Source organism: Callorhinus ursinus, unplaced genomic scaffold, assembly GCF_003265705.2.
Source record: "Callorhinus ursinus isolate GAN/ISIS: 27379988/994484 unplaced genomic scaffold, GSC_fseal_2.0 scaffold25, whole genome shotgun sequence".
NCBI classification, from domain to species: domain Eukaryota; kingdom Metazoa; phylum Chordata; class Mammalia; order Carnivora; family Otariidae; genus Callorhinus; species Callorhinus ursinus.
The window spans coordinates 41220201-41363871 of NW_027397087.1; the positions used below are offsets into that span (position 1 = coordinate 41220201).

Below are 143671 nucleotides of genomic sequence, written 5' to 3' on the forward strand. Positions count from 1 at the left end.
CAAGAGTTCTGTAACCTACAACAGTAGAAACATTAGATTGGCAGCAGATCTATCCACAGAGACCTGGCAGGCCAGAAAGGACTGACATGATATATTCAGAGCACTAAATGAGAAAAATATGTAGCCAAGAATACTTTATCCAGCTTGGTGGTTATTGAAAATAGAAGGAGAGATAAAAAGCTTCCAGGACAAACAAAAACTAAAAGAATTTGCAAACACCAAACCAGCCTTACAGGAAATATTCAAAGGGGTCCTCTAAGCAAAGAGAGAGCCTTAAAGTAACACAGACCAGAAAGGAACAGAGACAATATATAATAACAGTCACCTTACAGGCAATACAATGGCACTAAGTTTATATCTTTCAATAGTTACCTTGAATGTAAATGGGCTAAATGCCCCAATCAAAAGACACAAGCTATCAGATTGGATTAAAAAACAAGACCCATTGATATGCTGTCTGCAAGAGACACATGTTAGACACAAAGACTCCTCCAGATGGAAAGTTGGAGGGTGGAAAACCATTTACCATGCTAATGGAGATCAAAAGAAAGCTGAGGTGGCAATCCTTATATCAAACAAATTAGATTTTAAACCAAAGACTATAATAAGAGTTGAGGAAGGACACTTAAAGGGTCAATCCAACAAGAAGATCTAACAATTTTAAATATCTATGCCCCTAACATGGGAGCAGCCAATTTTATAAGTCAATTAATAACAAAATCAACAAAACACATCAACAATAATACAATAATAGTAGGGGACTTTAACACCCCCCTCACTGAATTGGACAGATCATCTAAGCAAAAGATCAACAAGGAAATAATGGCTTTAAATGACATACTGGGTCAGATGGACTTCACAGATATACTCAGAACATTCCATCCCAAAGCAACAGAATACACATTCTTCTCTAGTCCCCATGGAACATTCTCCAGAATGGATCACATCCTAGGTCACAAATCAGGTCTCAACGGGTACCAAAAGATTGGGATCATTCCCTGCATATTTTTGGACCACAATACTTTGAAACTAGAACTCAATCACAAGAGGAAAGTTGGAAAGAACCCAAATACATGGAGGCTAAAGAGCATCCTACTAAAGAATGAAGGGGTCAACCAGGAAATTAAAGAAGAATTAAAAAAATTCATGGAAACCAATGAAAATGAAAACACAACTGTTCAAAATCTGAGATATAGCAAAGGCGGTCTCCAGAGGAAAGTATATAGCAATACAAGCCTTTCTCAAGAACCAAGAAATACACAACCTAACCCTACACCTAAAGGAGCTGGAGAAAGAACAGCAAATAAAGCCTAAACCCAGAAGGAGAAGAGAAATCATAAAGATCAGAACAGAAATCAATGAAATAGAAACCCAAAGAACAGTAGAACAGATCAACAAAACTAGGAGCTGGTTCTTTGAAAAAATTAATAATATTGATAAAGCCCTGGCCAGACTTATCAAAAAGAAAAGAGAAGGGACCCAAATAAATAAAATCATGAATGAGAGAGAGAGATCACAACCAACACCAAAGAAATACAAACAATTATAAGAACATATTATGAGCAATTATATGCCAGCAATTTAGACAATCTGGAAGAAATGGATGCATTCCTAGACACATTTAAACTACCAAAACTGAACCAGGAAGAAATAGAAAACCAGAACAGACCCATAACCAGTAAGGAAATTGAAGCAGTAATCAAAACTCTCCCAACAAACAACAGCCCAGGGCCAGGTGGCTTCCCAGGGGAATTCTACCAAACATTTAAAGAATTAATACCTATTCTTCTGAAACTGTTCTAATAAATAGACATGGAAGGAAAACTTCCAAACTCATTTTATGAGGCCAGCATTACCTTGATTCCAAACGAGACAAAGATCCCACCAAAAATGAGAATTACCAATATCCCTGGTGAACATGGATGCAAAAATTCTCACCAAAATACTAGCCAGTAGGAACCAACAGTACATTAAAAGAATTGTTCACCATGACCAAGTGGGATTTATTCCTGGGCTGCAAGGTTGGTTCAACATCTGAAAATCAATCAATGTGGTACAATACATTAATAAAAGGAAGGACAAAAACCATATGATCCTCTCAATAGATGCAGAAAAAGCATTTGACAAAGTACAATATCCTTTCCTGATTAAAACTCTTCACAGTGTTGGGATAGAGGGTACATACCTCAATATCATAAAAGCCATCTATGAAAAACCCACAGCAAATATCATACTCAATGGGGGAAAACTGAGAGCTTTTCCCCTAAGGTCAGGAACGCGGCAGGGATGTCCACTCTCACCACTGCTATTCAACATAGTATTAGAAGTCCCAGCCTCAGCAGTCAGACAACGAAAAGAAATACAAGACATCCGAATCGGCAAAGAAGAAGTCAAACTCTCACTCTTTGCAGATGATATGATACTTTAGATGGAAAACCCAAAAGACTCCACCCCAAAACTGCTAGAACTCATACAGGAATTCAGCAAAGTGGCAGGATATAATATCAATGCATAGAAATCAGTGACATTCCTATACACCAATAACAAGACAGAAAAAAGAGAAATTAAGGAGTCGAACCCATTTACAACTGCACCCAAAACCATAAGATACCTAGGAATAAATTTAACTAAGGAGGCAAAGCATCCGTACTCAGAAAACTATAGAATACTCATAAAAGAAATTGAGGAAGACACAAAGAAATGGAAAAACATTCCATACTCATGGATTGGAAGAACAAACATTGTGAAGATGTCAATGCTACCTAGAGCAATCTACACATTCAATGCAATCCCTATCAAAATGCCATCCACTTTTTTCAAAGAAATGGAACAAATAATCCTAAAATTTGTATGGAACCAGAAAAGACCCCAAATAGACAGAGGGATGTTTGAAAAGAAAAGCAAAGCCGGTGGCATCACAATTCCGGACTCTATTACAAAGTTGTAATCATCAAGACAGTATGGTGCTGACACAAAAACAGACACACAGATCAATGGAACAGAATAGAGAGCCCAGAAATGGACCCTCCACGCTATGGTTAACTAATCTTCGACAAAGCAAGAAAGAATATCCAATGGAAAAAAGACAGTCTCTTCAAAAAATGGTGTTGGGAAAATTGGACAGCCACATGCAGAAGAATGAAACTGGATCATTTCCTTAAACCACATACAAAAATAAACTGAAAACGGATGAAAGACCTAAATGTGAGATAGGAATCCATCAAATCCTAGGGGTGAACACAGGCAGCAACCTCTTCAACCTCAGCCGCAGCAACTTCTCAGAAACATCACCAAAGGCAAGGGAAAGAGGGTAAAAATGAACTATTGGGACTTTATCAAGATAAAAAACCTTTGCTCAGTAAAGGAAACAGTCAACAAAACCAAAGACAACCAACAGAATGGGAGAAGATATTTGCAAATGACATATCAGATAAAGGACTAGTATACAAAATCTATAAAGAACTTACCAAACTCAACACCCAAAGAACAAATAATCCAATTAAGAAATGGGCAGAAGACATGAACAGACATTTCTGCAAAGAAGACATCCAAATGGCGAACGGACACATGAAAAAGTGCTCAATATCACACGGCATCAGGGAAATAGAAATAAAAACCTCAATGAGATACCACCTCATAGCAGTCATAATAGCTAAAATTAACAAGTCAGGAAACGACAGATGTTGGCGAGGATGTGGAGAAAGGGGAACCCTCCTACACTGTTGGTGGGAATGCATGCTGGGACAGCCACTCTGGGAAACAGAATGGAGTTTCCTCAAAAAGTTGAAAATAGAGCTACCCTACCACCCAGCAATTGCACTACCACAAAGATACAAATGTAGTGATCTGAAGGGGCACATGCACCCCAATGTGTATAGCAGCCCTGTCCACAATAGCCAAACTATGGAAAAAGTCTAAATGTCCATCAACAGATGAATGGATAAAGAAGATGTCATATATATATATATATATATATAATGGAATATTATGCAGCCATAATGAATTTAGAAATAAGACAGAGGATCATAGGGGAAGGAAGGGAAAAATGAAACAAGATGAAACCAGAGGGGGAGACAAACCATGAGAGACTCTTAATCTCAGGAACAAACTGAGGATTGCTGGAGTGGACGGGGGTGAGAGGGATGGGGTAGTTGGGTGATGGACATTGGGGAGTGTATGTGCTATGGTGAGTGCTGTATTATGTAAGACTGATGAAACACAGACCTGTACCCCAGAAACAAATAATTCATTACATGTTAATAAAAAAATTAAAAAATAAAACGTTGAACACTACTTCAAAAACCAATGATATGTCGGCTAATTTAACATTAAAAAAAAAACAGTTTGGTAGAATTCACCTGTGAAACTAGGTTTTGATCCCTGTGCTGTTAAGTGTGGTGCCACTGTTGGTTCGTACTTGGGTGGCATCAGTTGTCAGACGATATACCTGGCCTCAGCCTGTCTGCTGGGTGTGTAGTTGCACCAAACTGGATGGCCCTCTCTTTAGGCTGCCCCCCCGAGTGGTGCCCTGTAGTGCAGTGTCCTGTTCCCCAGAACAGGCATTTCAGGGGTGTCTGGTATGTGGGTTGTGTGTCTAACGTGGCTGAACCACATTTGCTTTCAGTCCAGTCAGCTGACTGGGCAGGCATCCCTCCCACAGCAAAATCCAGCAAGCTGCCCCAGCAGGGACCAGTGCCACTCCACAGTGACACCTGCCCTGGAGAAGGAAAGATCATCACAGGTACCAGGTACACTGCAGCCCCAGCAGACAGACTGGGGAGAGGCATCTGGTCTTACCCCAGCCCCACCACAAAAAAAAACCTCTCAGGGGGGGCAGCCTAAAGAGAGGGCCATCCAGTTTGGTGCAACTACACACCCAGCAGACAGGCTGAGGCCAGGTATATCGTCTGACAACTGATGCCACCCAAGTACGAACCAACAGTGGCACCACACTTAACAGCACAGGGATCAAAACCTAGTTTCACAGGTGAATTCTACCAAACTGTTTTTTTTTTAATGTTAAATTAGCCGACATATCATTGGTTTTTGAAGTAGTGTTCAACGTTTTATTTTTTAATTTTTTTATTAACATGTAATGAATTATTTGTTTCTGGGGTACAGGTCTGTGTTTCATCAGTCTTACATAATACAGCACTCACCATAGCACATACACTCCCCAATGTCCATCACCCAACTACCCCATCCCTCTCACCCCCGTCCACTCCAGCAATCCTCAGTTTGTTCCTGAGATTAAGAGTCTCTCATGGTTTGTCTCCCCCTCTGGTTTCATCTTGTTTCATTTTTCCCTTCCTTCCCCTATGATCCTCTGTCTTATTTCTAAATTCCTCATATCAGTGAGATCATATGATACTTGTCTTTCTCTGATTGACTTACTTCACTTAGCGTAATACCCTCTAGTTCCATCCACACCATTGCAAATGGCACAATTTCATTTTTTTTTGTGGTGGGGCTGGGGTAAGACCAGATGCCTCTCCCCAGTCTGTCTGCTGGGGCTGCAGTGTACCTGGTATCTGTGATGATCTTTCCTTCTCCAGGGCAGGTGTCACTGTGGAGTGGCACTGGTCCCTGCTGGGGCAGCTTGCTGGATTTTGCTGTGGGAGGGATGCCTGCCCAGTGGGGTGGGTTGGATGGGGTGGATCTACAGAACATAAGACCAGGGCACATCATGTTATTAAGGTAGGTGGACAGTGTTCTCACTGGTCTCTGCAAGTATCCAGTGATCTAGGCTGAGGTTGGTGGGAAGAAATCCTGCCTCCCAGCTCCTTTTTTCTTGCAGAAGATCTGTGCCCCTCCAGCACATATTCTGAGATTAGTAAATAAATCTTCATGTATACCCCAGGTGCTTTTCTAAGTGCTGCTTCTGTGTTGTATCTTGTTGGGGTTATTTGCTTTGCTGTCTCTTTAAGGGCATGGACTGCTTCTATTGTTCTCAGGCTCTCCCAGAGCTAAACCTGCTGACTTTGAAGTACCTGGATTGCTGATTGTAAAACTTGTGATGTTAAACCCAACTGGTTTTCAAAGCCAAATATTTTGGAGACTCATCTTCCCGGTTCAGGTACCCTGTGCCTGGGTTGCCTGGTGTGGGGCCTGCACCTCTCCCTTCTCCATGTTTGTTGTGTCCCTCCTGTTTGTGGTTGGTCTCACTGGGAGTTTGGTTTCTGGCCATATTTACCCTTTTTAATATGACCTCCTCTCTGTGGTTAACCCTGGAATCTGTTGTGGCAGTCTCTGGGTAGTTTTCCTGGGTTAGGTGCACTGATATGGTGTGTATGGGACAAAGTGAGCTTAAGATCCTCCTGTTCCACCATTTTCCCATAAGTCTCTTTGATCCATTTTCAGTTAAGTTTTTGTATATAGTGTTAGGTAAGCATCTAACTTCTTTCTTTTGCATGTGAATATCCAGTTTTCCCAACACCGTTTGTTGGAAAAACTGTTCTTTTCCCAGTAAATGGTCTTGACACACTCTCTCAAAATCATTTGACCATATATGTGAGTATTTATTTGATTCTTTATTTTATTTCACTGGTCCTTGTGTCTGTCCTTACATCAGTAGCATACTGTTTTGATTACTGTAGCTCTGCAGTTAATTTTGAGATCCGGTAGTGTGAGCCTTCCAACTTAGAATGTTCCAAGTACACTTGAAAAGAATGTGCATTCTGTTGCTTTAGGATGGAATGTTCTGAATATTTCTGTTATATCTATCTGGTCCAGTGTGTCATTCAAAGCTACTCTTTCCTTATTGATTTTCTGTTTGATCTGCCCATTAATGTAACTTGGGTGTTAAAATATTATTATTATTGTACTATTATTGTATTACCATTTATTAGTTCCTCTATGTTTGTTATTAAGTGCTCCAGTGTTGGGTGCATAAATATTTATGATTTTTATATATTCTTCTTGGGCTTTTCCATTTTATGATTATATAGTGTCCTTTTTTTCTCTTGTTACAGTCTTTGTTTTAAAGTCTATTTTGTGTTTTGTATTGCTATCCTGGCTTTCTTTACACATCCGGTTTCATAATAAATACGTCTCTATTGCACAACCTTATTATTTATTTTTGAAAGATTTTATTTATTTATTTGTCAGAGAGAGCAAGAGAAAACGAGATCACAAGCAGGGGAGCGGAAGGCAGAGGGAGAAGCAAACTCCCCGCTGAGCAAAGAGCCTGAAGCCAGACTCAACCCCAGGACCCTGGGATCATGACCTGAGCTCAAGGCAGATGCTTAACTGACTGAGCCACCCAGGTGCCCCATATCCTATCACTTTAAATCTGCATGTGTCTTTCAGTCTGAAATGAGTCTTTGGTAGGCAGCATATAGATGGGACTTGTGTTTTTATCCATTCTGTCACCCTGTGTCTTTTGATTGGAGCATTTAGTCTATTTACATTCAAAATAATTATTGATACTTATGTATTTATTGGCATTTTGTTACTTGATTTATGGTTGTTTTTGTAGATCTTCTCTGTGCCTTTCTTCCCTTGCTCTCTTCTGTCATGATTAGTTGGCTTTCTTTAGTGATACCCTTGGATTCCTTTCTCCTTATTTTTTGCATATCTACTACTCGTTTTTGATTCGTGGATACCATTAGGTTTGTACGTAACATCTTCTGTATATATTAGTTTATATTAAGTTTCTGGTCACTTTAGTTTGAATCCAATCTTTACTCCTCCCTCCACCCCCATATTTTAGGTATATATTGTCATACTTTACATCCTTTTATTTTTACCGATATACTTACTTTTACTCTCCTTGTGTTTCCTACTTTTGATACTCTCACTTACGGTCTTTTCTTTCCACTCAAGGAGTCCTTTTTAACATTTCTTGTAGGTCTGGTTTGGTGCTTATCTTTTCTTTGTCTAGAAAACTCTCTCTCTCCTTCAGTTCTGAATGGTAGGCTGGCTGGATAGAGTATTCTTGGCGGTAGATTTTTTCCTTTCAGCACTTTGAATATGTCATGCCACTCCCTTCTGGCCTGGAATGTTTCTGTGAAAAATCAGCTAACTGTCTATGGGGTTTCCCTTGTATTTAATTGCTTTCTTTTCTCCTCGGTGCTTTTAAAATTCTCTATTATTACTTTTTGCCATCTTAATTATTATGTGTCTTTGTGTGGACCTCCTTGGGTTGAAGCTGTTGATGGGATCTCTGGACCTCCTGGATCTGTATTTGTTTCCTTTCCCAGATTTGGGAAGTTTTCAGTTATTTTTTCAAATAAATTTTCTACTCCTCTCTCATCTCCTTCTGGGATCCCTATAATGCAAATGTGGTGTTACTGAGTATCCTAAGTCTATTCTCACTTTGCATATTTTTTTCCCTCTCACATGCTCAGCTTGATTACTTTCCATTCCTCTGTCCTCCAGGTCTCTGATTCATTTTTCTGCTTCCCATAGCCTATTATTTATTCCATTTAGTATATTTTAATTAGATATTTTTCAAGAGTGTTTGGCCATTTGGGGTCCCTAGACATCCCACTGAATTTTAGGGCATATTTTTCTATTTCTGTAAAACATATTTTTAAGATTTTGAAATGGATTACATTGAATCTGTAGATCACTTTGGGTAGTGTTGATTTCTTTCTTCCAGTCCATGAACATGGAATGGCTTTCCATTTATTGTTGTTACTTTCTTTCTGTGGTATTCTGTAGTTTTCAGTATGTCTTCCTCCTTAATTAACTGCCAAGTATTTTGTTATTTTTAATGCTATTGTAAATGGAATTATCTTAAATTTCTTTGTTCATTGTTAGTGTTTACAAAGGCAACTGATTTTGTGTGTTGGTTTTGTATCCTTAAACTTTGTTGAATTTGATTAATTCTAAGTGTTTTCTGCATATAAGATCATGCACTTTGTGAACAGAGATAATTTCATTCCTTCCTTTCCAAGTTCAAAGTCTTTTTTCACTAGTTCCTCTGCCTAGAAATTCCAATGCCATATTGAATAGTAGTAGCAAAAAGCTGGCATCCTTGAGAAAAACTTTCTTTCAGTCTTTCTCTATTGAGTATGATGTTACCTGTGAGATTTTTATATGTGGGCTTTATTGTGTTTAGGTAGTTTCCTTCTATTCCTAGAGTGTTGAGTGTTTTTATCAAAAAAAGCCTGCCAAATTTTGTTAAATTCTTTTTCTGCGACAGTTGATGTTATCATATGGGTTTTCCTCCCTTCATCCTGTCAATATTATGTATTATATTAATTCATTTTCACTTGTTGAACTATCCTTGAATTGCAGGAATAAATACACTTGTTCAGTTTATAGAACTTTTAATGTGATGTCTCAGTTGCTAATATTGTTTAGGACTTTTGCATCAATATTCTTCAGGGATATTAATGTATAGGGTTTTTCTTTTTCCCTTCTGTTGTAGTCTGGCCTTGGTGTCAGGGTAGTACTCACTTTATAGAATGAGTTAGGAAGTTTCTCTTGAATTTTTTGGAAATGTTTGAGGACTGGTGTTATTTCTTGTTTAAATGGTGGGGTAGAATTCACCAGTGAAGCCATCGGTTGCAGAGTTTTCCTTTGTTGGGAGGTTTTTGATTACTGATTTAATCTCCTAGTTATAGGTCTATGTAGATTTTATTTGTTCAGGATTCAGTCTTGTTAAGGTTTTACATTTCTAGGAATATATCAATTTCATCTAGGGGTACAGCTGCTCATAGTGCTCTAATCCCTCTATTTCTGTAGACTCTTTACTAATACTCCTATGTTTATGTTTTGTGTGTAATATGTTGAATCTCCCCCCCGCCTTGGTCTAGTTAAAAGGTATTTCCACCCTTAAAATCATTTCAAAAAAGTATTTTGCTTATCTCAGCTTTAATCTTGCACTGGCTTTAGGTTTATTCTTTTTCTAGTTACTTTTAGAATATTTATTTTATATAATTCTATTTATATATTAAGGTAGCATTTAGTTATAAATTTCCCTCTTAGCATTGCTTTTGTTGCATCACATAAGTTTTGTTATGTTGCGTTTTGCTTAATATATTTTGAAGGTCTCTTATTAGATGTGTAAAGCTTCATAACTATTTAATTTTGATGTATTTTAAACCTATTAATATGTAATGTCCTTCATTGGTCTCTTGTAACCTTTTTAGATTTAGGGTGTTTTTTGCCTGATAATAGTATGGCCACCACTGCTCCCTTTGGTTACTATTTGCATGGAATAGAATATCTTTATCCATCCTTTGATATTTAACCCATTTATGTCTTTGGATCTGAAGTCAGTCTCTTGTAGACAGCATAAAGTTAGATCATGTTTTTAAATCCATTTCATCAATCTCTGTCTTTTGATTGGAGTTCATTTACATTTAAAGTAATTATTGATGGGGAACTAATGTGATTATGATATTTATGTGTCTTATACATTTTTGGCCTTCATTTTCTATGTGTCTTTTGTGTTTAGTTGAATTTTTTATAGTAAAACATTTTTTCATTTCCTTTTGTGTATATTATATAGCTACTTCTTTGTGGTTACCTTAAGGATTCCACTTAACATCCTAAATTAGTAACACTAATTTGAATTTATGGCAGCTTAACCTCAGTAGTGTATAAAAACTCTGCTCCTATTTTTTTTTTTAAGATTTTATTTATTCATTTGACAGAGAGACACAGCAAGAGAGGGAACACAAACAGGGGGAGTGGGAGAGGGAAAATTAGGCTTCCCATGGAGCAGGGAGCCCAATGCAGGGCTCCATCCGAGACTCTGGGATCATGACTTGAGCTGAAGGCAGATGCTTAACTCACGGAGCCACCCAGGTGCCCCAGCCCCCAAGGTTTCTGATGAGAAATCTGATAACCTTATAGAGGATTCCTTTTCATTCTTGTTTCTTTCAAGGTTCTATCTTTGGCTTTAGACAGATTGATTTTAATGTGTCTTGGTGGGTGTCTTTTGACTTTCCCCTATTTGGAGTTCAATGAGCTTTGACTGTTCAAATCTGCTGTTGAAATTCACCCTCTAGTGAAAGTTTTTATTGTACCTTTCTGCTCCAGAATTTCTTTGGTTCCTTTTATAATTTCTCTTTGTGTTCTCGTTTTAGTCATTTTCGTGATTTCCTTTAGTTCTTTGATAATACTTAAGTGTCTGTTTAGTAAGCTCTAAGTGGTGCTTCCTTGGGGCCAGTTTCTATTCCTCTAAATAGATCTAGTTTCTCTTTTTCTTTGTATGACTTGCAATTTTCTTTTTGAAAATTGGGCATTTCACTATTATAGTATAGTAATTCTGACAGAAATTTCCTTGAATGCCAGTTCTGTCTTTGTAGAGTAGCCGGGTGCTAGAGCATTCTTGCAATGCTTAGCTAGGCTTGCTCTGACCCTAGGGATCAGACTGAGGTGAAAACCAAATGTCTTAGATCTTTCCTGAGCATATGTTTTGCCTGGGTGTGCATATGGCATTCTAAATCTCCTCCTCCCCCCCTTTTATAAAGATTTTATTTATGAGAGAGAGAGGAAGCACAAGCAGGGGGGGAGTGGCAGGCAGAGGGAGAAGCAGGCTCCCCACTGAGCAAGGACCCTGGGATCATGACCTGAGCCGAAGGCAGATGCTTAACTGACTGAGGCACCCAGGTGTCCCTCATCCTTCCCTCTTGCGGAGCTGCTTCTTAATGTTCAGTTTTCAAAAACTCTCACCCCAGCTTCTTCTTTGCTAGGGCTTATGTGACCTATTCTGTCTCCACCCTTAATCTCTCACCCCAGGCATCTGTAGTCACCTTGCAGGTTTTACAAGTAATGCCGCCATTTTTCCTGCCTGAATTCCAAGTTAATAGCAAAACAAAGATGAACACTTTGAGTGAGTCCTTCTGGTATCCTCCAGACAGATGAGGCATACACAGTGATTTGCAAATAAAGTCTACCTCCTCTGGATTGAGGGTAGGAACTGGGAACCAGGCTTCTGCCACTTTTTAATAAGACTGCAAAGGTGAGTAAAACATCTTCAAACATTCATACCATTTTGAAGATGGGTTTTTCTTTAGTGGGCAGTCTTGGTTGCTGTAAACCTTTTACTGTTTTCCAGAGCTGTGACAATGTAGGTTCACATATTTGCTGCTTTTTTGGTTTTGTTGGGGAACAAGAGCTTAAGAGTGTCCAGTCTACCATTTTGCTGGTGTTACTCAGGTCACTGATGTTTCACTCCTGTCTGTAATGCTAGTATCATGAAAAGACCATGAATAGAGTATGTTTTATTTATTTATTTATATTTTTAAAAAGATTTTTATTTATTTATTTGACACAGAGAGACACAGCGAGAGAGGGAACACAAGCAGGGGGAGCGGGAGAGGGAGAAGCAGGTTTCCTGCCGAGGAAGGAGCCCGATGCAGGGCTCGATCCCAGGACCCTGGGATCATGACCTGAGCCGAAGGCAGACACTTAACGACTGAGCCACCTAGGCGCCCCTAGAATATCTTTTAGATACATATATGGTGAATTCTGGTTAATCAGACTTGGAAGTATTTTGTAAATGTTAAGAAAATGGTCTAAAAATTCTCACTCTGATCATTGTTTAAAATTAAATTAAAAGGAATATATTTTCTCCCAATTCCTTATCAATCTTGCCTTTTTTGCTGGTTGTGAGGACAATTTACATAAACTTTCTGAGATGAAAATGCTGCATACCCTTAGTACCAAAACATTAAATGAAGTTTATTGGCTTCTGCTAAGGTTTTCTACTTTATAGCACCATATATTCTTGTACGTGTCTCAGTTGCTCTGTAGGGCAGACATGAAATATATAAAATGAAAATAACATGTTTTGCAAATATTTCACTATTCTCTACATAGGTGCAATATATATATATATTTGTACTTTTCTTTCTTTTTTTGTTATTATGTTCATTTAGGCAACATATAGTACATCGTTTTTGATGTAGTGTTCAGTGATTCATTAGTTTTGTATAACACCCAGTGCTCATCACAACATGTGCCTTCCTTAATAATCATCACCTGGTTACCCCATCCCCCCACCCCCCTCCCTTCTGTAACCCTAATTTTGTTTCCCAGTTTCCAGAGTCTCTTATACTTTGTCTCCCTCTCTGATCTTCCCATTCAGTTTTCCCTCCCTTTCCCTATGGTCCTCTGTGCTGTTATGTTCCACATACAAGTGAAACCATATGATAATTGTCTTTCTCTGCTTGACTTGTTTCACTTAGCATAATACCTTCCAGTTCCATCCATGTTGATGCAAATGGTGGGTATTCATCCTTTCTGATGGCTAATTGTCTATATGACATTGTCTATATGAATCACTTCTTTTTTATCCATTCATCTATTGAAGGACATCCCAGCTCCTTCCACAGTTTGGCTATCATGGGCAAAACTGCTATGAACATTGGGGTGCATGTGCCCTTCTTCCAAGTGTTTGAATTTCTTCCAAATTGTTTCTTGTGATTGAGTTCCAGTTTCAAAGCATTATGGTCTGAGAATATGCAGGGAATAATCTCAATCTTTTGGTATTGGTTGAGACCTGATTTGTTACCCAGTATGTGATCTATTCTGGAGAAAGTTCCATGTGCACTCAAGAAGAAAGTGTTCTGTTGTTTTAGGATGGAATGTTCTGTATATATCTATGAGGCCCATCTGGTCCAGTGTGTCACTGAAAGCGTGTTTCCTTGTTGACCTTCTGCTTAGATGATCTGTCCATTGCTGTGAGTGGAGTGTTGAAGTCTCCTATTAAGGTATTATTATCCATATGTTTATTTTGGTTATTAATTGGTTTATATAATTGGCTGCTCCCATGTTGGGGGCATAGATATTTACAATTGCTAGATCTTGTTGGATAGATCCTTTAAGTATTATATAGTGTCCCTCTACATCTCTTACTACAGTGTTTGGCTTAAAATCTAATTTGTCTGGGGGTGCTGAGTGGCTCAGTCGGTTAAGTGGCTGCCTTCGGCTCAGGTCATGATCCCAGGGTCCTGGAATCGAGCCCTGCATTGGGCTCCCTGCTTGGCAGGAAGCCTGCTTCTCTTTCTCCCACTCCCCCTGCTTGTGTTCCCTCTCTTGCTGTCTCTTTCTGTCAAATAAATAAATAAAATCTTAAAAAAAAATAAAATCTAGTTTGTCTAATATGAGAATTGGTACTCCAGCTTTCTTTTGAGGTCCATTGGTGTGGTAAATGGTTCTCCATTCCCCTCACTTTCAATCTGGAGGAGTCTTTAGGTTCAAAATCAGCCTCTTGTACAAGACAGCATATGGATGGGTCCTGCTTTTTTTATCAAATCTGAAACCCTGTGTCTTTTGATGGGAGTATTCAGCCCATTATATTCAGAGTAACTATTGAAAGATAGGAATTTAGTGCTATTGTATTGTCTGCAAAGTCCCTTTCTGTAGATTTTCTCTTTCATTCTGGTCTATGTGCCTCTTGGGGTCTCTCCTCGCTAACAGAATCCTCAATATATCTTGCAGGGCTGGTTTGGTGGTCACATATTCTTTCAGTTTCTGCCTGTCCTATAACTCTTTATCTCTCTGTCCATTCTGAATGACAACCTTGCTGGATAAAGTATTCTTGGCTGCATATTCTTCTCATTTAGTACCCTAAATGTCTTGCCAGCCCTTTCTAGCCTGCCAGGTTTCTGTGGATAGGTCTGATGTTATTCCATAGTTCCTCCTTCCATATATAAGAAATCTCTTCCCCCTAGCTGTTCTCGGGATAGCTTCTTTGGCTTTGCAAGCTTCACTATTTTATGGCAGGGTGTTGATCTATTTTTATTGATTTTGGGAGGGGTCTTCGTGCCTTTTAGACATGAATGCTAGTTTTCTTCCCCAGATTAGGGAAGTTCTCATCTCTCATTTGCTCAAATATACCTTCTAGTCCTCTCTCCTCTCTTCACCCCCTTGGTGATCCCAAAATTCTGACATTGCAATGTTTCATGGCATCATTAATCTGTCCAAGCCTTTTTTCATGGACTAGCTTCTTATACCTGTTTTCCTCAATTTCCTTCCTATCAGTCTGTCTATGTCACTTATTTTCTCTTCTGCCTCACTTACCCTAGCTATTAGAGCATCCAATTTAGACTGCCTCTCATCTATAGCATTTTTAAGTTTGGACTGATTGATCTCATTTTTGCCCTTAGAAATTCTATATTGTCACTAATGCTTTTTACAAGCCCAGGTGTTGACTTTATGATTGTTAGCCTGAATTCTATCTCTGACATCTTGCTTATATCCATATCCATTAGTTCTGTGGCAGAGGACATTGTGTCTGGTTCGTTTCTTTGTTGAGAGTTCCTCTGTCATTCTGTCGAGGGATGGCTGAGCAAATGAACAGAGTCCAAAATATCAATCATGACCCAAGAAAAGGCACCCTAGAAAAATTCCAAAGTGGTCAGAAGCTACCAGATATGCAAACAAAGCCAAGATGATCCAAAACAGTTAAAAAAAAAAAAAAAGTGGGGGGAACTATAATTTCTCAGGGTAGACAAGGCAGGGTGATCTGCCTGTTCCTGATTGATTTTTGGTCTGTTTTGGAAGACACTATATCCGCAAATTGCAAAGAAACCAGCACTTATATATATATATCAAGATAAAATTGAATAAAGTGCAAAAGGGACTAGTATGGAGCATAAATTTATAAAACAGGACATAAATCTTTAGTTAAAAAGTAACTTAAAGACATAAGTTGGGAAATAATCTATTTGAAACGGGAATAGGGTAAGAAAAAAAAATTTTAGCCTGAAGCATAAATGAGTCATGAGGAAACACTTGGAGCTCAATATATTATTTTCCCCTGGCACTGGAGTTTTACAGTCCTGTGGGAAATACGGTTGTCATTCATCAGTTTTCCCAATTTGTCTTCTGGGGTAGGGGCCTTCTACTCAGCTTCTCAGGCATCTTTGTCTGAGTGGAGTTGCCGCACCCCTTGTTCCAGGGTTGGGCTTATGGTGAGCTGGTTGTCTGTGTGGCTTTTGTTCCTTTCAGCTTTCCACTTCTCTTCAGAGGGTCAGAGCAAATATGGCCGTGCGGGAATCCCTGGCCCAGAGCCACAAGGTCGTGGTTCCTTTTCTTCAATAAACCCTCCAGGTCAAACCATCTCCACTTCTGTGTGTACCAAACTCCACAGCTTTGCCCTATCTGCACCCGCTTGCAACTCTCCTGAGGGAATTCCAGGGACCTGCGAGCGTCTCTGCGTTTTGTGCCTTTCCAGTTCCAAGTGGCCGTGAGCTCATGTGTGCACCCTCTTCTGCAGCTCCCAGGTCGCAGCAGGGTGCCGCTCCAGTGTCTTTCGGGGGCCAACTGCCCTGAGAGCTGTTGTCCTGTTGTGGGCGCAAGCCATTTCCCATCTCCTCTGCAATGTTAAAGAGCCTGCACCTTCTAGTCCTTTTCAGGGTGTGCAAAGAGCGGCACCCCGCTACCAGCCCAGCTCTTGGTTTATGGTGACTGGAGCTGAGTCCCTTCCTGGCTTGCTGACCATAACCAGTCTCCCCGCTCCACTGCTTGGGCACTCCATCAGTTCAGGCTCCCCCATGTTTTGAGCCTCCTGGAATCCTGAGACAATGATCCCCCTAGAATTCTGCTCTACTCATCCCCTGTGCCCTTTTCAGAAAGGGATGTCTCTCACTGGAGATTTCTAAGGGTTCCGATTTTAAGCTCCACTGTTTTATCATTCTCCCTCCATTTATCTCCCGGTATTTCACCCAGAAGATTCAAGGTTCCACACCTCCTGCCTTGCAAAAAGTAGTCATTTTTGTGCTTGAAGAGATCCACATAAATCTCACATCTCAGGTTGAATTCATGTGTTCAGAATGGTTTGGTAGATATCCAGCTAAATTCAAGGGACCAGATGAAACAAGGTCCCCTACTCTGCAGCCATCCTGAGGACCGCCCCCCCCGATCACATAGGACCATTAAAATAACTTTCTGGTGACATATTCTTCACATTATGTAGATATTTTGTTCTCTTAACAAGGATGTTATTACTAATGCTTACTATGTTTTGTTATTTTAGGATTTTCATTAAGCAGCCTCCTACCCAGTTTCTACAAGTGAAAATCAAGTCAGTCATCTAAAAATCTCACAATTTCCAAACAAGAGGATTTAGAGTCTTCTGTTTCCATTAAAACTGAATTTATGGTGGTGATAATCTGGGTTAGATTGTGTGGAAACAAAATGACAGTTTCATTTTTTTCTCAAAAAATTCTGTAGAATGCATAGAAAATTTTTAGATTTGTTAAAGTTTTACATTCTTTGCATGGTCAATGTGTTAAACTTGCAATATAAATTATTGGCAAAGTTTTTGCTATCTGGCCTCTTTTGCAAATTTGAGAAATTGCTGTCTGCTAATCCATTTTTAGGCAAAGTTGAGAAAACTTTTAACTGGTTAAGTGGCCTACTGAATGCCGTTTAGATAGGTCACAGTAGATTATTACATCATTATGTAGTGTCTATTTCTAGGTTTTAATCCCAAGGTCTGCCTTCTCTCCTTTTACTTAGATGGCTTGTGAGGAGTTTAGTTCCACTTGCATAAAGGGAATGGAAATGTAATTTCTTGAAGACTTTTACAGAGCAAATTACAGCAGGATTGTGCTGTGAAAGCATAAAAAGGAAGTATTTTAAATGTCTTGCTTAAATAAACCATCCTGTCTGATCACTTGAGAGAAGGCGGTTCAGTGTATGAAGACACTTTAAGAATATCCTATTTCCTTCTCTTGTGCTCATTTATTTTTTCACATAGGATCTGTTCTCCAGTTTCCTGAGTATATAAAAGTTGCCATTTCTAGGAATTTAGTATGTTTTTAGCTGAAAAAATTATCCTTGAATGCTTGCTTTTGTTTAACACAGGTCTTCAAAATTGTAATTATTTCATCTTAACTTTAAATTCCTGTTCCTTTCTATGGAACATCAAGACTTCTAGAGGCAGGGTAGATGGCTTTGTTTTCATCAATACTAGTTGTTTCTATTGAGTCAGTTTCTCCCCTTTCTATTCTGCACCAAGATCACAACCTTGTAGTCAAATGCATTTACATAACAAGCCCCCAAAGCTCAGATACACAAAGGGACCCTATAATCTCAAATATCGTATTGAAACGATTCTACAGCAGACTCTCCTTTGGGAAGTAGTAAAACAGTTTGTATAAGTATTACTTTGAAAAATAAAATAATCCGTTCAATCATGCTCATTTTGTTCATATTTTTAGTTTTTCAGATCCTTTTTCCTCTAGTATTCAAACAACACTTGTTAATATCAGAGACAAGGAAAATTTACAAAGTATTTTCCTTATGTGCTATGTAGGCATATCAGAGACTTGAATTTTGAGTACTGCGTACCCATTTCATAATGAGTAACCAATGTCAAATAACAGAAAAGTTTAACAACTAAAGGCTAGATATTAATATTCACAGATAAAAAACTCTAAAACTTTTCTTTGGACTTTCTTCAGGAACTAAGATTTAGGATAACCACACAATAAATATGTGGTTTTATTTTTATCATCATATACATATACAGCAAGAGAAAACCTTTTAATGTAAAAACTGAGAAAGTGATTAAAAATAGAAAAGCAGAAAGGTTAATACCTTTGATTTCACTTACCTTGCAGGTTTTCTGCTGTTCTGTTAGAACCACTGACCATTACAAAAGAGCCATACATCAGACATATATCATACTTAGGTAGAATAAGCTAATATAAACATCTATTATAATGAAGAACAGTGGCTGAGACAAGATTGATGTTAATTTCGATCTTGTAAGACAGTACGGAGATAGGCAATCCAAGCCACGTATGGTAGCACTTCAACAAAATTGTACAGCGACCCAGGCCCCTTCTTTCTATGTGATTCTCTTCAGTAATGTTGCCTCTTCTGGAGAGTTCAAGATGTCTCACTAGCAGATCCACTTCCAAGCAACAAGCTCAAGAAAGGGCAAAAAAAGTCACACCCCTCACATTTCACTGGCCACAACAGTCAATGGCAAGGGACACTAGGAAATGGAAGTCTTTGTTACTACAGGCATGTGCCTAGCTGAAAATCAAAGGTTCTATCAATAACTATGTGAAGAAAGGTCACTAGGGAAAATTGGTGTTCTCTGAACATATCTCATGTAGATATTAGCATAGTTAGAAATACAAGCTTAAAAATCATTCTACTGGGAACATGGCAGGATTTACTAGCTGACAACTACTGTTCTGGGTTTTCATTTCTGAAGTATTGATTACTTCCATCATTCAGTCACCAAAAGCAATGACATGCAAAACACTGTCTAAGTTTCCAAGGTTATGTTTTATTGGTATAAAACCAAAATAAGGTGATGTAATGGTCTGGTCTGCCGGTTAGCTATACAGAACTAGGTGAAGAAAAGGATTTTCTCTTACAATTTCTTCATTGAGGGAAAAGGAAAATTATTTTTTCCTTATGAAGTAGTAAAATACCGATTAGTCTTGGCAACTTATTTGACTAAGAAAATTTTGGGTACTAGAACAAAAATAATTTTTATCAAATAAGTAAAAAGTCAGTAATAATTTTGTTATAGCTTCTGAAAAAATTTGCAAAACTGTAAAGCAGAGAAAGATTTCTCAAGCTATCCATGTATTTTTTCCTCCATTAAGGGAGAAAAAAATGTCTTCATGATTTTGCTAAAAGATCTAACAATGCAGAGGTAGTCATGGAATGTCTTAAATCTCCATCCTATTGATAAATCCTTTCAATCTTCCTATGCAGAAGACTATTTATAAAAAGTCACATTACACAGCAGCTACACAACCTGGTACAATACAGCCATAATCAGGGTTGTGCCTCATTATGGAAAAGTTCTCAATTCTGTTTGTGTTTTGTTATATACGAAGTTGTCCTTCATCTAACTTATTAAAAACTACCCCTAATATAATCTTTAGTCAGAGCTACAAAACTGATACATGTAGTTATTATTTTTTTGAAATACACACATCCCAGTTTCCATTTTCTAGGAAAGACAGAGCCCAAAAATTATATATTGTGAAAGCCACTTTACAGGAGGCTTTATTTAGATGACCCAAGATGAATCAGTGCCATTATTGTTGTATAGCTGTGAAACAGATCATCATCCTTTACCTCATTACATTTCTTTAATATAAAGTTCCCAGTGACTATGCGATCGCATCCAATTTCTCCATTTCCAAAGAAGCCAAATAAAGGAACACTAGGAAAAAACTTTCTGAATGCATCAGCTTCAACATTCCCCTTGGCTCTATAATACTGAAAGCCCCTGCCAACACATGCAAACATGAAGCCAATGGTATTCCGTTCTGGAATGTTGGCAGCTTTAAGGCGCTGCATTGCAGCCTCAACGGTCTTCTCGTCATTGACATCTTCGTTGAGTAGCACAGTGGCACTCTGGATTCGGTGTCCACTAAATGACAGTCCAACTACACCAGTGGCATCAATATCCAGAGGGTGTCTGGAATTAAATCAGAATAGTGTGGTGATACATCATAAAACAAAATATAAACTCAAGTGTAGAAGAAAACTCCTGATTCACTGGTTAGGAGCTGCTGCCTTTAAGAGCCTACACCCAGTCTAAAGCTAAGGCTCACCTTTCCAGATAAAAGCAGTGTAATAGGGATTAAAAATTAAACTATGAATACATTTAAAAGAATGCAGGGAAGCAGATCTATGAAGAAGTAAGCAACTATTTTTTGTCACAAATTCGAGGGGCAAATGCACCTCCACAAAGATTTCTGACAACCATCCTGGGTTTTTAGAAAAGATATAAAGTATCCTTAAACCTTTCTCACTTTCTTAAAGGAATCTTAAAAATTTTATTCATACGCAAGGGTGATTATCTGTTAAATAAAGTTTTCTGGTATTATTTACATGTTTGGTATCTTTCTCCCCCTTATCTCGGCTGTCACATTCTAAAAAAGATATATTAGATATTTAATCATGGACGATAATTTTATTAAGAACCTGTTAACTCCAGAAGTTTTAGCTTTAAATGTTGTTTGGTCCATAAAGAAACAAGATTCCATTGCTGTGTCTTATTTATTACTTTCAGCCTAGAATTCAGCTTAACCTAAAGGTAAAAAAATGTTTTGTTTATATTTGCCTGTTTTTCTTAAGGAAATATTTTATCCTTACTGAAGAAAACAAAGTGTCAAAGTTATAAAGCATAATACAGTGAACACCTACAGGAGAAAAACAAATACCTTATTATTTCTATCATGTTTACCAACATGTGAGTTGATGAAATGGGCAAGATTCACTGGGCTAACAAGAAACTTAACTCAAAAAGCTTAAGTGACTAAGATAATAAGGCTAGCTTAGTAGCAAAACCTGTTTCTGAGGAGAATGGACCTTCTGAAGTCCACTGCTCCTTTAACTTTATTACAATTACTCTTTGGCCTACCATTGCAACATGTATTGTCAATTTCTTGCCTCAAAGAATGACTTACCTATCTTTTTTTTTGGCAAGGTGGTATGTGGACACTATTAAAATGGAGCTTTGATTTACTCAATGGCTTCTCTTACCCACTGACACAGTGGGAATTTAATTTAATTTTAATTAAAATTAATGTGTCGTGTCAAGGCTAACAATTCTTGAGGGATATTTCCCACAATAGGTATAAAAAGATGATGTACAGACACCTGATCACACTAACAGGCTTGCATGTCAGACGCTGTATGTCTGGCCTGAGTGCGATTGGCATTTCAAAGGTAAATGAGGTATTAAGTCATCACTGCCGTATTGTATACAATTTAGAGGTAAAAGCAAAGACACAGAAAATCAGGCAAGAGGAGAAATAATCCCCAGGTAATCACTGAGAATTATGTGTATTTATGTCTGAAATCCAATGTCTGATATCCTACTGCTTAGAATTCAGTGCACTTGCTTTCCTCGCTTCTTCCTCACTGGTAGTCCAGGGACCTCGATTTAGCTACAGGTAACCCTTGAACAACATGCGTCAATTACATGTGGATTTTTCTTGGTAAGTACAGTACTGTAAATGTATTTTCCTTATGATTTTCATAATAACATCTTTTCTTAGCTTTCCTTCTTGTAAGAATACATATATGTGTTAATTGTTCATGTTATCAGTATGGCTTCTGGTCAACAGTAGGCTATTAGTAGTTAAGTTGCTGGGGAGTCACAAGTTATACATGGATTTTCAACTGCGCAGGCATTGTTCAAGGGTCATTTGTATTTGCTTTCCATGATCCCTGATCAGCTGAAGCTGATCAATCAGTGGAGACTTCCAGAAGGGAAATTTTAACTGGGATGATTTACACTGCTTTTAAAGACAATGATCTCTAACATCTGTTGCCATTTCACCACTCTAGTATCCAAGCACTAAACACAAATAGAGTGAGAAATGAATACTAGTGTTTGCAGGAAGTATCTGGGGATGAGAGGTTTTCATTTTCCTACTTTTGGATATTCATGTCCGCTTAATTAGCTCAGACTCAAAAAATACTACAAACTCTTTCAAAATGGAAAGGGAGTAATGGCTCCCAAGATAACTGAAGCAAGTATTATTCATCTTCGAAAGCAAAAGCCTTAGTAACAAAATCAAAAAGAAGCTTTCAAAAAGATCTAGTAAACATTTCCCAAAATGTGTGCCAATATACCAACAGGCATGCAAGATGCTCCACAGGTTTGAGAACTGTCATTCCCTCTCTAGAGGATTTCTATAGCACTGGGCATATCAGAGCCTCTAAGAAGTTTTACCATGAAGATTCACTGTTTAAGCATGTGTTTCCTTTAGAAGAGAAAATAGAACTACAGAGAAGTGATCACTGCAGTTGTATAGAGTACAGAGCTGTCAGGGGAGATACCAATAGACAATGTTGAAAACCAATTTTGAGTATGAATCCAATTAAGAGTAAGTTATTAGAAGACAACATAAAGATTCATTTAACTGTAAGCAGAATTATGTGGAGTATTATAAAATGGAATGAACCATTAGCTTAGCAATTCTGTAAATGGGTATTTTAAAAAACCCAAGGTAAGAAAAACCTGACAACATTTCTGGTCATGTATAGGCGAAATCAGAAGCACATGAGACATACTTGTCAGAGGTCAGTGATGCCAGGTTGTCTACCTGGCCTCCAGCCAAGATGACGTTCATATCACTGAAATGGCTGATGACTCGCTGCAGATAATTACTGGCTCCTGCTTTACAGCAATTATAGCCAAATACCAGGACCACACGAAGCTCAGGGTTATCTAAAAGGCCTGCAGAGAAAAGAAGAGCAACAATTAAAGATAGCCTTCAAACAGTTATATCAAATTTTATTACAATTTTATTTTCTATATTTTTGCAAAATGAAATGTTTCTGTTAATGACTTGCACTTCTAGTTATGTGCAGTTTAGTGCTGAAGCTATCCTGTTTCCTTTTTTATTTTTTTTTTTACAAACTTTAACACTGTTCAAAATGTTTGCTGCAATTAATTTTCCTCATTAAAAAAATGAAACGGCTATTTGAAAATAATACAACCCACACAACACAAATTAGGAAGCAGCTATGGGACTGAGCAGCACCCGTGGTGGAGCTTGATGTAATCGCTATATAGGCTACCACCTGGAATGAAAGGGAATGCTGGTTTACACAGAACGGAGTTAGCAGTAGTGATAAAGATCTGGAGAAAACAGAAAAGGTGCCAACCACCTGTAGTGTGTTTAATGGTGGTCCCCCCAAAAATATATCCACATCAATGTGGAACCCATTTGGGAAAAGGGTCTTTGCAGATGTGATTAAAGATCTTGAGATGAGATCATCTGTTATTATCCAGGCAGGTTCCATAAATACTATGATAAATGTCCTTAGAAGAGATATACAAGAGACACAGACATAAGAGGAGGCAATGTGACCACAGAAGCAGAGACTGGAGTGATGCAACCAGAAGGACTATCAATAGTCACCAGAAGGTGGAAGAGATAAAGAAGAGATTCACCCTAGAGCCTCCAGAGGGGGTGCCGCCCTTTCAACACCTTGATTTCAGACTCTCGGACTGTGACAGAATACATTTCTGTTGCTTTAAGTCCCTAAGTTTGTGGTCATTTGTTACAGCAGCCTCAGGAAACTGATACATCATGAAAATACATATAGGCCCAATGCACCTTTTCCAAGAAAGGGGGTGGGAGTGAAGATGGATTTCAAACTCTTTCCAAAGCAAGAAAATGTTCAATTCTGTACCATATGGACAAAAGGAGCTTCCACTAGGGGGCGATATAGCCCAAAAGGAGACCTGCTGTACTCCTGCACTCCCTCACAAACTCCCCAGCTTTCACCTGAGCCTCTGGGCACTTTAAGACTACCAATTTGAAATTTTCTGGCATTATCAAATTCATAATTGGAAAGGAACAGAAAAAAACCCAACACCTAACCCACACTCCTGTTTCCACTGAGTGAGTCACATGACTTCCATCTTGACCTAAGGTGAAGGTCATCAGAAATCAGTCTCATGCAGCACCTGGGTGGCTCAGTCGTTAAGCGTCTGCCTTCGGCTCAGGTTATGATCCCAGGGTCCTAGGATCGAGCCCCACATCGGGCTCCCTGCTCCACGGGAAGCCTGCTTCTCCCTCTCCCACTCCCCCTGCTTGTGTTCCTGCTCTATCTCTCTCTCTCTCCCTAATAAAGAAATAAAATCTTAAAAAAAAAAGAAATCAGGCTTATTAAAGAAACTGAGGTGCGGGGCAGGGGAATGACTAATTACTAACACCAAATAATGGCTTATCAAGGGACACTTCCACTGGTCCACTTTTAATTCTCTACACAATAAATCACTGATCTGGAGAATGAAAAGGATATTTCTATACAAATCCAACACTTTCATGATACCATATACCCTAAACCATTACTAAAAGATCTTTTTTCCCCACAAAGACCAGAGCAGCACATTTGGAGAGAATGTTTTTTCTTTTCTAAAATGAATTTTCAGAGTTGGAAGAGGGCTGTGGGATCAATTGTCTAGTCTTACTTTACAAGTAAGGGCTGCTAATCCCAGAAAAGTGACCAGCCCAGGAGAGTAACATGGTAGGCTCTAGATTAAAACCCATACCTTCTCTCAGAGTTTTAAGTTTCAGAAACCTAAAGCTTCTAAATCTCTACCTTCCCTACTGTTTTCTAAGCTATAGACCCTCTTTTATAACTGTCTACTAAACATTGTCATCTGAGTATTTTAAAGGCACTGCCCTCATTTATTTAAAAAACACACAGCCAGTACTTTCCACATCTTCCTCCAGTGGTATTGCTCTACAACTGAGGGAGGCATGGTGGGCTGGGGACTATTCTGCCACCACTGTGGTCTGGGAGTAAGCCCCCGCCACCCTCTTATGGTCTGAGTTTTCTAGCCCTCTGCTCCCATATCTAAATGAAGTTGACCACAAGGGCAAGAAAGCATGAAAGATCATTGACACTGTCTTCCTGTCACTTAAGAGTTTTTCATGGACTGGGTAGCTTCTAAAAGCAAGTACCATCAGTTAGGTTTTAGCAACATTTTTCTCTGCTTTGCATCTGATCACTGCAGGTGCCTCCCTCAAGATTCTCTATGAAATCTCCATATAATTTAAAAACTTAGTCCTTCGATAGAATCCCAGGAATTCAGCTAGATAGGGATCAAACCATTCTGAACACCTGCAAACTCAACAGGATATTGAAGAAAAGAATAGAAGCAACTCTGAACAGAAAAGTGACCACTTTCTGGAAGGTAGGACGTGCGAAGAAGTGAATCTGAGGCAATATTTGGGAGGATAGACGGTGGGGGAGGGGGCCTCCATCGGCCGCTTCTGGCAAGTGATAGAGCAGCAGAGCACAAAATCAGAACTTTTAGAAGTCGGCTCCGCTGAGGGACGTCGCTCCAGTGGCTAAGTGGGGTGCGGAACCCTCGCAGGACAGTGTGGTCTCAGGACCCTCGGGGTCACAGAAAGACCGGGGGTGCCTGAGTGCGGCAGAGCTCCCAAGTATTGGAGCGGGGAAGCTGGCTGCAGAGACGGAGCCAAGGAGTGGGCTCTCAGCTTGGGGTTGCCATAAACTGTGATCGGTGACAGTCGAGCCACTGCTCCTCCAGCAGGGACCCAACAAGCAGCAGATCCGGGGAGACTCCCCTTCCTCCCCCGGGAGGAGCGGCGCGGGAGCACACCGCAGGGATCTGCTGGGTTTGGAGACTCCACACGGGGTCGGGGGCCAGAGATAGAAACGCTGGGTCACAGGTGGGGTGAGCACGGAGTGTGGCCAGAGACCGGAGAGGAGGGAGTGACTGACTGCTTTTCTCTGGGGGTGCACTGAGGAGCGGAGCCCTGAGTTCTCGGCTCCACCAGGGTGGAGGTAATTTTTTAAATTTTTTTTTTTTTTAAAGAATTTTTCTTCTTTCCTTTTTCAACCAACTTATCAGTTCCTTTTTTAAAATCTTTTTTAATTTTCATTTTTATAGTCATATTCTATCCTTTCATTGTATTTAACCTTATACACACACACATATATAAGCTTTTCGTTCTTTAAAATTTTGGGATGCAGTTTCTTCTAAGAGACCAAAATAGACCCAAAATCTAGTGTATGGCTCTGTTCTATTCACCAGCCTGATCATATTTTTTTTTTCCTCTTTTTTCTTTTCCCCCTGGCTGCGGGTCTCATCTGGATTCTTTAGTGTATATTTCATTTCTCTGGGGTCGTTGTTACCCTTTGAGCATTTTGGTCTCTCGTTCATCTATTCTTCTCTCGACAAAATGACAAGACGGAAAAACTCACTTCAAAAAACAGAACGAGATTCAATACCAACTGCCAGGGACCTAATCAATATGGAAGATGTAGTAATCATTAGTTAAGTAACGAATCATTAGTAAGATGTAGGAACTAGAGTTCAGAATAACAATTACATAGATAGTAGCTGGGCTTGAAAAAAGCATAGACAACACTAGAGAATCCCTTTCTGGAGAAATAAAAGAACTAAAATCTAACCAAGTCAAAATCAAACAGGCTATTAATGAGATGCAATAAAAAACGGAGGCTGTAACTGCCAGGATAAATGAGGCAGAAGAGAGAATTAGATATATAGAAAACCAAATGATGGAGAATCAAGAAGCTCAGAAAAAGAGAGATAAACAACTACTGGATCATGAGGGGAGAATTCAAGAGATAAATGATACCATGAAGCAAAACAGTATTAGAATAATTGGGATCCCAGAAGAAGAGAGAGGGGGGCAGAAGGTATACTGGAGCAAGTTACAGCAGAAAACGTCCCCAAATTGGGGAAGGAAACAGGCATCAAAATCCATGCGGCACAGAGAACCCCCCTCAAAATTAATAAAAATAGGTCAACACCCCGACATCTAATATAAAACTTACAAATCTCAGAGACAAAGAGAAAATCCTGAAAGCAGCTCGGGACAAGGTCTGTAACCTACAATGGTAGAAACATTAGATTGGCAGCGCACCTATCCACAGAGACCTGGCAGGCCAGAAAGGACTGGCATGATATATTCAGGGTACTAAACGAGCAAAATATGCAGCCAAGAATACTTTATCCAGCTAGGCTGTCACTGAAAATAGAAGGAGAGAAAGTGCTTCCAAGACAAACAGAAACTAAAAGATGGATCACCAAACCAGCCCCATAAGAAATACTGAAAGGGGTCCTCTAAGCAAAAGAGAGCCCAAAAGTAACACAGACCAGAAAGGAAGACACAATATACAGTAACAGTCACCTTACAGGCAATACAATGGCACTAAATTCATATCTTTCCATAGTTACCCTGAATGTAAATGGGCTAAATGCCCCAATCAAAAGATACAGGCTATCAGACTGGATAAAAAAGCAAGACCCATTGATATGCTGTCTGCAAGAGACTCATTTTAGACCCAAAGACACACCCAGATTGAAAGTTGGAGGGTGGAAAACCATTTATCATGCTAATGGACATCAAAAGAAAGCTTGGGTGGCAATCCTTGTATCAGACAAATTAGATTTTAAACCAAAGACTGTAATAAGAGATGAGGAAGGACACTGTGTCATACTTAAAGGGTCTATCCAACAAGATCTAGTAATTGCAAATACTTATGTCTTTAACATGGGAGCAGCCAATTATATAAACCAATTAATAACAAAATCAAAGAAACATATTGAAGATCATCGAAGCAAAAGATCAACAAGGAAAGAAGGGCTTTCAATGACACACTGGACCAGATGGACTTCACAGATACATACAGAACATTCCATCCTAAAACAACAGAACACTCATTCTTCTGGAGTGCACATGGAACTTTCTCCAGAATAGATCACATACTGGGTCACAACAGATACCAAAAGATAGAGATTATTCCCTGCGTATTTTCAGAGTACAATGCTTTGAAACTGGAACTCAATCACAAGAGGAAAGTCGGGAAGAACTCAAAATACATGGAGGCTAAAGAGCATCCTACTAAAGAATGAATGGGTCAACCAAGAAATTAAAGAAGAATTAAAAAAATTCATGGAAACAAATGAAAATGAAAACACAACTGTTCAAAATCTTTGGGATGCAGCAAAGGCAGTCCTAGGAGGAAAGTATATAGCAATACAAGCCTTTCTCAGGAAACGAGAAAGGTCTCAAATATACAACCTAACCCTAAAGGAGCTGGAGAAAGAACAGGAAATAAAGCCTAAACCCAGCAGGAGAAGAGAAATAACAAAGATCAGAGCAGAAATCAATGAAATAGAAACCAAAAGAACAGTAGAACAGATCAACGAAACTAGGAGGTGGTTTGTTGAAAGAATTAGTAAGATTGATAAACCCGTGGCCAGCCTTATCAAAAAGAAAAGAGAAAGGACCCAAATAAATAAAATCATGAATGAAAGAGGAGAGATCACAACCAACACCAAAGAATTACAATTATAAGCACATATTATGAGCAACTGTATGCCAGCAAATTAGACAAACTAGAAGAAATGGATGCATTCTTGGACACTTATAAACTACCAAGACTGAACCAGGAAGAAACAGACAATCTGAACAGACCAATAACCACTAAGGAAATTGAAGCAGTAATCAAAACTCTCCCAACAAACAAGAGCCCAGGGCCAGATAGCTTCCCAAGGGAATTGTACCAGTTAAAGAATTAATACCTATTCTTCTGAAACTGTTCCAAAAAACAGAAATGGAAAGAAAGCTTCCAAACTCTTTTTATGAGGCCAGCATTACCTTGATCCCAAAACCAGACAAAGACCCCACCAAAAGGGAGAATTACAGACCAATATCTTGATGATCATGGATGCCAAAATTCTCACCAAAATACTAGCCAATAGGATCCAACAGTACATTAAGAGGATTATTCCACAAGACCAAGTGGGATTTATTCCTGGGCTGCAAGGGTGGTTCAACATCTGCAAATCATCAATGTGATACAATACATTAATAAAAGAACAAGAACCATATGATACTCTCAATAGATCAGAAAATGCATTTGACAAAGTACAGCGTCCTTTCCTGATAAAAACTCTTCACAGTGTAGGGCTAGAGGATACATACCTCAATATCATAAAAGCCATCTATAAAAAACCCACAGCCAATATCATTCTCAATGGGGAAGAACTGAGAGCTTTCCCCCTAAGGTCAGGAACGCGGCAGGGATGTCCACTATCACCACTGCTATTCAACATAGTACTAGAAGTCCTAGCCACAGCAATCAGACAACAAAAAGAAATCAAAGGCATCCAAATCGGCAAAGAAGTCAAACTCTCACTGTTTGCAGATGATATGATACTTTATGTGGAAAACCATAAGAAAAACCAAAGACTCCACCCCAAAACTGCTAGAACTCATACACGAATTCAGTAAAGTAGCAGGATATAAAATCAATGCACAGAAATCAGTGGCATTCCTATACAAAAACAAGACAGAAGAAAGAGAAATTAAGGAGTCGATCCCATTTACAATTGCACCCAAAACCGTAAGTTACCTAGGAATAAATCTAACCAAAGAGGCAAAGAATCTGTACCCAGAAAACTATAAAATACTCATAAAAGAAAATGAGGAAGACACAAAGAAATGGAAAAACGTTCCATGCTCATGGGTTGGAAGAACAAATATTGTGAAGATGTCAATGCTACCGAGAGCAATCTACACATTCTATGCAATCCCCATCAAAATACCATCCACTTTTTTCAAAGAAATGGAACAAATAATCCTACAATTTGTATGGAACCAGAAAAGACCTCGAATAACCAGAGGAATGTTGAAAAAGAAAAGCAAAGTCGGTGGCATCACAATTCCTGACTTCAAGCTGTATTACAAAGCTGTCATCATCAAGACTCCACGGTACTGGCACAAAAACAGACACATCGATCAGTGGAACAGAATTGAGAGCCCAGAAATGGACCCTCAACTCTATGGTCAAGTAATCTTCGACAAAGCAGGAAAGAATGTCCAGTGGAATAAAGACAATCTCTTCAACAAATGGTGTTGGGAAAATTGGACAGCCACATGCAGAAGAATGAAACTGGACCATTTCCTTACATCATACACAAAAGTAGACTCAAAATGGATGAAAGACCTCAAGGTGACACAGGAATCCATCAAAATCCTTGAGGAGAACACAGGCAGCAACCTCTTTGACCTCGGCTGCAGCAACTTCTTCCTAGACACATCTTCAAAGGCAAGGGAAGGAAGGCAAAAATGAACTACTGGGACTTCGGCAAGATAAAAAGCTTTTGCACAAGGAAACAGTCAACAAAACCAAAAGACAACTGACAGAATGGGAGAAGATATTTGCAAATGAATCCTAGCTAACAATACAATGATCAAATCTTACACAGGGTCCCTAAAATGTACAAATGAGTGAAAGATCTTTCCTGATGTCAATGTCTACAAATAAAACTGAAACGTAGAAAACCACTGGGCCCCAAGGGCACTCTTACAGGTTGAGCTTTGCCCAGGAGAATGTCAGAAGGACGTGTTTGTAAAAGAGAAAGAGAATCACAGGTGTGAGGCAGTGTCTGATGTACCTCAAGCATTCTCCAGGGAGGAAAAAAAGCCCTGGCTCTTGAGCTCAAGCTCATCGAGAAGCAATCAGCAGTCCTGAAGCTGCCTTCTCCAGCTCTTCTGTCTTTAAAGGACGTGGGGGACTGGGGGTCAGAGGTTGCCAGGTACTGCTTTCATGCTTAGAGCCACTTTACTGAACAACTCGAAGCCTTTAGGAAAGAACTGCAGACCATCTTAAGGTGGGATTCCTCCCTTCATTACAATATGCTCCACTGGGTAAGGAGTTCAAAGGTGCCCAGGGGGAGACAGAGAAGTGAAGTGGCTGCAGCTGTAGACATTCCATCCTCCCTTCAGCCCAAGCAGCTCTGCTCTGTTTGCTTTATTTTTATGTTGGTACCCCATGTAAGATTTTAGATACAAACTGTTTCAAAGAAAAGTTAGGAAATTGCTCAACAACTTCCTCACTGAGGAGTCTCAATAAAGTCTTCAACAAAAGCACAAGAGAGGACATCATGGTACTGCTAACTAGGATTCAACAGGGAGTTACTCAGAGGGAAGCTATCAGCAGGAGGGAGGAGGGAAGGGCCAAAAGCAAGGAAGATCATGTGTCCTGTTCTGTAGAGCCAGCAGTTCTCACCAAGGAGACACTGGGCCAGGTGTTCACCTCTGGGAAGCCCGTTTGCGCTGGATTGAGGCTGAGGACCCATTCAAGAGCCCCTGAGTTGTCCTGAAATTAACTTTAGCTCATTAGAATACTAAGATCTCCTATGGGCAGAGTTTTCTGCCATTTTCTGAACACAGGATGTATGCACAGCATGCTGACATGCTAGGCATGGGCAACTGAACCAAAATGCCTAAAAATAACAGAATATGTTTAAGTTCCTCAATGTATATCAAGCTCCCCGCCCCCACCCACTAATACTCGGAAAACAATCTTCCTGTACAGACTCCACAGGGAGCCAGTGCTTTGGGAACTACTTTTAACAAATAACAAAAAGTTCCTTGCTGTCAACACTTCTTTGGGTTGTGTTCAACAGAATGCACCCCAACCAGTGAACCTCCTGAGCTCGGCTGCAGTGTTACATCACTCAATCAACCCTGAACAAGCAATACAAACTGAGCTTCCTTCCTCTCCTTTCTCCTCCCGTCACTGAGCTGGTTTCTATTTGTTTCAATTACCATTAATTACCTGGTGATTCCCAAATTTCTATCTTTAGTCCTGACTATTCTCCTGAACTCCAGAACTATACATTCAACTGTCTAATCAGTATCCCCAACTCAAATTCAACATGTCCAATCCAGTCTGTCTCCCTTCCCTCAGGAGACGCTACTGTGCAACTGTGCTGGCCAAAAACCTGGGTGACATGGCGGCCACTTCCCTCACTCTCAAAACCCAACATTTTAATCAGTCACCACATCCTGTTGATTCCACCTCAAAACTCTGTCCTGAATCCATCTATGTCTCTTCACCTCCACCTGCCATCACCTCTTGCCTTAACCACTACAACAGCCTCCTGTTTTTCCTATATCTGCTCTCATATTCCTCCAAATTGATGGCCACACCACAGCCAGAGGGGTATTATAAAAAGACCTATCTGATTCTGTCACTTTTTTGTTTAGAATCCTGGCTTCCCACTGACCTTAAATATGTAAAATCCTTACTATGTTTTATGGGCATGTGGCCCCAGCTTGCCTCTACAGCTTCACCTCACATCACACTCCCCACTTCTCCAGACATACTAGGTTTCACAAATGGGCATGTGAATCCATGGCATTTGAATCCTGAACGTGCATTACCAGGCCCTTTCTATTTCCTGTCCTTGATCTTAGGCGACCTTGCTCTATTTTTGTCAGCAACCTAGAAAGAAGGTAAAGACCACCTATAATATTCCTCCCTACTCCACATCTGAGGGACCCTTCCCCACTCTAGTTCACTTCTTAGGACCCTGTCCAAATGTCACTTTCCCACCACCCCACACTAGACTTTGAGTTCCATGGTTATATGTTTTCTAGCACCTCTGTGCTTCTACTTGGTACACATTTCACATCTGTGGTACCTTATTCAAAATCGGTCTGTTCTGCTAGACTGGCAGCTCCAGAAGGCAGGAACTTAATGTATTTCTAGAGTCCCACACATATAGTGACTGGCATGTGCCATGCATGCAAATAGTTTCTAAATGAACAATGGCTTTTCCTGAAGCTTTGGTGAGGTGTTTCTACCCTTCTCATGAATTAAGTGCTGGCCCATGCATGTATTTTTTTTCATCCCAGAGACTATTTTTTTTTAAAGATTTATTTATTTATTTGAGACAGAGAGAGAACACAAATGGGGGGGAGGGGCAGAGGAAGAGGGAGAAGCAGACTCCCCACTGAGCAGGGAGCCCCACACAGGGTTCAATCTCAGGACCCTGGGATCATGACCTGAGCCGAAGGCAGATGCTTAACCAACTGAGCCACCCAGGCGCCCCCTGCCCGAGACTATTTTTAACAGACCTTAGAACACACAGACCTTAGGACAACCTATGCCTTATTGTAAAAATGTGCCATTTTTGGTAAGTTCAAAAAGAACAAAACAAGCTGTGTGTATGATATTACATATACTATGATGCTGGGTCAGACTATGACATCCCCTATACACAAGGTCTAGAAGAACTAGAATTCTCAATGCAAGGTCCCTCTTTTCAGAGGTACTGCCAATTTCATGGGTTTTTTTAACTGAGCCACTTCATTGCTTACTGTGGGCCTTCACAGATCTTCTAATCACTGTGGCCAAGCACTGTAAGGCAGGGAAAGACAAACTACAGCCCACGCACCAAATCTACCCGCCCCCGCATTTTTGTAAACAACGTTTTACTGGAACCCAACCGTTTGTTTATGTATTGTCTATAGCTGCCTTTGCACTCCAATGGCAGAGCTGAACAGATGCACTGAGACTGTAAGGCTGGCAAAACCTAATTTACTATCTGGCCTTTTACAGAAAAAGTCTGCTGACCCCTGTGGGATACTACCACAAAGAGGGTGCTTTCCGATGTTACAGAACACAAAAGAGTTGTCCCCAATATTTGGTGTAGGAATGCAGGCCAGGACTTTATGGAGAAGGCACATCCCAGCATGGTTGTAGCCTCCAACCACTCACTCACTCCCTGCCCACCTCAGATTCCTCCATCTTCTTGAGCACATAAAAGACAATGATCCAAATTCAGAATACAGGAAATTTGGATGTCCACATATGTGAAGGATAGAGATTATCTGTGAAAGGATGGAGATTATCACCTCAATCTAAGCAAAGCTTCAATTTCAGAATACCATCAACAGGATGAAAATGATGCCTTGGAATAAACCAAAATTGTTGACATCAAACAGTTCTGGAAAGGATACCAATAAGAACACTTCACAGAGCAGAATAAACATGGGCCTGCTTTTCACCTCAGTTTTTGTGATTCCTATGCTTAGCACTATAGAGCAAACAAGGTTTCACAAATCCAGTAGCTATTTTATCATAAAATGGATGGTTTATTTTGCTCAAAATTTTGGCTCTTTCTTGTAAAATGACAAAACTAGGCTTCTAGCTTTAAGCAGTGCTATCATCAGGACCTTCATCACGATTCCCAAGGTGCTGTGGGACAGAGGAGACAGTATGTGCTCAGGAGGTACCATCCTCACTTCTGAACAAAAGAGATAGCACAGAGGAGGTCTGGCAATATGACCTTCAGCAAGAGCACTGAATTAAAGGCCAAACAAGCCTGTGTAATGGAGTCTGATTTTTCCCAATCCTGCTCCTCCTGCCCCAGTGTTCTTGATTTGTTCTCTGTACCATCAGCACCCCACTCAAGTCTTAAGTACAAAACTCAAAGTTATCAGTGAGTCACCCAGTCTCCCTTCTCTTTCATATCTAATCATCTCCTAATTTTCTCTAATCAATTTCCTGCTCTTCATGCTCTGGTATTATTTCTTGCCTAGACCCTTGCAGAGGGCTCCTAACTAGTCTTTCTGCTTGCAGTATCTCCCCATTATGGAGAGTCACATTTGCTACTAGGAGAACATTTCTGGTTAACAGTTGCCATTTATTGACAATACTCCTTAGCCTGGACTCACTGTGCCCCATGCTTTGTTTGTAAAAGTGAAATGTTTACTATTTCCCCTACATGCTCTCATTACCTGGCTCTGTGCCTAGGTTTCTTCTAATCATTTCGCCTATCCTGTTACCACTCTTACCTTTCATGTTTCTCATCCTTCAAAGCCTTAAATGCTACTTGCTCCACGAAGCCTCCTCATTCTCCCTCCCACTGGCAATCCTTACCGCAATCTATCCAGACCTCTCTTATAGAGGCACGCCTCATTTTCTCACTTGGATTATAATTACATATGTATCTGTCATCCCTTTCCTGGAATAGCACTGAGACAGAATCTGCATCCAATTAATTCTTCTAACCCTATGGGACCTTTCAATAAGCTGAATGAAATTAACATATATTTCTATATCATGAACCCAGTGAACATAACCATCCTCTTGTCAGCATCAAACTGTTATCTCTTCTTCCTTGTTCTAAATCTGCTGCTGGAATATTTTCCAAAATCTGTACTAAGCCATCCTGGATACTCTTTGCAGACAGACTGCCAGGCTATATGCAAATGGCTCTCTCAAACCAACAACTCTGACCTCAACTCCCTCTTGAGTTTCAGACCCACAAATTTCTAACCACCAATCTAAGATCTGGTTTGCTGAGCACTGTTAACTCAAGCCAGCCTTCCAAAAAGTCTCATTATAACATGACAAAGTCTCTGGTTTGGCTACACAGTCACATTCGCTCCTAAATTCTTTCTGCCTTTGTAGTTAACATTAGGTCAGTTAAGGCACAATCTGAAGTTTTCCTTAGAGAATGTTTGGCATCCTTGATTTCAGGTCGCTTTATTAATACAGGTAACTCTGGTCTTCTCTTTATGTATCATGTAGTCTAAGAGCCTTTGCTCTCTACTCGTTAGTTTCCTCACCGACAACACCCTGTGACAATTTCTCTACCCGGCAAAGCTGTCATGAGGATTAGAAATAGCATGTAACTCAGGACCCAGCTTACAATGCCTCAGTGTTAATTATCATTGTCACCATCAGCCAAGACATGTGCATGTTCCTCTGGCATGATGCTTCTGAACTGGATGATAAGAATACCCAAGACCTTTGCTGCCCTTTCACTGAATGTCCTTTTCCTGAGCTCCCTCTAGTCTTATTCCTCCACATACCACAAGGTCACACTGCAGATGGAGCACTGTGACCCACTGCAAAGCCTCCCTAAGATAAAGAGGCCAACGTTAGCCTACCATCTACAGAGCAAGGTATTGCTAAGTGCTTTACATTAAGTCATTTCATCTAATCCTTACAACTCTGTAAGTTAGTTATTTCCACTTTATAGATGGGAAACAGAGGCTTAGGAAAGTTAAGAAACTTGTCCTAAACTAGAAAGTTGGAAAGTAGCCGAACTAGGGCAGCTACAAGCCTGCGTTCTTATTAGCTAGAGTATCCTGCCTTACCCGAGACTAGAGGTCGAAACTTCCTGTGCTTTACCTATACCTGTATAAATCAAGTCAATATTTTTTATGCCAACAGATTTTTTTTTAATGAGTTAATGCCAATCAGTTCATTTGTAGAGGTAGATAAAAAGTTCTGCTTGAGTAACTACTTTGTTGCTTACTATATTAAATTAAGATTTCTCATTAGATCCTGGAAATTAAGCCAAAATCCTTCACCTCTTCAAAATCGCCTTTCATGACCTGTCTACTCTGACCAATCTTCCTCTGACATGTCTTAGTAAATCCTTGTCTGACAGACCCTGCTTTAACTTACAGCTTTTCAAAAACATATCAAGTTCACTATACTTATTCCCATCTTTCTCATTAGCTGACACAGAAACAACCTCTAACTTCTAAAAATTTTTTCACAATAAATGCCTTTTATTACTGTAAAAAAAATGCTTTAAAAAACTTTTCAGAAAACAAAAATAAGGCAAATGATTAAATATTCAAAGAGAAAGAAGTGCTTCAAAATTCAGTATTAAATACAAATACATTTATTATCAAGAGTATTTTTGGAAAATTTTTCATCTCTGGTTCTCTCAGGCTTTAACATAAGTAAAATAATTTAAAAATTCTTTTTAAAATAAAAAAGTAAAAAAAAAAATTGCTCAGCCCATCAAAAATAAATAAATAAAAGTAAGCAAATCAATTTTACCAAGCATGTGCTGCAGTTGCCTCTGTTAATCTCTAGTCTGAATTATCCACATCTCTAGTAACCTGTATACTTAATTTAGACTCTGTCAAAGGATAAACAAAATCAATCAACAAATTGGGCAATTAATGGTAAATAACAGTGACTTACCTACTGCGGTGAGTTGATGTCTTTCTAGTGTTAAATTCTTTGGGTCCTTAATAAAATGAAAGGGTTGTATTTTTATTCCTTCAATTTGAGGGAATAATAGAGCAAAACCAGACTCTCCAATTTCTATTTCCTGAGGTCGATTGTTACCTGATCCCATTGGAGTCACTAGGAAAAAAGTGAAACAGTTTCATGAGTAGATTTAATAAAAACTGAAGTTTCATTTGGTAACACTTCATTTGATATGTATCTAGCCCCACCTTAGGTAACTGCAGTTTGCGTAACCAAGATAATCAAGTTAAAAGCTGAGTAAAAGTTTCTCAGCTTTGAAATTTTAGGGGTAGTGTCACGATGTCTGCAATCTACTTTTAAATGGTTCAGAAAGAAATGTTTTTACAAACAGAAAAAAAAACTGTTGCAAAATTTTTTAAAACTGGTGAATCTCGAAAAGGAATATGGATGTTTACTATTCTATCATTCTTCAACTTTGAAGATTTGAAGTTTTTCTACATAGAAGCTGGCGGTAAAAAAATACATCACAGCAATTCTACTTTTAGAAAATTATCCTACAAGCTGAGGGTTGCTGGAGTGGTGGGGGGTGGGAGGGATGGGGTGGCTGGGTGACAGACATTGGGGAAGGTATGTGCTATGGTGAGTGCTGTGAATTGTGCAAGACTGTTGAATCACAGACCTGTAACTCTGAAACATATAATACATTATATGTTAAAAAAAAAAAAGAAGAAGAAGATAGTAGGAAGGGAAAAATAAAGGGGGGGGGAATCAGAGGGGGAGATGAACCATGAGAGACTATGGACCCCGAGAAACAAACTGAGGATTCTAGAGGGGAGGGGGGTGGGGGATGGGTTAGCCGGGTGATGGATATTAAAGAGGGCATATGTTGTAATGAGCGCTGGGTGTTACATGCAAACAATGAATCATGGAACACTACATCAAAAACTAATGATGTAATGTATGGTGATTAATATAACATAATAAAATAAAATCTAAAAAAAATTATCCTAAAAATACTGACAATTGTATGAAGTATGTGTGTGTGTGTGTGTGTGTGTGTGTGTGCACACACAAATATATATGCACAAAGTACTTTTATCACCAAATTAAAAAAAAAGAAATGGACGGGCTGATTCTAAAATATATGTGGAAGTGAAAAGAACCTAGATAGCCAAAACTATTTTTAAAAAGAGCATCGAAACCTACACTAATCAATCTTTAAAAAGAATATCAGGACCTACAGTAATATGGCATTGGCTTAAGGATAAACAAATATACCAATGGAACAGAATTAAATCCAGAAACAGACCTACAAACATGCAATTATTTTTTTATTTTTTTTATTTTTTTTATTGTTATGTTAATCACCATATATTACATCATTAGTTTTTGATGCAGTGTTCCATGATTCATTGTTTGTTCATAACACCCAGTGCACCATGCAAAACGTGCCCTCCTCAATACCCATCACCAGGCTAACCCATCCCCCCACCCCCCAAACATGCAATTATTTTTAACAAAGGTGCCAAGGCGATTAGAGGAAAGAAAAATCTTCAACAAAGAGTGATGAAATAATTGGATAACATACAAAAAAACAAACAAAAAACCTTCAACCTCTACCTTATGCCATACACAATAATTAATTCAAGTTAGGTCACAGAACTAAATATAAGAGCTAAAACCACATAAGAGAGTATCTTTGTGACTTTGAGATAGGCAAAGATTTCTTGGAGAGGACATAAAAAACATTCACCAGAAAAGAAAAAACATAAATAGAATGGATTTCACCAAAATAAAAATTCACTGGTCATCAAAGACACTGTTGAGAGAAAGAAAACGAGCAACAGACTGGGAGAAAATATTTACAACACCTATTGTAAAGGTCTTGAATTAGAATATATAAACAACTTCAACTCAAACATAAAAACAGGTCTTGAATTGTAAAGGTCTTGAATTAGAATATATAAACAACTTCAACTCAAACATAAAAACAATCCAATAAAAAAAAAAATCACTAAAAGACTTGGATACTTCACAAAAAGATATACAAGTAGCCAAAACATCTGAAAAGATACTCAACATAACTACAATCATTGGAGTAATTCAAATTAAAACCACCACAAGAAGCCTCCTCATACCCACTACAATGGTTAAAATGAAAAGACTCATTTGAAGACACTAAGTGTTAGTGAGGATATGTAGCAGTGAGCAACTGAAACCCTCATTCATTGCTGGTGAGTATAAAATGGAACAACTCTGGAAACAGTTTGGCAGTTTCTTATAAAGTTAAACATAAACCAACCCCAAGACCCATCTCTTCCAAGAACAAACCCAGGTCCACAAGAAGACTTACATAAAAATGTTCACAACATGGGGCGCCTGGGTAGCTCAGTCTGTTAAAAACAATCGACTCTTGATTCAGCTCAGGGTCCTGGGATCTAGCCCCGTGGGCTCCCAGCTCAGCGGGGAGTCTGCTTGTCTCTGTCCCTCCCCCTGGCTCATGCTTGCACTCTCTCTCTCTCAAATAAATAAATAAAATCTTAAAAAAAAAAAAGTTCACAACAGCATCATTCATAATAGCCAGGAATGTGAATCAATCCAAAGCTCCATCAAAGAGAGAGTGGAAAAATAGTCTATTTATATAACAGAATAATACCGAATAATTTTTAAACGAATTACTGATACACATGGTAACATAATTTCAAAAATATGTTGTTAAAAATATTTATATGGAGTAAAAACTTAGCCAAGACATAAAAAGAGTATATACTGTATGGTTCCATTTATATGCCACTCAACAACAGGCAAACTAATCTATGGCTGCAGAAATTGGAACTGGGGTTTCCTCTGCAGGCAGAGATCAACAGGAAAAGGACATGAAGGAACTTCCTGAGGTGATGGAAATATTCTCTATCTTGACTGGCGTGTAGGTTACATAAGGGTATACATTTGTCAAAACTCATTAAATTGTACACTTAAGATTGTGCAAGTCGCTGGAAGTAAAGTTCACCTTAAAAGAAAGATAATGATCTCTGCACATATAAGAATGAACAAGTTTTCTCAAACCTTAAGTTTTTTTTTTTTAAAGATTTTATTTATTTATTTGAGAGAGAATGAGAGATAGCACGAGAGGGAAGAGGGTCAGAGGGAGAAGCAGACTCCCTGCTGAGCAGGGAGCCTGATGCGGGACTCGATCCCGGGACTCCAGGATCATGACCTGAGCCGAAGGCAGTCGCTTAACCAACTGAGCCACCCAGGCGCCCAAACCTTAAGTTTTTTGAACTTAAAGAATGAAGATGGGCCAGTAGCCAATGGCTGTTTTAGAAACAATCACTACACTGTGGCCTAAGAAAAAGGAATCCAACCAACCGTCTTGGTGGAAGTTTTGTTGGGACATGTGTGGAACTGGCTCAAAGAGAACACTTAGCTGCAGGGCAACCAAAACCAGTAAGCGTGTCCAAGAAAACCAAGAGGGAATGGGAATGGCACCTACTCCTGACACCAAGATCATAAGGGAACTCGGAACAGACAAAATTAAAATTTCTTCAGAGTAAGGCAAGCACAAAAGGAAGGCTTAAGGTAGACCTCCCATCCTCACAATGGGGTCCTCCCCAAGTCCACCCTCCCTCCCCTGCCTCCAACCCCCAGCTGAAATTTTAGAAAGAAGAAATGTGATTAGGCTTTGAAAAAACCAAAGAGGGTGAGGTGGGGAGGCCTAAGAAAATGATGAAGCTACTATTCTATATAAGCATTTGCTAACAACCAGTAATGGCAGAACCTAGATCACTCATTTAAGGAAAATTCAAAAGTTAAAAGAAAATCATGGTTGCTGTTACCATTTTCTTTTAATCCAATGAGAAATGAAATGTGTAGTGATAGGCAGATGTAATAGTATGGGGTGGGGAGCTGATAATGGGAGAGATGAAACAGTCCCTATCAACCATGTATTTAACTTTATTCATTTGTAAACACTTGAAATCCTGTGTACTTCACCGTATAAGACTTTTAAATTCAGATCAAAAGTCTCTCAGTGAAGATTAAAAATGCCAATTATGGAGTACTACTGAGTGGAACAAAGAAAATCCTAATAGCGAACATTTACTCTGATTCCTGCACATCTCTACTCTGACTACTTTTCAAGTGTTATCTCATTTCATCTTCATAACCTTCCCAAGAGGGATTATCAATCATCTCTATTTCATATATGGAGAAACTAAAGCCCTCTGAAGTTAGGTAACTTGCCCAAAGTCATACAGAGAGATACTAAGTACAGCTGGGATTCTAATACCAGCATCTGAACCCACTGCACCATGACTGCCTCAATAGAGTATCTCTCCCCCATGAACTATAGAAAAGAACCAACAATAATAAAAACCAGTAAAAATCACCAGCAGCAAACTTGGGAAGGAGTTTAATTTCACACTATAAACTTCATTCATTCATTCATTCATTTATTTTTAAGAGAGACAGACAGAGGCAGGCAGAGGGAGAAGCAGGCTCCTTCAAGGAGCCCGATGTGGGACTCGATCCCAGGACCCAGGGATCATGACCTGAGCAGACGCTTAACCGACTGAGCCACCCAGGCGTCCCCACACTATGAACTTCAAACCATGGTCTCCAAGCAGAGAAACAGAAGTTTCCTAAGAAGGTCTACTGTAGCTCCTAATCCCAGCCCTAACTCACCCCTGCCCACCTGGTTGAACTGACTAAAGTGAGAATGCTCACTTAATGCTTTCTAATTTGGAGAGAGGGAGAATGTGAGCTTTCCCCCTCTTATGAATGGCTCCCCTGGAAAGACATGCATCACATTTGGTTTATATAGACAGCCCTGAGACTGGGAATACTAACCACAATAACCTAAAGAACACTAACAGAAGTCAAATATAATACCATGGTAAATACGACTAACTTTATGGCATTTTGGATGGCCAAAAATATAAATGTGCTTTTAAGCTACAAGTAATTCACCAATCTATGGGACCCCACATTAATGCAAGGCAGGAAATCATCAAATTGGTATTTCTCTCACCTACAATTCCTGGGGTCACAATCCCAAGGACCTGGCATTGTTTTGGGAATAGCTTCTCAAGGGCAAAAGCTGCTTCCATAGTAGTTCTTTTCCTTGCTGTAACAATACAGTAGCAAAATTATTACATGTTATTCATTTTAGGTCAAATCTGATTGTATGGGGGGAAAAAAGCAAACACTGAATAAAGTTTAAGTCATTTACACCAGAATGCTTAAGAAAGTCAATGGGGCCCCTGCGTGCCTCAGTCAGTTAACATCTGACTCCTGATATCAGTTTAGGTCTGGATCTCAGGGTTGTGAGTTCAAGCCCCGTGTGGAGCTTACTTAAAAAAAAAAAGGCTTAAAAACTTTGATGAAAACATTTTCCCATTTGGAGCCTGTTTTATATTTTAAATTCTAAATCTGATCCTTAGCATCACCAATTTGCCCTTCTTGCTTGGTTCACATACTGTTTTTGCCCCGATGATGTTAAATTTAGCAGCAGCAGCAAAATTTTAACTTGCTGTTATTATCTCTCTGTTTACCTGATAGTAGAGCATGACTTTTTCATTGCATAAACAACAGTCACCTGGATTCAAATTAGACAGTGATAACCCAGGTCTAGCTCTGGGCCTCAGTGTGCTCAGCTTGGGACACCTGGTCTACTTCTTCTCTTAGCAGAGTCAAAAACAAGGCACAGTATAACTTCAGCATCCCTAAATGGGTCCCCATCACACAATAGAAGGCTTCAATAGCCAAAGAAATGCCTGGTGTATTAAAGTAGTTCAAAATGAGAAAGATATCTTTCTAAAGAATTTGTTTTAACTGTACTACTGCAAGGTTTAGAAATCAATCTTTGAAGCAGAAAGGGCCCCTCAAGTTTCAAAGACAATATATTCATGCATGCTATAATAGGGAGAAGGCCCAGAGCCTCAGAAAGTCAGTAACTCTCAAGACTAGGACAATATTTAACTCCAGAGGAACATAAAAATAAGGAACATAAGGAACAAAAAACCCACAAACCTTTTCTTTTGATATTTACCTCTCTTGTGGCCACGACACTCTTCCAGACTAATGAAAGTTTCAGAGTCAGCCATGTAAAGAACTGTCTGTGGTAAGATGTGAACATTCTGCTAAGAAAAACAAAAACGGAATTAGATCACATGAATCCATGAATGCTCTCATGGTCCCTTAAAGTTCTGCCCTGGTCCAAACTGTTGTCGGCATACCCTCCCTTTAGGTCAATGTTAGCTTTCTGAGTCCAACCACTTCCCATTCATTTTTCACGAATGCTCTTACCTTTTCAGGTCATTCATTTGAGCATCTATTATTTCTTCTTCAAGTCAAACTCATTCCAGCCTGATTCAAGAGGTTCATTTTCATAATTTAAACTCTTAAACAAAAACATTAAATGCCAGCAAAAGGTGCTACTTGCTTTATTTGAATAGGCATCACAATCACAGAAAAACCTCAGCAACAAAGGGAAGGCATACAAACTGTATCACTCCTCTTTTCATTGCCTACCAAATGAAAGAGTCCAGGCCTTCATCTCCACCTTACCAACTAGCTCCCTCCAGGAACCTTTTTGCTTACTTTAATCCAGACACACACGCTGCTGTACAGATTCTCCTACAGCTCTCTTCATTTCGTACTTAAGACTGTTTCCCTCAAGAGACCACTTAAAGTGCCACCTCCCCTCCAAAACCTTTTCTTAGATACCTGCAGTACCCTGGACCTCACATGTGACACACCTTACATACCAGTCATTTGTACTTGTACCTTACCTACACTCATGAGCTGGGCTTATTCAGACTCCTGTTTTCCACTAAATGTCACATTACAGACAAGTGGCAACATGGCTGAATGAAACACAAGGATGAACATATTTTTTTCCTAAGCTGGTTATTTTCAAATATTTTTACTGTCAGAATGGAATGAAGTACTCACATATAACAAAGCCTCAACGGGGTTAAATGGGGAAAAAAAGAGTTAATCCACTGTAATTTGGGGGAATGTCAAGATGTTTCAGAGTAGATTCCATATAGGCAAACTCAAAAAAGATACTGAGACAGAATGATGACCCTGTGGTGACTCCAGCGCTGACAACTTACGGATATAGTTCTCATGGCCCACACAGCATTTCGAAGGTTACCAATTATTTAAAATTCCACAAAATATTTACAGAGAATGTGGACTTCCAGATTCTTTCGAAAAACTAGACATTCTAACACTTCAACTGCATTCCTCTTGATGAGGGTTAAATGCAGGCAAGTACTCCCTGGTATGCCATGGCTTTATTGCTCCCTATGTTACCCTAAACCAACTTAGTTATCTGCCTAACTTTGGAGTCATTTGAGTTTGTGATATCTGGTATAGGGAGTAATGAGATAGAAAGCCTAGTTCTGAGGTTTTATGATTCTCTCTTTCCTAGTACCCAGTGAAAAGCAATTGCTGAGTGTTCCTCCCTAATTCTCATCAGAAGCAGTGACGATGACAGTCCTCAGAAGGAAATGTTGTTTTTTTTTAAAGATTTTATTTGTTTGACAGAGAGAGACATAGCAAGAGAGGGAACACAAGCAGGGTGAGTAGGAGAGGAAGAAACAGGCTTCCCGCAGAGCAGGGAGCCCGATGTGGGGCTCGATCCCAGGACCCTGGGATCATGACCTGAGCCAAAGGCAGATGCCTAACAACTGAGCCACCCAGGCGCCCTAATAGGAAATGTTCTTAAAGCACCATGTGAGACAACTAAAATCTCATTCCATCATTCAAAGAAGTTCCAAATTTCATAAAATTTTTAGTGGACTTTAAAATCTAATAAAAAAGTTTAAACCAACTTTCTTTATAGCTATAATAGTATGTCCACTAGGTAATTTGGCAAACACAAAAAAACCCAGCATGATTTGTACAAGGTTTCCATGTTTTTGTCTAACCACATTAGCGTTTACTAGAATAAATTTCTTTAAGGGCGTTACTATCTGAACTTCAATAATGACACTGATAATAGAAAATAATTTCATTTATTGAAAACATCATTATCCCTGGTACTGCAGGTAATATATTATATGCATTACCTTTCCATGTTTTAAACCTTAGAACAACTATTTAAGGGTATGAGGAAATTCTTATTGTCTTTTCATTTTATGGAGATAGAACCTGAAGCTCAGAGAGATTAGGTAACTTTTTCAGAGACTGGCAGCTAATATGCACCAAAAATGAGTTCCTATCTAAATCTGTGTGGCTATAACAGCCATTATATTGTATAAACTTTTAAAGCTATATAAAAATAATACCAGCCGTGGTAAAAATTTGAAGGAAAAAAAAAACACAGAAAATAATTTAAAACATTAAAAAAAAAAAATCATGCAATTCTACCCTGAAAGGAAACTTTTGCTAACATTTTAGTTTATTTCTTTTCTATTCTTCCTTTTTTGTTTTCAGTAACTCAGATTATACTAAATATAATTTCATAATCTGTCTTCTTCACTTATGACATGAACATTTTTTTCTTGTCACTAATGTATCTTGCAGTTCATCATTAAGTGACTTTATTTCTAAACATTAGGTTATTTTCAATTTCCCTTATAATAAATGATGCTGCAAAGAACATCTTTATGGAAGTCTGTCTGCATTTTGAATTTCTCCAAATGACAACTTCTAGAACTAGACTGGGAAGGAGTTGAGCCACAATGCAAAGAAGAAAGTTTTCCGCAAGCCTGCCTTTGGATACTGGCCACTTTGGGTCTGAGTCCTAGAGCCCAAACAGAGTAAGGAGAAAATCCACATAAGGGAGAAACACAAGATTGGTCAGTTATGGGGCGCCTGGGTGGCTCAGTTGGTTAAGCGACTGCCTTCGGCTCAGGTCATGATCCTGGAGTCCCGGGATCGAGTCCCACATCGGACTCCCTGCTCGGCGGGGAGTCTGCTTCTCCCTCTGACCTTCTTCCCTCTCATGCTCTCTATCTCTCATTCTCTCTCTCTCTCAAATAAATAAATAAAATCTTTAAAAAAAAAAAAAAGATTGGTCAGTTATGGGGCATTTGTCTAATATCTACATATTAAGAATGATGAGAGTCAGGTTCCTCACTATCCAAAAGGTAGGTACAAATATGACCTAAAAGAAAAGAAAACTGGAAAGAATCCTGTGTTGGACTGGAATTGGATATACTTGTGCAAACTCATGACTTTCCATATATACAAAAATATAGTTGTAAAGATGTGTATGTATGGATGTGTATGTGTGTGTGTGTGTGTGTGTGTGTATGCATATGTACACACACACACGAATACACATATATTCCTTGGCTCTGTTCCACTGGGCTCTGGAGCAGCAAACCCTTCAACAGCAATGAGCTGTCCAGATCTTGGCTTTTAAATACCATGAAATACCATTCTCCACTAAAAGGAACCAGAGCTCTTTAAAGAAATGGCTGATTCCAGGATTAAAGCAGACAAAAGATGAGCTTAGAACATCTTGTGCCAGAAAGCAAGGAGGTACTCAAAGGTGATGGACTCATCTCTAAAAGACCCTGGAACCAGCTGAAGGGGATCCTGACTGCCAAACTGGGGACAATTCGGATATCAAAATAAATACTGAGAGATTATATTCCATTGAATAAAATAAGAGACTAAAAGAGTCTGAACAGAAATAAGTGAAAAAAATTGAAACAGGATATTTACATAGTTTCAAAGTATCTCCTCACAAAATACTAATTACAGTGGAAAAGAGTAATTTTACAGGAGTGACATCTGGCACACACCACCTTAATCAAATTATCAAAGGTACTAACACCAGTAATGGGACAGAAATGGAAAGCACATACTACCTGACAGGATGAAACTAGAAGAGCACAGCATCACTTCTGTGATATTCCTGCCAAAAATACATAATCTGAATCTAAGAAACATGTTCTACAAAATAACTGACCCGTAATTTACATACTTTTCAGAGTTGTGAAAGCCAAGCAAAGCTTGAGAAACTGTTCCATGTCAAAAATTAAAGAAATGACAGGGGTGCCTGGGTGGCTCAGTCGGTTAAGCCTTGAACTCTTGATTTCGCCTCAGGTCATGATCTTAGGGTGGTGAGATGGAGCCCAGTGTCCAGCTCTGCACTCAGCACAGAGTCCGCTTGTTCCTCTCCCCTGGCTTGCTCTCTCTCTAATAAATAAATAAAATCTTTAAAAAAAATTTAAAAAATGACCAAAACTAACCTAAGATTCTAATCTGAATTATTTTGTTATGAGGAACATTACTGGGACAACTGGCAACGTCTGAAAGGATTCTGAGGAATGAATGATAGAAACGTATCAATAAGAATTTCCTGACTGATGATTGCATTGTGATGATGTAGAATAGTCTTGTTTGTGTGTAATGAGCACTAAAGTATAAGGAAGCGAAAGAACATCAGATTGATAATTTACTCTCAAAGAGCTCTGTCCCACTGGCAAATGAGATACCACAGCCTCACAGTCACCTGTACTCAAGAAGGCTGCCCCTTTGATTCCACAGTTCAAGTCAGTACCTCCCCAGGTTTTGCCCATCTTTTGAAATTGGGGGACCAGAGATACAATACAAAAGAGTACAGGACCAGCGGCTGAAATATTTGGGCTTAAGTACTGGTTCTTGACTTTTTAATGTGACGCTAAAGAAAAAGAAACCCAGCTGCCTTCCCTGCCGAACAGTGACAACAATATCTGCTTCAAAGGAAGCAAGTAAAGAGGAGGTCCTCCACAACGTTATTATAATAGTAAAAATCTGTATACACAAAATGCGCAACATCTTGAGAACGGTCAAATAAATCATGGCACATCCTTACGTGTGTTTATAAAATCTTTTCGTGTCACGAGAAAATGTTCCATAATTTAGAAAGAATAGGATCACACACAAAATAAACATTAAAGGGGCGCCTGGGTGGCTCAGATGGTTAAGCGTCTGCCTTCGGCTCAGGTCATGATCCCAGGGTCCTGGGATCAAGTCCCGCATCGGGCTCCCTGCTCAGTGGGGAGCCTGCTTCTCTCTCTCTCTCTCTCTCTCTCTCTGTCTCTCATGAATAAATAAATAAAATCTTTAAAAAAAAATAAAAATAAACATTAAAAAGAAGACTGAGTTCGCAAAGGCTGACCCAACAACCCCACAAAGAACTGTGCACGACACGCCTTCTTACTTGCCTCAAGCTCCTCTGCTACCACGCGGACCAGGCAATGCTCCTCCAGGTGGCCAGCATCCGCCAATCCCGCGGAGATCCAAGTCACACTCCGATGCGTCCGCAACACTCGACGAACACACTCCCTCCATAAGCGGCACACGCTGGGGGCGCAAACCACAAAGGGTTGTGAAAGGACGTTCATTTCCCTCTCCAGCAGGAGATTCCTGCGGTATCAAAAGTCCCAGAGCGGGAGGTGTCGGGGCGCAGATTTGGAGGGAGAACCGGAGGGCGGAGAAAACCTTAGGGCGCACCTCGTCCCTCCGGGAAGAGTCCCCGAGACAGGCACAGGGGTACGGTAGGCGTACCTCGAGGATGGGGGCATCACCTCGGGGGAGGAGAAGGGAGCCGGGGGCAGCCGTGGGTCCCGATGGTGTCTGCCCGCCCCGCCAGCCAGGGCAAGCCCGAGGCATGTCCCGAAGTAAGCTTCCCGCCTCCTCTCTCCTCACCCTGCTACCCGCAGCAACGCCTTGGCGGGCAGGAAGGTGAGGACACGCTCCACCACCTCCGCTAGGTTACCCAACACAAAGGTGCTCTGTGGGTCCGCGGAGGAGCCTCGGCGATCACCACCACCATGATCACCACAGCCACCCACCACCTCCATTGCTCACCAACCCGCCGAGCAAGCACTACGGCTACTCGGAAGGCACTGGTGAGGCCGGCACAAGACCTCCCAGCCAGCGCGCACTGAGCAAGCGCGCGCGCGCCACTTCCGGCCGGTTGGGGGCGACTGGGCGGCTGAGACCCACCCACGTGACTCTCCAGGCCCAGCGGTTTCCTGCGTCTGTCTTGCGGAGGGCCGGCTGGCGCTGGGAGAGGTGGGCTTGCGTCCGTTGATCCTTCCGGTAATTTCTAGGCCTCTCTAGGCCTCCTGGGGGGCATAGGTCTTCCTGTGCCTCTCGCTGTACTTGCAGCGCTGTATTCCTTTATGTATGTATGTATGTATGTATGTATGTATGTATGTATGTATGTATTAATTAGACAGAGACACAGCGAGAGAGGGAACACAAGCAGGGGGTGTGGGAGAGGGAGAAGCGGGCCTCCCGCAGAGCAGGGAGCCCGATAGAGGGCCTCGATCCCAGAGTCCTGGGATCATGACGTGAGCCGAAGGCAGATGCCTAACGACTGAGCCATACAGGCGTCCCAGCAGCGCTGTATTCCTTGTCGGTAGAGCTTTCTCCGATTCTTGAATTCTAGGAGGAGACCCAGTAGTATTTGTCCGTCTTTACAGTACAAATGTGTGTTAATAACGTGAGTCTGATTTTTGGAAGAGTTAAAAATAGCTGGCTAAGTGTGTGAGGATGACTACCTATATTCGACACCTAGTGAATGTGGTTAACTCAAGGTAGCCCTCACGCCCTATGTGAAACAACATAAATAGCACCTACAGCTGCTGTGAAAACTTTGCACCAAACTGCACTAGTTCTTCATAGTAGCATCAGATTCACCGGTAATCATGAAGTTTCGGCTTTAAAAATTTTTTTCTAAAGAATTTACTTATTTGAGAGAGCGCGGGCAGGGCACAAGCAGGGGGAGGAGCAGAGGGAGAAGCCGACTCCCCCGCTGAGTAGGCAGCTGCCCTGGACTCCAGCTGGATCCCAGGACCCTGAGATCATGACCAAAACTGAAGGCAGCCACTTAAATGACTGAGCCACCCAGGCGCTCTTGGCTTAGTTTTTTATTGAAGTGTAATTGTTGTATTAGTTTCAGGTTTATGATATGATTCAACAATTCTGTACATTACTGATGGGTCACCAAGATAAGTGTACTCTTTAATCCTCATCACCTATTTCACGTATCCCCTCCCCCACCTCCCCCTGGCAACCACTAGTTCTCTGTATTTGAGCCTTTTTAAAATTTGTTCCTTTTGCTTAAATTCCCACACCAGTAAAATCACATGGTCTTTGTCTTTCACTTAGCATTATGTCCGCTGGGTCCATCCATATTGTTGCAAATGGCAAGATCTTTTTTTCTGGCTGAATAATATTCAGTTGTATATAAATACCACTTCTTTATCCATTCCTCTATCAATGACACTTGGGTTGCTTCCCTATCTTGGCTATTGTGAATAAAGACTGTGGTAAACAGGGGTGCGTAGCTTTTCAAATTAGTGTTTTCATTTTCTTTGTGTAAATACCCAGTAGTGGAATTATTAGATCATATGGCAATTCTATTTTTACTTTTTGAGGCACTTCCAAAGTGTTTTCCACAGTGGTTGCACCAGTTTGCACTCCCATCACCAGAGCACAGTTGTTCCTTTTTCTCTACATCCTCACCAACGCACTTGTCATTTCTTGTGTTTTTATTTAGAGCCATTCTGACAGGAACAAGGTGGTATGTCACTCTAGTTTTACTTTGCATTTCCCTGATGATTAATGATATTAAGCATCTTTTCATGTATCTGTTGGGTTTGGGCACATTCTTGGTCCTTAACTCCAGGCCTACTGAATCCGATTCTGGGGGCAGGGCCCAACAGTCTGAGTTTTAATTTTTCTGTGATTTATGCTTTCCTGTTATTCTGATGCAAGTTCAGGTTGAGAACCACAGATAGAAGGAATGTAAGCACAGCAGACACTGCTGTATCTCTACTTAACATCCATTTCTCCTGCTGCTTCCTTAGTAAGAAAGCCCACATTTGATCCCCATCTCTCTCTTTTTTAGACTTTATTTGACAGAAAGAGAGAACACAAGCAGGGGAAGCAGCAGGCAGAGGGAGAGGTTAAAGCAGGCTCCCTGCTGAGGAAGGAGCCCGATGTGGGGCTCGATCCCAGGATGCTGGGATCGACAACCCCAAAGAGCTTGTTTATGTGGGTTATGTCTATTAATATTTGCCATATTAAAAATTAAAACATTTTAATATTAATTCACATAAAATAGTAAAACCAGATTAACAAAGATTGACAAAATAAAATTTGTGAAAAAATAGCTATGCCCCCCTCATCCAATAGTGAACAGTTGTGGCATCACTTTACATTTTGTAAACTTCTAATTTCTGGCTTAAAAGAAGACAGCTGGATATGCTTCTGAATTCCATCTGTTTTACCATCACATTGTGTGGCCTCTGGAAAAGTCCACTGTACACTTGTAAGAAAATGAGAGTGAAAATGGCAAATGTTTTAGGAAAATAATTTTGACCTTCTAAAAACCTCCTGGAAGGGTCCGAGGGGTCTCCAGAGTTCCCCAAACATACACTGAGAACCGCTGGTCCAAACTAATCATAGATTTCATTCTTTTTATCAGCCATGTAAGGGGTGGACACAAGCCCCAGTTCTAGCCAAGGAAAAGTGAAGAGCAATATGCTTGGGTGGGCAGGGGAGGCTTCTAAAAAACAAGACCATTATCTACCTCTGGACAGAGTAACATGGCTACACATCCAGACATAACATTAAATCCAAAGATGAAGCCAACATGGAAAAATCTCAAAGCAGCATAGCAGAGCCAAGGTGTACCATGCCGGGAGTTTTCAGACTTCAGGACTTCTTGTATGTGAGATAACTTGATAATTGTGTGTAAGGAGGCCATGGGAATACTAAAGAAGGAGCAGACTATTGTAACTGGGGGAACTAGGGACAGCTATGGAGAAAGCAGCACTTGGATTTATATTAAGGAATGAGAGTGGGAGAAGGAAAAGGTTGAGGAAAACCCGAGTATACCAAGTCTGTGCACACCATTTCTGGGTTTTCTAGCTTCCTCTTGTTAAATCAATCTGCCTCAACCCTCTCCTCACCTCATCCCCCCATATATAAATCCTATTTCAAAAAAATTCACTCTTGGCTTCAGGTGTTTGTAAACTCTATTATCTCTTATGAGGGAAAAGTAACAAATTATTTTTTAAATGGTTCTTTATTCATAAACTTGATGCAAGTTTACAAAATTTACTGTACATTGCCAAATAAATCTGCAATGAAAAATAAAACCCCCCCAAAAACAAAGCATGCCAAATGTGCAGCTGTCAATCTGCTAGCCATCAGGATATTAAAGAATTCAATAATGTATTCAAGATTTAGCCTTAGGTTTAAGGAACTTTAATGCTTTAAAGTTTAATGCCTGGTCACTTATTATCTCAGCAACTGGCAATCAGAACTTTATACAAATGTAACCAAGTAAACAAAAATGCCAGAAAATCTTTTTCTACTGTCCTCTTAACCAAAATAGAACAAAAAGAAATTAAACACACACAATAATGCAGAAGTGCCAAGTTCCTCTGATGTGGTTTACAAAGTTAAGAGCAAATGCATAGGAAACACTTTTGAATTTTGTAACTTGTTTGTGCAGAAAATGTGCTTCTGGATTTCATTTTAAAAGTGCTTAATAACTGTAATTTACTTTTTTTTTTAACTGTAATTTACTTTTAAATCAAACTTGGGTAGATAAAAAAAAAACCTATCACCAACCAAACAGGACTGATTCAGGTAAGGCAATAAAATGGAGGTACACTGAATTGAGTCAGGTTTTATAAAAGAATGAACATATGTAGAGTTCCTATTAGTCTTTCAGTGCAAAAGCCATTGTTCAACTATAGCAAAAATTTTAAGAGTCTCCAAATTAGGTATCTTCTTGTACTTCACTGTGCAGCTTTTGCTCACGGATTCGGTCTTTGTGCCAATCACTTTACAAGTTTATTAGTTTAAAAAAAAAAAGTTTATTAGTTTAAAAATGATTGCAACATCCCGTTAATAAAATGGAAACGTAAAATAAAATGATTTAGTATTTTAAATAACTTCAAGCTCTATACTGCAGTTCTTCATATGAAATACTGACCCAACAAGAAGCAGATTCAGCCCAGCAAGACTCTGATGCCCCAGTGGAAATTACTACTTAATTTACACAGCCTTGCTTTGCTTTGCCTAAAAAGTACAATACAACTCAATTAAGAGCATATCTTCGGGAAACAATTCATATCTTCACCTAGCCATAAAAAAGTTTAACAATTTAATGAGTAGGCTTCCTGTCATTATTTTGGCAATATCAAAAAAGGGTTTTAACTTGAAAAAGCTGCTGTGATTTAGAAGACCTTAAATTTTCTAAACCAATATTAAACATCAATTAAACTTTTATTGGCTCTAAATGGAACAGTATATTGCAAGTCTTCATAACACATGAGCTCAATATGGGAAAGTTACCAGAGTCGCAACTTCTGTAACCTGATGCTGACTTGTCTGCTTGACAGATTTTTCAAGAAAGAGATTATGAGTGGCCAGTATGTGTATTTATCACAAAAAATACAGTAAAGGCCCCACTGCTCAGTCCAAGATACGTAAAATGAGCAAAATGAAAAGGCTGTAACTCATACTGGATGTCAATTGACAGATTATCCACTAAAATATCTATTAGCTAACATCTTCGGTACTGATGTTATAGGGGCACTCAAAGCTTGTGTCTGCATGTTGGAAAGATTTTCTTTAAAGCAACATTGGTCCAAACATACGGCAGTCAACATATTTAGCCATCTTCCTTTGGAGGGGTGTACCAGCCTGAAACACAATGGAAAAAAAGTTAAAATACCTTAAGTCAACTAGGAGAAATGGCATTTCACTTAAGGTTAGCTACTTTCTCTACTCATATTTTCTTGTTTAAACCTGTTGTAAAAATTAAACTTACACTTGGGTTGGTAATACAGCATTTTGATATGTGCACAACATAAAGTTATTTTCTATGAATAAACTGCACTTGAGTCTTCAACATAAGATCTCTATACTAATTGAATTTCTAGCTAAAGATGATAGCATGGAACAACAGCCTACAAGCTAGGTTTTACCTTCCATTTCAATTGCATAAAAGTAAACCTCACTGAAAATAACTATCCCCCAAACAAAATGTTGGCATTTTAAAATAAGAAGAACCTGGACTATCAGTAGTATAATGATACCATTTCACCAGTGAGGAAGTCATCTCAGCAAGTGCAGCGACTATGCCTAGGATCAGAGTTAGCAGCAAAAACCAACCTAGAACCCATTTCCTTATTCTGAATCTACTGCTCTTTCTCCAAAGCTAAACTTATACACACCCACACTTTCTAAAATACATTTCCATAAACATTTTCGAATGCTGACTACAATGTTTGCTTCAACAAAAATTAAAAAGAAAAAATGTGATTGTTTCCCAGACAACAAAAATCTAAGCTCTCTATAGAAAGGCTAATGAAACGAAGTACTGCTTAGCATGAAATGGCTATTGGAACAGTATGAATATACCAAGATATATGGAGCATCCACATGGTTATGAAGTAGTATACAGGTACCTGTGGATCTACTAATTTAGTGTGCTGTGAATTATTATTATGAAAACCCAGCCTTGCCCTCAGGTTTTGTCATTTCCTTCTTCAGAGGCTTGAACTGTTTCAAATATTCTTTCAGAAATAGTCACTGAAAAAGTGAGGAGTTTGCTTTGTGATTAAAATAAAAGTGAGTATAAAGCACAAATATTAACTCACGAGCTACTACATTTCTAGTAAAGAACACTTTACTGTAAATAGTCTCCTTAAAGAAAACTACTTCCTATTTATTTACTCTGCCCAAAAAAGCATCAGTTTCACTACCATGGCTATAATGAATATCTTGTTATCAGCACTTAGTTACAAAGTGCCACATGTATTTAATATTTTTTTATTTTATTTATCTGTTTGAGAGAGAGAGAGAATGAGAGAGAAAGCACATGAGATGGGGGGAGGGTCAGAGGGAGAAGCGGACTCCCTGCTGAGCAGGGAGCCCGATGCGGGACTTGATCCAGGGACTCCAGGATCATGACCTGAGCCGAAGGCAGTCGCTTAACCAACTGAGCCACCCAGGCGGCCCATAAAGTGCCACGTGTATATACTATTCTTTTTCCTCACAAGTTTGGCAAGACAGACTCGCCTTTTTAGAGATGAGGAAACAGAGGCTGAGAGGTAATGGGACTTGCTCAGAAACACAGAGCTAGTGAGTAACACAAATGGCACTTGAAAGATCAGTCTTCTAATTCCAAATTCACCTCACTGTTAGAGACAACTGAAACCATGCATTGTGAATACAAGCAAAATTTAAAGTAGAATAAAGTTTATGAAAGATAGTTTAAGTTTTTAAAACTTACAACTCAAATACTCTTAAGTGTATATATACTGAAATTAGAACTATTTTTACTTAGGTAAATGTGTATAACTGTCAAAAAGCATTAAGTAGTCTGAAGATGTTTCAGAAACAGCTGGTTCAGGATCCTGATTACACTTACTCAGTATCAACGAGAACTCCACCTGTACAATGGCCTTTAACTCAGCTCCTATCCTAATACCATACGTTTCAAGTGAGTAAAATGATTCATTCATTAATGTATTAAAAAATCTTGACTCTGACTCAGGTTCTCAGGCCAAGTATTTAGGATACAAAGATTTTTGAATGAAGCACAGTGTGTGCATCCTCAAATTAAAACTTTTTCACTGTGGTAACAGTACTTTTAAAAAATTAAAGCAAAAACAAAAACAGGATAAGTTATCAAAAGTACCTTATATAAAACTTCTATAAATGGTAATAAATACTTATTGAATTAAACGTACCATTTTTCTCATGTATCTGTACAATGGAATTATAGGATTGTTGGGCTCTTGCTAGATTATATTGATTCTGAAAGAGAATTATACATTTTAAATAAAAATTGTAAGTAGATGAAAATCATTACAAATAATTTATGGATGCATCACCACTATGCTTAAAAGAACACAGGAAACTGAATTATATTTCCATTTCAAAAATAATTTTCACTTAAAACCTTCATTTCTCAATTCCATTATTCTCTACCACTTTAAACAAAACCAAAGTTGTACTACAATAAAAATCTATTTAAGCTTCAAAGTTCATTTTTATAAATCCTCTTACTACTGGACAAGTATAAAGCTTTATAGTTCTAGTGCCCCTCTGCAGTGATGAATCTAGGTAAAGAATGCTATTCAGACATGAATGAAACTCAAACTCTCTTTCTCATAACTTCCATTGAAACCCCCCCAAAAAACAAAAACAAAAATCCCCCACAAAACAAAAAAACACCCCACCAAAAAAATGACAAAATATGACCTTTAGATAAGGTAACATTAAGCATATCAATGCCATCTTGAGTTAAAAATCTAAAAAATATCATAAGTGGCACCAAGGCATTACTAAAGGAGTCCTCTTTTGGTAGTGTCTTTAGATCCTCTTTTAAAGGACCAAATTTAGGATTAATTTCGTCTCTATCAGTACAACTGAGCAACATCTTAACCTACAATATATCATGAGTATTCTTCATAGTGGTACACACCCATTATGTCATAGAATTTAATATAAATTCACACAGCACAAGAATTAAAAATGTATAAAACATTCTGAGTGAAAATTCTCCTTCCTACCTGTCCTCCAATCATCCAGTTCCTCCTTTTCCTACTCAAGTTACCTACTATTAGTTTCTTGTATCCTCTTAAGATTATATAAGAAAAGTCATGTATAGCTTATTATTATTAGCCACCATCCCCTGCTTTTCCTCCCAACAAATGGTAGGTAGCATGCTACAGACACTGTTCTACCCCTTTTCTCACTTAATGTATCTTGGACCTTGTTCCCCATCAGTGTGCAAAAAGCTTAATCTTTGTTTTTTTTAAATCATGAAATATTCCATTGCACGGAGAGTCAAATACTTTATTAATCCCCAATTGGTGGACATTTAGGTTGTTTTCAATATTTTGTTGTTACAATTTTAGAGTGAGCAACCCTGCACAAATATTTCCAAAGCACTGGTTAAAAAGTCCTTGAGTGGAACTGCTGGGCCAAAAGACATATATGCCTTTGTAATCTTGAGGTGTTGCTAAGATAGCTCTCTACAAGACTGTATAAATGGGCTTGCCTACCTGCCACGTGGGAGAATGCCTCTACACGGCTTCACAAGAGTGATCTTATAAACCTTTGTTATCTGTGACAATATCAGAGGTGGAAGATGAACATAGTGTGGTTTTGATTTGCATTTCTATTACTGAGTGAGGCTGAGTGTGTCTCCAAATGTTCACAAGCCATTTATTTCTATTTCTGCAAATGGATGTTTTATAACTTTTTCTAGAGTATAGCCTTTTTCAATTTCTTTTTTTTTTTAATTTTTTTTTTTAAAGATTTTATTTATTTATTCATGAGAGACAGAAGAGGAGAGAGAGAGAGAGAAGCAGAGGGAGAAGCAGGCTCCCAAGGAGCAGGGAGCCTGATGCGGGACTCGATCCCAGGACCCTGGGATCATGACCTGAGCCGAAGGCAGACGCTTAACCATCTGAGCCACCCAGGCGCCTGACCTTTTTCAATTTCTAAGAGCTCTTTAAAAATAGTAAAACCCTCCCATAATGCATCTGAAAAACAAACATAAAACATGCCATAGTGTTATCTCCAAGTTAATGAAAAGTAGTGTTTAGTCAGTCTATATGTTCAAAGGACAAAAATACAAGAGAAAGAGATTATGTATGACAAAATACACATACACTGAAACTTGCAAATGATCAAGAAGCAGTCATTTCCTAACCCTACTGCCCACCTATAAGATAAGAGAAAAATAAGAACATTAGCCTTCCCCATTCTCTGTTGTCAACAGCATGATCTTCAATTCTAGTTTAAAGAGAATGTCACTGCAGAGGCTTTCCTGTAACAGGGAGTTAGCCCTTTCCGTTTTCTACTTCCGTGACCTTATTAACCCTTTCCTTCTACTTTCTTTCAGCTTACTTGATTGTCCTTTCTAACACGGAGTTAGAGGCTCTGTTCATTTTTATTCTTTTTTTTTTTAATGGATTTTAAAGCAAGGAGTATTCCCTCTGAGCTCTCATTTAATTTCTAGTATGCAGTGATTTCATTATTGCTGTTCTCTAGCTATTCTGCAGTTTTCATTTCAAAGCCTGGTTAAGGACTGTTTGAGTTTCATAATTCCACAAAAGGAACATTTGTTTTCTGATTTTATTATAGTTTTTAATTTAATTAGGATCAGAGAATGACATCTGTCCTTTTTCTACTTTCAAAATTTGAAGTTTTCTTCATTGACGAGGATTAGTGTCATGAATGTTCCAGACAAAGAGAGAGAGAGATGATGGAGAAAGAGGAGAGAGAAGGAAAGAGGGACAGAAAGAAAATTTTAGTATTGCCATTATGGTTCATTTCTAATTATTTTAAAAATTTCATGATTTTTTTAACCATGATTTAGAAATATGTTTAATTACCAAATTCATGTGGATTTTTATTAATTTTTTCATTACTAACTTCTAACCTTAACTGCATTGTATTCAAATTCTATGGGTTGTTTTTAAATATTAATTTATGATTTTTTCCCCATATTCCATAAATGCTCGGAAAGATGTAGTACCTAACTACTGGGCACAGTATTCTACAATTGTCCATTTGACCAAGCTTAATTTGTTATTCAAATCGTCTACATTTTTCACACATTTAACTTATCATCAACAAGGTACATTAAAATCTCTCATTACGATGGTGACTTGGTCAATTTCTCCCGTGGTTTCACCAGTTTTTAAGTATAGTCAACACGTGATTATTACTATATTAGTTTTACTTATCAGGTTTTTAATCTGTATTTTGATGCTATTTTAATAAGCAAACAATTATCATATCCTCCTGGTTGAGACTTTTATCATTAAGTAGTCACTAATGCTTCCCGCTTGAAAATTCTACTTTGATACTAATATGGCTATATCTTTTTTTTTTTAAGTGTATACTGGCATTATCTTTATCATCCTCTCTCCTTAAAAAAACAAAAAACTTTTCAATCTTTTTTAGCCTCACAGTTTTTTTAAAAAGATTTTATTTATTTGAGAGAGAGAGAAAGCATGTGTGTGTGTGAGAGAGAGAACACAAGCAGGGGGAGGGGGAGAGGGAGAGGCAGGCTCTTCGCTGAGCAGGGAGCCTGATACAGGGCTCGAACCCCAGGACCCTGGGATCATGACCTGAGCTGAGAGCGGACACCCAACCGACTGAGCCGCCCAGGCACCCCTCTAGCCTCACAATGTAAACATACTTCTTAAAAACTGCTAGATTTTGCTTTATTAATTTAATAACTGGTAACTTCAGTCCATTTGTACTTGTGACTTGCCTTTACCACCTTACTTTGTGGTTTCCATTTCTCTTGTTTTTTAAACAATTTTTTTTATCTCCTCCTAGAGTTCCAATAAGACATTTTAGACCTCAATCTGATCACCACCTCTCAACTTCTACCATAAGGTCTACTCCCATGTTCCTTTCTGTGCAACATTCTGATTTACTTCTTCTAGCCCAGCTAGTATCTTTATAATCATCATTCTGAACTCTAGTTCTGATATCTTACTAATGTCTGTATTTGATTAGGTCCCCGGCAGTCATACAGCCTCTTGTTCTTTTTTTTGAGGCGAGTTTTTCTATCTTGTCATTTTGTCCAGAGGAGAATAGAAAAGAGAACAAAATGCTAAAAGGGTAACAACGACCCCAGAAAAATACACACTTCCAGAAAGTGGTCGCTTTTCTGTTCAGAGAGTTGCTGCTATTCTTTTCTTCGATTTCCTGTTGAGTTTGTAGGTGTTCAGAATAGTTTGATACCTATCCAGCTGAATTCCTGGGACCAGACGAAATTTAGGTCTCCTACTCCTCCGCCATCTTGCTCCTCCTCCTGATTTACTTCTTTTAATCAATTAATTCTCCCTTCTGATACCTAACCCATCTATTGTTTCTCATTTCAATTATATTTTTCATTTCTATATATTCTATTTCATTCTTTTTCAGATTTGCCTGATTATTCCTGATGGTCTCATTGCTTAATCAATTTCAGGATTCCTTTTTTCTTTTTCTTTACATTATGTTTTTCAAATAACTATTCATTTTCTCATAACCCTAATATCTGAAGTCTTTATTCTGTGTGCCTGATAATTCCAAAATGTAGTCTTTGGGAATATATATCTCATTTATTGTTTCTGCCAATTCTCATGTATGCTGGCTTACTTGTGTGCTTGTGATCCTTCAGTGAATTCATATTTGCTTGATCTTAACCTTTAAGAATCCTGTAGGTCTAAATCAGAAAAGCTTTCCTCTGAAGAGTATCTGTGTCTGCTTCTGATAAGAACTACTTGAGAGCATTTTAGCCTCCTTGGAGAATCTCAGGATTATGCAAGGTCTTACATTTGGCTTGCCAAACTTGCTCATTTATAAATAAAAGACGTAGTACAGGTAGCACCTCCTCCTCTCCCTGAAAGAAAAAACTAAAAACCAGATCTCTCATCTGAATGGGATCACTCACCAGAGAATTCTGTAGGTAAATAATTGGACAACATAAAAGGATAGGTGCCTTTCCTGACTGCGGAAATAGTTTGGGAGCTGCTCCAAGAGTTGTGTGTTCTAAGATTTCACTATTTACCTCAACTATCATGTACTCCACGTGGTGAATGAACATTTGTAAGGGCACTACCTTGCCTATCCAAACCCCGAATTCTTGCTAAGTCATGATAGCAGAACTCTACTTTAGAAGGTTTTCTCACCACTACAGCCTAGAGATAATGTTATAACCTATAGCCCATTTTAACTGACCAGAAAACCAGCCTGGCCAACATCCTTCTGCCTCATGGCTTCCTCTCAACTCCTGCTGGCTGAGCTTAGGGGAGCAAGCTAATGGCAAGACTGTACAATGACTCTGGCTTGCACAGAGCTGCAGATCCTCAGCAATATCAATTTGACCCTTTCTCCAAATGTCACGTGTACAGAGAGGCAATTTTTTTTGTTTTCCAGGACTTATGTATATCATTTTAGTAATATTTTCAAGAGACAAACTCATTCATTTCTTTTGAACCAATAGCTGATATCTTTAAAAATATTTAAGATATTTTTGAAGTAGTAGTTATATGTCAAAAAGAAGTTCAAAGAGCACAAATGATTCAAAGTCTCCCTCCCATCTCTAACCTGCCCTGTCAATATTTCAATACCCCTTTATCAGAAACAGTTGTTAGTACTTTCTTGAATATCTTTATAGGTGCTTAAAAAAAATCTATATAATAGATCCTTGTCTCTCTCTCTCTCACACACACACACACACGGTAGCATATTTTTAAACACCATTTAGCACGTTATTTGACAGTATTTTTAAAGTTAACATTCAGACTATTTCCTGTAGAGTTTAAAATCCTTTAAGGTAAAATTCCTATTACATCATGTAAAGTTTCCATATTCTTAATATTTGTTAAGAAAAAAAAATTGAAGAGTGAAGTTTTATCATAACAATGCATTCAAAAAATTCACCTAAGACATACTTTAATATGCAAATGTGCTCAGCTGCCTGATTTAACATTCTATATACAATGGTTCTATTATTTACTTGCTAAGAAACCTACAAATCATGGACATGTAAAAGTTGAAAGCAATTCTACTGACATTGAGTAATTCCAAGGGAACTGTGGCACTGAACACAGTATTGATATTACAGAATTTTAAAGCTAGAAGAGACTTAAAATATCCAGACCAATTGTATTTTAGATAGATACAGACACCCAGAACAGGTAACTTTACACAGTGAATTATCAGTAAAATGTTCACTTATTCAAAACAATCATTGTTCTAAGCCTTTTATATTTTCTTTAACAAGAAAAGCATGCTAATTTTTTTTAAAAACATGATGAAATTTAACATCAAGTTCTACATATAAATAAATGCCAGGAAGAAATTTTATTAAAAGACCAGAATTATACCAAATGTCAATAGTATTTCTAGATAGTCAAATTACAGATGACTTCAGTTTTTTGTATTTTTTTCTGTTAGAAACCACACAGTGAGCATAAATTTTATCATTACAAAAAAATAAAATCTGATGTCTTACTACATAATCACTCTACTGACACGTTTAATACACCTAAAATATACACACAGTTAAGAAATGCTAGTTAATGCAGTTAAGCAATTCACTAGACTTTATATAAAAAATGTTCTGTTTCAGTGTAAAGAAATAGCTGTTAAAAGAACTCAAGTAAAACAGTTACTCTACGGTATCCCAAATAAATGATTTTCATAATAGCTTTTCAATTTTTTGCTTCCTCTGTGAGTTAAGATTCTAGTGGACTCATGCTTTAATGTGCAATACAGTTATAAATACACATTTAAATTTCATACTGTTTAGGTAGGCATTTAACACAAAATTCACACAGGCCTTTAGGAACATCCAAATTTTTTAATATGTTAGGTCAAGATAATTTCCATCAACAAATATTTTTGTAAAATATACTAACTTTAGAATATTATCCTTGGTCGATTTAACTGTTTACAGATAACTACAATCAGACACGGAAAGAGGTTTCTGACATCATGAATAAAAAGCAGAACTCCGTGGGTAAGAGCAGAGACTTAATACCAGACTGTCTGGTTCCAGTCCACGTTCTGCCCACTGTCACCTTACACAAGTTATCTAACTTCATCTACAAAATGAGGACAATAAGAATATCTACTCTTAGGTCAGTAAAAGGATTGAAATAGTACCTACAAGTGAAAAGTTTGGATCACAGCCTCGCATATAAATGCTCACTGGGAATTAACTATAATAACATGATCTCAATTTCAGGAAACTTCAAGGTATATATAATTTTTAACTTATTAGTATGTACATACCAGTAGTAGATTTAAGATTATAGACATGCTTACCTATAGGAAGAATAACAAAGACTAAAAGAATAAGAAGAAGCCTCATAAGAGAACAGAAAATACATATTATCATTTATGTGATCTTCTTAATAAAAGTACCTTATTTGCTCCAAACTGCACTCTGGCTTTGCCTTTGACTAACGTGGCATTGATTTGCATGATAACTGATTCTATTGAGTAGGCACTGCTCCAGCCCTAAGGGAAGAAAACACTTCTGTAAAACACAATGGTACTCTTGATTTCCACTTTGGAAAACTTAATAAAATGGCACATAACAGCTTGACAACAGCAAGACAATGTTAAGAAGTCTGTATACAAGAGAAAAAGGTAAAGTTGGACTGCTTCTAAAAATCTTGTAAAGCAAAAAACAAAAAAACCCCTATGTTCTAAGTATCAAACATAAGCAAATTATAACCTTATAGAAACATTGCTCTTAGAACACCTCTCCTTGCATAGATTAAGCATCAAGTACAATGTCATTTTATTGGTTTGCCCTAAGTACCTTTTCATTATAAAAAGCAGGTGCTCTTCAAAACAGTTTTTTTAAGTAGGTGGTATTACATCAGAGCTTTTCCACTCAGAATCTAATTTACATCATCAAAACACTCCACTGAGATTGAAAATATGAGTACTATAAGAAAATAGTAACCTGTTTTGTGAGAAGTTCCATACATAGTGCTCCACCGCCCAACACATACCTTAAAAAGAGAAAAGGAATCCTATTTAATTCTCTAGATCTCAATGTTCCTTCTTAATTTTTAAAGGACCACCACTAAGAAGTTTGCATACAAGTAAAGGTTAGAAGATAACATGCAAAAATGAGAACAGTGGTTAGGGTTCTAGGACTAAAAGGGTAGTTAAAAAATTCTAATGTCATCACCTTACTACAGTCTTAATTTTTTGTTTTAATAATGGTTCTTAGAAACAGAATACTTGAAGACTCTTAAGGATATCAGAAACTAGGACCTTAGCCCTAAATATTCTACAGAATGGGAATGTTATATTCATCTGAAAATTTCTCTGCCATCACAATGGTACCAACTTTACCCTATTTATAATAATGAACAGGACATGGTATTTTATGGTTAAATTGCTTTTATCCATACTTTTGTGAGGATCAAATGGTTATGACCATAAAGCCTCTCTCCGGGACTCCTCAATTTCTCTTTCCAATCCTGAGAACTGTTCTCTGAACCAGACTTTTGGGAATTTCCCAGATCTCTCTTAGGAAATCCTTATTTAGATCAAGATTATTCAACCTTTTAACCCTTTCTCAAACAAAATAATTTCATTTCTCCTTTAATGTTATTTTAAACTTCAAAATATATGAAATATCATGCCTTAAAATAACATCAAGGAGGGGTGCCTGGGTGGCTCAGTCGGTTAAGCGGCTGCCTTCGGCTCAGGTCATGATCCCGGAGTCCCGGGATCGAGTCCCGCATCGGGCTCCCTGCTCAGTGGAAAGCCTGCTTCTCCCTCTCCCTCTGCCTGCCACTCTGCCTGCTTGTGCTCTCTATCTGTCGAATAAATAAATAAAATCTTTAAAAAAAATAACATCAAGGGAATGATAATTATAGAACACAGACTGATAAATCTTGAAAATACATAAGCTAAGACCACAAGTCTGATTAGATCTAAGTGAACACCGAGTCCATTACAAACTTTTTTGTCCTCTGGGGCTTTGCCCGTGCCTTTTCCCTTGCTTGACATTCCTTTGGCTCCCTGCTCTTCCAAATGCCATCTTTTCATCCAATAAAACTTGCCAAGACCATTCTAGCCTGTAGGTTTTGCATTCTGGCTAGCCAAATGCATCCTTGTGTTGACTAAACCAAATCACAGAAAAGTAAGGAATCTAAAAACTTCTACTGTAGACCATTATCATTAGTTATAGTGAAATTATTCAATAATGGAAATTATTCAATAATCGCCCCACATCCTGGAGAATTTAAGTCAGTGTCTCCCACACCGGACTGCACCAAACTCTGGGAACTTCCACAGTTAATGTTTATAGGAGGGAAAGAAAAACACTTCAAAACACTAAATTTGGGTGGAGAATCAGGAAATTTTAAGCTTCTTTGTATATTCTCCTAGGTCTCTAAAACACAAATCTATCTCCAATCATTTGAATCTCCCACTGGACTCAAAGAGATCTTGTATATAGTGATTTTAAATAAGCACTTGCTGATTTAACAGAATTAGAAGATCCATGTTTTCATTTGGATTGTGGTTTCTCCACAAACTGCTCAAACTCTAGTAATCTGTTAATGAGTCAACACTATTCTTGATCCTTATACTTCAGAAATGCTAAATACAGACAGGGGCTCAGGGACTGATCTTAAGAAAAGGAGTTTTGTAGACCAGCCCGAGTTTCCAATTATCTAACTGCCACCTTTCTTTTTAGCACTCCACTCTTCATTCTGGGGGTAGAGAGTCTTTCAGGTGAAGGAGGCAAGTTTTTGTACTCACGGGCCAAAAGAAAGTACATTTCTAAAAGGCCATAACTACACAAATGTTTGTTGGATGTCTAAACAAAAGAAACAGTTCTAGTACCTACATAAAAAGTGAGGTAGGTAAACTTTTCCTTAACACACGCTATTAGCAACATGTACACCCAAAAGGAGTGGTTGATTCTACTTCCACATTGAGTTATATTCATTTTACCAATATATGTTCCAAACCCTTATTGCTCTTTGCCTCCAAACAAATAGTTCCTGCTAAATATTGAGACAATTCAAGGATAGTAAAAAAAAAAAAAAAAAAATCCAAAGATCATTTAAGGATAATATGCCACATACACCGGCATAGTAATATTTTCTTTTTTTTTTAATTATGTTATGTTAATCACCATACATTACATCATTAGTTTTTGATGTAGTGTTCCATGATTCATTGTTTGCGTATAACACCCAGTGCTCCATGCAGAAAGTGCCCTCTTTGATACCCATCACCAGGTTAACCCATTCCCCCACCCTCTCCCCTCTAGAACCCTCAGTTTGTTTCCCAGAGTCCATAGTCTCTCATGGTTCGTCTCCCCCTCTGATTTCCCCTCCTTCATTCTTCCCCTCCTGCTTAAAAAACAAACAAACAAAAACTTCAGTTGTTAGGTACCTGGCTGGCTCAGTTGGTGAAGTGTGTGACTCTTGATCCTGGGGCTATGAGTTTAAGCCCAGTGCTGGGTGTAGAGACTACTTAAAAATAACATCTTTAAGAAAAACAAAACAAAAAACAAAAACCAAAAAAAAAAAAAAACCCAAAAAACCAAAAACACCCAACCAAAGCAAAAAAAATAATAATAAAACTTCAGCTGCCAAAGTTGTATAGCAAAACACTATCCTAAAGCTTAGCCTCTTCAGGCAATTCATAATTTTCGTTATACTAGAAAATCCTGGCAATAATGTTTGCTAGCTAACCTCCCCAACCACAAGCTAGAACGATCACTTAAATTGCACAGATGAGGGGGCAAGAGAAACCATTTATCAGTACTAAAGTGTTTATACAACATGAGTAAGTGATCCCAAAAAAGAGATGGGAAATGTTAAAAGTTTAATATTATAGCCAAATTGTTGACAATAATCACATTAGAAAATAAAAAGGGGGAAAGCTTACATAGGCCACGTAAAACAGTCAAGACCCTCCCTTTCTTGAGGTAAGGAAATAAACTATAGACTGTAAGAACAGAACTTTTAGATAGAAATAAAGAGAAAATGCTGGCACTTAAAACCAGACTATTAAGGACATGTTCCCTTAATACAGACAGAAACAATCCATGGTCATCTAGAAGTAGAAATATTCTCTTCATGGATGAATGGGGCACAAATAATAATTCATATTACATCAACCAATAAAGAAAGCATTTTTAGTTGCCTACAAATAGCCGCTCAAAATGTACTAATGAGCTAAAAAAGAAATAATCTTTATGATTCTCAAGTTACTATACTCTGATCTGGACTAAGCCAGAAAAATAGACAAGTACTGATGGCTCATTAAAATAGCTCATAAAAATACCAAGCCTTGGTGGTGGGTGCCTGGGTGGCTTAGTCAGTTAAGCGTCTGACTTTGGCTCAGGTCATGATCTCAGGGTCCTGGGACTGAGCAGTGAGTCTGCTTGTCCCTCTGCTCCTCCCCGCACTCGTGCACTGGCTCTCTCTCAAATAATTAAATCCAAAAAAATTTATAAAAAAAAAATAAAACAAGACTGGGAATTGCAGATTACCCTAAATTGTCTATATCTTGCTAATTTACTGTAATTCCCTCTCGTTCATTGACTCACAAATATTTACTGCACATATATATACTACACACTGAGCCAGGCAAAGTATACACTGAAGAAAACTGACAGGACCCTGTGCTTCATGATGTTTACCATCTAGTTAAGATTATAGATGTTAAACAAATAATACAAAGTAGGGAAGGGGGACCCAGAGTTCTAGGAGAAGGAATAACCCGGCGGGGGGGGGACCCTTTTTAAAAATGTGGTAGTCAGGAATAGCATCTGTACGAGTAATGCACAAGTTGAGATTTGTTGGAGTTAAAAGTGTGGGTGGGAGTAACCTCCCAGGCAGAGGATTGTCTGTTTAAGAAAGGTTATGAGGAAAAAAAAGAGTTTGCTGGGTACCGGGGGCTAAAAGACATTCAGTGGGGCACCAGCTTTGACAGGAGAAGTGTGGTACAAGAGGATTAGAGAGGAAGCCAAGGGCAAGATCGCAGAGAGCTTGTAGAATATGGTAAGAGCACCAACCTGTAAGAGCAATGAAAAGGCATGGAAGAGTTTAAGCAGGAGAGCAACATAATCAAACACACATTTATAAAAGATCACTTTAAAAGCTTACATGAGGGAAGGAACACAAGCAGGAGTCTGGTCAGAAATCCTCTGAAATGGTCCACGTGAGAACTGATGATAGCCGCAACAGAAATGGAGACAAGTAACTGGATCTGGGAACTCTCTGAGAAGGAGAATTAGAGGACCAGATGTGGGAAAGAAGGTATAAAGGAAAACTCCTATGTTCAATAACTGAGATGGGGAACACCGGGAAAGGAGACTGGAAAGAAGAAGATTTCAAGTTTTCATGCTATAGAGCTGGAGATGCCTACATTCAAGTAGACATGTCAAGAAGGCAGGTAGATACTGGGAGCAGAGAAGACATAAAAACATAAGATACAAAACCTGGGAGTCACTGACCAGAAGATATTTTGAAAGCCATGGGAGCCTTTTCAACAACTACTGCTAGAGTAATTGGACCATTAGGCAAAACTCTCTGACCTAAATCTCATATCTTATACAAAAGGTAACTCAAAATGATTCACAGAATTACCTGTAAAATGTAAAACTACAGAACTTTGAGAGAACACAAAAACAGGAAAAAATCTTCAGGATCTAGGACAAAGCAAAGAGTTCTTAAATTTGACACTAAAAGCATAATCCACAAAAGGAAAAACATCTATAAATTGAACCTCATCAAAGCTAAAAGCTTTCTGCAAGACACAAGATATAAAAAAAAAAAGTTGCGCTTCCATACACTAGTAATGAAATAGCAGAAAAAGAAATTAAGAGAATGATCCCATTTATAACTGCATCAGAAAGAATAAAATAAGGAGGTGAAAGACCTGTACTCTAAAAACTCTAAGACACTGATGAAAGAAATAGAAGGTGACACAAATAAATGGCAAGGTACACTATGCTCATGAATTGGAAGAATATAAATGCCCATATTATCCAAAAACAATCTGTGGATTCAATGCAATCCCCATCAAAATACCAACAGTGTTTTACACAGAACTAGAACAAAAAAATCTTAAGATTTGTATGGAACCACAAAAGACTGAATAGCCAAAGCAATCTTAAGAAAGAACAACAAAGCTGGAGGTATCACAATTCCAGGTTTCAAACTATGCTACAAAGCTATAGTAATGAAAACAGTATGGTACTGGCACAAAAAGAGACACACACTTCAATGGAAGAGAACAGAGAGCCCAGAAATAAACCCACACATACATGATCAATCTATGACAAGACAAGAATACACAATGGGGAAGAAAGACCATTTCTTTTATAAACAGTGTTGGGAAAACTGGATAGCTAGCTATATGCCAAAGAATGAAACTGGACCATTCTCTTACATCATACACAAAAATAAACTCAAAACGGATTAAATACCTAATTGTAAGACCTGAAACCATAAAACTCCTAGAAGAAAACATAGGCAGTAAACTCACATAAATCATCCTTAGCAATATTTTCCTGGATATGCTCCCCAGGCAAAAAAAGCAAAAGCAAAAATAAATAATTGGGGCTACATCAAACTAAAAAGCTTTTGCACAGCAAAGGAAACCATCAGCAAATAAAAAGGCAACCTACTGTATGGGAAAAGATGTTCACAAATGATATATCCAGTAAGGGGTTAATATCCAAAATATATAAAGAACTCATGCAACATCAAAATAACTAATAATCCAATTTAAAAATTGGTGGAGAACCTGAACAGACATTTTTCCAAAGAAGACCTACAGATGGCCAATAGACTGTGAAAAGATGCTCAACACTAATTATCAGGAAAATGCAAATCTAAACCAGTGATATATCTACTCACACTGGTCAGAATGATTAGTATCAAAAAGACAAGAAACAACAAGTGTTGGCCAGGATACAGAGAAAGGGAACCCTCATGCGCTTTTCGTGGGAACGTAAATTGGCATAGCTCCTATGGAAAACAGTATGGAGGTTCCTCAAAAATCTAAAAAGAGAAGTATCATATGATCTAGTAATTCCACTTCTGGGTTTTTACCCAAAGAAAATGAAAATACTAACTTGAAAATCTATGTTTATTGCAGTATGAATTACAATAGCCAAAATGCGGAAACAATCTGAGTGTCTAATGATAGATGAATGGATAAAGAAGTGATGTACATATGTACACACACACACAAACACACACATGCGCAACTAACTGACTATTACTCAACTTTAAAAAGGAATGAGATCCTGCCATTTGTGACAATAAGGATAGACCTGGGGTATTATGCTAAGTGCAATAAGATCAAGAAAGACAAATACCATATGATTTCACTTACATGTGGAATCTGAAAAATAAAACAAATGAACAAAGAGCAAAAAAATACAGACAACAAATTTGTGGTTGCCAGGCCAGGCAGTGGGAGGAAAGAGGCATGGGGAGTATGGGAGAATAGGTGAAGAAGATGCATAGGTACAAACTTCCAGGGACAAACTAAATAAAGTCCAGTGTAGGGAAAATGGTCAATAATACTGTACTAACTTTTATGGTGACAGATGGTAACTAGAGTTACCACAGTATGCATTTTATAATGTTTAAAATTGGCAAATCACTAGGTTGTACACCCAAAACTAAAGATGTTATTTATCAACTATGCTTCAATTTATATAGGTAAACTAAAAACCTTTATGCTACAAAAGATTGTTAGAAGGATAAAATGAAGATACATAGTGGAAGAAATTAAAAACCACATATACAACAAAGGACTACTACGTAGACCATATTAAAAAAAACTTCAAAATTCAACCATAAAAAATAATCCAATTAGAAAATTGGCAAGACATGTATGGATATTTCATGAAAGAGCATATGAAATTCCCAAATAAACACATGAAAAATATTCAAGATTAGGAAATATGCATTAGGGATACACAAATTAAAACAACAATGAGGGGATTCTAAGATGGAGGAGGAGTAGGAGACCTAAATTTCTTCTGGTCCCAGGGAATTTAGATAGATAGCTATCAAACCATTCTGAACACCTACGAACACAACTGGAGAACAAAGAAAAGAATAGCAGCAACTCTATGAACAGAAAAGGTACCACTTTCTGGAAGGTAGGACGTGCAGAGAAGTGAATCCGAGGAGATATTTGGGAAGATAGACGGCAGGGGTAAGGAGCCTCTGTCAGCCGGCTACCTGCAAGTAATACAGCAGCAGAGCACAAAATCGGAACTCTTAAAAGTCTGCTCCGCTGGGGCGACTGGGTGGCTCAGTCGTTAAGCCTCTGCCTTCCACTCAGGTCATGATCCCAGGGTCCTGGGACTGAGCCCCGCATCGGGCTCCCTGCTCAGCAGGAAACCTGCTTCTCCCTCTCCCACTCCCCCTGCTTGTGTTCCCTCTCTCGCTGTGTCTGTCAAACAAATAAATAAAATCTTAAAAAAAAAAAAAAAAGTCTGCAACGCTGAGGGACGTTGCTCCAGTGGCTAAGCGGGGGATGGAACGCTTGCTGGGACAGTGTGGTCTCAGGACCCTCAGGGTCACAGAAAGACCGGGGTGCCTGAGTGCGGCAGAGCTCCCAGGTATCGGAGCGGGGAAGCCAGCTGCAGAGACGGAGCCGAGAGGCGGGCTCTCAGCTCGGGGTTGCCATAAACCATGCGCGGCCCAGTTGGGCCACTCTTCTTCTAGCAGGGACCCAACAAGTGGCAGATCGGGAAGACTCCCCTTCCTCCCCGGGGAGGAGCGGCGCAGGAGCGCACGGCAGGACTCTGCTGGGTTTGGAGACTCCACACGGGGTCATGTGCCAGAGACAGAAACACTTGGTCACAGGCCGGGTGAGCACGGAGTGCGGCCGGAGACCGGGAGACGGGAGTGATTGACTTTTTTTTTTCTGGGGGCTCACTGAGGAGTGGGGCCCCGATTTCTCAGATCCTCCGGGGCAGAGACTGAGAGGCCGCCGTTTTCACTCTCATCCTCCAAAGCTGTATGGAAAGCTTGCAGGGAACAAAAGCTCCCAAGAACAAACCCGAGCAGATTACTTAGCCTGGCCCCCTGGCAAGGGCGGTGCATTTCCTCCTCCAGCAAAGACATTTGAGAACCACCGCAACAGGCCCCTCCGCCAGAAGATCAGCAAGAACAGCCAGCCAAGACCAAGTTTACCGACCAATGAGAACGGCAGAACTCCAGCGCTAGGGGACTATAGCACATAGAATGCATGGTTTTTTCCCCCAGGAGTCTTTAGTCTTTCAACTGTAATTTTTTAAATTTTCTTTCTTTGTTCAAATTTTTCCCTTTTCAAACAACTTATCAGTTCCTTTGTTAAAATCTTTAATTTTCATTTTTATAGTCATATTCTATCCCTTCATTGTATTTAACCATATATAATATATATATATATATGCTTTCCATTCTTTAAAATTTGGGATGCAGTTTCTTCTAACAGACCAAAATAGACCCAAAATCTAGTGTATGGCTCTGTTCTATTCACCAGCCTGATCATGTTCTTTTTTTTCCTCTTTTTTCTTTTCCCCCTGGTTGTGGGTCTCATCTGATTTCTTTAGTGTATATTTCTCTGGGGTCGGCTGTTACCCTTTGAGCATTTTGTTCTCTTGTTCATCTATTCTTATCACGACAAAATGACAAGACGGAAAAACTCACCTCAAAAAACAGAACAAGATCCAATACCGACTGCCAGGGACCTAATCAATATGGACATTAGTAAGATGTAGGAACTCGAGTTCAGAATAACAATTCTAAAGATACTAGCTGGGCTTGAAAAAAAGCATAGAAGACACTAGAGAATCCCTTTCTGGAGAAATAAAAGAACTAAAACCTAAGCAAGTCAAAATCAAAAAAGGCTATTAACGAGATGCAATAAAAAATGGAGGCTCTAAGTGCTAGGATAAATGAGGCAGAACAGAGAATTAGTGATATAGAAAAATGATGGAGAATCAAGAAGTTCAGAAAAAGAAACAACTACTGGATCATGAGGGGAGAATTCAAGAGATAAGTAATACCATGAAGCAAAACAATATTAGAATAATTGGGATCCCAGAAGAAGAAAGAAAGAGGGGCAGAAGGTATATTGGAGCAAATTACAGCAGAGAATGTCCCTAAATTGGGGAAGGAAACAGGCATCAAAATCCATGGGGCACAAAGAACCCACCAAAATCAATAAAAACAGGTCAATACCCAGACATATTATTTTAAAACTTACAAATCTCAGAGACAAAGAGAAAATCCTGAAGGTGGCTCGGGACAAGAGGTCTGTAACCTACAACAGTAGAAACATTAGATTGGCAGCACACCTATCCACAGAGAACTGGCAGGCCAGAAAGGACTGGCATGATATATTCAGGGTACTAAACGAACAAAATATGCAGCCAAGAAAACTTTATCCAGCTAGGTGGTCACTGAAAATAGAATGAGAGATTAAAAGCTTCCAGGACAAACAGAAACTAAAACAACTGATCACCAAACCAGCCCTATAAGAATTACTGAAAGGGGTCCTCTAAGCAAAAAGAGAGCCCAAAAGTAACACAGACCAGAAAGGAACACAGACAATATACAGTAACACTCACCCTACAGGCAATACAATGGCACTAAATTCGTATCTTTCAATAGTTACCCTGAATGTAAATGGGCTAAATGCCCCCAAAAGATACAGTGTATCAGATTGGGGATAAAAAAAAAAAAGACCCATCAATATGCTGTCTGCAAGAGACTCGTTTTAGACCCAAAGACACCTTCAGAGGAGGGTGGAAAACCATTTATCATGCTAATGGACATCAAAAGAAAGCTTGGGTGGCAATCCTTAAATCAGACAGATTAGATTTTAAACCAAAGACTGCAATAAGAAATGAGGAAGGACACTATGTCATACTTAAAGGGCCTATCCAACAAGATCTAACAATTGTAAATATTTATGCCCCTAACATGGGAGCAGCAAATTATATAAGTCAATTAATAACAAAATCAACAAAACACATCAACAATAATACAATAATAGTAAGGGACTTTAACACCCCCCTCACTGAAATGGACAGATCATCTAAGCAAAAGATCAATAAGGAAATAAGGGCTTTGAATGACACACTGGACCAGATGGACTTCACAGATATATTCAGAACAGTCCATCCTAAAGCTACAGAATACACACTCTTCTCTAGTGCAGATGAAACTTTCTCCAGAATGGATCAGATCCTGGGTCACAAATCAGGTCTCAACCGGTACCAAAAGACTGGGATTATTCCCTGCATATTTTCAGATCATAATGCTTTGAAACTGGAACTCAATCACGAGAGGAAAGTTGAGAAGAACTCAAATACATGTAGGCTAAAGAGCATCCTATGGGTCAACCAGGAATTAAAGAATTAAAAAAATTCATGGAAACCAATGAAAATGAAAACACAGCTGTTCAAAATCTTTGGGATACAGCAAAGGCAGTCCTAAGAGGAAAGTATATAGCAATACAAGCCTTTCTCAAGAAACAAGAAAGGTCTCAAATATACAACCTAACCCTATACCTAAAGGAGCTGGAGAAAAAATAGCAAATAAAGCCTAAACCCAGCAGGAGAAGAAAAATAATAAAGATCAGAGCAGAAATCAATGAAATAGAAACCAAAAGAATAGTAGAACAGATCAATGAAACTAGGAGCTGGTTCTTTGAAAGAATTAACAAGATTGATAAACCCCTGGCCAGACTTACCAAAAAGAAAAGAGAAAGGACCCAAATAAATAAAATCATGAATGAAAGAGGAGAGATCACAACCAACACCAAAGAAATACAAACAATTATAAGAACATATTGTGAGCAACTATATGCCAGCAAATAAGATAATCTGGAAGAAATGGATGCATTCCTAGAGATGTATCAACTACCAAAACGGAACCAGGAAGAAATAGAAAACTTGAAAAGATCTATAACCACTAAGGAAATTGAAGCAGTCATCAAAAATCTCCCAACAAAAGCCCAGGGCCAGATGGCTTCCCAGGAGAATTCTACCAAACATTTAAAGAAGAATTAATACCTCTTCTTCTGAAACTGTTCCAAAAAATAGAAATGAAAGGAAAGTTTCCAAACTCATTTTATGAGGTCAGCATTACCTTGATCCCAAAACCAGACAAAGACCCCACCAAAGGGAGAATTACATACCAAAATCCTGTTGATCATGGATGCCAAAATTCTCACCAACATACTAGCCAATATGATCCAACAGTACATTAAGAAGATTATTCCCCACGACCAAGTGGGATTTATTCCTGGGCTGCAAGGGTCGTTCAACATCCGCAAATCAATGTGATACACTACATTAATAAAAGAAAGGACAAGAACCATATGATCCTCTCAATAGATGCAGAAAAAGCATTTGACAAAGTACAGCATCCTTTCTTGATCAAAACTCTTCACAGTGTAGGGACAGAGGGCAGATACCTCAATACTATCAAAGCCACCTATGAAAAACCCACAGCAAATATCATTCCCAATGGGGAAAAACAGAGCTTTTCCCCTAAGGTCAGGAACATGGCAGGGATGTCCACTACCATTGCTGTTCAACACAGGACTAGAAGTTCTAGCCTCCGCAATCAGACAACAAAAAGAAATCAAAGGAATCCAAATCAGCAAAGAAGAAGTCAAATTCTCACTCTTTCCAGATGATATGATATGTTATGCGGAAAACCCAAAAGAGTCCACCCCAAAACTGCTAGAACTCATACAGGAATTCAGTAAAGTGGAAGGATATAAAAATCAATGCCAGAAATCAGTTGCATGTCTATACACCAACAACAAGACAGAAAAAAGAGAAATTAAGGAGTCGATCCCATTTACAACTGCACCCAAAACCATAAGATACCTAGGAATAAATTTAACTAAAAAGACAAAATTCTGTACTCAGAAAACTATAGAACACTCATGAAAGAAACTGAGGATGACACAAAGAAATGGAAAAACGTTCCATGCTCATGGACTGGAAGAACAAATATTGTGAAATGTCTATGCTACCTAGAGCAATCTGCACATTCAATGCAATCCCTTTCAAAATAGCATCAACTTTTTTCACAGAAATGGAACAAATAATCTTAAAATTTGAATGGAACCAGAAAAGACCCCGAATAGACAGAGGAATGTTGAAAAAGAAAAGCAAAGCTGCTGACATCACAATTCTGGACTTCAAGCTCTATTACAAAGCTGTCATCATCAAGATCGTATGGTACTGGCACAAAAACAGACACACAGATCAATGGAACAGAATATAGAGCCCAGAAATGGACCCTCAACTCTATGGTCAACTATTCTTCAACAAAGCAGGAAAGACTATCCAATGGAAAAAAGACAGTCTCTTCAACCAATGGTGTTGGGAAAACTGGACAGCCACATGCAGAAGAATGAAACTGGACCATTGTCTTACACCATACACAAAAATAGACTCAAAATGGATGAAAAACCTAAATGTAAGACAGGAATCCATCAAAATCCTTGAGGAGAACACAGGCAGCATCCTCTTTAACCTCAACCACAGCAACTTCTTCCTAGACACATCTCCAAAGGCAAGGGAAGCAAGGGCAGAAATGAACTATTGGGACTTCATCAAGATAAAAAGCTTTTGCACAGCAAAGGAAACAGTCAACAAAACCAAAAGACAACTGAAAGAATGGGAGAAAATATTTGCAAATGACATTTCAGATAAAGGGCTAGAATCCAAAATCTATAAAGAACTTATCAAACTAAACACCAAGGAACAGATAATCCAATCAAGAAATGGTCAGAAGAGATGAACAGGCATTGCTAAAAGAAGACATCCATATAGCCAACAGACACATGAAAAAGTGCTCAACATCACTCAGCATCAGGGAAATACAAATCAAGACAATGAGATACCACCTCACACCAGTCAGAATAGCCAAAATTAACAAGTCAGGAAACGACAGTTGTTGGCAAGGATGTGGAGAAAGGGGAACCCTCCTACACTATTGGTGGGAATGCAAGCTGGTGCAGCCACTCTGGAAAACAGTATGGAGGTTCCTCAAAAAGTTGAAAATAGAGCTACCCTCCGACCCAGCAACTGCACTACTGGGTATTTACCCCAAAGATACAAATGTAGTAATCTGACGGGGCACATGCACCCTAATGTTTATAGCAACAATGTCCACAATAGCCAAACTATGGAAAGATCCCAGATCCAGATGTCCATCGACAGATGAATGGATGAAGATGTGGTATATATGTATATGTATGTAGATGTAAATATACACACACTGAAATATTATGCAACACATCAAAAAATGAAATCTTGCCCTTTGCAATGACATGGATGGAACTAGAGGGTATTATGCTGAGTGCTAAGTCAATCAGAGAAAAAAAATTATCATATGATCTCAATGATATATGGAATTGAGAAGCAAGGCAGAGAGAGAATCATAGGGGAAGAAAGCAAAAAATGAAACAAGAAGAAACCAGAGCGGGAGACAAACCATAAGAAACTCTTAATCTCGGGAAACAAGCTGAGGATTGCCGGAGGGGAGAGGGTGGGGGGATGGTGGGTGGGTGATGGACATTGGGGAGGTATGTGTTGTGGTGAGTGCTAAGACTGATGAGTCACAGACCTGTACCCCTGAAACAAGTAATACATTATATGTTAATAAAAAGCAAAACTTGATTCTAGATATCCTAATAAAGATATATATATAAAAAAAAAAAACCACAATGAGGTATCACTACCTAGCAGAATCACTAAAGTAAAAACAAGTGGCAAAACCAAATGCTGGATGTGGAGAAACTACACCACTTACACGTTCCTGGTAGGAATATAAAATGGCAAATCCACTATGGAAAAGAGTAACAATTTATTTAAAAATTCAATATGCTATAGTAACTATATCACCCAGCCATTGTACTCCTGGACATCTATCCCAGAGAAAGCAAAACACATTCATGCAGAAATGTGTATACAATCACTCATAGTAGCTTTATTTGCAATAACCAAACACTAGAATCAGGCTACAAGTCCTTCAAGAAGTGGCTGGTTAAACTGTACTAGTCATATACGTCGATGAATCTCCAGGGAATCAGGATGAGTAAAAAATCTAATTCTTAGGAGTTACAATCCCAAAATGTGGGATTCCACTTACGTAACTATGCTTTCTGAAATGACAAAATATTAGAAATGCAGGACAGATTAGTGGTTTCCAGGAGTTAGGGGCATTGGTTGTATAAGAGGGAGATGGGTGTGGCTTGAAAAGACAAGAAGAAGGATTCTTGCCTATTTGGAACTTTAATATCTACACTGTGGTGGTGGATACACAAACCTATACAGGTGATCAAGTTATGCAGAACTTAATACATACATACACACAAATGAGGTATAAGAAAAACTAGGAAAATCTAAGTTCTATGGATTGTATCACACTCTCATTGTGATATTACATATAGTTTTGTGAAACATCACACTGGCAAAGTGTTTAAGGAATCTTTATTATTTCTTACAGCTGTATGTGAACATACAATTTTCTCAAAAATTTCAATAAAAAAAAAAAAAGCCACAGGAATGGAAGCAAAGAGAAAAGGGAAAGGACCCAGTACCAACTCTGAGGAACTCCAACGTGTAGAAGTTAGGTGAACAAGGAGTTGCCAGCTAAAGAGACTGAGAGGCCAGCTGCCAAGAGAAAAATGTTTCGATGTTGCTGAGAAATCAGATAATCAAATACAATAAAGCCTGAAAAGGGACGCCTGGATTTACCAATATGGAAGTTCCTGTTGGCAACAGTGGTTTGGGAGGAATATTAACCACTAATGCCAGACGACAGTGGCTGAAGAGTGAACAGGAAGTGAAGAGTGTGATTATATAAACATTGCCATGGGAGTATAAATGGTGCAGCCACTTTGGCAAAGAGTCAGGGATTTCATTGAAAAGTTTAACAGTTACCAGAGGACCTAGTAACTCCACACGGGTATATATGAAAGAGAAATGAAAATATACATGTAGATAAAAACATGTATGTGAATGTTCATAGCAGCATTATTCATGATAGTCAAAGGCAGAAACAACAAATGTCCATGTGATAAATAAAATGTATAGCCATACAATGGAAATGGAATTAAGTATTAATATATGTTACAATACAGATGAACTTTCAAAACATTTTGCTAAGTGAAAGAAGCCAGCCATAGAAGGCCACATTTTGTATGGTTCCACTTATATGAAATGTGCAAAAACAGGAAAATCTTTAGACAGAAAGGAGATTAGTGGTTGCCAGTGGGGTGGGGAGTTGGAGGGGGAATGAGGAATGATTGCTAATGGGTACAGGGTTTCTTTTGGGGAATGATGAAAATGTTCTGAAATTAGACAACAGTTATACAACTGTGAATATATGAAAAATCCACTGAACTGTATACTTTCAAAGGGTGATTTTTTAGCGTATGTGAACTGTATCGCAATGAAGCTGTTATTTAAAAAGAAAAAGTTGGTTTTGATAAGGAACAGAGGAATAATAGCTAGAAGATGGAGGATATAAATATATGGGACAAAAACTGCTTAATAATCTGATCAGAGTCACTCAGTGCTTAAGCTCTAGCCTGAGTCTGAGATTGCAAAACTCTGTTTTATCAGTCCTAAGAACATTTTTTAGTTTTTCCCAAGTCAGCCAATAAATCCTCCCCATCATTTAACAGTTGACTATGAAGACCAAGTCACTGTGATTCTGCTTCACATTAGTGTTCAACTTCCATTCATCTTTTCATTCCCGCTGTGCCAATTTGGGTTGTCCTCACTTCACTCTAAGACAGGGCCACCAACTCTTTCTTTCTTTCTTTCTTTTTTTTTTAAGATTTATTTATTTGAGAGAGAGAGAGAGAGATAGCCTGTATGCGCAGGGGGAGGGGCACAGGGAGAGGGAGAGGAGAAGCAGACCCTGCACTGAGTACAGACAGAGCCCAATGCAGGGCTTTGATCTTATGACCCTGAGATCATGACCTGAGCTGAATTCAAGAGTGCAATGCTCAACCGAATGAGCCACTGAGGTGCCCCAAGACAGGGCCATCAGCTCTTAACAAGTCTTGCATTCTTCTAGGCTTTGTGAACACAATCTGTCTTCTTACACTATTACCATATTTCTTTCTGAAACATTCTCTTTCCTGTATTTTCCTGTTCCTGAACCAGCTAATGAGAGAGAAATTCAATATCCAAGGGTAACAGTTTGCTTACCAGCAAAAAGAAAATGAAAACAAAAAAACCCTGTCACCATAATAAGATATTTTGTCAGCACAATTTCATAAAATTCTTCTACATGAATTCTACCCACCTTGCGTTGTAGCTCAAACTCATCTGGTATGCTATGAATACATTATGGTCTTTCCTAATATGTGATCATATTTACTTTTCACCTATGTAGATAATTTTCCTTCAACCTCCACCAGGAGGCCAAACTCACTCATACTTCAATGCCCCTTGAGATCCCACCTACTTACCAGTCTTCCCAGATCACTACTACTGGAAGAAACTCCCTTTTCCTTTAACCTCAAAGAACTCAAGTCCACACTTCACATTTGCCAATCAATGAAGTACTTAATACTTTTAATCTCCTTTTATTTTTTTTTAATTAAAAAAATTTTTTTTAACTTTTAATCTCCTTTTAGATTGCTGGGTTTTGGTATAATGGAAAAAAACCCACTTTATTACAAGGTTTATTTGGATAAGTAACAAGCTAACTTATTATTCAAATCATTCATTTGTATAATGGAATACCACCATTGTAGCAAAAAGAAGCAATGAAGAGAAACTATGTAACAGCTTTTTAAACTGAAAATGGCATTATTCAACTTCATCTGTCTCCACAACTAGGTAGTAAACTACTTAAGATCATAAATTCTTAAATTCTTAGGATTTCTCACAACAAAATGTGAAAAATCTATGCTGCTCAAGGTTGGATCAATTTCAAAATGATCTGATAAGAACATTTTTATACATTTATCCTGAACAAAATTTTTCCAGATCTTTTCCTTAATCATTTATAGCCATCCATATTTTTTTATCTAAATGAAACTATATCAACAATAGCAATGATCAAAGTAAGGACTAGTGATATTTATATCTTATTCACCATAATATGGATTACTTCACAAGGCTGAATTAGTCAACTGAGCATTTCATAATTCTCTAATAAGTGTAATTACTCCTAATTTAACGATTTATAGAACATTTCATAACTAACCCAGGTACCAATTCTGATCTTTTCACTCTCCTTTATATGACTTCTAATCACAAAAAGCAATATAAGCTTCAATAAAAACGCATGAACATTTGATTCTACCAAACTGAAACCACCACCTTTAGAAGGAAACAGATGGCCAGGTCCATAGGCCCATGAGATTTTCTGCGATTATTCCAGAGATCAGAGGCTTGTGAGAATCATTCTCGAATCTTAACTTTCTCTAAACCATCAATCACAATTTATATCTGAAAAACATTTTTTTACAGTGAAATGTATACAAATAGGGGACATTAAAAACTCTTACTTATAAATAACATAATGGTTTATAACCAATGGTTCTCAAACGATGGTTCCCAGACAAGCAACAGCAGCTTCACCTGACACCATCTTATAAATGTAGAAATGCAAATTCTCAGCTTTTCCCTACATCCCAGACCTAGTGAATCCCTGGGGTAAAGCTGAGCATTCTAGGCCTCCTAGCACTTAACTAGCCCTCCAAATGATTCTTATGCATACTATCAAAGAAAATAGTTACTTAAACTTACCCTCCTGAGAGAACAGGTAACACCACTCGAACAAACGGAGGATCAAATGGAAAGTTATCCTAAAATGCAAATGGGCAAGTTTAATTATTTTTTTGTTTTTTAAGATTTTATTTGACAGAGAGAGACATACAGAGAGAGGGAACACAAGCAGGGGGAGTGGAAGAGGGAGAAACAGGCCTCCCGTGGAGCAGGGAGCCCGATGCAGGGCTTGATCCCAGGACCCTGGGATCATGACCTGAGCCGAAGGCAGATGCTTAATGACTGAGCCACCCAGGTGCCCCAAGTTTAATTAATTTTAAGAAAATCCTTAATACGGTATTATTTCGAATAAAGAATGTGTGCCTTTATTATCTGGTAATGAGGGTCATAAAAGTAGAAACAGTACCAAAAATAAAATGAAGTAAAAACCACAGCAAAAAAAAAAAAAAAAAAAAGAAGAAGAAGATCACAGCGGCCAAACAGAACAGTGTTTTGGTAAAGTTATGAAAAATATGAAGGGGTTCCACTTTCAATAGAGCTATATAAAGGAACCATTCCAATAATGATAGACTAGGTAACTTAGATCAATCCCCTGGTTGAGAACTAGAAGAGGTGGATAAAATTTAACAATTACCGAGCTAAGATCAGGAAAAAAAGGGAACCCGGGAGAGTGGGGCCTTTCCTCCCTCTGCGCCCCCCCACCCCCACCTCCCACCTTGGGTTTTTTTTCAATTACAGAAGAGGAAGATAAGAGGTCAAGAAGCTCAGCAGAACTCAGACTCACACTCACAGGGCTGGGAAGGTAAAAATTGGAGCTGGGGTCCACCAAGGAGAGGCCTTGACAAGTCTCCCACACTTTAGGTTGGGACCCTGAAGGACAAATGACAAATTGCCCTAACTGACAAGGAATGAAGTCCAGTTTTTTGGGGTTTTGTTTTTTTAAAGATTTTATTTATTTTGACAGAGAGAGAGACAGTGAGAGAGGGAACACAAGCAGGGGGAGTGGGAGAGGGAGAAGCAGGCTTCCCGCTGAGCAGGGAGCCCGATGTGGGGCTCAATCCCAGGACCCTGGGATCATGACCTGAGCCGAAGGCAGATGCTTAACGCCTGAGCCACCCAGGCACCCCGAATGAAGTCCAGTTTTACATCACCTAAATCCCTGATGGATTCAGTGATCCTGGGCTGCTAATGCCCAAGCCAGACAGGGGCAAATGTAAACCCTCTCTGGAGAAGAATAACATCCAAGGCTTCCAAAATTAGCTAATTTTTCATTTATAATGTCTATTACTAAAAACAGTTACACAAGACTTAAACAGGTCCAGGAAATGAGAAGTAAATGACACAAAAACCGGAAGAGATCAAGATTAAATAGAGTTTCCAAACATAGCTTTTAAAATAACCATGCTGAATATGTACAAGAAAAGAAAAGATTGAAAACCCTGGCAAACGACTAAAATTATAAAAATGAATCATACAGAAATTCTGAAACTTAGAAATACAATAACTGAAATCAATAACAGATGAATTTAAACACAAGTAGAGACTTAGTGGAAGAGAAATTCAGTATACAGGAAAACAGGCCAAAAAACACATCCAGAATGAAGCCAAGGGAGAGAAAAAGGTAGAAAAATGCAGAAAACAATAAGACACAGGGGAATGTATTGGAAAGGCTTATCATATGTAGAGTCCTAGAAGGACATGAGAGAACGGGACCGAAGCAATATTTGGAGAGACTGAGAATTTTCCAAAATTGAAAGACTTCACAAGATTTAAGCACTATGAGTATTTCAACAGAAACAATGGAAGCCCCAATGAGGGAATGATAAGTTTTTGAGTTGCTGAAAGGAATTTCTAACCTAAAAATCTATACCCAATACAAATATTTTCCAAAAACTAAATTCACAATAAGGTTATTTTCTTGTCAGGAGACCCAAGCTAAAGGAAATAAAGGATATTCTTCAGGCAGGAGAAACAGGATCCTAGATGGAAATACAGAGAATAAAGACCATGAAAAGAGCAAATATGCAGTTATGAATGAATACTGACTAAATTAAAGAACAATGATGTATAGCTTCTAGGTAAGTACAGAAAATGCATGAAAGCACATATTTCGCAGGGAATCCACGTTCTAAGTCTTTGCATTGATGAGGAAAAGGTAATTTATAAATTAAATTTATGTTAGACTATGACAAGGACATACATTGTAACTGTTAGGAAGTAAAGAAGAGTAAGAGAACACGTAAGTACTAAGCTAAAAGAGGTGAGAAACTGGAGCAATTAAAAAAAAAATCCAAAGAATGAGAAAAAGGAACATGGAATAACAAGGACAAATAAAAGGCACTTAGGAGATGGGAGACTGAAGCCCAAATGTCAATAATATTAAATGCAAGTAAAACTAACTGCTCTAATTAAAAAACAAAGATCGTCAGACTTGATAAAAATATATGAAGAGAAGAGAAAAGAAACCTCAGCTAATTCTCAGGCTACCAAGTACAATTCCTTTTTTCAAATTGTCAGTCCTGGAAACAGATTTTCCCCACACAAGATGCCAACTTAATGACAATTATTATAATCTACTTCCAAATAAATTGTAGATAAAAGGTGAGCTACTTAACAGATATAATGAAGGGCATAGTTGCAAAGCTTAGTAAAGTACTTCACTTAATCTCCTACTCTTTAGATCTTTAAATATGTGATCCCAAATGATAAACCTTTTTTAATTGATTATATGACAGGGAGAATTACCTTCATTTTAAGTAATTCTTCAGAGTAACTCCATATCAAAACCTAGGACTCTATTCCATAAACTGCACCATGGAACTCATAATCAATATTTTACAGAAATAAGAGTTCCTTAAAGGGTTATACTAGGGAGGCCGAGGATGACTGTTAAAATAGATGTTTGAGTTATCTTGGTATACTGACTCAGAAACTGAGAATCTCCAGGTTTATAAGGATATCATGAAGTTTTCAATTCAACATCTTGGCCTCTCAAGATAATTTTAATGATGAAGAACATTCTATTCTTGAAAAACTCATTGAATGGCTCTACATAGTTATCACTTCCTTATACTGAGTTGAAAATCACCTCTTTAAAGTTTGACTTATTAGTTTTAATGTCATGTTTTGTGTTAATCAAAAACAAAAATGAAACCCTCCACATACACAGCCCTTTAAATAGTTGAGAACAAGCTCTCATGAGCCCCTATGTTCTTCTCTCCAAATCTACAATTTAACCAGCTATCTTAGGACATGGAAATCTCTTTCAAATCCTTTCCACTACTTTTCAAATGAATCCAAATTTATCTAAATAAACCCTTGCTAAAGTACTACACCTCAGAATTCAGCTCAGTAATTCAGATACGGCTTGAAAAACTAGACCACCACTTCCTTAAGAGCATAGCATAACATGACTGCCAAGCTGCTGACGAATCTAATAGGTCCCCATTCCCTCCTGCCCCTATCCCCAACCTTGTGTTATATTATATCTCAAGTTCCATTTTATTATTCATGACTTTCACGTTGTCACCATGGACATCTGAGGCCATAAATACTGTTCATGCTCCTTCCCATAAATCATTCTTTCTGAGTCATACCTGCTATCTCCCAATTCTGTAAATCCTGATACTTAATAACTTGGTAGTTCAGTTTGCCAAGGTTACTTAGTTCAGAGCAATCACATTCTTCCCAGCCCTCTTAAGAATTACTCCAGCCCTAGCAACAGCCCTTCTTTTTTGGTATCAGGAGTTATGGTCCAGAAGGACAAATGCAACAGGATTTCAGCCATTTACCTCCCAGATCATCCCCTCCCTGAAGTTCTCCCTAGAGTAGGAAAATACCATGAAAACATTAAGTGCAGCCACAGGTCTTTCAGTTTCCTGGTCAAGATTTCATATTCCCTTAAAAATAACTCTTGAGAAGAAAGTGTGAGGAAAGGGATATACAGGGGGCTTTCAAAGGTCCTGATTAAAAAAAAAAGAAAGACTCTAATTTTTTTTGAGTATAACTGACACAATTTACAACAGTTTCAGGTGTAAGGTTCTATATCTTAAGCTTGGTATTGCAGGGGCATATGATTTAATAAAAATGTTTAGACTGTTCAGGTTAAAACATTCTGTATATTATAAAAAAAAAAAAGCCTACTATCCTGGTTTATTTTTTCAACATATGAATCAGTGAAAATGCAGTCACATTAGCAACTTCAGTAAATATATACCAGACTCACTCTCTAGGAAGACAACACAACTGACAACCACAAAAGTTTCTATAATAACAAAATTGAGGGCAAATACAGACATTTGACATTTGGGTTATCTGAGGAAAGTTCAATCATAAATAAGGATATATCCCCAAACAAAAATATACACACACAAAAGCTAAGTAAAACGCTTTCAGAAAATTATAGTCTTTTTGTGAGTATAAAGTATTCTTTCATGTCTTTGCTTTCTTCCTTCAAACCCCCCCATATCCGTCTACTCTCACCTATTCCTACCACCATCATCCGTCATTACTCCTTGCCCAGATTAAAATCAAAGCCCCCAACTAGTCTCTCAGAAATCTACTCTATCTTATCCAAACCCTATTCTCATACTAAAGACATAATTGTTTAAAAAAAAGATAATAAAAAGCCTAAAAGATCAATCATGCCCCTACCTAAAAACCTCTACTGGCTCTTTACTGTATAAAGGTTAAGATCCCAAACTCTTCATCATGGTCTCTGAAGCAGTATAGCCTTCATCTCAGATTTCTCCCCTAGAAAGACTGCGAACAGGGATTATATTTTAGATGCCTCTATGTCCTCAAGCCTTCCATAGGGGCACCTGGGTGGCTCAGATGGTTAAGCGTCTACCTTTGGCTCAGGTCATGATCCCAGGGTTCTGGGATCGAGCCCCACATCAGGCTCTGGCTCAGCGGGGAGCCTGCTTCTCCCTCTCCCTGCTCATGCTCTCTCTCTCTCTCTCTCTCTATCTGTGCGTCTCAAATGAATAAATAAAAAAACCTTTAAAAAAAAAAAAAAGCCTTCCAGAGTCCCTAATGCACTGAAGTCTACCTAACTGAAATAGAAAAAATATGTCTATCTGTAAGACTATTATTACATAAACATAGCAAAAAGAAGCTCCATATATTTCAAATATAACTCCTTAGAACCACTTCCTAGTTTTTTTGAAACAAAAGATTTAAAAGGACTACATTTATCCATATTCTATATTAAATCATTACATTTTATCTAAATTCCATTGCTATTTTTCAACCTTTACTCTTAACATTAAAAAAACTATTAAATATAACCTATAAATTCAGAAAAGTACATAAAATATAAAGGTACACCATTATCTATTATAAAATATGCATCCATATAACCAGCACCCTGGTCAAGAATCAGACAGAGCCAGCTTCCAAGAAATCCCCAGATGTCCTTTTCACAGCTCACAACTCCCTCCCTCTCACCTAGATGTACTCCCTATCCTCAACTGTATGGTAATCACATCTTTGCTTTCCTTGAAAGTAATTACCCAAGTTTGAATCCATAAATCTGTGTTTCTCAGCCTTTTCATTTTTGCTCCACTAAGAAAGCTTTTTAGAAATATTTTAGAAAAAAATTTTTTTAATCTATCCCCCAAAACAGATATACTTTGTTGTTTATATAATGTGGTCCCTTAACTTAAAGGGTCACAAACCATTATAATATCTAAGATTTTTTTTTTTCACTCTAAGGAATCTTCACCCCACTGGTGAGGATACTGCCTCCAATGAGATGCAGATGCACGCCCTAAACAATGTAATTTAGTTTTACCTATTTTTGAGCTCTATATAAATGAAATTGTACAAAACATGTTTTGGGGTCTGGTTTCTTTTGCTCAACATTGTGTTTAAGATTCACCCACATTTTGCACATTTTTCTTTTTATATGAATAATACAATTCTCCATTCTACTCGAACGGACACTTGGGTTATTTCCTGTTTGGCGTTATTATAAACAACACAGCTCTGAACAGTCTTGTATAGGTCTCCTGGTGTACCTAAGTACTAATTTCCTGTGGGGTATATACTATGAGGAGAATTCTTGAACCACAGGGAATACCTTCTACTTTAACAAGTAATACCAAATTGTTTTCCAAAGCAATTATAAAAGTATACATTCCCATTAGAAGCATATGGAGTCCCCTTAACATTTTCTTACCTTAAAAGAGAAGTTAAGCAAAATATATTCTATGCCTTCTTTTTCTTTTAAGATCTGAAGATCACTGTGCAAAGGACTATCAGGATCAACCCTAAGAATTACAAAACAAAAAACAATTCAAATAAAAACCAAGAGATCTTTTTCTTAGTAACCACAAAAATGAACCAGTTCAAGAGCTAAAGCAGAGCCCCTTGGGTAAGTTTCAAACATAAAACTGCTCTATGGTCCCTGGAAAAATAAATTGCAATAGCCTCGGACTCCTTGGGATTAAATGTCCAAAAAGGTCACAGTATTCTAAATCCATTCCCATAAGGAGATTCAAAGTTAACAGTCATCCTAGGGAAGTCGTATGTATATAAATTTTCTCAAGAAATCAAAAAAAATTAATCTGCCTCTCTAAAATTGTATTACTAGCAAAGGGGTTCAAGGAGAGAAATTTATCACAGACAAGACCAGAAAAAGTGAAATCACTAACAAAATCTGAATCTGTCTACAACTGTTCTACATATTGAGGTCCTACTCAAATTCCTCATTCCAAATATAAACTGGTTATCATGGTCAATCAGGTTATTAAACACACTTTTGTTTCTATACTTCCCAATTATCTCACTAACTCCATGAAACACTTTATCCCACAGCTGGTCCTTCTTTTTCTTCTTCCTCTTTCTGAGTTTACTTATTTAAGCCCAAGAAACAGCTTATTTTAACAACCTGAGAACTATTTCTATAGAAACACAGTCTAAAGTTCTAAGTAAAAACCATAGCATACAAGGTATCAAATTAGGGGGAAAAAATTTCCGTTGTGATAGTCTATCATTACAAAGACTGCGTTAGCATATAAGAGTCACTTACTTCTGCAGTTTAACATGCCAGTCATATAAACTGTCATTTATGAGTTCCACTGAATAAATCCCTGTAAAGATATAAAACACGTAGGTTACTTTTTATTTTTTTAAAGAGAGAGGTGGAGGTAAGGGCAGAGAGAGAGAGAGAGAAAATCCCAAGCTGGGTGTGGAGCCTGATGTGGGACTCTATCCCATGACCCTGAGATCATGACCTGAGCCAAAATCAAGTGTCGGATGTTTAACCAACTGAGCCATCCAGGCGCCTCTAGGTTACTCTTTATTTGATCTTGTAACTACTACTTCAGTGTAAATGAACACACTAAATAACCATCAAAATCTAGAAACTTTGCTATTAAAACATAGAACAACTAAGCTATATTATAAATATTTTGCCACTGGAGCTGAGTAGCTTAGGCTCTTAACAGATAATTAAAGCCATCAATGAGGACGATTCTTCAATGAGTTGAGAAACTGTCTGACTGTGAGTGGGAGGGGAAAAATTATGCAAAATCATATGTACCTTAAGACTCTTCTTTTATGCACATGCAAATATTTCTATAAAAATGGAATCCCTCTACATAGTTGTATAATCTTTCTTCAACTTTCCAGGGCATCTTTCCAATTTAGTATATAAGAAGTCTATTGTCAATCTTTTTAATAACTCTATGGAAATTTATTTTATGGATATACCATAATTTAACCAATTCAACCCTCTGATTTTTAATTTTTTGCTACTACAAATAATGCTATAACAAACAAGTAATTATTTAACATTTAAAAGTAAACCCATATTTAAATATTTAACTGCACTTGATTAAGTTTCTACAGATAAACTTTTAGACTTCTAATAAGAAAAACAGGATGCCAAAACTTCTAATAACTCAGAATTAAATTTGGCTTACCTTGCATTCTAAAGCAGAATTTTTTTTTTGCTTTTTGTTTTTACTAAGTAAGCCCTAATGATTTAGATTTGGTCACTCTGAGAATTACTGAATGGATCACAAACCTACCTTTTCAAACATATTAAAATTTGGCTCTTTCCCTTATTTTAATACAGTTAGAATCTCTGACAACCAAAGGGAATTTTACTTCAATTAGAGAGGTTCCACAATATTTAAGTCTTATTGGGCAAGAAAGAACACTCAAAGTCAAACTATGAAATGAATTAAAAAAACCCACCTATTTTTAAAGTGATACCATAACTATCTATACAATAAAAGTTGATTTTGTTTTCAAAAAAATAAGGAAAAATCATAAAAATCAACTCAGCAACAGTTCTTTGTTCATACAATAACATATGTATCTTATTTACTTTCCAAAGCAGGTATTACTCATACTTTTCCCAGAAACTAAAAATCATATGAGTTAATCCCAGTCAGCAAGAAGACAAAAAAATTATGAGGTATCCATAAAAACAACTTTTAAAAACCCAGAGCAAGTAAACTCATCCTATTTTACCTTCCACATATATTAATAACTTGACTGAATCTGCATTTCACATCCCTAAAGTTAATAACCATTTCTGTTTCTGTCCAGTAATATTATAAGAACTGAAGTTTACTATCTGAAAATTGAAAACAGCATAAGGACAACAGAGTAGAGATCCAGAGGTCCTTACCTGCTTTATAACTCTGTGATCTGTATATGTCCCTGAGCTCTTTCATAAGTCTATCTGAAGCTTGCACAGACCCAGATACTGCACCCTGCAACATAAAAATTGCTGTTTACCAGGATCTATGGAGTCAAATAACTGAAGATTTCAGGTATATAAACCTGAAATGAAAGTTTACAATGAGATTATAAAAACAGATCACAACTCGACATTAAAAAAAAAAAATCAGAAGTTTAATTAAACTGAGGATTATGAAGTTTCAATAGAAATATAAAATGGGGGACAAGTCTGGCTCATTTACTGTTTCTAATCATCTGGAAAAAAAAAAAAAGTCTAACCAACATGTCTAGATTACCACGGTTCCTGCAATAGCCTAGAACTTAGTATAAACCTATTTCAAACTCCAATGATTTTTTTTAAACTGTTAATTTTTTTCTTTAGGATTTTATTTTTTAGAGCATTATTAGGTTCACAGAAAAGTTGAGAGAAAGGTACAGAGATTTCCCATATAACTGCTCCCACAACACAAAGTCTCTCTCATTATCAATATCCCTCACCAGAAGGTACATTTTCTAAACCGATAAACCTACACTGACACATCATTACCAGTGAAATCCATAAACTACCCTAAGGTTCACCTTTGGTGCTGTATAACTAAATGGGTCTGGAAAATGCCTAATGACACATATCCATCATCATAGTATCATACAGAGTATTTTCACTGCCCTAAAAATCCTCTGTGCTCCAAGTATTTATCCCTCCACCCCACCTCTGGCAAGCACTGATCTTTTTGCTGTCTCCTTGGTTTTGACTTTTCCAGAAAGTCATATAGTTGGAAACATACAGTTGTGTAGCTTTTTCACCAGAGTGGCTTCTTTCACTTAGTAATATAGATTTAAGGTTCTTGTGTCTTTTCATGGTTTGATAGCTCACTTCTTCTTTTTTAGCAGGGAATAATATTCCATGTTGTCGGGATATGCCACAGTTTACCTGTTCACCTACTGAAGGGATACCCTGGTTCCTTCCAAGTTTTCACAATTATGAATAAAGTTGCTATAAACATCTGTATGCAGGTGTTTGGACATAAGTCTTCAATTCATTTGGGTACACCAAAGAGTACAACTGATGGAATACGTGGTAAAAATTATGTTCAGTTTTCTAAGAATCTGCCAGACTGTCTTCAAAAGTGGCTGTACCATTTTGCATTCCCATGAGCAAGGAGTGAGAATTTCTATTGCTTCACATCCTCATCAGCATTTGGTGTTGTCAGTGTTCTTGATTTTGGCCATTCTTCAATTTTTTAAAAAAAAATTTTAGCTATTCTTGTAAGTATATAGCATCACCATCAATTTTTGAAAATACTAGATGGCCCTTAACCATTTTACACTATCAACTAAAACAGGAGTTTCATTAGTCAGACTATAAGGAAGAATGTTATACTGAAGGTATACTTTACATATTAAGAAACTGAGAAATAACATGTTCACCTGCATGCAACTAGTTTCAGTTCTTTTCAATGTTGGGATTTCTCTAAAAATGAAAATGCACCAATGTCTTATTCTAAGACTGAATATGAATGCCAACTATTTCTCATAAGACAAAAACATTTAGAATTCCTCAATTAAAAAAAAAACTGATCATGTAAAATTCAAAATGTTAATGGCTGCACTACACTTTGGGGAATGGGTGGCAATCATGTTCACAAAGCTATTACTTCCTAGCTTTGTGACCTTGAGTACATTACTTAACTGGTTTAAATCCTAGTTTCATACCTACAAATAGGAACAATATTTTATAAAGTGGCTATAAAGGTTGAAGGGGAAGGTATGTAAAATTTAAAGTACTTAGCGTCCCTCATGTGAAAACATTCAATAATCTGTATTTGTTTTGAGTATAATAACCAAACAGAAAGGAGTCACAAGAGATAGAAAGTATAGTAATCATTAATTTAAATGCTACAAACTTTTTTTTAAAATAATCAAGATAAGGGCAGAGCTAAATTTCTTTGCTCTCTAAAAAAGATTTGCCAATTAAATTAATACATTTGGACTGAAGGAGAGAGTAATCTATCTGCTTACAACAGCTGGCAGCTCCCTACATAATAATTCATTCCTAGTTTTTGAGAACCTATACCCAAGACAAAGGTCCTCAGATGTCACGAGTTTGATAAAGAGTTCTAATACAAGGTAGGAAATAAGAAGGAAGTGTTGAAACAAAAATGCCCCTACTTTGGGCATTTTATATGCATCATTCTCATTTATCCTTCTCAGAAATCATCCAAAAGGTATATATTATCCATATTTTCGTGTTGAGGAAACTGAAGCCACACAGCTGTGTTTATTACCAGACTCAGCATTCATTTCATGCCCCATGCCACTTCACATAAAAGTGATGTTAAGTCAAAAGAAAAAAATACTTTTGTTTTGGTTAGAGGTGGAAGAGAATTTAAACTGTACTTTGTAGAAGACACTAAATTTAAATATACAGATCTCATAGGAGAAGGATAAACGATATAGTCTGGAAAGGAGGTGTGTATACGGTGAACAGCAGGTTAATTCCAGCACGTAAAAAGCAGATGAGCGTGGTAGAAAGCTACCAACAGATGAGACACTTCAACAACAACAACAACAACAACCCACTAGGGCAACAAATGGCTGAATGCACAACACAGGCAAGGGTGGAGGAGAGCAGCCTAGACTGGTCTCTTAATGACTTGCCCAGTTTTATATTATTACCTATAATTATTCAACCCCAAAAGTCCAGGTTCTAGATATTGGCACAGACTTACATTGAGATGGTCTTGCCTTTGAGTCTTCCTAATTTTCTCTAGTATTGCCAAGTTTTCTTTTTCGATTCCTTCATCCTCTGACTTTTTTCCACTAACAGGCTCTTCTTCCTTCATCTCATAGTGATCCAAGTCTTCTATATCCTACACGAAAAATATTAGCTTATTGAAACTTACGCAAAAGTTAAATTATTCTTGATTCAACAGGGAACAGAGAATGGGGAAGGGAAAAAAGCCTTCACATTCAGTTCAGGTTCCCTCCTTTTAGATCTTACATTTTGTTTAAAAGCTACAAACTGAGTAAAGCATACTAATAGATTTGTAAAGTCATAACTATTACCAAAAAAGTCTCCTATTAAGAGGAACTTTTGAAACAGTTTAGCATTAGGTATAAAGAACCTTATTTATACTTTGTTGCAGTAACTCGACTTCTAGAAATCTATTGTAAGGAACTAATTTAAAATGTGAACACAGACTTGGGGATAAAGATGCCTACTTAACCTTTATAGCCACAAACCCCCTACAAAACTGCATGCGCAAAAATACCAGAGCAGGGGGGTCTTGGGTGGCTCAGTCGGTTAAGATCCGACTCTCAGCTCAGCTCAGGTCATGGAGCCCAGTGGCAGGCTCTCCGCTCAGTGTGGAGTCTGCTTGAGATTCTCTCCCTCTCCCATCTGCCCCTCTCTCCCACTTGCACTTGCACTTGCTCAGGCTCTCTCTGTCTCAGATAAATATTAAAAACAAAACAAAACAAAAACCCAGAGCAGGTAACTCAGTTCCATGGAATATTAGAAGACCATTAAAATGCCAACATAGCATAATTGTTTCTTCTGCATCAATAATGAAACAAAAGTGTGGTGAGGATGGTAACACTGTGAAGTGGACAAAGTTGGCCGCTTTGGGCGCCAGGTTCTGTGCTCAACTGGGTCTCAGCTGTTTCTGGCTGCTGCCTGGAGGTTAGGCAATGCAGCAGCTCCAAACCCAAACCTGAGAACGCACCGGGGGGGGACCCCACCACAACCCTGGGTTGAGCTGTGGGTTGGGTGCCCCTGGGCGACCACAGGGCCTATACTATTTAGAGCTGTGCTGTCCAGCAGGGCAGACCCTTGTTTCTTGCAGCTGTTGAGCACTTGGAATGTGGCTAATCTGAACTCAGATGTGCAGTAAATGTACAGTCCACACCCGATTTGGAAGACTTAGTGAGAAAAAATATGAAGGGCTCATAATTTTGTTTTATATCACATGTTGAAATGACAATAATTTAAATATATTAGGTTAAATAAAATGTATTAAATGGAAAAAATAATGCAATGAAAAACAAAGAATACAAAACTGAATATACAGAATCTCAATCAATTTGAATAGCAGCCCCTGGCTAACATCTTTAAACACTACGTCATTCTCCTTCCTCCTTTTCCATATCATCTACTCCTGTTCAAACAAATCTATGCAGAACTTTTAAAATCCTAAACTTTCTATTATCTTAACTTCTTTTTACTTCAATCATCAAAATCTCTAAAGGAGTAGTTGATAATTACTATCTCCATTTTTTTAAGGAAACTAATTCACTGTGATTTGTAGACCAGCTTAAAAACCACTTCCATCCAGACCCAATGGTCTTTTTCTTTAGACTCTCATCTCAACCCCTATTACATTCCTTTCTTATTCAGACCCTGTCCATGACTCTCATGGAGCTCCCTCCCTTGATTTGTACCTTGCAGCCCCAATGTTCCATCCCACACTTATTTTCTTCAGAAATGTCCTTAGTTTGGATCTCCTCTTCCTCCTCGACCTTCAAACTCAGCCACATTCTTATCCAAAAATCTTCTCCACTTGAGGATTAATGATGAATTCTGTTCTGTGCAGATTATCTTTATAAAACAATATTCTCAGCACACTACTCTCTGCTCAAGGCCTTTTTCTCAACAATCACACCAAATATAAACATATTTGTCTCTAATTCAAGACCTTCATCTGCTTTTCTAGCCAACCTTGCTTTCCATGACTCCAACACATCAATCTCCAATGCACCTAAACACACCATGCCCAAAGCTTGCTCTGTGTCTTTTTTACCATTATTTTAGTTACCTAGATTATATTTTCTCCTATCTTAATCTGACACCTCTTAAATCTAGGATCCTACCTTTCTAGATTTCCCTAAATGTTGCTGTCCCTTCTTTATATTAACTTGCAAAGGAAAAATCTTGGAGGCAAATGGGTGGCTTAGTCAGTTAGGCGTCTGCCTTAGGCTCCAGTCATGATTTCAGGGTCCTGGGATCTAGCCCTGTATCGGGCTCCCTGCTTGGTGGGGAGCCTGTTTCTCCCTCTCCCTGCACCACTTCCCCCCTGCTTGTGGTCTCTCTCATTCTGTAAAATAAATAAATAAAATCTAAAAAAAAAAAAAATTATTTTGTTCCCAGACTCACAAAACAAACCACAACTACTTCTTTAGTTTTAAGGCATTCTAAGAAGTGTATTTAGATTTAAAATTTTGCACATCAAGAAAATAAGGTAATAACCTGAATTAATTCTAAGATCCAAACCAGTAAGGTTTTAAAATCAAGACTGTGGAACTCAAATACCCTTTACATGGTCAATGAAGAGACACAGAATTTAAACACAAAGCTTCAGAGTCTGAAAACCTCTAAAATTGTATCAGTGCCTGGTAACTAAACTGGCCTTAAGGTCAAGGTCTTAGAATCTGCCCTACCAAATTCTTAGATGGTTTTTCAACATGAGATAGCTTCATTACTTCTAGTGAGTAGTCCCTGAAATGTTCTCAAATTCTTTTATTTAAAATCAGAATTTTTGAAACTTAGTAGTTCCTCTTCTTAAAAATAACCAAATACGGGTTAAGTATTGATTACTATTAAATGTAAATATAATTTTAATGCTAAATGTTAAGAGATTTTCTAGGAAATCAAACATTTTGCTCAAAAACATCATTAATTAAAACTAAAGCCAGATTTTAGAAATTATATTCAATTTCAAATGCAATGGGGTTTTCATTATTCCACATTAACACTGGTTTATAAAGGAGATTCAAAAATATTCAAAAATGAAGATACAGTATTTATAAAACATGATTCTTACATAAAATACCTACTTCAGCCATCTCTTCCTCTTCCTCCTCTTCTGAAGTCACTTCTTCTGTGGTCCCATTCTGAAAAACAAAAACAATTTGCTAGGGCTGCACAAAATAAGCACACACTGAGGACATTAGAAGACTTTAGGGACAAACTATCAGTCATCTGTCACTATAGTTCCACTAACAGAATTTATTAAAGTTGAATATTTACTTTTAAATCCAGGTTTGATGTGACAATATTTATCAGCTTTAAAAAATTTTTTTTTGAACAATTCAACTTGATAGATGCCTTGAGAATAAACAATAGCAATTAGTCCAATATAAAGCAAAACTGGAAAAAAATTTAAAATATTCTAATTTAAAATAAGAAAACATTTTATATCTATGGCTATGTATATAAGGTCAATCAATGGCTTCTTTCACTTAAAACAAATATCCCAAACCATAGGTTCCTTAAAATATCTACCTTTTTAACTTTGAAAAGCCTAAATCTTTCCATAAATTCCTTACATTTTAAAAGGTAAAATGTGTCATAAAGGAGTAGATGTTTCACAAAACTACAAAATTGTAAAATGATCACCATTTCACTAAAGACCCATTTTTCTTTTCTACAACATGTCATTTACCACAGAATACTTCTCTACAATTTACCACTCATTCACAAATAAGCTGATGGGGTTTTAGGAAAGGCCTTCATACCTAGTTTTGGCAGAGTTCAAAAAGACAAGTTTTCTGAACCAGAGCAGAGTTCACAACACAATGCATAAAGTTAGTAGGATTTTTTTTTCCTTCTAGAAATACTTGCTATATTTATTCCAACTACAGCTGGTAAGGATCACTTTCTTACATAGGAGGCCTAACTTGATGGCCTCTTAGTATAGGTGTCAGAACCAGAAAGAAAAGACATTTTTAAAAATATAACTCAACACAGCAGCAAAATCTAACTCACTCATCTCTTCCTTGAACTCAGGAGCTGGAAAGTCTGCCTGCTAGTACCTCTCCATTCACAAGCCATAGCCAGAGCACAGGTGTACAAACCAGGCAGAGAAGAGTGACAATTACTGAGGGCATTCACATCAACCACTGACAATGTGATCAATGGTACACCTCATCTATAAATGAGCAGATGACCAAGTATCACCAGACATTTGAAGAAAACTGGCACTCTGGAAAAAAGGCACCTAGTCAAACAAACAGAACAAGTGACCTGAAGCATTATTAATGAATAAAACAAAAAAAATATATAATTGGAATCCTTAGCAGTACTTGAGAAGATATTGTATCCACAAAATATAAAAAAGATAACCATGCAAAGGAAAAGACAGTTCTGGGAAATAAAAAAAGATTTCCTCCTCAAAAAAAAAAAAAAAAAAAAAGATAAAGGAAAAAAACACTTAGTAGAAGGACCAGAGAACACAATGGATTTGAATCAACAAAACATTTATGATTAAGAAGATGACCAAACTGTAACATTCCCTTAGAATGTGGAGAAAAAGGGAGATAGGGGGTGGGGAGAGGAAGGGGTACTGAAATAGAAGAGTTACGGGAAATGGGAGCTAGGAATACCCAGAACTAATATTCATCTGCTATTTACCCATAAGACTGAGGGAAAGAAATAAGAGACAAAGGTTGTCAAGCTAAAGAAAGACTTCAGAATATTAAGTGGCTCTGAATGCCCCAAAGGAATACTGAAGAATAAAACCCTATACTTCACAGTTAAAGAAAAAACCATACCAACTTCCAGAAAGAAAACAAATATATAGGAAAAGAAGAACCAGACATCAGGCTTTTCACCTGTAACAATAAGTACTAGAAGATAAAAGTGTAAAGAACCTAGAAGAGACTCAATTATGAACTTAGAATTCTATGTCTAGTTCCATCGGGACAGGCACCACATCTGTTTCTTTGCTATTGGATCCTCAGCACCTCTACAGAGTACTTTCCACAGAGTCAGATGGATAGGGGTTGAATGAATAATAAAAAAAGACACTGAGTATTCAGGGAATACTCTCCACACATTCCCAGAAATCCTTTCTAAAAATAAAAATAGAGAACGTTAGTGAGGGATCTATTTTAGGAGTAGGAAGCAACCATGGAATATAAGATACAGCAATAAGCAAAGACATAGTAACACCAATGGTTAAGTTTAAGCAATTGTTCATAATTCAGCTGAGAAGTTACAGGCCATATTGTAAATAGTGAAAAACTAAAAATAGCCCAAAGCCCACCTGAGAATGTTAAGAACTTTTTCTAAAGAACTCTTAGGTTTAAGAAGAAATTGCTCCAGTAATCCAACTTCTAAGTATGTGCCCAGAAAAATGCTTACACAGGTATCCCACAAAATATGGACAAGAATAATTATGGTAGCACACTGTTCTTTTTTTTTTTTTTTTTTAATTTTTTGGGAAAGAGAGAATCTTAAGCTGACTCTGCTCTGAGTGCGGAGGCTGACGTGGGGCTCAACCTCACAACCCTGAGAGCACGACCTGAGCCAAAACCAAGAGTCAGACTGCTTAACCAACGGTGCCAAGTAGGCGCCCCACACTGATCCTAACAGCAAACTGCAATCAACTCAAATGGATAAATCTGTAATGGTATGTTCAAAGAATGGAATAAATACAGCAATAAAAAAGAACAGCTACACATATGAATAAATTTAACACACAATGTTAAGCAAAAGACAAAGAACACACATATAGTATGACTCAATATGAAGCTTAAAAAGTTAATACTAAATCATATTGTTCAGAAATGCAGATATATATGATAAAAACTAGGGAAAAGGAAAAGGAAAAGATTAGCATAGAAGGGAATGATCATCTGGAAGGAACGTGCAGAAGGTCTATAGTACTAGCAAGAGTCTGTTTCTTCACCTGGGTCGGGGCTGGGTGGTAGTTCCCAGGTATTTACTGTACCTATTACACTAATGTTTATGTTTTCTATACCTATACAACTTCTTCTGAAATATAATAAAGTAATATGAACAAAAGATGGAATCAAATCACTTAGAAAATAAAAACTATTTAGAAATATACTAAATCTTAAAACCTATGCCACGAAATGAAACAGCACGCAGAAGAAAATGTGTACCTTTACATGTTTGTTAAAGCAATTTAAATCACAGTGGTCCAATAAACTAGAAAGGCAAAAGAAAAAAAAGAGTTAAGACACACACAAAAATGAAAAAGAAAATTAGATTTAAAAAAATAAAAGGACTGATTCTTTCAAAAGACCAATATAATAATACTTGTCAGACAAGCTTCTGACAAGTAATCATGGTAAAGAAAACAACTTTAGAAATGAAAAGAGCTTCATAACCATAGATTCAAAAGTACAGATGAAGTGATTTTAGAATCTAAAATTACTAAAAATGACTTAAAGGAATGGAAAAAATGAAGACTAATATATAGAAAAAGAGAAAAACAGATTAGGCTCAGATGTTTATTTAAACCATGGTTTCTCAACCTTGGAAGTACTGATATTTTGGGCTAGATAATTCTTTGTCATGTAGGACATTTAGTAACATCCCCTCTACCCACAAAACACCCACAGCACTCCCCCCAGCCAGTTGTGACAACCAAAATTATCTCCAGATAGCTCATGGGAGGCAAAATTGGACCCAGCTGAATTTTTATTTAAACTGTCCTAGACTTTAGGGAGGCCTGGGTGGCTCACTCCGTTAAGTGTCTGCCTTCGGCTCAGGTCATGACCACCAGTCCCAGCCACTATCTGAATGTGCAGTGAGGTCAGCAGAAAAAAACTGTCCAGCTAAGCCTAATCAGCCCACACAATTGTGAGAAATAGAATAAATTAAGTTTGGGGTAAGAGGTTAAGCAGCAGTAAATAAAACACAACCAAAAAGTTATGCTGTCCAAATAAAATTTTAAAAAATTGAAGGAAAAACTTTCAGAATTTGAAATTAAAAAAGTGAATATAGAGGTAATATAAAAGATACAAAGACTGAAGCAAAGAGGTCTAAAATCCCATTAGTAGGCATTCTAAAAGTGAACAAATTAAAATGGAAAGGAGGAAGTTATCACAGAAAAAAATACAAGAACACTTACCAAAGGAGAAAGATAAAGGAACCCACATTTGAAAAGACATATCCATACTGAGTGTTCAGCAACAATGAAAAAAACAAAAACAAAAAACCACAACTAAAAATACACCATTGTGACATTTGAGAACACCAAGACAATCTCTTAAAAGTTTCCCAAGTCACGCACAGGTGAGTAAGACTTAGAATGGCATCAGGCTTAAACAACACAATTGGCTAGAAGATAGCAGAACAGTCTTTGAAATTCTGAGGGAAAATTATTTTTAACCCAGAATTATATATTCAACCTAACTATCAACCAAATGCAACAGTAAAATATAATAGCAGTTAACATTTATTGGGCATTTACTATAAACCATGTACTGCTCTAAATTATTTACATATACTAACTCATTTAATCTTCATAGCTCCCCACAAAAATACAGGTACTACTATTTCCCCCATTTTAAAAAGAAGAAATTGATGCAAACAGTGGTTGGGTAATTATCACAAGGTCATACAGCTAATAAGCAGAACCAAAATTCAAACCTACAGTGATCTGGTCATATATTTTTAGATGTTAGAACTCAAAAAATGTACTACTCCTTCATGCTAGAATTTTACTTGAAGATGTACTCAGGCAAAATGAGAAAGGGTAAGCAAGAAAGATGACATGAGATCAGGTAACAAAAGATCCACACTAGCAGAGGAGACAAAAGTTTCAAGATGACAGCTGCACAGCCAGCCCAGAGAACAACCTGCCAAGTCTGGTGCAAAAGAACCAAAGGCTCTAGAAGAGCCAAGAGCTCGCAGAAAAGGGCCAGAGTATCACTTTTTTTTTTTTTTAAGATTTTATTTATTTATTTGACAGCGAGAGTGAGAGAGCACAAGCAGGAAGAGCAGCAGAGGGGGAGAGAGAGAGAGAGAGAGAGAGAGAGAGAGAAGCAGGCTCCCCGCTGAGCAGGGTGCCTGATACTGGGCTCAAGCCCAGGACCCTGGGAGACAGTTAACTGACTGAGACACCCAGGAACCCCAGAATAAACCAAGAATTACTATTATTATAAGGAGGACATTGCAAAACAAAGAGCTCTACAAGAAATAGAAATAGAATACTCTATTTCTATAAATAGAAAACTCTACACTACAAAGTCCTAATGATAAACAGTGATTATTCATATGACTAAATATAATGGTGTTTTAGGAAGGAGAGATGGGTGGGAAGGTAGATGGTGTAAGAACTAAATCCTTATTTATAGTACAAAGTCAGTAAATTATGCCCTAAATAGGTAAATCTGGAAATCTAGAAAAGTTAGAGGTGGTAGTAAACTAGTGGGCACTTCTGCGGCTAGAGGAAGTAACATTTGGGTTAAGCCTTAAGAAGCACAGATAGGCTTAAAAGGAGACAGCATTCCATTTGAAGGTAAATGAATAAGCAAAGGCAAACAACTGAAGGAACAGTTATGGAAATCAGGAATGTTAACAACAAAAAGGTGGTAGTCGGGAGGGAGGCAGTTGTTTCCCTGTCACAGTAAACACCAGCAGCTCCAAAGAGTAAACAGGTTATTTTTAGTATCTAAAATAAAACAAACAATCCAACACCTTCTAAATAAGTTGACTAAGAAGAAAAATCATCCTAGTTTTACTTCTGCTTGAGACAATTTATTTTAGCTCTTGAACACTAGAGAATTTTTACTTTACCTGACCCGTGGGTATTGGTTGATCTAGCATCTCAACATCCAGGTGCTTAGGAAGGTTATATAATCTGCAGAGTTCACATATCAACCACTTCAATTGCTGACGAAGCTACAAAACACATTTCAGTAAATAAGCATTATGTTAAAGAGCCCTTAGAAGACATGAATAATGCTATGACTACTGTAACCAATCCAGTAGGAAATGAAAAAAGTTTGTTACTGCTCAATTACAGCCTACAGATAAAATAACAGTCTCTAAGAAATATTTTTAGGGGCTGCTAGTATAAGAAAGTTACTATGGCTTGAGTACAATTCCTGTAACTAATACCTAGCAAAATGACAACAACAAAAAGGCTGAGGAAGGAGAGCTCCAGATATTGTCGAATTTTCAGTTGCTAAGTCCTTTTCTTAGAAACTTACGACTTCAGACAAGAATACATTTACATTAATGAGGCGACAAAAAAAAAAAAAAACAACAAACCCAGAGGCAGTGTTGTTACACACGGGTTATAAAATTATACATTCCAGTCATATTCATTTAAAAGTAGAGGCAAATGTGGTCTAGTAGACAGACTTGGAATCTAAAGGATCTTGGATACAGCACCTAATTCCCTGAGTTTGAGGTCCCCATCTGTAAAACAAGGAAATTAAAAACTTCTTATACCGGTAAAGATTAAATGAAACCTTCTGTGAAAACACTTGGCACTTAGTAGGTTCTTAAGCATCTGTCAAAAAAAAAAGGGGGGGGGGAAATGCACTAGGAAAACTGCAAGTAGTATCTCATTAAGTTCCCATTTTTACACCCAGATTGTTTTGTAAGCATATTAACTTTAAGCAAAGAAGCAAGGTAAGTTTGTTTATGAACATGTTTTTCATTGTTGAAATAAAAAAAACTGTTTTCAATGTATACGTTTAGGAATTATGGTTTAAGAACAATGTTCAATACTTAGACCTTACCCAGAGCTAAAAAAGTAACTTACTTCACCTGGTCAGGAACAGTTTCCTGGATGTCTGACCAAGAAAAGAGATGAAAAAGCAGGTTTATGAAGGACTAGAAAACAAACAGGATTAGAATGGGTCAACAAAGAAAGAATAAGACTTTCCAAAGTTGCCAAAGGAACAAGCAGAAATTAGGAAAGCTGAGATTAGGATAAAAAAAAACAAGAACAAAAACAAACAAAAACCGTAGAGCTTAAAAGGCACTGTGGATTTACCCCTCCAATAAGCTCTGTTTTGTTTCAAGAACATAATGAAGATGAGAAAGGGTGACCTGGACACAGACCCAGACACTCCAAACCCTTGGCAAAGGAAGAGCTAAGGGAGTGCTGTGGGCGAGGCAGCAATGTGGTAGTAATACCAAGCAACAAGAAAAATAGGGTTGTACATCTTTCAGGAATTTCAACTCCCCCAAAAAATCATTTGAAGGATGGAAGAAACTAAGACGGTGGGAAAAGATTTAAGAAATATTTAGAAGGTAGATGGACAAGTATTAGAAACTTACTAGGTAGTTTGGAGAAGGGAGGTATGAGGAAATACAGGCATAAAAAAGAACTTTTAGTTCCCTGGTTCAGCCATGGGTGACAAGCTTCATTATTTCATCTTGTCCCACTCACAATCACAAAGAGAATTACTAAGGGAAACTCAATGGGGGTGCTGGAGTGCCACAAGGTAGGGAAGTTTAAATTTAGATATAATCATTTTGAACAGCCATGGCACATCCAAGTGAGAGTCCCTGGATCTATGGGATATATAGATAGATAGATGGGTCTGAAACTCAGGAGATAAATTTTAGCTAAAGATAAAGATTTAGAAATCCCTGGAATACAGACCATGATTTAAGTAACAGTAGTAAAAGAGATTTCTCAGAGAAAGCATGGAATAAGAAGAGGCAGACCAAGGAACAAGAGCTCAGGGAAGACCAAGGCAGGGTATTAAGAGATAAAAATAGGAGACAGTAATCTGATGGAAGTTCTCCTAAGATTATCAGTTCCCAGAGGACACGGATGGGACTTTTGTACCCACCACTTATCACAGAGCCTGGCATAGAAGCCAGTCAATTAAAAAAAAATACTTCTCTCTGTTCTACTATTAACAGTTTCCTGTACACACCCAGGAAGAGAAAAGTATGTATAGACCCACACAGATACAGATTTTTTTATTTTTTTACAACACTGTTTGCAAAAGGGGCCAGATTATAAACAATATTCCATGCCTTGCCTTTTCACTTGCATAACTTCGAAAGTTGTATGCATTCCTATGGAAAGACTGGCTGCATTATTTTTAACTACAATATAATACTCTATCATAAAACTATACACAGCAGCTTTTATTTAACCAGCTTTTAATTGGTAGACTTTAATAAATGTTTGTTAAATGAAGGAATGTTTCAACAAAGGAACAATCACCACTAACAAACTGCTGCAGAGAGGTCAATTTTAGGGTTAAAAAAGGATTCCCTGGATTTGGCAAATAAACATAAAAAATTTTAGTGCAACAATGAAGGCAGAATCCAGATTAAAATGAATTAAGTAAAACAAAGGTGAGGAAATACAACTTATTCTGTCAAGAAACTAGGTTATAAAACAACTGGCAGAGACTATAAGAGTAGAAGTTAATTTGGTTTTACGTAAATATATTAATTTTTTTAAAAATGACCCAATTTTATGTCCTATGTCATTTCATTTTGTGAGCATTTTTTGATGAAAAATTTTAGACACTGAAAAATAACCCAATCATTTCTACTATTACAAAACTTATTTACATCTTTTCAGAGTTAACCTCCTAAAAGGAGTAAGAGAGCTATCTTTCCCTGTCCTGTCACTCCGCTGCTGGAAATATGAACTTGTATCTGTCTAGCTTTTTATTTTTACCTCTAACCTTCATGGCTCTCCAGACCAGCCTCTACTCTTAAAATACTCCTCAAACTAATTTCTTCTGCTGTTAATTTTAAGAATAGATGTGTTTAAACCACCTGTAACTTATTTTAACAAAAATCTGAGATAAGAGCTCAGGGAAGACCAAGGCAGGTGGTCTTCCCTAAATGGTCAGTTCTCCCAATGATATTTATAGAATAATCCACCTTTTCCTTATTGAGTATTTTAACGTATTCTGAATTTTCAATTGCATGAGTGTTTTTAAACTTCTGTTGTCTTTATATGTCCAGTCCAGTGCTAGTACATAATATTTTTATTTAATACTAATTGGACAAGTCTCTCCTCATTAGTTTTTTCAACTATTTTTTTATTATTTACTCTTTAAAACCAACTTTAGAGTCCCAAAATAAGACTGTTGGGATTAATTGCATTCAATTTATAAATTAACGTGAAACTATGGAGGTAACAGACATATTTATAATATGGAGTGTGCCCATCTAGGAAGATAGCAGTCAAGTGTTTCATTCCATGTTAATTTTAAAAAAAGGATATAAAACTATATAGAATATGACCTCAACTATTTAAACATATTTATTAGAGTCCATGTATTTTACTAGCAAGGGAAAAATACGGATAGAAAATAGCTACCATGTCAACAGTGGTTATATCAGGCAGAAATCTTATTTCCCTTTATTTTACTAAGTGCTCTCACAATAGTCGCTTAGTTTTATAATCAAAGAAAACTGATTTTTAAATTTTTTTTGTAAAACGGAAAGTTACATTTCTTCATATATTAAAAAAAAGCAAAAAACAAAAAATGCATTTTCTTTGTATACCTATGACTATTACTGCAGTTACAGACTTCTCAGAGAGAAAGCAATTCCCTAACACTAGCACTGATGTCATTCTAGCATTATTTCCCCTCACATCCACCTCAGTCTTTTTTTCTTTTTCTATCTTCCACCTTGGCTAGTGTTCCCTACCAAAAATGTCTGGTTGGTTTAATATCAGAATTCACTGAAAAGAGACCACCTAACTCCTCATCTAAATTAAGTTTAACCTATGGGGAATAAAAAAGATATCTAGTACAGAATTTGAAGGCCAAAAAACAGACAAAAAAAACTGGTCTTTAGCTCCTTTAAGATTATCAAATAATCATTAATCAGGCTTTTCTATACCATATTACCTCTTAACACTTAAGTTCTACATATAACATTCTTTAGGGGGGAAAAATAGTAGGTTGGCTTATTTTCTCACCGAATTGTTGCTCTTAGTATCTTCTAGACGTTCCAGCACTGATGTCAGATTTGGGTCATCAGAGTCCACAAACCATATCGGTGAAGAAGATGGGTAAGATTCCTGTAACAGACACCTATGTCAAACACATCTGGAAATGCAGGTTAACTATACCACCAAATGCCAAGATGACAAGTAAAATATATCAGGGTGAAGAAAAACAACACATTAAAATCTATGCATGGAGAAAAGTTTCTTTTTGTGGATTTTTTCAAAACAGTTTGATGGTGTAATCTTGCCTGCTCCATGTTACATAATTTAAACATTTAAAAATCAAGCAAAAAAAGTAGTTTACCCAGTAGGTAGTAGCATTTAAAACAGAAAAGAAATACTGCAAAAGTTAGGTTTTATCACAAGCTGAAAAAAAACTGGTACTCAGGTAACCAGGAAAGATGGGCTTCCTTCCTTTACAAAGAAAGGTCAATCATGGCCTGGATTCTCCAGCTTTAACATTTTTTAAAGGCTTTAAAATCTGGAATCAAATAAATCCCTCAAAAGGAAAAAAAAAAAAAGCAGCCACCTCCCAATCCTGAAGTATAATTTATAAATTTAAACCATACTACTTTTGCTTTTTAATATAATAAAGCTACATTTCTAAACTTTATCTAGATGAGATCTAACTCAATTTTTAAAGGTAAAGCAAAGGAGTATAATCCAGGCACATATTTTTAAATCCTTATAAATGCTAAAATGATTTTTAAAAATCTTCTTACTCCCTATACTCCCTGTTCTCTAAGTAATTACAGAAGTTACTTTGAGATATTTCTCCATTAGAAAATTGGCCCTAAAAGGAAAAAAAAAAAAATCAAACCTATTTAATTTTGCCTTTTTCCTAATAATTTCCAACCCTTCTCAGATTGTAGGGAGGGATGTAGTTTCTAAAGGAATAGATTCCTTAAATGAGTTTAAGATTATTCCTTAAATATCTCTGGTGTTAGAAGTCAGAACAAACAGCAATATAGCGACCATATGGTACATACAGCTTTCACTTGCCATAGAAGCTGGGCTTTTGAGACAGGCATCCTCCTTGTACAGCCACTGTGTGCTACAGCTCAGAGGTCAATGATGTTCTTGAACGCTGTAGTGGGCAACCTCTAAAATGGTCCCAATAATCCTAACCTGGTATTCATACCCTTAATTCCCTTCCCTAGACTCACTTCTAGCAAACAATACAGTAAATAATGTGATATCACCTCTAGGATTAGGTTACAAAAAGATGAAAATTTCTGTGTTGCTCACCCTTCTCCTGCTCTTTCATTTACCCCCCTTCCCCCCGCAATGAAGCCATCTCCTTATGGAGAAGCCCACAGCCACATGGCAAGAGACTGAGCGAGGCCTCTGACCAACTGCTGCCCTCAGACCTGAGGCCTGTAAGGAGATTAATTCTACCAAAATTACATGAATGAGTTTGGAGGAGAGTCTCTCCCAGTCTCACTCTGAGATGACTGCAGCACTAGCCAACACCTTTACTGCCTTATGAGAGACCCAGAGCGAGGGAATCCTGACAAGCCATTCAGATTCCTGACCCACAGAGACTGTGAGATAATGTTGCTGTTTTAGGGTGCTACATTTGTTACAGAGCAATATATAATTCAAACCCCATAAAATTCTAATATTTTATTCCATCGCAAACTGAGTACTTACAAGAAATGCTATATTTACATATTTTTAAAAGTACCATTACATGTGTTGATTTTTAAAGGTTAACAGAAAAAAGCATTACATGCTTTCACCTACTAATAGACATTTACTCTGTACTGTTTTCTATTATAAATTAGGAAAAAGTCACTATTATTAGAGACTAGCTGCCGAACAATTAGGTTCTAGTTATGGAAAAACAATTTTTCAGAAACACAGTATTAAAGAAGCATTGCTTTGAGAACTATAATCTCAATTACCATATAGTTGAAGCCAAAGAAACTATTTTTGAAGCACTTCACCAAATGTTCTTTATAGAACAAAAAACTGTACGGAAGAAAGACATCATTAGATCTATTCAATAATGGTTTATTTTGTTCTCATCTCTGATGTTCAGTGTGTCCCAAACCTATTCACAGACTAAAAGAAAAACTATCTTCAAAATTAATCCTGGGTTCTTAAAGAAAACTACTTATCGAGTATTGCATTTTCTTCTTCAAATTCTTCAGCCTAGTTTGGAACATACCACCTAGACCTTAGTTCCAAAAAACAAAACAGGAAAAAACAAAAACAAAAACAAAAAAACCACCCAACTAAATTTTAGAACTTCACTGTGTAGATTAGTGTTTGTCTAATTCTACATAAGCAAAATAAAATATATGAATTGTTGCTCTGGACTAAAACCCCTTAAAACCATATTATGAGCACTGCAACAACAACAAAAATTACTGAGATCAGTTTCTGCTTATGACATGCTCTTCTAATCCTGTACATGAGAAGATAGGATTTATAGGTCTAAGCAACTACGTCAATAATTTTCAAAGTGGGGCCCTCAAACCCCTAGGTAAAACTGCTGGAACCTTAGCACAAATAAAGGCAGCGACACCAAACTACACTTGGAGTCATGGTATTCTTCACCACTATGCATTTAAGATGTTTAAAAGACAAAGAAAAAAGAGGTTTTACTTAAGAATATCTGTGAATAAGTAGTAAAAGTTCTTTTACTAGGTCTTTTTAATATTGCAACTGATGAAATGGAATGCACATGAGAACTCTTACAGAATACTTGAGAAAAAGCGTTTGTGACTGAGTTGTGAAGTGAACTAACCACTTTAAAGGAACACCAATTTTACCCGAAAGGATGACTGACAATGGTTATTTCAACTTGGGTTTCTGACATTTTCTCAAAAATGAATAGTGTCATTTCAAGGAAAACAAAGGACAGTATTTATTGCCAATGATAAAATTCAAGCTTTCAAGCAAAAATTAGAATTTTGGAAAATCTGTATCCACTGCTATGAGCTTGAGAGCTTTCTAAGAATATTCTGATGAGGTTGCTGGTGATCTTAATATAATGTCTTCATATTATATAATGAAACATTTCAACATTTAGAAGATTTCAGTGAACCATATTTTCCAAGTGACGAATACATGATGTTATAAATCATGCAAGGATAGAAGATCCATTCACAGTTCAAGAAAGATCAAGTTTGGGGCGCCTGGGTGGCTCAGTCATTAAGGGTTTGCCTTCAGCTCAGGTCATGATCCCAGGATCCTGGGATGGAGCCCCGCATTGGGCTCTCTGTTCAGCAGGAAGCCTGCTTCTCCCTCTCCACTCCCCGTGCTTGTGTTCCCTCTCTCACTGTGTCTCTCTCTGTCAAATAAATAAAATCTTTATAAGAAAGACCAAGTTTTGGTGAAATATCCAAAAAGAATATCTACAATTATCTAAATGGCTATTAAAATATTCCTACTTTTCCCAGCCAAATATCTGTGTGAGGCTGAATTTTCTTCATATTATGTCAACAAAACAAATCCTCAGACTGAATGCAGAAACAAATGACAGACCAGATATCAAAGAGATTTAAAAGAAATGTAAAATTATGCCACTATTCTCACTGAAATGTTTTAGTTTACAAAATATGGCCATTTCCCATATTTTATTATAATGTTTACTTCAATGAATACTTTAAATATTTGCTTTAATTTCTAATGATAAATATTGATAGGTAACCTACATAAAAGCTCCTTGAGCCCTCAGTACACTTTTTTTTTTTTAATTTATTTTAGAGGGCGTAAGGGTTAGGGGGGAGAGTCAGTTTTAAGCATGTGGGCCCCATGTGGGGCTCAATCTCACCACACTGAGAAGAGGGCCTGAGCCAAAACCAAAAGTCAGATATGCTTAACTGTGTCACCCAGGCACCCCTCACTTTTAGACAGTATAAAAGTTTTGACTCCAAAAAGTTTTAGAACAGTGGCCTTCTCCACACCTCCTGCAGCCCGGCCCAGAATGTTTTCCTTGGGAGAAACATCCCTTCACCATTCTATATTAACCTATGTGGTCCCACTGGAGCTAGTTTCCCTAATTCCTTCCCATCTTTCCATCTCTCTCTCTTGACCCAAAACTTGGTCACAGGTCTCTATGAGCCCATTCCACTCCCAGTAGTTAGCTGTAAGATGGGCTAAGCCAGACAAATCTAGGTCTTCTCTAGGACTAAAATTCTTCTGGGAGCTCTGGAATCATAAGGACCAGTCAGCCTGGGATAGTCAGTATTTATCTTGCTAAAACAGAGAGGGTTTATGTAAACCAAATTGTTTTCTAAAGGGTCATAGGTATTTGTATTTTCTGCCATGACTGTAACAACACCCATTTCACTGCACACTTGCTAACATTTTTACCAATCTGTTAAATAAAAGCTTCTACCTGGAAGAAAAAAAAGTTCCTATCCAATATAATTTGTTATAGCTCCAGAAACCAATTCATCAATAAGAATGGGAAGCCATCACTTCTAGGAAAGTTTCAAAAGACATTACCTATATGCATAAGGATTTAGCTCTAGCTATTAATGTCCAAAGCATTATTTAAGATAGAAAAACAAAACAAAACAAAACACAGAAACCACCGGTCTTATTCAGAAATAACTTTCTGCAGCTATTTTCTACACAAATCCAGTAAGACACCAATGTGTGGCTCTGTATCAAGCACCAGCCAGCAAAACTGCCTGCCAGAACGCTCAGTCTCTACTATCTTTCCAAGTAATAGAACATGGCCATCTCCAAGGACTTCATCACTTTTTGAACACGGATGCATATAACTTTCTGTTGAAGGTTCAGAAGTCTAACAGTTGTAATTCTTCCAGAGGCCAGTTATGGGACACATTACTTTCACACTTTGTTGTTCAGTAAATGTGGGGGGGAGAATGAAACCAACAGAATCACCATATAGTACTCTAAGAAAAGTCTAAATGCTCTGACATTTATTTTTTTTAAAGACTTATTTGTTTTTAGAGAGCGGGCGCGCACCCAGGCGTGAGATGGGGGAGGAGCAGAGGGAGAGAATCTTCAAGCAGACTCCCCACTGAGTGCAGAGGCTTAACTAGCTGAGCCACCCAGGCACCCCTGAATGCTCTGACATTGGGGGGGGGGGGAAGCTACCAAAAGAGATTGCTCCCTGCTAATCATTTTGCAAGGAAACAACTAATATTATCAGAGCCCACAGAAGCAGAATGAAAAATCAAAACATCATTCTAATTAAACTGAGGCAGAGAAAATAAAGGTGCTGAAGAAGATTCAAACCACCTGATCTGCAGAAACGGACAGTTTCCTTGATTCTGAGTCTACTGTGTCTTTCAGAATAATCTTTTAGAAGAGAACACAGAACACTGTTACAATGGCCTTGGCAAAGGGGACTCTGCTTCATTACTCTGGCTCTCCAGTAATGCTTTACATTTGGCAGTGACTGTTTCAATTCAATTCCCCACCCCTCAACTAGCTGACATTTATCTAATCTTTTCAGATCTAAAGAAGTTTAACAACAAAAACAAAAAAATCGTGTTACTAAGACATACACCATTCATAAAATGGAAACCTAAGTTTCTTCTTCATGTACCTGTTCTTTCAAGGACGTGAATAAAAATGGGGTAGAGGAGGATAGATAGATAATGACTAGGAAGTTGACTCTATATTATAAATTGGTCAGATGAATGAAAACAATGATTCCTCCAGGCTTAAAGTACCGCTTAGGTGCTTAACATGACAGTTCTGCTATTTCCAAATGATTCTCCAGTGTTCAATTTGGAAAGGTAATCTGTCCCAGGAAGGCGGACCAAAGAAAAAGTCTTGGGGGTCTTTTTTTTTTTTTAATTTTATTTATTTATTTGACAGAGACAGAGAGAGCGCGGCAGGCAGAGGGAGAGGGAGAAGCAGGCTTCCCGCTGAGCAAGGAGCCCAATGTGGGATTCGATCTCAGGACCCTGGGATCATGACCTGAGCCGAGGGCAGACACTCAACCAACTGAGCCACCCAGGTGCCCCAAGGTCTTGGGCTCTTTAACCAAGTTGGTTCATGATTTCCTTTGTATAACCTTGGTGGGCCTACTTTTTAATCAGTGTAAAGACTAGAAACATGAAAAATTAAGAAATTAACAGCACTGATTTATTTCCCATGAAAAGCTGTTAGAAACCACCTTCAAAATAAAATGTTATTCAGCCACAAATGACACCATCAATTTTATATTTGTAGAGAACATTATTATTGTTAAAGAGCTTTTCTTTATAAGCCTTCATGCAGGACAAAAAGTATTGTCTACTTTATAGAAAAACAGTAGAAAAAGTGATTTGCTTAAAGTCCCAACTACTAAGTATAGACTAAACCTTTTTCTCTCAGAGCTCTAACATTTGTTATTTTAATGTGTTGCTGTTGGTGGTGAGGTGGGGAGGGGAAAGGGGACTCTGGATATGACCAAGAGAAATTTAATTAGCAAAATAAAAAATGTGCTACCACAAATAGCCTCATAAATAGCCACTCATGCAAAAAGAGTAATGGTTTATGCCACACAAACAATAAAGTCAGTATAAGGTTTTATCTGTTTACCAGCTAACTTACATGGGGGGGGGGGGATTTTTCACTGAAATACTGATTGCCTACCAAGAGTTACCAGATGTCAAGAAGTCCATATAAGGAGAAATGAAGTTGCCAAGTTATGTTAAATATTTCAAAAGGACTAAAAGAATGCTATATACTAGCTCCCAATAAGGCCACACAGGTTACTAAAACAAGCTGCTTTGCTTTTAGGTGTGAGCCTAACAACTGAATGTTAGCACTAACTGGCAATTAGATCTGTTTGCATGACACTCCTTCATATCATGAGTTCACACAAAACAAGTAATAAAGACTCCCTGAGGTTGAAAATAGCATTCTTTCCCTTCATACTTAAGATTAGGACAAATTTATTTAACAGAAAAAGATTTAGCTCAATTCCCTTGGCCTAAAGAGTAAAGCATCTATGTAAGTTCTGTTTTCTCCTTCCTAAGCTGGTCTTTCATATGAAATCAAATTACAGATTTCCCATCCAGTGACCTGTTAAGTATTAAATATTTAAAATATTTCTTGATGTTATCTCTACACTTTTGACAAACTCTTGGCAGTTAACTTACACAACAGTTAAGATTTTTGTTCATACAGAATATAGCTAAAATAGAATATTTACTGAGCATTTAGAAGATGAAAAGCATGATTAGAGACTATTCTCCCCTGCCATGATAAAAAAAGACTTAAAAAAAAATCTAAAACTATAGTAATAGAACATAAGGACATATAACCAAAGCAGTAAATAGTAAAGATTATAGAAGGGAGGAAGGGGAAATAAATACCAGCAGGAACTGAATATGACTTCCTAGAAGAGCCTTGAGGGATGGTCAAACGTGGAAAGACAGACTGGGGTGGGGTAAGGGGCACATTCCACACGGGAAAACAGATTCAGAAGCCTGAAAGAAAAAGGGGCAGAGTATCTTTAGATTATTCAGAAACTGGCATGCATGAGTGTAAGGAAACAATTTGTGAGGTGCCATTTACTCAAAAGTTAAACTGTGTAAGTATACTTCTTGGTGAGCAATGGAAAAGACAGAGCCTGGCATGTAGAAGAGCTCAACAAATATTTGGGAATAAGGAAATAAGAGGAAAAATTAAAGAACAGATCAAACTCATTTTTTTTTTTTAAGAACTATAACTTTTTAGAGACTAGCAATTCACAAACACAATAGACAGGAAATCCAACACTGTTTTTTCTTTGCTCTTTCCCTTCTAAGAAAATGGTACCGGCACAAGCAAGCCATGTAGATTTTATCAAAACACCTAGGCTTAAAGAGTCTTATCTTTTAGAGATACTCACTGAAATATTTACAGATGAAGTTACAGGTCAGGAACCTGCTTCAAAATAATCTGAGGTGGGGTACAGATGAAATAAGATTGGCCAAAAATTTATTATTGTTGAGGCTGAATTCACGGAGGTTCTCCACACTATTCACCTTTTGTATGTTTGATATTTTCCCATAAAAAATTAATACACTCATATGCACTGAGTATCCACCATGATAATTATCTTCTAATAATATCTGTCATAACTTTGGGTAGTTTCTACTATAATACCATTATACAAGTCTCTACCAAATCCGCCTTTCACTTGGTGTCTCTAATTCACTCCTTGCTCCATTTCCTAATTCCAGGTCTTCACGCAGTATTCTGTGTGCAGCTGATTCCTATCAGCCTCCTCTATGGTTCTCAGTGGGGACTGTGCTGGCATTTGAAGTGGGATAATTCTTTGTTGTGGCAGACTGCCAGCACAGCAGCAACACGACCCTACAGCACCTGAGATAACCAAAACCATACACACACGTTTCCTAATACCACAAACTGTAGAGAACTACCCCTAGTGGTAGATAGCAAACACATTTTTCCAACTTACCTCAGTAATTTTAGTAGCTCCCCTCAGTATTCTATCATGCAAACCACCCCTACCTTTTCCAGGCCATACTCCAATTTCTACCAGAACAATCACCATACAGGCCAGTCTCCTTCATGCTCACTACCACTTCCTGTTTCCCATTCTTGGAATATCTTCTCCTTTACCAGCCTATATCCTCATAATTTGTCTACTCCTAAGCAAAGCATTTTCTCAAGCACTGGTGTCTTTTCTGGATAGTTTCCTCTGCCTGAAATGTGCTTCCACTCCCAAGATTCTACTTACCTGTGAAAGCCCAACTCCAACTCAGCCTCTGACCAAAGCCTTCTCTGAAGCACCACCCAACCACCAAACTCAAAATTAATTGCTCTTTGGCTTTCATAATGACACCATAGAACTTAGTAACACTTGGTTATATAAAACTCTTCCCCCAAGATTTAGTTCTGAAAGCAGGGACTGCTCTGCCCAGTTTTGCAAAACCAGTCCCTAGAACAGAACACTTAGATGCTTAATAAATGACTTCTCTCCTCAGTACAGCACTTGTATTTCTGCCCCCCAAATACACAAATGCTCCCTCAGATTTTCTGGAAATTATTTTAATGTCAATTATCGTAACTCCACGCCCTTTCCAAACTCGCGAGTACCAGACCAGAACACTTTCGGTACCTGACTTAACCAAAAGGATTCAAAGACACCAAACTTGGTTCGAATGAACATAAAACTACCACCATGACTCCTGCTATAAGAAGTTCATTCTGCAGTTTGGAACAACACCCTAAATCACTTTCACCACGAACGGTTTCATTATACTCATTCACGAAAAAAGTTATTAAACACTTCGATTACCTTACCAAGCCCCGGATTTCTAACGAGCTTCCAATTTAAACCAAAGAGTGAGCTTTAAACTGCCTTTTTGGCTTTGTGACATAAAATAATCTTTCTGGGAAGGAGACCTGGGCAAATATCTCCTTTGGGCTGCAGATAATTTTAAAGACTTACACACAGGAGGAGCTACGTAAGCAAACACCGATACCACCACCTGCCGAATCCATGTACAAAGCGCCTTTCGGAAACACGTACGCGCGCAGCAAGGCCAGCAGGGAGGGGATAATTCAAACAGTACCAGAGGCTGCATTCTAAACTTTTCCTCATCAAATGCATCAGTTTTCAGTATCAGTTTTTCCTTAAACAAAAACTTAAAAATAACCGGGTGAATAAGCAAGACGAGGGAAACCTGACTGAAGAGTAAGGCGTTAAAACTTGAGGGCTTCCCCCTTCCCTGCCGGGGCTCCAACAGCCAGTCGATTTGCCTCGCCGCGGCCCCGGGGGCAGGCCGGCTGTGAACAGCCATGGCGACCCGGCGAGGGCAAGGGCCGCCGCGGTCTCCCACCCCGAGGCGCGGAGAAGGCGGCTGAGGGGGACCAGCAGCCCCAAACCCAGCCCCGCGGGAAAAGCGGAGAAACGCGCTGCCTGCCTCCTCCCGCCCAAGCCTCGCTCTTGCAAGGCAGGGCCTGGGCTGGGCCCCTTGCCGGGGAAAGGGGCGGATCCGCCCCGCCCGGAACCCCAGGAGCCAAGGGGCCTCTACCGGACCGATTCCCTTTTGTCCGAGGACCCGGAGCGCCCCCTTCGCCCTCGCCGGGCTCCGAGGGGCTGAGGCCAGGCGCCTCACCGTGATGTTGCAGTGGAGTGTGAGCGGCGGCGGCGGCGGGTGCGGGCTGCCCGGCGGTGCCGGAGGCGGCAGCAGGAACTGGCAATGCAGCTCGTCCAGCTTCCAGCTGACGATGCGGAATCGCTCGTGGTTCTTGTCGAAGATGGACGCCAGGAACTTCAACTCGGCCTTGAGCCCTGACACGGACATCTTCCCCTCATCTCCGGCAGGAGGGGTGCGAAAGGGGAGCCGGGCCCAGAGCCGCCGTCACGGCCGCTACCGCCCCACAGGGCCGGCCTGGGGCCGCACTCTCGCGGCTCCGCCTCTCCCCGCCGCCGAGGCCCGCGTCGGATCGCGGCTGAAAAATGGCTAGGGGCACCGAGGCCTCGGCGGGCGGCTGCTCTCTTTGTAACTGACTCCGTTGGCAGGAGACCGCGGCCTCGCGGCTTAAAAGGGCAACTGCGACGCCGCCCCCGCTACCGCCTGGTAAAGGGCTGCCCCCACCCCGCCCCCATCCCCTCCCCGCCCCGGCGCGCCCCGCGCGCCCCGGTTCCGGCGCGTGCACGCGGCCTGCGCGCGGGCTCGCGGAGCCGCCCCCTCCTCGCCTTGACCCAGCCCTCTACCGCCCGGCCCATCTCCTTCGCTCCTCTTGCCCTCGAACTCGAGGCTCGGGGCCGGTTGGCTCTCCGGGCCCTCATCACCTGGAGGATCAGGAATCCCCTGCGCGCCTCCGCCTCCAAGCCTGGGGGCCGGCCACGTGCGCGGCCTATTGCGCCGGCCACGTCGGCGCGGCTGCGGACGCGCGCCGGCCCCTGGGGGCGGCTCCTCCGCTAGGCTTTGCGCTAGCCACCCACTCACCTGACCCTGGCTGAGCCCTAATGGGAGGCGGCAGGCGGAGGCGGAGGCGGCGGGCGGCGAGGCGCCTTGGTCGCATCGGCACACCTACTTTCATCTTCGCTACTCCAACCCCATAGCCACCACTTCACTAGCCTCGGTTCCTGCCAGCCCCCTTTCCCTCTCTTCCTTTCCTCCCTTGAGCTTTTGTCCTGTTTGCCAAGCTTAAGGAAATCCTCTTCACCTCCCATGGAGGCAGGACTGGCCTATTTTCAGTAAAGTCTTAGCTCAAACGTCCTCTCAGAGAGGGCTTCCCAGACCACCCAATCTAAAATAGCCAACCAGTCACCCTATGTTAATTTTTTTACTCAGCACCTATCACTGCCTGATATTTTTATTTGTTCATTGTCTCTGCCCAACACGAATGTCTTATTCAGAGTTGTATCCCCAGGATCTAGAACAAGCCTTTTGTAGACACCCAGTGTTATTGAATGAATGCTCCTATCAGGAATGCCCAGCTCTTAATACAATCTGTGGCACGTTCTAGATGGATTAAGGACTGCGTGGCAGTCCAAAGGACTATAGCATAATTGGCCAGGCAATAGTATGTTTAGTAATATGTACTAGAAGCAGTATCCATTTCATGGGTGTGCGACCTCTGTAGTTGCACAGGGCTGCTAGCTTAAAAGGACCTTGTGTTTGGTTTAATGCTCTGCTGTAGCCCTTTTGAAGTCCTTAATAACTTTTCAACAAGGGGCTCTGCATTTTCCTTTTACACTGGTCTTGACTGGAGGTATTGAACCCTCTCTGCCTAAATGTCTCCTGCTTCATGATCTCCAAGTGGTTCCTGGTCTACTGGTCCCTTAGAGGATATAATACATAACAAAAGGGGGAGATACTAGGTCCACTGAATGAGGAATATTTTATTTTATTTTTTTTAAAGATTTTATTTATTTATTTGAGAGACAGAGAGAATGAGAGAGAAAGCACATGAGATGGGGGGAGGGTAAGAGGGAGAAGCAGACTCCCTGCTGAGCAGGGAGCCCGATGCGGGACTCCATCCAGGGACTCCAGGATCATGACCTGAGCCGAAGGCAGTCGCTTAACCAACTGAGCCACCCAGGCGCCCAAATGAGGAATATTTTAAACGTTTTTTTCATTTACTTCTGAGATATTGTATCATGTTATAGTGCTTCTTAACCTTTCAGGGAGTCACAGACCCTCTTGAGAATTTAATAAAAGCTGTGATCCATTTTCCTGGGAAAATACCTCTGCGTATAAAGTGTTGTATTTACGGGGATTCATGGTCCTGGCACTAGAGATAGCATTATGAATTGGGACTGAGAGAAGGGGTTCCAGTTCTGAACTCCAACTCAGAAATAACTAGGGTACTGTATTGGCATTATTGCTGGGTTAAACACTGGAATGGCTTGCTGCTTGCTTTTTCCATCAGTCTCCAGTACTCTTGGGACCCTAACAGGCATGGTAGTCATGGATGAGGATTTCAGACAAAGGGGAACAACCTGTTCAAAACTTATATGACTTTGAGAAATAAAGTGCCCTGAACACGTTAGTTAATCTATCTAAGCCTTATTTTGTTATCTCTAAATTGGTATGAGTAAATTAAAGAGTTTTATAAATTGCAAATGCTTTTACTAGTTGTAACAGAAATAAATATATAAATATCAATTTCACAATCATTTTTTTAAAGTACTTTTAAAAAAGATTTTATTTATTTGCACAAGCAAGGGGAGCAGCAGGCAGAGGGAGAGGGAGAAGGAGGCTCCCTGCTGCTGAGCAGAGAGCCTAATGTGGAGCTCCATCCCAGGACCCTGGGATCATGACCTGAGCCAAAGGCAGATGCTTAACTGACTGGGCCACCCAGACACCCCTCACAATCATTTTTTGAGCATCTGCTGTGTGCCAAGCCATAAGAGGGCTAGACAGTAATAGAAACTGAATTCAAGAAGCTTACTGTCTAGCATTGGAAACAAAACATTGTTTCCTGATTTAGGCTGCAGATAACAGAAAACTGTGACTTCAAATGGCTTGGACAATAAGGAAATGTATTACTTCACATAATAGTAAGTTCAGAGTCAAGGCAGGCTCCAGGATTGGTTGATTAGATCTTCAATAGTATCAGTAGCTCAGATTCTCTCCATCTTCTTTGTCAGGCTGAGAGCAAGGTGGCCATAGCTGTTATTGTGGGTCACATTCAGCCATGACAATATCCAGAGTCAGAAAGGACTATTTCTTCAATGTCTCCTAAGACATGGGGACCTTCCCAAGATTCTGCCCAACTGACTTCCCTTCTGTGTCATTGGCCAGAAATGTATCACATGTCCATCCCTAAACCAATCATGGTAAATGGATAGGTTCATTCATTGGACTTTCAATCATCTGGGATGGGATGGATGTTGAGACAACCAAAATGTCTACTACAAACACATAAAGACAACATCAGACCATAATTGATAAGAAGTTCAAACTACTGACGTACTACATAGCAGGGAAGAAATTAATTACAGAAATTGCCTGCATAAAAGTATGGTCATGTTCAGAGAACACTCAAGAGCCCAGTTGATTATACAATACAATGCAAGAAGAAGATAAAGTTGAGATATTATCTGATACCTGATTTCAGGGCCCTGAAATACCATGCTAGGGACCACACTTTCATTTGGTGAGTCATCACTTTTAAGATTAACCTGGCGTTAGTGTATACAAAATAGATTTCAGTGGGTTTAGAACTGTGAAGTAGCCACCAAGAAGAAGCAGGAAACCCGGATTCTAGATCTGACCTGCCATTAATTCAATAGGGCAAGTCACATCCAGCTCTGAGTTTCTTCAGCTCCAAACATTAGAGTCTTTTGGATTGGTCCAAGTAATATAGAAACACTGAAGTAGGAAATGTGGCAGTGGACTAGAAAGGACTACACTGATGCTAGGGATATTTCTGAGGTAGAACTGATAGATGTTAGAGTTGATGCAGGAAGGGAGGGACCAAGAGGTGTTTTATTTAAAGTAATTTTCACATTTCTTGAGCAGGTGGCTGGGAGGGAGTGATGCTATTGATACAGCCAGAAAAAGATGAATTTGAAGTGATGGTGGGACCTCAGGTAGAGAATTTGTATTACAGGCCTTGAGTTTATAAGGGATATAATGGCAGATCAGCCACACAGAATGATAAGAGAAGCCATAGGTATGAGTATGACCATTGAGTCACAGGGGAGGGAAGACAACTCAGGCCATTGAGTAAGGCTAACCATTGCTAATTTAGTGGTACAAGGAATCATTGGAAAAGTCAGAAGATGACCTGTGTATCAGATTATCTGTGGAAAGGACAAGAAAGATCACGACCAAGAAAAATCTATGGGCTTTAGGGATTAGGAGGTCAATGGTGTTTTAGAGAAAACCATTGCGATAGAATGGACACGAAATAGGAGCAGACACTGTATGTAGACTACTACTAGGAAAGGTTTCAGAGTGATGAGAAAAAGAGAAGGGAAGCTTTAGGGTTTGGTTTTGTTTTGTTTTTATTATAGTGCAGACAGAGGTAGATTTACTGTGAAGCTTAACCTTCAGGGCCCCTTACACTTGCACAGGCCTCTTCTAAATAAAGTTCACTCTTGAACAACATGGGTTTAAACTGCACAGGTCCATTTATATGCAGATTTTTTCTGATAAATACAGTACAGCATTGTAAATGTATTTTCCTTATGATTTTCTTGGTAACATTTTCTTTTTTCTGTCTTACTTTATTGTAACAATACAGTATATAATACATATGACATATAAAATATCTATCTGTTAATTGTTCATGTTATCAGTAAGGCTTCTGGTAGGCTATTAGTAGTTAAGTTGGGGAGTCAAAAGTTAAGGCAGATTTTTGTGTGGTGGATCAGGACTGCTAACACCACCTATGTTCAAGGGTCAACTGTAAATATTAACTTTTGTTCCTAAGTTGGCGTTTGTAATTTTGTGTTCTTTTTCTTGAAGAGGGCTCCAGGGATTGAATAAGCTTCAGGGTCTACAAAACCTGGATCTGCCCCTAAAAAGAGTCATTTACAGGCAATGAAAACTGAAGATACAAGTGGGGAGATAAGACGTAGAGCTAGGTCCTGGAAGAGGACGGAAAGAACAAGGAGTTACTCATGGGGAGAACGGAGGAAAGACCAAGAAATGTTGAGTTGGAATGGAAGGTTGTTAAGAGACCTCAAACTGAATGACCTTGATGTCAGCAAGGCAAGGTTGGAGATGGGCAAGACAGAAATACAGATGCCTGAGGACAAGAGAGTGCTGACAAAAATTGTTTGAGAACCCTGACTGAGGAATCCCACCTGGATGTGCATGAAGGACCATTGAGAATAAGATGGGGTAAGAATGGAAGTCTCCAGAAAGACAGAGCAGGTTCAGTATGAAAGTAGTGGGAGAAATCACAACTTGTATGGAAGAATTTTTAATTTCAAGGACTTCAATGTGGAACAATTTTCAGTGATAGCATATTTCATGCTATGCTGTCCCAACATATCCTGTAGGGCTGCTCTCAAGTGCCATCGCTTTTATCAACCTTTTCTAGTCCCCTAAATTAAATTTAATCTCTCTTTTTCTCCAATTTCCCAGTACCTACTTTTTTGGTTTCACCTTGGCTATGACTAGCTGGTTTTATCTTTGTTTCCTCTGCTAGATTATAAACTCGTCTAATTATCTTATGTGTAACATGTAGTGCAATCCCTGGGACATAGAAACTACCCAAAAAGTGATAACTAAGTGGACATAGCCTACTAGAAGTGAGATCCATGTAATGTTTTCAGTTAAAGAGACTGCAAGTAGGGCGCCTGGGTGGCTCAGTTGGTTAAGCGACTGCCTTCGGCTCAGGCCATGATCCTGGAGTCCCGGGATCGAGTCCCGCATTGGGCTCCCCACGCAGCGGGGAGTCTGCTTCTCCCTCTGACCCTCTCCCCTCTCATGCTCTCTCTCTATCTCATTCTCTCTCTCTCTCTCAAATAAATAAATAAATAAAATCTTTAAAAAAAAAAAGAGAGAAACTGCAAGTAAATGAGGGAAGTGATCTAGTTTCACTGACATCTCAGGGAAGCTATGAAGACCTCTCCCTATCTGAAGTGTGCACACATCAGCATGTGGCTGCATATGCCCAGACAACCACAGAGCTCCCCACAAGGCACAGGATATGGAGCCCATCCCTGTTGAAATGAACAAGTGACTCATTATTCTGCAGCAGCCAACTCAGTGAGAAACTGGTCTAAGCTAAAATTTTCACAAGTTTGGACCCTGGCTTATATTAAAACTACCTTTGATTTTAACTTCATTACCCACACCCATCATTTCCCTCTTGCCTGTATGGCAAGGGGCTTTCAGACCAAGTTGCAAATACGTTGAAATTGTATGAATTTGAAATATATATGCATATGAATATTATTCTGGGGAGAAGGTCTAAAGTAGCACTGTCTAGTAGAACTTCCTGCAATGATGGAAAGGTTTATACTTGTGCTGTCCAATAGAGTAGCCACTAGCCATGTGTGGCCACTGAGCACTTGAAAAGTGGTTAATGTGACTGAGGAACTGGATTTTAATTTTATTTCATTGTAACTAACTTAAATTTAAATAGCCACATGTGGCTAATGGCTACCATATTGGACATCACAATGCTAGATAACTGAAACAACACATATAGCTCAGTATAGCACTTTTAAAAACATGTCATCCCTACTCCTTGAGAATAGTGACCATCTGTTACTAAGTATTAGATCTTCAGTGCCTGACATAGATTTAGAGCTTAATAAATGTTTGTTGAATGAATACCTGAAAGGCCAAATTTCATGTTTTCTCTTAACTTAGTTTTTACGTTTCTAAAATAAAAAGGATGTACACTTAGATTTCTTCTAGCTCAAAAAAAAAAAAACCCTTTTAAGCAAATATTCACTCACTCGACAAATATCTATCAAACACCTACTGAGTGCCAAGTAACTTCATCACTGTAGCAATCTTAGGAAACTATCATTATACCACCCAAATAACTGACTTTCAGAAAAGGGAAATAATTTGCCCAAGCTCATGCAGCCAATACCTGACAAGGTCTGAATTTGAACTCAGGGGGCACCTGGGTGGCTCAGTTGTTAAGCGTCTGCCTTCATCTCGGGTCATGATCCTGGAGTCCCGGGATCAAGCCCTGCATTGGGCTCCTTGTTCCCGGTGGGAGGCCTGCTTCTCCCTCTCCCACTCCCCCTGCTTGTGTTCCTGCTCTCGCTATCTCTCTCTCTCAGTCAAATAAATAAAATCTTAAAAAAAAAAAGAATTTGAACTCAGGTCTGTCTAGCTGTTTCTTTATAAACAGCTTCTCTTTTTCTCTTGCTTCTATATAAATTATAAATGTAAATATTTTAGATAAATATAAAATAGCAAATAACTTAGCATTGGGAGGGCAGGGTGGCACAGAAACTATACTGGATTGAAATATAGACCTTCCTCTTAGGAAGACCCTGTTCTACAGGTAGATTCTTGACTCCTGGGTGAGAGATGCTGGCTCTGCAAGAACACCTGGATTACTGAGAAGGGGCAGATGCTCTTCAGCCCTCCTGACCCCGCGGAAACCGATGAAGGGAGGCAGGAGGGAAATCAGCTGGAACTTACCATAATCAATACCTAGAAACCTTTGAGTATTATCTCCCCTCTGTTACTAGCATATGAAAGCTTCAAATAGAAAGATTTCCTCCTCATGCCTTCCACAGTCACATTCTTACAAAATGTTCTTTTGGAATGTTTAAGGCTAAGGAGTGAGAACATTTTTCTAGATGTAGGCATAATATACTTTTGACTCAGTAATTTCAAGTCTCAGCATTTATCCTAAAGAACTAATTAAGCATGTATATCAAGATTTAGTTACCAAAACTGAGGGAATGTAACTAAAAACATCAAACATTGATAAGGCAATCAGAGAAATCTAAACATTAAATATTTGATGATACTATGGAATAATTACTTATTTTAGGTGTGACAACAGTATTTTTATTACTGTTTTATTTTTTAAATGAGAATCTTTACCTTTTAGAGCTATTTATTGATGAAATAAAAAACAAAGATTTCATTAAAATATTTATTCCACCTCTTTTTATAGTAGTAAAAGACAAGAAAGGACCAAGTGTCTTAGAACTGGGTATGCTGTAAGTTTGGTATATCCAAACAATGGAATAACATGCAGCCATTGAAATGAATAAAAGGATACACCAAAATGTTGACAATGGTTATTTCTCAGTGATGACTTTTCAAACAATTTCAGTCTTCTTTCTGCTTATTTATATTCTCTGAAATATTTTCATTGAACATGTTATTTATGTAATGAAATAATTTTAAATTGATTTATAGATATTTAAGGTAGAGAGAGGTAAATCAGAGAAAGATTTGGCGAAGAAATTTTAAAGGTCAGCAAATATGTGGCTGTTGTTTTTTTTGATCACAAAAAGACACCTGGCACAGAGGCAGCTCAGAAGCTGACACAATCAGTTCAACTGACACTTTTGTTTTTTCCTTCTTTGGATGAATTCTTCCTCCCCAGACTAAGGTGAATGAAGGCTCTTTGTGCCTTGAGTGCTCGTTGTCAGGTCTTCTGTTAAGCCTTTTGTCCTCTCTGCAGAGTAACTTCTGGGTGAATTGAGACCTCACCCTGCCCATAAACCAGTGCTTCAAGCTGGTGCTATTTCCAGGAGGAATTTATGGAAACACAGACTTGATTTTATGTTTGGGGTTTGCTGTAATCAATTATGCTAGGACTTGGAATCGCCAAAACACCTGGAATCTATAGTTGTCTTCTTGGTTACAATTAGGTGTCATCTTGCAAGATGAAAAATTAAGTAGCAACAAGCACAGTCTTTCAAGACCTGATGGGCCAAAGAGAAGAGGCCCTAGCTCATTCAGGACCCCAGGTATATTTTTAACATTTACAAATGTGTTTCTCCTGCTGAAAGCCTTGAGCTCCACACAGGGATGATGAAAAGGAAACCTGGGAGAAGACTGAGTGTTTGTGGTAGAAAACCAGAGGAGTGGTCAGGAGATCTGGGAGTCAGTTCTGGCTTCCCTGGTCACTCTCCATGGAACGTGTGGTCAGTCATGTCCCCTGTGTCTGGGGTTCTTTTTGTGTTTGACAAGATTCGTAGTTTTGTTATTAAAACACTTGCTTAGTTTCAACTTTGTGCAAGACAGTTTGCTAGCTCTAAAGAGAATAAAGTGTCAAGGCCTGAAGGCAGTGCGAACATGAACATGGCAAAAGACCAGACAGTGTGAAAATAGGATGGTAAGCAGTGATTTTTTGGTGGGGGGGGGAGGGGAATGGGAGAGAGGGGCCAGGCAGGGAGAAATATTTTGTCTTGATTGAAGGATTGATTTGTTTTCTACTTTCTTTTTAAAGATTTTATTCATTTATTTGAGAGAAAGAGAGAGAGAGAGAGAAAGACAGAGAGAGACAGAAATAGCGAGAGAGAGCACGAATGGGGAGGAAAGGGAGAAGCTGGCTCCCTACTGAGCAGGGAACCCAACTACGCGGGGCTCAATTCCAGGACCCAGGACCCAGGACCCCGAGATCATGACCTGAGCTGAAGGCAGATGTTCAACCAACTGAGCCACCCAGGTGTCCTTGTTTTTTACTTTCTAAATATAACAGTTACGTTTTTTTAGTTTCCCTCTAGATTTCTAAGAAGTCCAGAGCTGGTCTTGGGTTCTCCCAGAAGTAAACTCTGAGACAAAGATTCCAGTGCAGGCAATTTATTTTGAAGGGGATCCCAGGAAGTGCTAATAGAGAATTGGGGCAATGAGACATGGAAGGAAAACAGGTTACCATGTGGGCTACTGTAGCCCCACCCCCTCCAGGGTACTCTGGGAACATTACAGAATATGCCTCAAAGTTATCGCAACTATGGGGGAGGAAGCTGGTGTATTTACTCACCAGCTCCTCATTCATTATTGGTTATAGGCTGTTTCTGGAGGCATTCACTCTGGCACATCCAGCTTACATTGTGTGCAGCAGAACACACCCAATGATAGAGGGTTGCAAATGCTGTCAGATTTCTTATTTTTAGATATTCTTGTTCCTTCTGTGACATACTATTAGCTGTTCTACCACCCCAACCCCATTCATTCCCCTCTTTCAAAATAAGAGTTTTAGTTGGACACACGGCCACCTAAATAGAGACTTCCGACTTTCCTCCCAGGTAAGTGTGGCCAAATAACCTAGTTATGGACAACAGGGTGTGCCTGGAAGGATGTATGCCACTTCCAAGTCTTACTCTTAAAAGGATGGGACAGGTACTCTACTACTTCCTCAGCCCCACTCCCCATTTTTTTTTTTTCACAGAAAATCAAACGAAAGGATTGGGGGTGGGTGGGGCGATACGACTGGGGAGTGGCACACAAAAGTATTCTAAGGTGCTAGTAACACCACATGTAACACACACACACAAGTGCTCATCTCATGATTGTTCTTCAGATTGCATCTATGCATTCAACAAACTCTTCTGAATGTACAATATATTTCACAATACATACAATACAAGGGGCACATGGGAGGCTTCTGGAGGCAATGTCTTATGTCTTGACTTGGGTGATGGTTACACAGATGTTCACTTTAGAATAACTTGTTAAGGGGCGCCTGGGTGGCTCAGTTGTTAAACGTCTGCCTTCGGCTCAGGTCATGGTCCCAGGGTCCTGGGATCGAGCCCCCCATCAGGCTCCCTGCTCGGCGGGAAGCTTGCTTCTCCCTCTCCCACTCCCCCTGCTTGTGTTCCCTCTCTCGCTGCGTCTCTCTCTCTGGTTTCGAGGGAACGGCTCTTGCTCTGGCACACTGTGGCTCTGCTTCTGCTTCTCTCCGCCCCCCATCTCTCCCGGCTCCACCTGCTTTCGGTGGGGGGACAGGTCTTCACTGCAGCCCCAGGGAGCCCAGGAGGGCCTGGCTACACAGAAGCCTCCATAAGTTGCCCACACAGTCCCGGGTCAGGGCTCCAGCACTGCCTTAAAGATCCAGCCCCCCCTGGGCCAGAGGCTAACTGGCCCCGACGCCCAGCCCCATTGCCAGCCCCAGCCTTCAGCCTCCTCACCCTTTTTTTTTTTTTTGCCATTATGGTCCCAGAATCCTAAAGTTCTTGACAGAAAAGAAACACTATCAAATGTATGCATCTCAGCTTAGTTTAGAGGGGATGCTGAGATCAGAGCATCCAACCTGGACTCAGTGATAGAAGCTACATGTGAATGATGCAGGAGCTATTTGTCCAGCTCTTGAATGTATCTCCCATCATGTAAGACGGAAATAACATTTCTAGTTTAAACATTGTATTTGGGTGTCTCTTTGTTATACCTGCTTAGACTGTATCTTAACCAATACACTCCCTCCCTCTTAGGACTTTTTATTTTTCCCTTTTAGCCTTATTTTATAACTTTTATTGGATTATACCATTTAATATGATTCCTTACATCTTTCCTGGAAAGAGGCAAGAGGCAAGTAATTAAAAAAATGAAGAGCAACCAAACCCTGTTTTTGATATTTGCCATATTCATTGCAATCATCCTTTAAATCCTCTCTATATTTGGGAAGTTTATGTCAAATGTAAACACAGCTAGACATTAGACAGATTTTATTAAGTAACTGCTGACAGCAGGGGAAAATACTGAGCTCCATTCCTATTTGTGCAGAGTTGACTGGGCATTTTAAAGGGAGAATGCAGTAATAGGGAGAGGGAGAGAGCAAGGGACTCACGTGAAAAATTATAAAGGGTTGTTCAGCATAAATGTGATTAGAAGAGCTGTTCTCTTGACTGGCAATTGTGGAAGTTAGGATTCTCCCCTCCCATATAGACTGGGAGACAGAGGCCCTATCTCTCCTGATGATGACTTTTTAAAGGAATGGCTTTCAGGTCCTTGAGAAAGACACTCCTGAATTGTAGGAGATACACATGCATCTTGAAGGGACAGAGGAAGGATTCACATTTGAAGTTTTTTTTTAAATAAATTCGCTAGGAAAGGGAGATCAGAGACCTTCAAGTGTTGGCTAGTATAGACAGTAAATTCCTTTGACAGCCCTGAGCTTTTCCAACACAGGAACTCAAGAGGGGGCTGGGTTACCCCTCTCAAAATCAATAAAAATAGGTCAACACCCCGACATCTAATAGTAAAACTTACGAGTCTCAGAGACAAAGAGAAAATCCTGAAAGCAGCTCAGGAGAAGAGATATGTAACCTACAATGGTAGAAATATTAGATTGGCAACAGACCTATCCACAGAGACCTGGCAGGCCAGAAAAGACTGGCATGAGATCTTCAGAGCACCAAACGAGAAAAATAGGCAGCCAAGAATAATATATCCAGCTAGGCTCTCATTGAAAATTGAGGGAGAGATAAAAAGCTTGCAGGACAAACAAAAACTAAAGGAATTTGCAAACACAAAACCAGCCCTCCAAGAAATATTGAAAGGGGTCCTCTAAGCAAAGAGAGAGCCTAAAAGCAGCATAGATCAGAAAGGAACACAGACAATATACAGTCACAGTCACCTACAGGCAATACAATGGCACTAAATTCGTACCTTTCAATAGTTACCCTGAATGTAATGGGCTAAATGCCCCAAGCAAAAGACACAGGCTATCAGATTGGATTAAAAAACAAGACCCATCAAAATGCTGTCTGCAAGAGACTCATTTTAGACCCAAAGACACCCTAGATTGAAAGTGAGGGGGTAGAAAACAATTTACCATACTAATGGACACCAAAAGAAAGCTGAGGTGGCAATCCTTGTATCAGACAAATTAGATTTTAAAACAAAGACTGTAATAAGAGATGAGGAAGGACACTATATCTTACTTAAAGGGTCTATCCAACAAGAAGACCTAACAATTGTAAATATCTATGCCCCTAACATGGGAGCAGCCAATTTTATAAGGCAATTAATAACCAAAATGAAGAAACACATTGACAACAATACAATAATAGTGGGGGACTTTAACACCCCCCTGACTGAAATGGACAGATCATCTAAGCAAAAAATCAACAGGGAAATAAAGACTTTAAATGACACACTGGACCAAATGGACTTCACAGACATATTCAGAACATTCCATCCCAAAGCAACGGAATACATATTCTTCTCTAGTGCCCATGGAACATTCTCCAGAATTGATCACATCCTAGGTCACAAATCATGTCTCAACCGGTACCAAAAGATTGGGATCATTCCCTGCATACTTTCAGACCACAAGGCTTTGAAACTAGAACTCAATCACAAGAGGAAAGTCGGAAAGAACTCAAATACATGGAGGCTAAAGAGGATCCTAATAAAGAATCAACGGGTCAACCAGGAAATTAAAAAAGAATTAAAAAAATTCATGGAAACCAATGAAAATGAAAACACAACTGTTCAAAATCTTTGGGATACAGCAAAGGCAGTCTTGAGAGGAAAGTATACAGCAAAGAAGCCTTTCTCAAGAAACAAGGAAGGTCTCAAATACCCAACCTAACCCTACACCTAAAGGAGCTGGACAAAGAACAGCAAATAAAGCCTAAACCCAGCAGGAGAAGAGAAATCATAAAGATCAGAGCAGAAATCAATGAACTAGAAACCAAAAGAACAGTAGAACAGATCAATGAAACTAGGACCTGGTTCTTTGAAAGAATAAACAAGATTGATAAACCCCTGGCCAGACTTATCAAAAAGAAAAGAGAAATGACCCAAATCAACAAAATCATGAATGAAAGAGGAGAGATCACAACCAACACCAAAGAAATACAAACAATTATAAGAACATATTATGAGCAACTCTATGCCAGCAAATTAGAGAACCTGGAAGAAATGGGTGCATTCCTAGAGATGTATCAACTACCAAAATTGAACCAGGAAGAAATAGAAAACCTGAACAGACCTATAACCACTAAGGAAATTGAAGCAGTCATCAAAAATCTCCCAAGAAACAAAAGCCCAGGGCCAGATGGCTTCCCAGGGGAATTCTATCAGACATTTAAAGAAGAATTAATACCTATTCTCCTGAAACTGTTCCAAAAAATAGAAATGGAAGGAAAACTTCCAAACTCATTTTAAGAGGCCACCATTACCTTGATCCCAAAACCAGACAAAGACCCCATCAAAAAGGAGAATTACAGACCAATACCCTTGATGAACATGGATGCCAAAATTCTCACCAAAATACTAGCCAATAGGACCCAACAGTCCATTAAAAGGATTATTCACCATGACCAAGTGGGATTTATCCCTGGGCTGCAAGGCTGGTTCAACATCCGCAAATCAATCAACGTGATACAATACATTAACAAAAGAAAGAACAAGAATCATATGATCCTCTCAATAGATGCAGAAAAAGCATTTGACAAAGTACAGCATTCTTTCTTGATCAAAACTCTTCAGAGTATAGGGATAGAGGGTACATACCTCAATATCATAAAAGCCATCTATGAAAAACCTACAGTGAATATCATTCTCAATGGGGAAAAGCTGAGAGCTTTTCCCCTAAGGTCAGGAACGCGGCAGGGATGTCCACTCTCACCACTGCTATTCAACATAGTATTAGAAGTCCTAGCCACAGCAATCAGACAACAAAAAGAAATCAAAGGCATCCAAATCGACAAAGAGGAAGTCAAACTCTCAATCTTTGCAGATGATATGATACTTTATGTGGAAAACCCAAAAGACTCCACCCCAAAACTGCTAGAACTCATACAGGAATTCAGTAAAGTAGCAGGATATAAAATCAAATGCACAGAAATCACTGGCATTCCTATACACCAACAACAAGACAGAAGAGAGACAAATCAAGGAGTCGATCCCATTTACAACTGCACCCAAAACCATAAGATACCTAGGAATAAATTTAACCAAAGAGGCAAAGGATCTGTACTCAGAAAACTATAAAATACTCATGAAAGAAATCGAAGAAGACACAAAGAAATGGAAAAACGTTCCATGCTCATGGATTGGAAGAACAAACATTGTGAAGATGTCAATGCTACCTAGAGCAATCTACACATTCAATACATTCCCCATCAAAATACCATCCACTTTTTTCAAAGAAATGGAACAAATAATCCTACAATTTGTATGGAACCAGAAGAGACCCCGAATAGCCAGAGGAATCTTGACAAAGAAAAGCAAAGCTGGTGGCATCACAATTCCGGACTTCCAGCTCTATTACAAAGCTGTCATCATCAAGACTGCATGGTACTGGCACAAAAACAGACACATTGATCAATGGAACAGAATCGAGAGCCCAGAAATGGACCCTCAACTCTATGGTCAACTCATCTTCGAGAAAGCAGGAAAGAACGTCCAATGGAAAAAAGACAGTCTCTTCAACAAATGGTGTTGGGAAAATTGGACAGCGACATGCAGAAGAATGAAACTGGGCCATTTCCTTATACCACACACAAAAATAGACTCCAAATGGTTGAAAGACCTAAACGTGAGACAGGAGTCCATCAAAATCCTAAAGGAGAACTCAGGTAGCAACCTCTTCGACCTCAGCCGCAGCAACTTCTTCCTAGACACATCGCCAAAGGCAAGGGAAGCAAGGGCAAAAATGAACTCTTGGGATTTCATCAAGATAAAAAGCTTTTGCACAGCAAAAGAAACAGTCCACAAAACCAAAAGACAACCGACAGAATGGGAGAAAATATTTGCAAATGACATATCAGATAAAGGGCTAGTATCCAAAATCTATAAAGAACTTATCAAACTCAACACCCAAAGAACAAATAATCCAATCAAGAAATGGGCAGAAGACATGAACAGACATTTTTTCCAAAGAAGACATCCAAATGGCCAACAGACACATGAAAAAGCGCTCAACATCGCTCGGCATCAGAGAAATTCCAAATCAAAACCTCAATGAGATACCACCTCACACCAGTCAGAATGGCGAAAATTAACAAGTCAGGAAACGACAGATGTTGGCGGGGATGCGGAGAAAGGGGAACCCTCCTACACTGTTGGTGGGAATGCAAGCTGGTGCAACCACTCTGGAAAACAGTATGGAGGTTCCTCAAACAGTTGAAAATAGAGCTACCATAAGATCCAGCAATTGCACTACTAGGTATTTACCACAAAGATACAAAGGTAGGGATCCGAAGGGGTATGTGCACCCCGATGTTTATAGCAGCAATGTCCACAATAGCCAAACTGTGGAAAGAGCCAAGATGTCCATCGACAGATGAATGGATAAAGAAGATGTGGTATATATACACAACGGAATATTATGCAGCCATCAAAAGGAATGAGATCTTGCCATTTGCAACGACGTGGATGGAACTGGAGGGTGTTATGCTGAGTGAAATAAGTCAATCAGAGAAAGACATGTATCATATGACCTCACTGATATGAGGAATTCTTAATCTCAGGAAACAAACGGAGGGTTGCTGGAGTGGTGGGGGGTGGGATTGATGGGGTGGCTGGGTGATAGACAGTGGGTAGGGTATGTCCTATGGTGAGTGCTGTGAATTGTGCAAGACTGTTGAATCATAGATCTGTACTTCTGAAACAAATAATGCAACATATGTTAAGAAAAAAGAAAAAGAAGAAGATAGCAGGAGGGGAAGAATAAAGGGGAGTAAGTCAGAGGGGGAGACGAACCATGAGAGACTATGGACTCTGAAAAACAAACTGAGGGTTCTAGAGGGGAGGAGGGTGGGGGGATGGGTTAGCCTGGTGATGGGTATTAAAGAGGGCACATTCTGCGTGGAGCACTGGGTGTTATGCACAAACAATGAATCATGGAACGCTACATCAAAAACTAATGATGTAATGTATGGTGATTCATATAACAATAAAAAAATTTTTAAAAATTAAAAAATTTAAAAAAAAAGAAGGGGCTGGGTTGTCCTAGGAATGCAGGCAATAGGCTGCTAGAAAGGATGTAAAATTTTGGCCAAGTCTCTTAGTGCAGGGGATTGAATATAGTATTCGTGCCGAGTGTTTTTGTAGTTCTCAGTTCTCACATTATGAATCCTACCTCTTCAGCATGGGAGTTGGAACTCACATTTCTTGAAGTTAGGGTGCAGGCATTTGACCACGTTTCTACTATACTCTTGGGTGGATAAATGAGCAACATGATGAGGAGCCAGGCTCAGAGAAAATGATCTTTAGGTAAGCACGGTGAGGAAGATATTGGTATTTGGGGGCAGCAAGGCTGATGTCTTTGAGGGGCTGTGGCAAGACTGGGTTTGAGAGTATATACATACCGCAAATGGACTTGTTTGCTGCTCTTGAGACCAACTGCCACCACCGGGATGGAGGACTGCTGCTGGGGTAATGCTGACAGGAACAAGAAGGAAAAACAAGAAAAGATCAAGCCCCTTTTCCTTTCTCCAGCCTTTTGGTCTCCTTCAAGCAACCCCTACTGCCTTGTAGGCAAAGAGAAATATTGTCCGGAGCACAATACCCCAAGCAGAGTATTGAAGGGCGGATTTGAAACTGAGAAACGATAGATTAATAACGAGCACAAAACTCAAAAATAAAGTTGTTATATGTTCTTAGGTGTCTGTTATTTCTTGCAATGGAATAAACCCTTTGATTATTTCCTTTATTTGTCTCTTTTCTCCTTGGCCTATTCTTTCTTCCTCAATGATCTCTTCCAGGGTTCCAGTTATGGTCTCTATGACCTTATCCCCAAATTTCTATTTCTAAGGCAGACTTTTTTTCTGCACTGTAGTCTTGTATACACAACTGCCTTCTCTATATCTTCTCCCCTTTGTCTCTCAGACCTCTAAAACTTAATGTGTCCAAACTCTTTTTTTTTTAACCATTTATTTGTTTATTTTAGAGAGAGCGAGAGGACACAGAGAGAGTGCCCACGTGTGTGAGGGGAGGGGCAGAGGGCAAGAATCTTCAAGCAGACTCCTTGCTAAGTGTAGAGACTGTCATGGGGCTTGATCCCATAACCCATGAGATCATGACCTGAGCCAAAACCAAGAGTCTGATGCTCAAGCAACGCCACCCAAGCACCCTGTGTCCAAACTCTTAATACTTCCCCTCTTACTCATTTTTCACATCCATTTAGTGCCAAATTCTGTGGGCCTATCTTCTCAATATCTTTAGATGTCTTCTTCACTTTTCTCCACATTCACTATGTCTGCCTTGGTCCAAGCCACCATCTTCTCTCACCTGAGGTGTTGTAATAGTCTCCTAAGCAATTCCTTGGATCCACTTTTGCTCCCCACCAGTGCAGTCTTCTCAGTGATCCCTTACAAGTATGATCATAACACTTCTATGTTTAAAGCCCTTCGCTGGTTTCCCATTATCCTCAGGTTAAAGCCTAGAATTCTGATCATGGCTTGCAAGGCTCTGAAAGGTCAAACTCTGCCTACATTCCCAAACCATTTTACATTCCTCTCTCTCTGACTAATTACACACTAGGCCATGGGTCTGCTTTCAGTCATTGCTTTCAGTCATTTCAAAGCTCCATCTCTGTACTGCCTTATGACCTTTGTACATGTCTGCTGGGATTTCTTTTCCCATATCCTGGGCCCTTCAACTCACTATCCTCTACTCATTCTTCAAGTCTTAGCTTAAAGATCACTTCCTCAGGGAAGAGAAGCCAAGATCTAACCACTATGTCTGCCACCTATGCTAAGTAAGGCCTGCATTTATAAGCTTTAATAGCATCCTCTAATTCTTCTTGGCATTCATCACCTTATAATAATTATTTGTTTAGGGGCACCTGGGTGGCACAGTTGGTTAAGCGTCCAACTCTTGGTTTTGGCTCAGTTAACGATCTCAGGGTTGTGAGATCAAACCCCAGGTCGAGCTCCACGCTTGGCATGGAGTCTGCTTAAGACTTTTTCTCCCTCTCCCTCTGCTCCTCCCTGCCGTGCTCACTCTCTCAATTGCTCTCTCTCTCAAATAAATAAATCTTTAAAAAAAGTTAATAATTATTTTTAATATGTCTTCTCACTACACTTAAGTTCCATGAGTACAATGTCTGCTTTGTTCACTGCATGTGGTCCTAGCTACATATCACTGTTCAAGGCACAGTAATATATTTGATGACTAAATGGATGAGTGAATTATAAGAAAGCTACTTTGAGAAGCAGCATAGCATAGCAGAAATCACACTGGACTAATAGCCACAAGACCTGGGTTCTAAATCCGGTTTCATCATTTCCTGAGTAATCTTTAGCAATAATAAATTTCATTGAACTTAAGGGTCCTAATCTTTAAAACGAAGAGAAATCTCTGAAATTGAGTCTTACTCTCTAGTGATGATGTTGGTGGCCACGTAAAAGAGTGTCTCTATATTGACTCCAACTCAGCAAGGATAAAGCAATACCTTTCCCCAGGCTTCCTGATCCCCTTTCCCAGGTCATCCCAATTTCACCACTTTTGGTTTGATCACAGAATAATTATCGCTATTACTATCATCACCACCAACCAATAGCTGACTGCTCTGTTTGGGAGATTAAGAAATAAGAGAAGTTAAGATGTGTCAAGCTTCGGGGAGCCTGGGTGGCTCAGTCGTTAAGCGTCTGCCCTCGGCTCAGGTCACAATCCCAGGGTTCTGGAATCGGGTCCCACATTGGGCTCCTTGCTCAGCGGGGAGTCTGCTTTTCCCTTTCCCTCTCCCCCTGCTCATGTTCCTTCTCTAGCTGTGTCTCTCTCTGTCAAATAAATAAAAGAAATCTTAAAAAAAAAAATGTGTCAAGCTTCTAGCCAAGACAGGAAACTGGTTCCCCTTAAACAACTTTCCTTCTCCCACTTGAGAATTATGGAATAAATTTAATGCAAATTCCTGAACTCTTCCCTAGCTCCCACCAACACATTCACGGGGGAAAGTCTACTCAGGTGGGAACAAGGAATGGTGCTGAAGGTAGAAGTGAGTTCAAGCCTTCAGCTCATTCTCACCAGGCTCTGGGATAGGTTTGGGCTTGCTTGCATATGGGTGTGTCAGGCATTCTGGGAATTCATGTCAAACAAAATTATTTCTCTACAAGAGGAAGGACTGAAAGTACAAGACACTGATGAATTGTTCGGTTTCCTTACACTGCTCCTTGAACAATTTCTTTCCTGTTTCCCAACCCACCCCAGGGATAAGTGCACCCTCTCTATGAGTGGCACCCAGTTCTAGCCATTAAGAACTAGTTCATAATACCACTACATTCCACTCCCTGGGGCTACTTTCAGTCACAAACAATGCAGTGTGGGGATGTAAAGGCCTCTCAGGGGCAACACAGTTATATCTACAAGCATATGCCCTGAGAGATCCTGTGGCCCAGTTGGATTATAATGTTACCTATTTGAATTAAGCCTGCAAGGGCTCTCCTCCCACATTCAGGAAACTAAGGAGGAAACGTGTGAAAAGGATCACTCTGCCAACAAAAATATCACATTTCCACAAAATCTGAGCTGTAATAAGTGCTCTCTGAGAACCATGCTTAATTGGTCACATTCTAAGATGGAGTGACCTGTTGGCTTGCTCAGCCTAGGGTAGACCAGCTGCATTAAGATTTTGTGTTTTGATCCTAGAAGAGAACACAAGCAGTAACATCTCTGACATGGGCCACAGCAACATTTTTCTAGATATGTCTCCTGAGGCAAGGGAAACAAAAGCAAAAATAAACTACTGGGACTACATCAAAATAAAAAGCTTCTGCACAGCAAAAGAAACTCAAGAAAACTAAAAGGCAACCTATGGAATGGGAGAAGATATTTGCAAATGACATATCTAATAAGGGGTTAGGACCCAAAATATATAAAGAACTTATTAAACTCAACACCTAAAAAACAAATAATCCAGTTAAAAAAGTGGGCAGAAGATATGAACAGACATTTCTCCAAAGAAGACATAGAGATGGCCAACAGACACAGAGAAAGATGCTCAACATCACATCATCAAGGAAATGTAAAACACAGCTACAATGAGATATCACCTCGCACTTGTCAGAATGGCTAAAATCACAACAACACAAGAAAAAACAGGTATTGGCAAGGATGTGGAGAAGGGGGAACATTCTTGCACTGTTGGTCCAAAGTGGTGCAGCCACTGTGGAAGACAATATGGAGTTTGCTCAAAAAGTTAAAAATAGAACTACCCAGTAATCGCACTACTAGGTCTTTACCCAAAGAATACAAAATATTAATTCAAGGGGATACACGTTCCCCAATGTTTATAGAAGCATTATCTACAATAGAATATTATTCAGCCATAGAAAGAATGAAATCTTGCCATTTGCAACAACACGGATGGAGGTAGACAGTATTATGCTAAGTGAAGTAAGTCAGTCAGAGAAAGACAAATACCATGTGATTTCACTCAAATGTGGAATTTAAGAAACAAAAAAGCAAAGGGAAAAGAAAAAGAAAGATACAAATTAAGAAACATCGTACACCTGAAACTAGTATAACACCGTATGTTAATTAACAGGAATTAAAATAAAAACTTTAAAGAAGAGAAAGATTTTGTTTTGTTCAAGTGAAGAAAGCTTGGTTTTTGGGAGCTGAAAGCCAGCCCACCCTCAATGCTTCAAGCCCTGTGTTTTGGGGGCTGCTTCCTTCCAGAGTCTGCACCTTCTCTTAATTCACACAAAGACACAGTATGAGCTAATGATGGCTCTGGCTGAGGACCCCAGAGCTAGAGGGACCATCTCAGGAAGAGATACAGTTCATATTGTGCCTTTGGCCCTCACCTTTTCAGAACTTCCTGCAAAACATTACCTTATTTCTCCTAAGCAGTATCTGATCATTTATTTAATAAACTTGTATCATCCATCTTCTCTGTCTTGGGCAGAGTACTGTTATTAGGAGGTGTATCAGAAAACATTCCCAAGAGAAAAATATATGGCACTCTTAGATTAGGATAACTCAAGGAGAAAGTTTACTAACAAAATAAAAATTTATAAAGGTGTAGTTGTGGTGAAATCACACAGAACAGTGCAGTAATCTAGAGCAGCCATGCTGTTATCACACCTAGGCTTAAAGAGATGAAGGGAGGAAGTGATTACTGGAAGTTAGAATCAGACAGAATATGCAGTGTTACTCAAAATGTGATTTGAAGAACTGTGCAGGTCTGTACACTATTAGTCTATGAGGAGATATGTATGGCAATTTAAAAAAGTAGATGCTTTGAAAATTTTATAGCAATTTGACATTGCCATAATATCAAAGTGTGTGATTAGTGTCAGCAGATATAATATGAAACTTAACTTTTGGGGCACCTGGGTGGCTCAGTCAGTTAAGCGTCTGTCTTCGGCTCAGGTCATGATCCCAGCGTCCTGGGATCAGGCCCCACGTCATGTTCCCTGCTCCGCTTCTCCCTCTTCCTCTGCTCCTCCTCCAGCTTGCGCTCTCTCTCTCGCTCATTCTGTCTCTCAAATAAATAAATAAAATCTTTAAAAAAAAAAGAAACTTAACTTTTGTGTAGGAATATGCTGTGATGATATAGCAGAAATGATGAGAAAACATTCTGGGGGATTCATTCAGATTAAAAAGCTTGTGCCAGAATGTAAATCAACACGCTGCTTCCTTCCTTGAGAAAGTCATGCTTCTCCTCCCCATAGATAGATGATAGATAGATAGATAGGTGAATAAATATTGTGTGGTTGGTGTAGGCATTTGTCAAAATGCTTTTATTCTATCCAGAGAAAGTTAAACAGCTAATATTTTGTTTCTTCTCATATAGAACAGTGATTTGTTTGCCTTCATTTAATTGTTATAATAAAATGTATTTAAGTAAATAATAAATAAAGTGAAATAAGTAAATTAGTAAAGTTCACCAAACTCTAGCTAGGTGACATAGTAGAAAATGTTAATTCCTTAAAGACTAGTTGATGCTTTCAATTTGAGATTATTTTCCTTACTATGTGATAAGTTGATCATGAACAACCATAATTATATGCTAAAGTATGATGGGTAGCTAAGGGAAAAGTTCTGTCAAGAATGTTTGAACTACAGGGCACCTGAGTGGCTCAGTCATAAGCATCTGACTCGTGATTTTGGTTCAGGTTATGATCTCAGGGTTGTGTGATTGAGCCCTGCATCAGGCTCTGTGCTCTATCTGTCCCCCTCTGCCCCTCCTCCACTGCTCTCACACACATGTACGCACTCTCTGTCTTTCTCTCTTAAAAAAAGAATGTTTGAACTACAGAATGACGTCTTAGTGTTTCTGCAAAATAAGGCACCAGTTGGTTCTAACCTTTGCAGGTTGTGAACTGATCAGCCAGACCTGATTTTTTGTTTGGTATCTCGAGTATTGTTAGTGATCGTAACAGTTTCATGGAAGGAAGGAATACTAGCTTGGAAGAACAGAGTTTCTACAAATTGGGATAGTACATTGTATTAACAATTATCAATGAAGTTGGTAAAATCCTGATATTTCATAAATGTAAAAGGTTAACACCAAACATCTTACAAATTTGATAGAGCATTTTCAGTTTTATTTTTTATCAAAAGAAGAGCCAGGCATAAGAAATTAACAGATCCAAAAGTATAACTTAATGGGATAAATTGTTCATGTTTGCTATTGATAAAGAATTGATGACTTTTGAAACATAGCATCATTTGCCTCATTTCATATAGAAATAAAAAATGAATAGCCTGAGCCTACTGAGATTGCTTAAAATCTCTTCTTCCATTCTTGTCAACATACATTTTTCAGATTGATTTCTCTATGGTGTAATTTAAAAAAAAAAAACATTGAAACAGTTTGTATACATATCATGTCTTGTCAGTTTCAGTGTTGTCAATCCAACCTAAATTAGATAAATTAACAAGCAAAAAGCTAGATGTTTGTCATATTAAAAACTTAAAATTGATATTCACATTGTTATTTCAAAGTTGTGTGAACATTTAACATGGACCGTTATTATATCCTCCCTAATTTTTGGTTTAGACACCATTACAGAATAAAAACTATGCATGTAGTAGCAATTCTCTGTTAATTACCTGTATGCAGACTCCCAATGAACAACAGGTGTTAAGTTTTGTAATCCTTTTTCCCCATGTTTCTTCCAATTATATTTTTTAAATATAACTTTATGACTTTAAGTCTAGTAATAAAAATCTATTCTTATATTTTGCAAGTCATGGCTTTTTAATTTTTCTAATAATTAATTTCAATTGTATTTCATAAAAGTATTATTCTGTACTTGATTGGAAGCAAAATAAACTGACTCTTCACACCAGATAGTTTTGAGGAGGAAGAAGAGGATCGGAAGAGCACTGTGAACTTTAGTGAGTGGTACAGCCAGCCTGAAGCCATCTCCTAAGGAGGGAGCCAGGAACAAACACCAGGACCTCACTCCCTGCCCTCCAGTCTTCTGCTGGGGCCTCTCCCATTGGCCCAAACCAACCAGAAGCCAGAGGGCAAGGAATCCTACAGTAGTGGTCCTTCCAGGTCAGCCTCCAGGGCACAAAGCAAAATGGAGGACAGGAGAAGGTACATTTTGGGGGGCACTGAGATCAAAGATAAAAATCACAGTCTGTATTCCACAAAGCATGGATTGTCTCTGTGGGGGTAACAGGCAAACACACAACCAAAAGGCAGTGTAATCAGTGCCAAGATATAAGGAAAACTGGGATCCTATGGGAGCACACATCTAATCCAGGGTCCATCTAACCCAGCCTCGTTGTTAGTTTGGGGCCAGAGGAGGTCAGGAATGGAGTGGCTTTCTAGGGAATGTGATGTCTGAGCTGAGGAATGAAGAAAGCACAAGAGTTAGCCAGGAGTCAGGCAGGCCTCAGGGAATGAGGATAAGTGTGCCCAAAGGGAACAGCCCATTCAAAGGCATAGATGCCAAATGACAGGAACAAAGAATGAAAGGGGTGAGAAAGGAGAGGTGGTACTGTTCAGGTCATGTGGCATCTTACTCTGGGGCAAGGAATTTGACTTTATTGTGAAATAAACCAGGTGTCAGGTTTATGCTACAGAAGCAATGACTGGGAAGGTCTTGAATTGAAAAGCTACGGGGATTTTTCTAACTTTTTGAGAGAGGCTTGTATTGCAATGTACTTCCCTCCTAGGACCGCCTTTGCTGTATCACAAAAGTTTTGAACAGATGCGTTTTCATTCTCATTAGTTTCCATGAATTTTTAAAATTCTTTAATTTCCTGGTTGACCCATTCATTCTTTAGTAGGATGCTCTTTAACCTCCAAGTGTTTGAGTTCCTTCCAAATTTCCTCTTGTGATTGAGTTCAAGTTTCAAAGCATTGTAGTCTGAAAATATGCAGGGAAGACTCTCAGTCTTTTGGTATCTATTGAGACCTGAGTTGTGAGCCAGTATGTGATCTCTTCTGGAGAAAGTTCCATGTGCACTCCAGAAGAATGAGTATTCTGTTGTTTTAGGATGGAATGTTCTGTATATATCTGTGAAGTCCACCTGGTCCAATGTGTCATTGGAAGCCCCTGTTTCTTTGTTGATCTGCTTAAACGATCTGTCCATTGCTGTGAGTGAGGTGCTAAAGTCCCCTACTATTAATGTATTATTATCAACGTGTTTCTTTACTTTGGTTATTAATTGGTTTATATAATTGGCTGCTCCTATGTTGGGTGCATAAATATCTAAAATTGTTAGATCTTCTTTTGATAGACCCTTTAATTATGAAATAGTGTCCTTCCTCATCTCTTATTACAGTCTTTGTTAATACCCACCATTTGCAGCGACATGGATAGAACTGGAGGGGATTATGCTAAGTGACATAAGTCAAGCAGAGAAAGACAATTATCATATGGTTTCACTCATAGTGGAACATAAGGAATAGCGTGGAGGACCACAGGGGAAGGGAGGGAAAACTGAATGGGAAGAAATCAGAGAGGGAGACAGACCATGAGAGACTCTGGACTCCAGGAAATAGACTGAGGGTTTCAGAGGGGAGAGGGGTGAGGCGATGGGGTAGCCAGGTGATGGGTATTAAGGAGGGCACGTGTTGTGATGAGTACTGGCTGTTATATGCAACTAATGAATCATCGAACACTACATCAAAAACTTAAAAAAATAAGAATAAAAAATAAAAATAAAATAAAATCTAGTTTGTCTGCATACAAATTGCCAAAAGACAGATGAAAAAATGCTCCACATCATTTGTCATCAGGGAAATACAAATCAAAACCACATTGAGATACCACCTCACACCAGTTAGAGTGACTAAAATTAACAAGTCAGGAAACGACAGATGCTGGCAGGGATGCGGAGAAAGGGGAACCCTCCTACACTGTTGGTGGGAATGCAAGCTGGTGCAGCCACTCTGGAAAACAGTATGGAGGTTCCTCAAACAGTTGAAAATAGAGCTACCCTACGATCCAGCAATTGCACTACTGGGTATTTACCCCAAAGATACAAATGTAGGGATCCGAGGGGGTATATGCACCCTGATGTTTATAGCAGCAATGTCCACAATAGCCAAACTGTGGAAAGAGCCAAGATGTCCATCGACAGATGAATGGATAAAGAAGATGTGGTATACACACACACACACGCACACACACGTGCGCGCGCGCACACACACACACACACACACACACACACACACACACACACAATGGAATATTATGCAGCCATCAAAAGGAATGAAATCTTGCCATTGGCAACGAGGTGGATGGAACTGAAGGGTATTATGCTGAGCGAAATGAGTCAATCAGAGAAAGACATGTATCGTATGACCTCACAGATATGAGGAATTCTTAATCTCAGGAAACAAAGTGAGGGTTGCTGGAGTGGTGGGGGTGGGAGGGATGGGGTGGCTGGGTGATAAGACACTGGGGAGGGTATGTGCTATGGTGAGCACTGTGAATTGTGTAAGACTGTTGAATCACAGACCTGTACCTCTGAAACAAATAATACATTATATGTTAAAGAAGAAGAAGAAGATAGCAGGAAGGGAAAAATGAAGGGGGGGAATCGGAGGGGGAGACGAACCGTGAGATGCTATGGACTCTGAGAAACAAACTGAGGGTTCTAGAGGGGAGGGCGGTGGGGGGATGGGTTAGCCTGGTGATGGGTATTAAAGAGGGCACGTACTGCATGGAGCGCTGGGTATTATATTCAAACAATGAATCATGGAACGCTACATCAAAAACTAATGATGTAATGTATGGTGATTAACATAACATAATAAAAAAATGAACTATTGGGACTTCATCAAGGTAAAACACTTCTGCATAGTGAGGGAAACAGTCAATAAAACTAAGAAGCAACCTACGGAATGGGAGAAGATATTGGCAAATGCCATATCCGATAAAGAGTTAGTTATAAAGGGTTAGTTATAAAGAACTCACCAAACTCGACACCCAAAACACAAATAATCCAGTTAAGAAATGGGCAGAAGACGTGAATAGCCACTTTTCCAAAGGAGACATCCAGATAGCTAGCAGACATGAGAAAAGATGCTCAACATCACTCATCATCAGGGAAATGCAAATCAAAACCACAGTGAGACCACCTCACACTTATCAGAATGGCTAAAACTAACAACACAAGAAAAAACCAGAGTTGGGGAGTATGCAGAGAAAGGGGAAACCCTTGGGGCGCCTGGGTGGCTCAGTCGTTAAACGTCTGCCTTCGGCTCAGGTCATGATCCCAGGGTCCTGGGATTGAGCCCCGTGTCGGGCTCCCCGCTCCGCGAGAAGCCCACTTCTCCCTCTCCCACTCCCCCTGCTTGTGTTCCTGCTCTCGCTCTCTCTCTCTCTGTCAAAGAAATAAATAAAATCTTAAAAAAAGAAGAAGGAAGGAAGGAAGGAAGGAAGGAAGGAAGGAAGGAAGGAAGGAAGGAAGAAAGAAAAAGAAAGAAAGAAAGAAAGAAAGAAAGAAAGAAAGAAAGAAAGAAAGAAAGAAAGAAAGAAAGAAAGAAAGGGGAACCCTCCTACACTGTTGGTGGGAATGCAAGCTGGTGC

At 38.8% G+C, this 143671-nt stretch overlaps 2 protein-coding genes across 11 annotated transcripts; both read right to left on the minus strand.

Annotated features, from left to right (window-relative positions):
• Positions 1-19195: 19195 nt before the first annotated feature.
• Positions 19196-49132, minus strand: FBXO22 (F-box protein 22). Of its 7 annotated transcripts, none has more exons than XM_073877431.1 (7): positions 49054-49132; positions 48408-48546; positions 43286-43373; positions 42266-42361; positions 37228-37392; positions 22975-23140; positions 19196-20365 (listed from the first exon to the last, which is right to left on the minus strand). In XM_073877431.1, the coding sequence occupies exons 3-7, from the start codon at positions 43338-43340 to the stop codon at positions 19948-19950; spliced, it is 900 nt and encodes a 299-aa protein (XP_073733532.1). In that variant the 5' UTR covers positions 43341-43373; positions 48408-48546; positions 49054-49132; the 3' UTR covers positions 19196-19947. The 7 variants fall into 7 exon arrangements, with proteins under 7 accessions (XP_073733532.1, XP_073733533.1, XP_025740206.1 ...); XM_073877432.1 differs by having other exon boundaries at positions 43286-43376; XM_025884421.1 differs by having other exon boundaries at positions 48892-49115.
• A 3123-nt stretch (positions 49133-52255) lies between these two features.
• UBE2Q2 (ubiquitin conjugating enzyme E2 Q2) lies at positions 52256-116455 on the minus strand. Of its 4 annotated transcripts, none has more exons than XM_025884100.2 (13): positions 115986-116453; positions 105901-106002; positions 101775-101879; positions 96059-96115; positions 92956-93096; positions 90174-90258; positions 88563-88623; positions 87711-87801; positions 81551-81609; positions 63719-63767; positions 63169-63264; positions 55971-56037; positions 52256-53916 (listed from the first exon to the last, which is right to left on the minus strand). In XM_025884100.2, the coding sequence occupies exons 1-13, from the start codon at positions 116172-116174 to the stop codon at positions 53885-53887; spliced, it is 1134 nt and encodes a 377-aa protein (XP_025739885.2). In that variant the 5' UTR covers positions 116175-116453; the 3' UTR covers positions 52256-53884. The 4 variants fall into 4 exon arrangements, with proteins under 4 accessions (XP_025739885.2, XP_073733535.1, XP_025739886.2 ...); XM_073877434.1 differs by lacking the exon at positions 115986-116453 and adding an exon at positions 106933-107198; XM_025884101.2 differs by lacking the exon at positions 55971-56037 and having other exon boundaries at positions 115986-116455.
• Positions 116456-143671: the final 27216 nt, after the last annotated feature.

Bases quoted from the DNA above. Each gene is read 5' to 3' on its own strand.
- FBXO22 (XM_025884419.1), bottom strand. From the start codon at position 49,046: ATGGAGGTGGTGGGTGGCTGTGGTGATCATGGTGGTGGTGATCGCCGA. The intron at 42,362-43,285 runs GTAAATATCAAA...GTATTGTTACAG, and splicing joins GTGTCGTGGCCACAAGAGAG to CAAGGAAAAGAACTACTATG. The intron at 23,141-37,227 runs GTAAGTCACTGT...TTTTCTCTGCAG, and splicing joins ACATCAACTCACCGCAGTAG to GCCTTTTAGATAACCCTGAG.
- UBE2Q2 (XM_025884100.2), bottom strand. From the start codon at position 116,174: ATGTCCGTGTCAGGGCTCAAGGCCGAGTTGAAGTTCCTGGCGTCCATC. The intron at 96,116-101,774 runs GTAAAGTAAAAA...TTTGTTTTTCAG, and splicing joins AACCAATACCCACGGGTCAG to AATGGGACCACAGAAGAAGT. The intron at 87,802-88,562 runs GTAAGTGACTCT...TGTAATTCTTAG, and splicing joins TGGCATGTTAAACTGCAGAA to GGTTGATCCTGATAGTCCTT.